Below are 144,179 nucleotides of genomic sequence, written 5' to 3' on the forward strand. Positions count from 1 at the left end.
TTGAAAGAAAAAGCAGCTATCTTGTAAATCTGTTAATAAGCACTGTAGCATTCCTCTGGCCTTTCACATTTGAATACCGGCTTTTCTGCTTTTTGTTCACTTGCAGCCTGGAGAGGAATTACCATTAAAACCAGAACAAAAGAAGTGCATGTGTTGTTGCAAAAGCATTAACATGGGCTTGTGCTATTGCCATTCCACAGGTCAGTGCAATAGGGTATCTAAGAAAGCAACTACTACTAGATCCACAGTCCAAGGAGAAACCTTTCTCTCATCTTCGTCACAGACAAAATGTTTATTGTTTATGTAGCGCTACCCCCGAAGGAGCCGCTGTTTGATTCAGGATCTACTCTCTTTTGGCTTAGCTCACCCCTATTTAAAGCGGGAGTTCACCCGAATTTTTTTTTTAACATTAGATTGAGGCTCATTTAGGAACGCCCAGTCCCGCAGCCCATACCCGGAAGCGGCGGAGAACATCGTTCTCTAAAACGGTAAGTACTGCTTCGTTTTAAAAAAACACACCCGATTCTGCTGCCCAAAATGAGCCTCAATCTAATGTTAAAAATTTAGTTTTTGGGTGAACCTCCACTTTAATCAGTTCGAACCCTCCCTTGACACATCAGAAGTTTTGGTGAATGAGATATTGTGACCTCTGCTGGGCTGGGGTCACAATAGCAGGCACACAATGCAATAACAATATGGCAATAAGTTACCTGAGGTTGTGGACGATCCCTCCAGACGAGAAAAATACACTCCACACAATGGATCTAGTTAAATGTATATATAGTGGTTTACTGTATATATATATATATATATATATATATATATACATATATGTAGAAAAACATATGTGTTTTGACATAAACACTATTGGTAACAGTAACTCGGTCTGATCCGCATGGGCCCTTGCTGGAATCAGTGATGAACGTGGGTAGGAAATAATAATCTAAACCTAAAGGTGGTACCACCCTTCTAAACCCAAGGTCAGTCTAAGTTCGCGAGCGCCCCTAGCGGGCAGTCCTGCAGCTTAGTCAATTTTCACGTAGCGGCCAGTTGGTGCACGTCAGAGTTTGTAATCCACTGGCAGTAGTTAGAGGAATGGGGTCTTACTCAACAAAATGTCTATGGTAGAAGAATATTGCGAGGTTGTTCGCTCGTCTGTATAGATTACTTCCGTGAAACGCTGGAAGCATTTAACTAGGCCTCTAAATTTCAGCTACGGGCCAACACATGTCCGTGGCCTAGAAACTGGGCTGAATGTCTATGGCAACCAAGGAAAGTCAAAACTGAGCAGGTGCTCTCTCACCCAACAGGCCGGCCCGCCTGATTCTTTCCCCAGAAGAAAGGGGCGCGTTGGCCAGATGTCGCTCCACGGCACACCGGATCCCGGACGAGGGTGCTCCACTGCTACGCTTGTCAGCTGGGCTGCCTCCCCAATCTCCGGAAACACTGGCTTGTACGCTGAGGTCTTGCTTCTGTCTGGATGGTGGATCTCCCGGTCAAGCTAGGCCCAGGCTTCCGGCCTAACGGTGGAGTTCACTCTGTCCACCGTTCCGCGCAGGAGAGAAGGCTGGTCCCGAGAGCGAGAAAAAGCGCCACTCCTTAAGACCTTAAGTAACCTCCTCCAATGGCCTGAGCGAAGACGTCACATCCTTCTAGGTGGCAAAGCATTGCGGGAAATGTAGTCCGTTTCTCCGAAGAGTCTATGGAGTCCGTGTCTTCTGCTACTAGTAGTCCCGCAATGCATAACTTCCTGACAATTGTTCAACTTATGTACAATTTTGAATACAAGTCCAACAGGGATGACCTGTCTTTAAACTCTGACAGGGGAAGGCCCGCTACATTTATTTTTTACAAAGTCTGGAAGGTATAAGAAACTCCAATTTGCAGGATTGTACAGGGTAGGTGTCCAAGAAAATATTGAATCACACCAGACAGGCGGTCAGCCATTACAGACCACATATTTCTCTGAGTGTTCATTTCTATTAAATATTAAATGAACATATTGGCAGCACTAGGCAGTTGTATAAGCTGTGAATTAGCAATAGCAGCCAGAGAGAATTTGTGTAATGGGACAGCTCTGGTGGTGCACAACAATTAACAGAGATCGCAGTTTAGAGACCCTATTAACAGTGGCGATGCGTTCATAAAGGGCATACAGGCGCCGCCCCCTCTCTCCTGCCACCTCTCTCTCACCATAGATATGGATGGTAATGTAGCGCTACGTGTGAGCCCAATAGCAATGACTATATGCACCTAGTGAGGTGTGAACATATAATGTGACACAAAAGATGTAATGACAAAAATTGCACAACAACAAAATGTGAAATATGAATCAATAAAGTGAGCAATATAAACAAAAATGTAATATAGTGTCCATAACAAAATATGAAACGATGAAGATGTCACGAGATGGTAAGGAACTTCCCAACAGAAATCTTCAAATATGAGGTGGAATACATATGCGCTTATAGCAACTGTTGGACCCAAATGTCGTACGACAGTGGATCGATCGGGCTTGGGATGTCCCACAAAGATGTCACCGGAAGTCCAGAAGAAAATGGAGTCTGCCTCATAGGCAGTCAGATGTCGTCGTACCAGGAAGGGGCAGGAAGACCAGATGTTCATCGGCCACCGACTACTCCAATACTGAAGATCCTAGTAAACCGTGGGTATGGCAATCATAAAGATCCTCCAAGCATCAAAACACGATCTGGTTCAGGTAAGTGAGAACCCTGGCATGGGCACTAGAAACCAAATGGAGAGGGCTAAAAAAAAACGTATCTTGTAAAGAGAAGAAAAAAATGGGGGCTCCAATGGTGTAGGTCATAAAGAGGTTTTAATGATAAAAACCAATATACATAATAAAATATAAAAAAGGTGATCACAATTCATGAGTATTAAAAGCAATATGGGGAGCAACATGCATGCAAACTTGCTGGGTTTTTTTTTTTGCAGAGGAAATCGGTCGTGTGTACATTTTCCGACGAGGAAACTGTCGAGGATCCCATCGAGCCAAAAAGAGAGCATGTCTTCTTTTTCCTTGACGGGAATGGAGAAACTTGCCTTGTCGAGTTCCTCGACAGCCTAACAAGGAACTCTACAAGAAAAACTATGTGTTTCGCCCGTCGAGTTCCTCGGTCGTGTGTACGAGGCTTCACAATACAATCCACCACAGTGGCCATACATGGATCGAAATTTGGCAAGTCCCTACTGACCACCCATGTGGATGGGGGAAATCCGGTAATTTTTTTCTGTTCAACCCATTGGTTGATCAAAAAAAAAAAAAACTGTCTCGTCTATGGCCAGCTTTACTGTGAGATCACAGATGAGTTGCCCACCCTGGTTTGTGAATGCATCATGCATATGGTTTAGTAAATCAGGCCCAATGACTGTTTAATGGGAAAAAGAAAAATGTAAAGTAAGCAAGCAGTAATTGAGGAAAGGACTAATAAGTTGGGCTTTAAGGGCACACAGTACAAATAGATGTAGAAAACTAGAAATTTATTTAGTATGAAATATCATAAAAGTGGAACGACATAAAATCAAAAAATTTACGAAATTAAGTCAGCAACTAATACCACAGCTGTGATTACAACAATATACAATCATGTCATATAAAGACTTCGTTAGAGAGCACAGTTACAGGTACAACGTTGAGTTGTGTATCCAGTGTAGTATTCCAAAGGTTTGGTGAAGAGCTTGCTCTACATGTTACACGCTTAGCGCTTCCTCAGGAGCATAAGATATTGCATCTAAAAAATAGGTCGCATTGGAGGTAGACAAGCGACAGTATTGTGTTAACCCCACAGTGGCTGGACGGACAGAATATATCAAGCCAGCCAAGCGTGGGGAAATGATCAAAACCACTGAATTGTAAGCATACAGGTGTTCGGACAGTCAGGTGCTGGTAGGCACTAGAAACTCGGATCCAGGGATCTAAAGCATGCGGTGATTCAAAGCTCACAGTGCTGGGCTGGGCAAGATAGATAATAGCATATGGTAAGGCAATCCAAAAGATCCTGGGTATGTGAACCCAAGGATATTATATAGGATTACCAAAGCTAGTTCCTGCAGCCTGATCAGCAAAATGAGTACCGCATGTGTCCCCAGGGAAGCGATGACGCCGATACAACTTGGCTGGCTTGATATATTCTGTCCGTCCAGCCACTGTGGGGTTAACACGCTACTGTCGCTTGTCTACCTCCAATGCGACCTATTTTTTAGATGCAATATCTTATGCTCCTGAGCAGTGGCGGCCCGCCCATAGGGGGCGCCCGGGCGCCGCCCCCCTCCCCCCACAGCTAGTCAAAAAAAAAAAAATCCCTTAAAAAAAAAAAAAATGTCCCTTTAAAAAAAAAGTGCACTGTGTACTGTGTAGGAGCGCCGGCCCCAGTGCTCTATAAAAGCGTGATGCCAATGCAATCCCGTGATTACAAGCAAGATGCTTAATTTGAGGGGTTTTATGAGGCTTTGTGGCGCACTGCACAGTGCCTCTACACTCGTATTGGTCATTCTCCTTCATATCTTCCTGTGGATTGGCACCGCCGTAGGATATGGGCGGTGCTTTGCCCGAGCAGCGACATCACTTCTGGTTTCACTTTCTGTGCCAGCATGGAAATCGGCTCCCTGATCGTCAATGAAGGAAGCATTGAGCAAGGTACTGATCTGAGCAGAGAATGTGTTACCCTGTCAGTGTCCTATACAGCAGCACCTTGTACTGTGATCTGGGATGATCGGACTACAGGTGGAGAGAGGGAGGGTGATCTGCTTCTGTGCCCCAGTCATTTACCCGACCATGTGCTAATTAAACATCATCTCCTGACTGTATGCCACACGAGGGATCCCAGCACTGTGTCCTGCTACTGCCATGCTTTTCAGACTCCAGTATACAGGTCTATCTGTATCCAGAGCGCCCTGCTGCTTCAACTCTGCCCTAAAATCAGCATTCAGCCAGAGCCATTCACCCGACTGTGTGCTGTGTTAGAGAGACATGTGTCAGGCAGGAGAGGGGAGAGGGGAGAGGAGGGGGGCCATGGGGGACTGGTTCTGATCTAATACTTCTCTTATTCATTAACTAAATCCCTGGGGGAGTACAGTGATACATCTCCCTCTCTCTTATCTATCTATCTTCATATCCATCTATCTACATGTCTGTATCTATCTATCTATCTATCTATCTATCTATCTATCTATCTATCTATTTATCTATCTATCTATCTGTCTATCTATCTATCTATCTATCTATCTGTCTATCTATCTACATGTCTGTCTGTCTATCTATCTATCTATCTATCTATCTATCTATCTATCTATCTACATGTCTATATCTATCTATCTATCTATCTATCTATCTATCTGTCTGTCTATCTACATGTATGTCTGTCTATCTATCTATATGTCTATATCTATCTATCTATCTATCTATCTATCTATCTATCTATCTATCTATATATCTATCTATCTGTCTATATCTATCTGTCTGTCTATCTATCTATCTACATGTCTGTATCTATCTATCTATCTATCTATCTATCTATCTATCTATCTATCTGTCTATCTATCTATCTGTCTATCTATCTACATGTCTGTCTGTCTGTCTATCTATCTATCTACATCTATCTATCTATCTATCTATCTATCTATCTATCTATCTATCTATCTATCTATCTATCTATCTATCTATCTATCTATCTATGTGTTCTATCTATTTCCTATATGTTTATCTATCTATCTATCTACATGTCTGTCTATCTGTCTATCTATCTATCTATCTATCTATCTATCTATCTATCTATCTATCTATCTATCTATCTATCTATCTATCTGTCTACATGTCTGTATCTATCTATCTATCTATCTATCTATCTATCTATCTATCTATGTGTTCTATCTATTTCCTATATGTTTATCTATCTATCTATCTATCTACATGTCTGTATCTATCTATCTATCTATCTATCTATCTATCTATCTATCTATCTATCTATCTATCTATCTGTGTGTTCTATCTATTTCCTATATGTTTATCTATCTATCTATCTATCTATCTATCTATCTATCTATCTATCTATCTATCTATCGATCTATCTATCTATCTATCTATCTATCTATCTATCTATCTATCTACATGTCTGTCTATCTATCTATCTATCTACATGTCTGTATCTATCTATCTATCTACATGTCTGTCTCTCTATCTACATGTCTGTCTCTATCTATCTACATGTCTGTCTCTATCTATCTACATGTCTGTATCTATCTATCTATCTATATATCTATCTATCTATCTATCTATCTATCTATCTACATGTCTCTATCTATCTATCTATATATATATATCTATCCTATCTATCTATCTATGTGTTCTATCTATTTCCTATATGTTTATTTATCTATCTATCTATCTATCTATCTATCTATCTATCTATCTATCTATCTATCTACATGTCTGTCTATCTATCTATCTATCTACATGTCTGTATCTATCTATCTATCTATCTATCTATCTATCTATCTATCTATCTATCTATCTATCTACATGTCTGTCTCTATCTATCTACATGTCTGTCTCTATCTATCTACATGTCTGTCTCTATCTATCTACATGTCTGTATCTATCTATCTATCTACATGTCTGTCTATCTATCTACATGTCTGTCTCTATCTATCTATCTATCTATCTATCTATCTATCTATCTATCTATCTATCTATCTATCTATCTATCTATCTATCTATCTATCTGTCTACATGTCTGTCTGTCTATCTATCTATTTACATGTCTGTCTATCTATCTATCTACATGTCTGTATATCTATCTATCTATCTACATGTCTATCTATCTATCTATCTATCTATCTTCATGTCTGTTTATCTATCTGCCTGTCTGTAGGCCCTATTGCGGGCGAGTGATGGGGGGGGGGGGTTGGGTTGTGGTTTGCGCCCCCCCAAAAAAATGGAGCACCAGCCGCCACTGCTCCTGAGGAAGCGCTAAGCGCGTAACATGTAGAGCAAGCTCTTCACCAAACCTTTGGAATACTACACTGGATACACAACTCAACGTTGTACCTGTAACTGTGCTCTCTAACGAAGTCTTTATATGACATGATTGTATAGTGTTGTAATCACAGCTGTGGTATTAGTTGCTGACTTAATTTCGTACATTTTTTGATTTTATGTCGTTCCACTTTTATGATATTTCATACTAAATAAATTTCTAGTTTTCTACATCTATTTGTACTGTGTGCCCTTAAAGCCCAACTTATTAGTCCTTTCCTCAATTCTCGTTATATCGGGGCGTTGGCACATTATATACAGGTGCATTCGCGGTGTCACCACGCGATATATGCACATTAAAATAGGTCCTCCTTTTTTATAAGCAAGCAGTAAACCACGAGTATACTCACATTCAAGAAAATGGGACATTCCGAATAGTAATGGTTGCTCCCTTGATAGTTTTTATTGCTTTACAATTTAAGAAGGCCACTCACTTGATTTGAATGAAATCTGTTGATGTTATACTGTTATTATGTTAGTAAAAGAAGCAGTAAATCGTTTAAATGATTACAATCCTGTGGTTAGCAGTGATAACGTCATGTCCGGGCCCAGCAAATACTGGTCATTTTTCTAATGGACAGATAAAGGGATTTCTGATTTTTCTTAGAACTTTTCCTCCTTCTCCACTTTGTTTCAGTAGGTCCTATATCGCCCTCTGCAGGAAGATATCAGAAACATTGAGAAGGAATTCTATCAATGCTGATAACTGCAGCATTTTGTTTCATCTATCATGTATCATTAAATTCCAGGTTTTATTGGTTTCCAGACTTTTTTGTTGTTGTATAATTTCATATGATTCAGTCGCTTCACAAAAAGCTGCCAGTGATTTTCAGTATTAAAGTTAATTCCCATGTATCTCCTCTTTTGTGTCTTCAGGGCTTGTTCCATCAGAGATGATGGAACAAGCCTGTGTCGTTGTTAGGTAACTATTAAACCATTACAGTCAATTAGGCATTGCACGATCCTCTTTGATCCCACTACAACTATTTCCTACTCACTGGGCAAGGTAAGTTAATATATGCAATGATGAAACCAGCTGTTTGGATAAAAGAAAGCAATCCATTGATGCCTCAAGCCAATGTTGCCATGCTATGTATGTTCAAAGTCATAGATAATAGATCAACTGGAGTTTGCATGCCATAGACAAAACTATTTTTTTAAGTGCCAGCTTTTGGTATAGCAGAGTCCATAAATTATAATCATATGAACAAAAAGCACCATAAATAAAAATTAAATGTAAAGAAACAAATTAAGCTGGTAGCTTCCCGTAGAAGAGGACACATAGGCACGGATTCAGAGAGCAGTTACGAGGGTGTATCTCCGGATACGCCGTCGTAACTCTGAGTTGCGGGGTCGTATCTATGCGACTGATTCAGATAATCAGTTACGCATAGATTTCCCTAAGATCCGACCGGCGTAAGTGTCTTATACCGTCGTATCTTAGGCTGCATATTTACGCTGGCCGCTAGGTGGCGCTTTCGTAGATTTACGCGAGAAATATGCAAATTAGGGAGATACGCCGATTCAGAAACGTACGTCCGCCCGGCGCATTTTTTTACGTTGTTTACGTTAGGCTTTTTCCGGCGTAAAGTTACCCCTGCTATATGAGGGGTATCCTATGTTAAGTATAGACATCGTTCCCGCGTCGAATTTTGAAAATTTTACGTTGTTTGCGTAAGTCGTTCGCGAATAGGGCTGTACGTAAGTTACGTTTGTAAGCAGCTGTCAGTGATAGGGCAGTCTAGTGCTGCAAGAGCAAGTGGTAAAGTAATCATATGTGTTCATACTGCAGTCAAATTATTATGTTTTTGTTTTGTAAGTATTTATGTTTAACACTTCTGCCTCTAGAGTGTCTCCAACACCATTTTGGAGGAGCCCTGTGTTCTGATAGGCCGCACAAGATCTCGAGAGATTTGGGCGACCATCTTTGTGTGGTTTCTTTTTATAGTAAAGCTCAGGCCGGGTACACACGAACAAACATGTATGGTGAAAGCGGTCCGTCGGACCGTTTTCACCATACATGTCTGCCAGAGGGCTTCTGTACGATGGTTGTACACACCATCGTACAGAAGTCCGCGCGTAAACAATACGCGGGGCGTGTCCGCGGTGTCGCCGCGACAATGACGCAGCGACATGGGCGGCCCGCCTTTAAAATGCTTCCACGCATGCGTCGAAGTCATTCGACGCATGCGAGGGACGGCGGGCGCCTGGACATGTACGGTAGGTCTGTACTGACAACCGTACATGTCCGAGCGGGCAGGATTCCAGCGGACGGTTTTAAAACACGTCCAGGAATATTTGTCTGCTGGGAAAAGGCCCGGCGGGCAAATGTTTGCTGGAATTCGGCCCGCTCGCGCCCACACACGACCGAACATGTCTGCTGAAACTGGCCCGCGGACCAGTTTCAGCAGACATGTTTGGTCGTGAGTATGGGGCCTAAGGCTGGTTTTAGGCAGAACACGTGTGGATGTAGATAGGGACAGAGACCCTGCTTGTGAGGGAGAGACAGGAGAAGCCAGGGAGAGTGTTCCGGCCTGTGAGGGATAGTTTAGGGGTCCTACGGAGTCCTGCAGTGGTAACCTTGGTCGGATGAAAGACTCCCAGCTGCTACGGGTAATGTGTTTCCAGCCTCTTCCAATAAGCATTGTGAACTGGGGTATATAATATACCATTAAGTGGGAAGTGCCTGTGATACTCAGAAAGCCACATCGCTTAGAACTACAGTATCTGTACTGCATATATGTGCCTCCATGCCTGGAGAGGAATCATTTGCCGTTTGATTGTAAAGACTGTTACTACTACCGCCTCTCGGTAATAAACGTTACCTTGTTCAAAGAACTTTACGTGTGTCTCCCTCAGTGAATCGCCGCACCCCTCACCCCGCTTACATTTTGGCGTAGTCGGCAGGATGTCAGTTCCATCATCCTCAAGCGGGGGAACGGCTAGAGGGTCCTTCATGGCACCGTACGGAGCGGCCTTAGCACTGATTCCAAAATTCAATGGTGCATATATTCCCCTGACAGATTGGGTGGAGAGACTGGACAGCTCGGTCCGATTGTTCGAAATTCCCGCAGCACACTTTGCAGATTTGGCGGTTAATGCGCTAGAAGGAGAAGCCCGTCGGGCTGTGATGGTTCTGCCCGAGAAGGAGAGAGATAACAGAGCTGCCATTGTGGCCCGCTTAGAAAGTTTGTATGGTGAGAGTACCTCCATAGCCGAACTCCGTAAGAATTTCTACAGTCGGGAGCAGTATGATCGAGAGACTATTCCTCAATTTGCAGTGGCATTGCAGGAGATCTGGTGCCCCCACAGGAACTGGAGTTGCTAACCCCGATCAGCTAATACGGGACCAGTTCCTCGCTGGTGTGTGGTCCCCTTCATTAAAAAGAGCCTTGAAGGATCGAGTGAGGGCTGATGGTACGGTGAAGTTTGCAGTGATCCTACAAGAGGCCATCGAGAGGGAACAGGAAGAAACGGACCATGAACGGGCTGGTGCCAGAAGCCAGGTTACCCGCACTCAGGGAGCTGGGTGGCCGGTGGGGCAGGATGAAGCGACTGCCCCATGCCCTGCCACAGTCTTGACGGTGGAGACGCCCTCGATGGAGAAGGTCGTACGAGACTTAGCTGAGATGGTCGCCTCCCTCAGCCAAGAGGTGGCAGCCTTGTGGAGAGGGTCAGAACAACCCCGGGCGGTGACCAACCCACTCCGGAGGGACCCAGATACTGACCGAAAATGCTGGCAGTGTGGACGGTTCGGCCACATCGCAAGAGACTGTGCGAAACGGGGAGCCCAGAACGTACAAAGGCATCCTTTAAACTAGTGATTCCTGTGGTAGAGGGGCGACCCGCAGGAAATGTTCAGTCACCGCCTCAACGTGATCCTACAATGATTTCTGGTTGCCCCGTGGTGACAGTGATGTTCAACGGACAGTCGGCCAGATGTCTGGTGGACACTGGATCAGAAGTCACTACCATGGCCTATTCGTTCTATCAGCGACATTTTGGGCCAACCCCAATGCTAGACCCCTCCTGGGTGAGACTGAAAGCTGCCAACAACCTTCCTATTCCAGTAGTAGAGGTCACTTGGATGTCCATGAATGTATATGAGCAGACCCTCCCTAGGGTTGCAATCGTGGTGACTCGGAATGCCTCTTTCCCAGAGATCCCAGTAGTGTTGGGCATGAACGCCCTAAAGGATGTAAAAAAGAAAAAAACACTGCGCTAAACCAAAATAAACCTGTGAAAATGCTGCTGGTACCAAAAATACAGATACATATATTAAGAAAAATAGAAAAAAAGGAAGTACAGCGCAAATACTAATAAATGAAAATTCTGATGTGACACAAAATTATGTGAACATTTTTTTGAAAAAGAAAAATTATTTTTAACGTGACACAAAATAATAATAATAATAGAGGTCAACTGCTAAACATCATTGAAGATGAACAATTGACTATAAAGGCATAATTACAAGTGAAAAATCACAAGTGAATAATACAACATAGAAAATATTCATATATTGGTGAGAATAAATAATGGTGCAAGAAAAAAGTTCCAACAGAGGTGTTTAGTCCATATGCTCCTAGGTATCTTAAAGACAGCTTCTTTGAAAAAAATGAATTCCACAGAGAAAATCTTCAGATAAAAGATAATAAAGGGCTGGCACCACCTTCACCAAAGGCACACCCGAGTGACAAATCAATCCCCTTACCAGATGCAATGACCACAACGGTGGTCGGGCTGAACCCGGGTATGTTTAGAGTCACCCAAATGACTATAGATAGCACACTGGAACTCCTTCAAACCAAATCGTATCGATCAGGGTGGATGGATGGCTGTAAGGCCGCTGAATGTTCAGTATAAATTGTATGCAGCTGCAGCTACATACCGCACTGTGTGCCGGGGGCGAGCCGAAACTTCCTTTCTTATACCCAGAACACAGAAGAGTCTACAGCCCTAAAGGAACTGGACTTAACACGCCTCCTTCGGGAGGCTTCAACACAAGCATCTGGGCAATCGGAACCACAGCTGCAGAATCTGATCATAGCTTGTCGAGCAGTTCAGACGCAGAGCCATAAACATACTGAGAAATTGGGGCTCATCCACCTCCCTGCCCGACATCGGGTTATTATACCCCCACGCCAGGAGTTGGTGTGCCCCCTTCCCATGGCGGCTAGAAGACCTGTCAGAGGGGCCACTGTGATGGTAGAACCACAACGCAACCTGGAAACCAAAGGTGAATGGCTGGTAGCCAGAACTTTGTCTGTTGTCCGTGAGGGGCAGGTGTTGGTGCAACTGGTTAACTTGGGGTCCACCCCTATTCAAGTGCCCACGGACGTGACCATTGCCGAGTTATATACAGTACCCAAAAGCTGCATTACTGACCCTTGCCCTGGGGTGGAGGCCGCCTGTGCTGCTCTGCAAACGGCTCTACCTGATTCAGCAGAAGCCCATCTTCCGAAATTGTTAGCACAACTAGAACTTCCCGTGCCTGGAATGATTCTTGACCAACGTAACAAGCTCCAGCAATTAGTTCATAGACATATGATAGCATTGGCCCTGAGGACTACGGTTGTACTAATGCTTTGGATCATTCCATCCACACCGGAGACACAGCTCCTGTTCGGGAAAGATATCGCAATATACCCCCCGCTCTTTGTCAAGAGGTCAAAGACTTGTTACGCGGTATGCTGAAAGGGGGGGTGATTCGAGAGAGTTGTAGCCCCTGGGCTGCGCCCATAGTACTGGTGCGAAAAAAAGATGGCAGCTTAGGTTTTTGTGTGGACTATCGCAGATTGAATGCCTGTACCCATCGGGATGCTTACCCACTACCCCGGGTCGAAGAATCCCTAATGGCCTTGGGGCAGGCACAGTACTTCTCCACGCTCGACTTGGCCAGCGGATATTGGCAGGTCCCCGTAAAAGAGGAAGATCGTGAAAAAACGGCCTTTATCACCCCTCTGGGACTATTTGAGTTTAATCGGATGCCCTTTGGCCTGACCAATGCCCCCAGTACGTTTCAACGGTTGATGGAACGTTGCTTGGGAGACTTGAACTTTAAATCTGTCCTGATTTATTTAGATGACATTATCATCTCCAGAACGTTCGAGGACCATTTGCTACATCTGGATCAAGTCCTCCAGAGGTTGACCCAGTATGGCCTTCGGCTCAAACCAGAAAAATGTAATCTCATGAGAACCAAAATCCAGTATTTGGGGCATGTGGTCGAGGCAAAAGGGGTGTCCCCCGATCCAGATAAAATTCAGGCTGTACAGGCGTGGACAAGCCCTAAAACGGTAACAGAGCTACACTCCTTTTTGGGACTTGTGGGTTACTACCACAGATTCATTCCGAACTTTGCTACTATTGCAGCCCCCTTGACCCAGTTGCTGTGCGGTCAGCCTGTTCATCGCAAGGGTAAATCTTCTCCCAGTATCATTGACAGTTGGGGGGCAGCACAGAGTGAGGCATTGGAGGCCCTCAAGGCGCAGCTGACTTCTGCACCCATATTGGCCTACGCGGACTACCGTAAACCCTTCCGGGTGTACACCGATGCCAGCCTTCAAGGACTGGGGGCTGTGCTTGGAGCAAGATGGAACTGAGCGGGTCATCGCTTATGCAAGTCGGAGCTTGCGCCCTACCGAACGTAATCCAGTCAACTACAGCTCTTTTAAACTGGAGTTGTTAGCGGTAGTCTGGGCCATCACCGAAAAGTTTGCTGAGTACTTGGTGAGTGGCCGGGTGGACATATATACTGACAACAATCCTCTCGCCTACCTATAGTCGGCGAAACTGGGTGCCTTGGAACAACGCTGGGTGGCACGATTGGCCCGGTTCAGCTATACCATTCACTACAAACCAGGGCGCTCCAATGGTAATGCTGATGCCCTCTCTCGATTTCCCTTTGACCGGCCTCAGGATGATCTAGATCAACAACTCGAGGGGGAGGAGGTCGTTCCCTCCGGGGTCAACACGCAGGAGCAACTGGCTTCAACGACTCTGCAAAGTAATCAGGGCCTACCAGGAGGGTCCGGAGTTGTAAACCTACACGTTCACGTCTAAAGCATTGACGATTGGCGGCGTCATTTCGAGCATGCGCACTGGGATTCTTTCACGAACGGCGTATGCGCCGTTCCTAAAAAAAATTCAAATACGCGGGATCACGCCCACATCATCCACATTTTAATTAGGCGGGCTTACGCCAGGCCACATGCGTTACGCCGCCGTAACTTAGGGCGCAAGTTCTTTCTGAACGGAACTTGCACCCTAATTTACGGCGGTGTAACGTATCTGAGATACGTTACACCCGCCGAGAGATAGGCAGATCTCCCTGAATCCGGGCCTTAAAGCGGACCTTCAGTCATTTTTTCTTTTTTTTTCAATTTAATGTTTTATTTTATTGAAGAAGAAATAAAAAAAAGATGTACAACATGAAGCTCTCAGTACATTCCATGACAAAAAGTCAGAGACAAACAAATAATAAAGATACAATCAAAACTTCACTTTTCATCTTGGGTAAATCTGGCCCCATAGGGGGTGAGCAGCCGGTAGAGAATAAAAGATAATAAAAAGGGAGAAAACATAAATGTAACCCACGCAGTGAGTAACTCGAGAAAGCAAAATATACTTCCATGACCACGTAGGAGATTACCTACCCAACTATGTGTAGGATAAACTAAAGAAGGACGGGAAACCAAATCAAAGCACTCCATCAGGAGTCCCATCCGACACCCCGTAAAGGGAGCATACTGTGTCGGATAAAAGCAGAACACAAATTGATATTGATAAGAGACTTCTGTGACCCTAGATAACCCAGGACCCCACCAATAGTGCAGAAAAGAACGCTAGACATCCCATCCTTTCCCATGGAACGTGTGAGGAGAAAGACCTCCCACTCCCCGCCATACTCCCCCCCTCCCCCCCTCCCCCAGGGCGGTCCCATGAAAGTAATGCCTATTAACAGACTGGTATAATAGCTAATCAAAAATAACGAAGAGGAGATTGTACCGGAGATAGAAGAAAAAAAAGGAGGCAAAGATAGGAAAAAAGAAAGGTAGAACCATTGATTGCCAGTTGGCCAGTTAAGAACCCGAAGGAGGCGATGCATAACCCGGCGAAAGAGAGACGCCAACGTGTCTGGCCCAGGGCTCCCATATGGCCTCAAATATATCACTTGTATTAGAGATAGAGCTGACCATTTTTTCCTGGGTCATGATCCATGAAATCTTCCCCTTGGCTGCCAAGAAAGAGACCCTAGGTTGCTTCCAGGCCGCCGCCAAAGTGGTTTTAGCTCCTATGAGCATGAAAGCGATCAGTTTTTGTATGGATTTGGAGACCCGAGGGATATCGGACCCTAGCAGAGCGATATGCGGAGATTTCACCACCGGTACCCCCGTGACTTTTCTGATAAGGCAAAAGATTCTGTTCCAATACCCCCTGATTCTGGGACACTCCCACCAGACATGAAGCATCGTGCCTTGGGCTTGGCAGTTGCGAAAGCATAACGGGGAAGACATAGGGAACATAGCCGCCAACCTACTGGGAACCAGGTACCACCTCATCAAAACCTTCGTGTTAGCTTCAGCTAAAGATGTATTCACTAAACCTTTAAAAGTTCTCAATCCTACCTTGTGCCACCTATTCAGGTCCCAGGTCATCCGCAGGTCTCTCTCCCATGCCTCCATATATGAAAATGTTGTGGACACCTCAGATAAAGCTGTATATATTATAGATATACCCCCTTTGTGTTCCATCATTTGTTTACACCATCTTTCGTAGCTAGTAAGAGTTGCATACCTGAAATTGTCAGTCCAAAAGGATGACACAAAGTTAAAAATTTGGGAGTACCGGGGTCTTTCCGATAGAGGCAAGTCAAGTGTCCTCACACAATGTTCCAGTGAAAGTGGGCCCGTGGCTGACAGAAAGTCGCCTATTCTGTAGATCCCTTTGTCAAGCCACCATTGGAAAGCTGTAGTGTCCATCCCTATGGCAAACTGAGGGTTGAGGAAGATCCGTGTCAAAGGCTTAGTCTCCGAAACCAAGGAAGGAAGGTGTCTCAGACCATCCCAGAGTCTGAAAGATTGCGACAATGTGGGGGACAGTATTGAGGGTCTAGATTTTTGGGGTGACCAGAAAAGGCTCTCTATCGAAAGATTAGGGACCGCCAAACTCTCTATATCTATCCACTCTGGCTTTTCGCATTCCGCAAAAATGGAAGAAAATTGGGCTAGTCTAGCAGCTTGGTAGTATTTAAACAGGTTCGGTAGTCCAAGACCTCCTTGTGTTCTGAGCCCGTATAGGACATTTTGTGCCACTCTATAACCTTTACCCTCCCAAACGAATTTCAGGATTTTACTCTGTAGCGGTCTAAGTTGGTCTTTTTTAACAGCTATTGGTAGAGATCTGAACAAGTAGAGTAACCTTGGTAGGAGGGTCATTTTGACTGCATTAACCCTACCCGTCCAAGAGAGTTTGTGTCGAGCCCACGTCTGTAGGTCCGATTCTAGTTTACGAAATATAGGGGGATAATTAGCCTGGTAGAGATGTTCAATTTTGGCTGTGAGGTTTATGCCTAAGTAACGAATGGATGATTCGGCCCATTGAAATTCAAAATAGGATTTCAAATGATCGATCACTGAGGGGGAGGTGGAGATGTTTAAGGCTTGGGATTTATTCCAGTTAACCCGCAAACCCGAGATCTTCCCGAAAGACTCCAGTAAATTGCAAAGAATTGGGAGAGAGGTGATCGGGGAGGAAATATACAGAAGAAGATCGTCTGCAAAAAGGGCGCATTTATGGATTTGGGAGCCACAGGATACCCCCTTAATATCCGGATCAGACCTAATCGCAATAGCCAATGTCTCAATCGCTATTGCAAAAATCAAAGGGGATAAGGGGCAGCCCTGTCTAGTACCCCTGGCAATTCTAATGGAGCCTGAAAAAAATCCCTGTAGTTTGACCCGTGCACTGGGTTCAGAGTAGAGGGATTTCAACAGACCTCGGAATTGTTCACCAAAGCCCCAACGCCGCAAAATCTCGAAGAGATAATACCACGATACGGAGTCGAACGCCTTTCGTAGGTCTAAAGAAAGGAGGAGTCCTTCCTGCCGCGGGTTCCCATCCCAGCCAGACTGAAGCAGAGAGACAATATCGATTGCTCGCCTCACCTGGTCAGGGCCCTGCCTACCAGGGATGAAACCAACCTGGTCCCTATGAATATAAATTTTTATAAAAGAATTTAACCTGTTGGCTAGGATCTTGGTCAATATTTTTAAATCGTTATTGATTAGAGAGATAGGTCTGTAATTTTCAACGAGCTCCGAATCCTTATCTGGTTTGGGGATGACTGATATAAACGCCTCATTCAAATTCGGGTGCATGGGTCCGCCCTCCCTCCCCCGTTTTGAATTAAAGAATTTAGTGAGGTGAGGGGCCAGGGTTTCACAAAAAGTCTTGTAATATGAGACTGAGAAACCATCCGGTCCAGGGGCCGAACCATCCTTAAGTTTCTTGATTACCTCTATAGTTTCTTCTGTGGAGATCGGAGCCTCCATCAAGTCTACATGACTCTCCTGTAGGTTCGGAATCACTAGCCGGTCCAAAAAGGAATTGACCTCAGAGTGTTTGGCCATCCCCGATCCCTGATATAGGGAGGTATAAAAGGTTTCAAATTCTTGTAGTATGCGTTTAGGGTTAAGGGTTGTTGTCCCGTCCCTGGTCTTAATCTTAGGCAGAGCAAACGTTCGGAATCTCGGCGAGAGCTTAGTGGCTAGCATCGTGTTCATTTTGTTCCTATGTAAATAAAATCTAGCGTTGGACCAATTTAACGATCGTTCCGCCCTGTCAAAGCTAAATTTAAAGCTAGTCGAGCGGCATCAAGCTGCGGGGCCTGAACCGTCGTCTGGTCTTTCTTATGTTGTCTGCGCAGGGCTACGAAATCTTTCTCAAGCCTCATCACCTCCGCAGACTTTTCCATCTTTCTTTTAGAGGCTATCTGGATGATCTTGCCACGAATGGTAGCTTTATGGGCTGCCCATAATATCTCAGCCGAGATCCCTTCTACGTCATTCAACCTAAAATATTCCTTGATGGCCCCTTCAATCTCTAAAACCACATTAGGGTCGTGTAATAAAGTTTCGTTCAATTTCCAGTGGGATTTGTGGGAATCTGAGTTTTGAGTTTGTAGCGAGCAAACCACCATAGAATGGTCCGACAGGGCTGTGTCCGTTATGTTAGCTTTCGTAATCAGGGGAATATTTCTGGCAGATATAAATATATGGTCAATCCTAGAGTATGATTGATGCGGATGGGAATAGTGGGAGTAATCCTTTTTATTTGGGTTAAGTTCCCTCCAAATGTCTACCAGGTTGTGCTGATATATCAATTTTGCTATGTGCGAGCTGGCTCTAGTTGGGCGTGTCAATGCTGTAGCTAAAGGTTTGGATTTGTCCAGGCTTAGGTCGAATGCAATATTGGAGTCTCCTCCACACACTATCATTCCCTCTAAGAAAGGTTCCAAGGTATCAAACATAGTTTTAAAAAATTCGGTCTGTCCTCTGTTGGGAGCATAGTATGAAATAAATGACACTAGGAGGTCATCCAGTTCACCCTTGACCATCAGGAACCTACCATTAGGATCCCTATGTATCAGCAGAGGGTTAAATTTGCAAGATTTCGCGAAAAGGATAGCCACCCCTCTCGTTTTATCCTCGGCGTTAGCCAGAAAAAATTGTGGGTACTGCGCGTGCAGAAAGGATGGCGTGTAAGTGGCCGGAAAATGTGTCTCTTGTAATAGGACAACTGACATCCTCCGGGATTCAGTCATTTTTTCAACTTTCCATCTATTAAATCTTCTGACCTTGTTGTTTTAACTTTGGATAGTAAAATACATTTTTTTGCCAGTAAATACCTTATACAGCCCACTTCCCGTTTCTTGTCTGGTCATTAGCCTAGGCTTATGTGAGACTTTGCCAGGAAGGGATGGGTGATGAGTCATAAGAGGGCCAATGAGAGCTACAGGGCTGCAGAGCTGGAGATGTGCCTCTGTTTAAATCCAGGAAGTGAACAGTCAGCAGCTTCAGATGCCCACAGTTAAAATGGCTGCAGCCAGACTTAGTGGAGGGAGATTTCTGCAGCATATTTGGCAATTACAGAATCACAATATATATATATATATATATATATATATATATATATATATATATATATATATATACATATATATAAATAAAATAATTTGCAAAGTGGTTGGAGGGAAGCTTCAGAATGGCAAAGATGTTTTTTATTACAAATTATGTGAGCAGACTGCAGTTCCTCTTTAATACTTACCTTTTCAGGGGGATGGTGTGTTACATCACCATTCTGCTAAAAGGAGTTGTAAACCTACATGTTTTTTTTTTATTAAGGTGAAAAAACACCTTGCAGTGTCTGGCCCCCCAGCCCCCCCGTTTTTTTTTACCTAACCCCCCGAATTTCTGTGGACGCGTCCCGAACTCCCCGCTGTCCTTCTCTCCTTGGAGTTCCTGCTTTGGTTGGATAGATTGATAGCAGCCATTGGCTCCCGCTGCTGTCAATCAAAACCAATGATGCGGGCGCCGGGGGCGGAGCCAGAACAGGAGGATCGGGGCCACACTGAACAGGAGGATCGGGGCCACACTGAACAGGAGGATCTGGGCCACAGAACAGGAGGATCTGGGCCACATAACAGGAGGATCTGGGCCACATAACAGGAGGATCTGGGCCACAGAACAGGAGGATCTGGGCCACAGAACAGGAGGATCTGGGCCACTCTGTGCAAAACGAACTGCACAGTGGAGGTAAGTATGATATGTTTGTTATTTACAAAAAAAAACGGGAACCTTTAGTGTCACTTAAAGAGTTAAGGGCTTTTTAAGAGATAACCTCAGGCCATTAGCTGCTGACCCCAGTATGCCAAGCACCAAGTGCGCATGATTCAGCTTAGAAATAGGCCGGTCCCACTTACCACATTGGGAGACTTGCACATTTCTCTTTATTTCCAGAAAGTCTACTGTATGGTCCTTCCATCTTGTAGAATCAACCCTGTGGAGCCTGCAATGTTTTTTACTGCTTGGAATTGCTTCAAAATTATACTCTTACTGTTAATCAGAAGGACTTCCCTATGATTATAAAGCATGTTTCTTCACTGCCTGGGAGCAGTAGGACCAACGCTGTATCCTGGCCTAGGCCAACAAGGCCCAGGCTGAGGGCAGCACTTTGCAGGGGGGCAGCACGGAAAGAGTCCCCGCCGGCTTGTGCTACACTAACAGTCTTATGGGGCAAACTGGGCTAAGAGGCAAATTAGTCTAGTGCTCCCATAAAGTGGCCGCACTGCTTCCTGTGTGCAGGCGGTCGGCATTCCACAACTGGGGGGGAGGGGTGCTGCTTCTAATTTTGACTGTCCTATCATCCTGGACCACAAACCTTGTGCTATATGTTTTCTGCTGCACCATTGGCATGGTTATATCTTCTTAGTACTCGCCATAAAATTATCATAAATTTGTGGTTAAAGTAGAACTATAGGCAACACTTATTTATTTATTTTTTTGGATAGCGTAAGGGAGGGTTATAGCCCCTATCAGTTTATTTTTTACCATCCCTGTCCCATTGCAGAGATTTCTCTTCACTTCCTGCCCCATAGCCAAACAGGAAGTGAGAGGAAATCTATGCAAATTAAGGGAATTCATTGCCTCTCCCCCAGGCCCTCAGAACTAGTGTCCTCACCCGAAAATGTCAGGGCGGGTCTTAAAAAGCAAGGGGTGTGGCCTTGACAGAAAGGGGTGGGTCATATTTAAATTAGGGGGCGCACAAGTTTAGTCAGGCCTAGGGCAGCACAAAACCTAAATACACTACTGAGTAGGACAGCATGTTTTATATACACTGCCAGCAGTAGATGACCATTATGATACAGCTTGCACCCCTTCAAAGAATTTCTTTGTATCTAAAGTAAATGTGATTGCAGAATATACATTTTGGCAATGTGGATAGCACAATGGAAAATACACAGTTTAATTTATAGCAGCTTTGAGAGTGTTAGTTGTCACCAATAACCCTGGTGCTCCAACAGATGAAATGATAAAAGACCAACTAGTAAAAAAAAAAAACTCAGCCCACATTATAAATATTAATTACTGCTGGGGACAAGATTTAACTCTTGGCTATTACAATTTCAAGCCAAGGAGAAACTGTTGTGATTGTGGCAACAAACTCAAATCAGGGGACTGGTACCACACAGTCTGTGAATTCATAATTGAACTTTTATAAGGCACATTCTCTCCCACTGCAAAGCATAACAAGAGATTCATCTAAACCAGAGGTCTCCAAACGTTCTAACCAAGGGGCCAGTTTACTGTGCTTCAGACTTTAGGGAGAGCGAGACTCTGGGCAGTGAGAGTAGAAAAGGTCCTGACCTCGGCGGGAAAAAAACATTCCCTATCATTGGTGTCAGTGGGAGGAATGGTGCCCCTTCACGGATGTCAGTTGGGGGAGGGGGAATTATGCCCCATTGTTGGTGGATGAAATAGTGCCCCAACAGCTGGATAAAATGAAGCAAAGGGCCACAGTTTGGAGACCAGCAATCTAAACTACAATGTAGAGCTGCACATATACAGAACAAGTACTGATTCATATGTGGTTCAACACAGCACATTGCAAACTATTTGTATGCCCTGATAAAGATACAATGGCCCAGATTCATATAGGAGATACGACGGCGTATCTCCTGATACGCCGTCGTATCTCTGAGTCCGGCTGTCGTATCTATGCTCCTTATTCATAGAATCAGGTTCCGCATAGATCTCCCTAAGATCCGACAGGTGTGAGGCCCCGTACACACGACCGAGTTTCTCGGCAGAATTCAGCCAGGAACTCGGTCGGAGCTGGATTCTGCCGAGAAACTCGGTCGTGTGTACACTTTTCAGCGAGGAACCCATCGAGGAACTCGTCGGGCCGAAAAGAGAACATGTTCTCTATTTTCTCGTTAGTCAATGGAAAAAGTCGGCCCGCCGAGTTCCTCGGCGGCTTCCACACTGAACTCGACGAGGAACTCGATGTGTTTGGCACGTTGAGTTCCTCGGTCGTGTGTACAGGGCCTGAGTGACTTACACTGTCGAATCTTAGGCTGCAATCTCCCGCTGGCCGCTAGGTGGCGCTTCTGTTTGTATACGCGACAAATATGCAAATGAGGAGATCCGATGATTCAGAAACGAACGCCCGCCAGTCGCTTTTGTTCGGCTTTTTCCGGCGTATAGTTACCCCTGCTATGTGAGGGGTATCCTATGTTAAGTATGGCCGTCGTTCCCGCTCCGAGTTTTAAATTTTTACGTCGTTTGCGTAAGTTGATTCAGAATATGGCCGGACGCAAGTTACGCTCACGCCGAAACCAATGACGTCCTAGCGACGTCATTTGAAGCAATGCACGCCGGGAAAATTCACGGACGGCGCATGCGCTGTTGGATCGGCGCGGGGACGCGCCTGATTTAAATTGTAGCCGCCCCCTAGCCGCGGAATTTGAATTCTGCCGGGGGATTTACGATACGCAAGTTTTGAGGTAAGTGCTTTCTGAATTAGGTACTTGCCTCAGAAACTAGCGCCGGCGGATCGTAAATCAGATAGGTTACGCGGATCTAAAGATCCGCTAACCTATCTGAATCTACCCCATGGTGTCATAAATGCATGAAAATGGGACATTTTGAAAAAAATGTGCTTCTACTGCTAGACAAGTTCGTCAAGTTACTGCCCTGGAGGTTACGACCTAATGTGTAGGTACAGTAAGATGCTTCCATTTCAAATACACTTTTGTGCACTGTAATTATTACTGATTTTGTTAAGAAAATTACTGCATTTTACTAATGCTTGCTTGACACAGGATAACCTGTCCTATATTACCAAAGGAAATCTACCAGAAATACTTTGCAAATGAACCACTTACTGCACCTACTTTTAAACTGGTTAGTTGTCTTAGTGATCCTATTTCTGTGCTTGGTTGCCCGGCAGTGACTGTAACATTTTTTAATCAACTAGTGTGCAAGCTGAACACCGTGTTGTAAAGAAAGGCATCACTATACTAGGCAGGGATCCTCTATCTGTCCTAATTCTACACTTAGTGGATGGTCACAACAGCACCAGTTGCCCCCTGTGGTGCCAGTGTCCAAATTCTGTCTATTCAGCAACACTTCACTGGGTTGTGCAAAGAATTTTGTACACAAAATTAAAGTCCAAAGCTGGCCATACATTAGTAGTTTTTTTTTGTCTCAACCATCCTCAAATTCAAGGTCGATGGTGGAATCCTCCCCGCTGTGTCTTTGTATTCTGACAATGGGGAGATCTCCCCACCATCTGAATACACTGATCAGCACTTCAGCCTGTAGCCTGCAAGGCTGATCAAGTAGTTAAAATCTGACAGGGCAGTTGAACAGAAGTCAACTGGTAGATAAAACCCTGCTCAACCACAGTGCCCACGCATGGATCAAAATTTGGCTGATCCCTGCTGAAGCAGAGGAATTACGATACATGTATGGGCAGCTTAAGAGCCGGTTCACCCAGGGGCAACACGACTTCTAGCATAGCACGACTTTGGGAGGCAACTTGGACACGACTTGAGTATGAATCATCAGGCAACTTACAAGGCAACTTCAAGTTGCCTCCAGGACAGTACAAGGCAACTTCAAGTCGCCTCCAGGACAGGAGTCTTTCCAGTGGCCAATCAAACAACAATCAGCTCTGTGGGAGGGAGGGGTTTGTTATCTTCCTGTATTGTTGCTTCAGTTAAGACAGTGAGCAGACTTTTGAGGCAACTTCCATTGAAATCAATGGGTACAAGTTGCCTAGGAGTCGGATTGAAGTAGTACAGGAACCTTTTCTGAAGTCGGAGCGACTTCAGTAGTGTGTATTAAGATGGCTCCATTCACTTCCATTGATTTTCTCAACCACACGACTTGGGACGACTTGGGGCAACTTCAAGTTGGATCCCAGGTCGCCCCTGTGTGAACCGGTTCTAACTGTTGTCATAAAGAAGGAAAAAATTCTGATGGTCGGCGCTCATGTCCGGCCATCTGAATAACGGCAGCTGGTTGGCTGTACGGAAGTGCCTATCAGAGCCCAGAGGAACCCAGGCGGGGTAGGCCTCACATGTGTACTTGGTGCCCAACGAGTTAATGGGGCACATGGAAGAGATGACTAACAACCACACAGCAGCTACCCCTTCAGACACAACAACCCCACCAGCTCAGCCCGCCTGCAAATGCATATTGCCTCAAAAGCAAGGACAGCTAGGTGCAACAGCTCTCATTCGTTTATGCCTGCAGCTAAACGCCAGATTCATGGGAATAAATGATTAGTGTGCATGGGGCCTGACTATGACTGCCCTAATCTACATACTTGTTCCTCATCAATGATTCAGAAAGCACTGAAGCCAATGGGGACAGAATAACAGCCGATCAAATATAATTTTCTGGAGGAGGTCAGCAGTGGCAGCTCCCATATTTCTCCCAATGGATAAGATCACATTTTCAAACAAATAGCAACACAACCCTGTAAAGAGATGTTGGCTTCCCTTGAATATACACTTTAATGCTCCCTTACTCTACTCCAAACACAATGGTGTTAAAGAAACTGGCTGTTCAGTGATTTTGGGTGCTGTAATGACCATAGGCTGGAAACGGTGGATAATCAAAGTGAAGAAAATGTCATCAGCACACCAAGGATTAATCAAAAGGGTCCATAGCTTTAGTCCATGGCCACATGATAAATATAAAGCAATGTTTCAGAGCCACGCAGGGCCCCTTCTTCAGGCAAGTGACCTAATAAAGGGCCCATGCACAGCTCAGAAATGTTGCTATATATTTATAATGTAACCACGGAAGAAAGCTTTGGGACCTTCGAGGAATCCTTGGTGTGCTGATGACATTTTCTTCACTTACTCTACAACTGGCCAGAGCTTTTTTTCTCAGAAAATAGGTGCAGGAACTCAACCACGACCCCGTTCAGATTTCAAAAACAGTAGAAGGGTCTTAAAGGGGCATTAAATACCAGGATTGCATTACATACAGAGTGCAGAGTTCAGTGGGTTACACACAGAGTGCAGAGCTGTCACTTGTAAACACAGAAACCAGACTTCTGTGTTTACAAGTGATTGTGCTGAGTAGGCACCAAAGGATCGGAGCCAGAGGTGGTGGAACTGAGTTCCCCCAAGTTCCCCCTAATAAAAAGCCCTGCAACTGGCACATTTCGGACGTTGACTTCTGTTATGATATTCTGAAATGTTTCTTCCAGGTACAACATTTGGATCAATATACTATTTACTATAAATGATTGTCACCTCATTTCAATGAATAGTTGAGGAAATCGTTGGGCATATCTGATAGGACTGTACTAATCAATTCAGAACATTCCCTACAACTAATACACTAATAATGTGGCTGTGTATATAATTGACAGGGACTTTGGCTTCTGTTCAGATACTAATGACCTTACTGAGCGACAATAAAACATCATTACAGGATATTATCCTAACAGAATTCCAACTTTCATGATGTTTATCTGTCCTAGAGCAAATTCACATAAGACCTTAGGTCAGCCATACATGGAGCAAATTATGGGTTGCAGGAAAGAAATTAGCTTAAAACCCCCATCAACACAGACAGTGTTTATGTGGGACTCCCTGGCGGCGCACCCCGGCCTGGTAGGCCATCTCGCCAGGGAGCCGTGATGTGTGGTCACCCTAAAGGTCATTGTCTTCTCCCAGCAGGGGGGCAGGGGAAGCCGTCCCTGCAGGGAGAAGACAGTGATTATTGCTTAATCCAGCAGGCTGGTTGCACTCACAGTTCAAATATCGACCAAATTCAAGCCATATGTGGCCAGCAAAAATGTAAAGCAGAAGTTCAAAACATACAATATTTCTGATTACAGATCCCTAATATATTGCCCAAAACAGGATATCCCTATACTCCTTTCCCAGACTGTGGAAATCATCATCATCCCCAGTCTTATTAGGTACCAGTAACAGATTCAAGCATAGGTGTGCGCAGCCCATTGCATTAGGGTGTGCACCCCAAAGTTCAAACAGTCATGCATGTGTTTCTATGTATATTGTGGGGGGTTAGCTCAATGGGGATAACCTTCCCTGTGAAAAAGGGTAGTCCAAACAGCAGGTTTTCTTAAAATCTGACTTATAGCCAGTTTTATTTGTAAAAGGTTACATGAAAATCAAATAAACAAAACAGAAAATAAATCCTTGCCCTGCAGGCACTAACTAAACAGTTCAGGATCCTAACTCACAGGTGAAGGGCTTTTCCCAGACACCCACAAAACAAAGATAATGCAAATCTCTCTCTCTCTCCAAAGGAACACATGCAAGGTGAAACATAACGTCCATCAATCACCTCGCCTTTCATAATTTCACAATATATATATATATATACACACACAGTTGTGCTCATAAGCATTTATGATTTATGGCAGCATTTATGATTTCTTGGCCATTTTTCAAAGAATATGAAAGATAACACCATCAGAGTGTGTGTATAAAAGGTCAATGAGTTTCTGGACTCCTGACAGACCCTTTCATCTTTAATCCAGTGCTGCACCTAAGTTTCTGGATTCTGAGTCAGGGGGAAAGCAAAAGAATTGTCAAAGAATCTGCAGGAAAAGGTAGTTGAACTGTATAACACAGGAAAGTGATATAAAAAGATATCCAAGGAATTGAGAATGCCAATCAGCAGTGTTCAAACTCTGATCCAGAAGTGGAAAATGAGGGGTTCTGTTGAAACCAAACCAGGTCAGATGGACCAACTAAAATTCCAGCCACAACTGGCAGGAAATGTTTCGGGATGCAAACAAAAACCCACAAATAACTTCTGGTGAAATACAGGAAAAAATGTGGTGTGGCTGTTTCAAGATGCACAATAAGGAGGCACTTGAAGAAAGATGGGTTGGATGGTCGAGTCTCCAGAAGAAAGACATTACTACATGTAGCGCTCACCCCCGACGGAGCCGCTGGTCATAGATTGGGATGGCGTGTTACCTCTGTGCTTGTCTAGGGTAGACGATGAGAGCCTTAGCAAATGGAATGTCCACACAGCAGATGTCTTTTCTTGTGCTTTTATTTTACCCAACACAGTAAACAGTAAATCTTGAGGTAGATAGCTAAGAAGGATGAGGAGGAGAAATAGCAGGTTCAGGCTTAACGATGTGGAAACAGTCCTGCTTCCAACGATACTTTACTTTCGTCGCCACTCCAGCCGGATTGGGTATAGTGTACCTGGACAGGCCTCTCACACCGACCTGGCAGCCAGAGTATCACTCGCAACTTTGAGATCTCTGCCACAGACCCTCCCTAGAACTTAGATCATGGAGACAATCCTCCTTGGTAGAATCTGTGTTAGAATCGCCTTCAGGTAGTATTTTCACTCAGGTTACCGACTGACAGGTTGCTGACATCCAACCTCTCAGTGTCCGGTTACCTTGATCCCCGATGGATTGTCTAAGCCCTGTTGGATCGCCAGCCTCTCCTGCAGGGGAGGGCTGGCAGGGGGGGCAGGGTGGAAATCTCCCCCCGGGTTGGTGACACTATGCACAGCCACCGGCCGCCACTACCAAATGCTGTTTTTACAGAGCAGGAATATGCCTGCCGGAGCTCTGTTAACACAGTTCACGGCCGCTGCTCACCTTCCAATGATGGACTCTGATGTAAGGGGGCCTCTGTGCGGACTCTGATGTAAGGGGGGCCTTTGTGCAGACTCTAATGTAAGGGGGGCCTCTGTGCGGACTCTGATGTAAGGGGGGCCTCTGTGCAGACTCTGATGAAAGGGGGGCCTCTGTGCGGACTCTGATGAAAGGGGGGCCTCTGTGCGGACTCTGATGAAAGGGGGGCCTCTGTGCGGACTCTGATGTAAGGGGGGGCCTCTGTGCGGACTCTGATGTAAGGGGGGCCACTGTGCGGACTCTGATGTAAGGGGGGCCGCTGTGTGGACTCTGATGTAAGGGGGGCCTCTGTGCGGACTCTGATGTAAGGGGGCCTCTGTGCGGACTCTTGTGATCATGAAAAATCTTAGACTGTTTTCCTCGATCCATCACTTTTCCACGCTCTATGGGCCACTTGACTGGACTTGCCCCCCAGGCCAAAGGCTGCCAGCCCTCCCCTGCTCTCCTGGCTCTCCTCAGGTGGACTCCCCACTGAACAGAAATCTCGTTTGGGATCTCCTCAGAATTGGGGACCCAGTATCGGGCCGACATGGTCCCGGTACCAGGAACACGCGTGGCACGCGCATCCCCGCCTGGTAGGCCATCTCGCCGGGGAGCCGTGATGTGTGGTCACCCTAAAGGCGGGCACCACCTCAGGAAAAGAACCCCACCGTAATTGCGTCTGCTCAAGAAGTATCCTCCCCCAGCATGCCCCGCGAGGGAAAAACCCTCCTGATTGGCTGCTGGCAAGAGGCACCCTATCCTGAACTCCACTGGCGCCACCTGTCGCTCCGGGGTGGTATGACAGCCCAGCAACAACAGAATGAGCCCACAGCACAGACCAGCTAAAGCAGAGACCCAATTTGAACAAATCATCTGGATGAGAGCTAACTAACTCTCTCATCCCCCTTAAATTTAGAATAGCACCGGTACTTGAAAGTACACAGGCGCTACATACACAAATGCCACAAAGTATCCCACTTACAATTTGCCAAACAGCACAGGGGCAAGCCTCAAACCTTCTGGCACAAAGTCATTTGGAGTGATGAGACCAAAATTGAGCTTTTTGGCCACAACCATAAACACTACATTTGTAGAGGAATCAACAAGGCCTATGATGAAAGGTACAGAGGTGGATCGTTGATATTTTGGGGATGTGTGAGCTACAAAGGCACAGGAAATTTGGTCAAAATTGATGGCAAGATGAATGCAGTTATCAAAAAATACTGGAGGAACATTTGCATTCATGAGCCAGGAAGCTGTGCATGGGACGTACTTGGACATTCCAACATGACAATGATCCAAAACACAAGGGAAATTCGACCTGTCATTGGCTACAGCAGAATAAAGTGAAGGTTCTGGAGTGTCCATCTCAGTCTCCTGACCTCAATATCCTTGAGCCACTCTGGGGAGATCCCAAAACGTGCAGTTCATGCAAGACAGCCCACGAATTTACAGAAACTGGAGGCTTTTTGCCAAGAGGAATGGACAGCTTTACCATGTGAGAAGATAAAGAGCCTCATCCACAAATACCACAAAAGACTTCAAGCTGTCATTGATGTTAAAGGGGGCAATACACGGTATTAAGAACTGGGGTATGTAAACTTTTGATCAGGGTCATTTGGGTAGTTTCTGTTGTGATTATGATTTAAAAAAGAGTAAACACAGTTGATTGATAATAAATGGCTTCAGCCAAACACTAACCATGAGTGAAAGAAAAGTTTTTGTGTTATTCCTATTCTCTGAAAAATGGACAAGAAATCATAAATTCTGCCAGGGTATGTAAACTTATGAGCACAACTATATATATATATATATATATACACACACACACACACACACACACACACACACACAGTGAACACGTGTGAATGAGCCCTTCATTTTTTAAATACATTTTTACATCCCGTTGCACACGCCTAAAGGTTCAAGATGTCTATAGCTCTACCTATGGATAGTTAGGAAGCAGAAAGAAAAAAGAAAGGTCTTTATGTAGAGCAGGAACCATGCTACCTTCAATAGGGCAGCAATTCTAATGGTTATTAAAAAAAAAACACAACTTAAAGCGGTTGTAAACCCGCATATACCATTTTTTTTTCTTACACTTGCAAAGCAAAAGCCATAATGAGCTAGTATGCACCGCATACTAGCTCATTATGAAATACTTACCTCGGAACGAGGAGAAGAGAACTTACCTGGTCCACGCGGAGCGAGATGTCATCTTGACTCTGCGTGTCTTCCGGGTATCGCCGCTCCAGCACTGTGATTGGCTGGAGCGGCAATGACGTCACTCCCGCGCATGCGCGCGGGAGATTTCATTCCCTTCAGCCGAGGATCCCCCCTGCGCATGCGCCGCTGCAATCAGCCGTGCATTGCGAGGGGAATATCTCCTAAACCGTACAGGTTTAGGAGATATTATTTATACCTACAGGTAAGCCTTATTATAGGCTTACCTGTAGGTAAAAGTCAAAAATAAGGGTTTACAACCACTTTAAGCTACTTATAGCTTAAATCCTAACTCTAACAAAAAAATGTTTTTTTGCACTTCCCTCCCTCTGTCCGTTTTGGAGCTGGGCTTTAACAGGACCTTTCTTTCATGACTATTGTAGTCTGATATTGCAACCCTGTTATTTACCTTCCCCCCTTTTCACCCCAACCCCCCTTTTCCCTTCTCTTGACCCTCTTACCCAGTAATGACACTGACACAGTAAAATTGGAGTAAATTGGCCACAACAGCCATTTTTATTTTGTAACCAAATTAAATTATATTTTTAACCAAACGTGAAATAGGAATTTCCAACAATTCCAACTTTATTATTAACGACTATTTTATCAAAACTCTTTTATTATTTACACCAGTCCCAATTGGTCTTTGACGGTAAACCCCAGTTAACCTTTTCCTTCACCACCACCACTGCGTTCCATTACCATAACCGGCCTCCAGCCGACCCAGCTCTGAGACACCCCTTTAACCTGCAGTGTACCATCACCGTATTACAGCGGACACCATTCCACTGTAATAACCCCGTAAGGGGGGAGCCATCCCACCGATGAGCCCCCCACCATTTCCATTCCATCCGTTAACTGCCACCATCAAAGACCAAGGACACCGCCAATGCTGTTGCGACGATCCTGCCTTTATCCTGAAAGAAAAGAAAACAAACGCACAACACCAACACACACCACAAAAACACAGGGAGGGTGGGTGGGAAAAACTGTCCTCTTTGTCTGCTTCCTTCCCGGGGCTGTGCACGTGGGCCGCCCCCGCCCCCCTTATATACCACTCCTCCCCCTTCTTCCAATTGGTCCCCAGCCTCCTTCCTTGCTACCACCTCCTTCCTTAACCCCTTGGTTGCCTGCATCCACCACCAGTCATGCCCGGCCCTGCATTATATTTCTTTTTGTGTTTGTCATTCCGGGCCTCACTTGACTATTGTAGTCTGATATTGCAACCCTGTTATTTACCTTCCCCCCTTTTCACCCCAACCCCCCTTTTCCCTTCTCTTGACCCTCTTACCCAGTAATGACACTGACACAGTAAAATTGGAGTAAATTGGCCACAACAGCCATTTTTATTTTGTAACCAAATTAAATTATATTTTTAACCAAACGTGAAATAGGAATTTCCAACAATTCCAACTTTATTATTAACGACTATTTTATCAAAACTCTTTTATTATTTACACCAGTCCCAATTGGTCTTTGACGGTAAACCCCAGTTAACCTTTTCCTTCACCACCACCACTGCGTTCCATTACCATAACCGGCCTCCAGCCGACCCAGCTCTGAGACACCCCTTTAACCTGCAGTGTACCATCACCGTATTACAGCGGACACCATTCCACTGTAATAACCCCGTAAGGGGGGAGCCATCCCACCGATGAGCCCCCCACCATTTCCATTCCATCCGTTAACTGCCACCATCAAAGACCAAGGACACCGCCACAGCCCGAAAGGGAAACTCCCCTTTTCCTTACGGGCCCCTCCACACCCGCAGGGCCCTCTGAATTCCCTCCTGCACTCCCAGGACCCACAAGTCCGTACCCACGTCGGTTAGGTGGACACCATCCCTGAGCAGGTACAGCCCCAAATTAAGCTCCAATTCTCTGTGTCTCACCACTAACCCCCCATGTTTGGCCACAAACCGCCCTAGCACCTTATTTACCTTTATTCTCCCTTTGTTGACCCGGTCCACTGACCTTGCCATACGCCAGGTAGTTCGCGCGACAATGTCAGACCATACTATCAGCATTCTCGGGAAAGATGCCCGCAACGTCAAGACGTCCGCCTTGACTGCCGTCATCAAGTCCCCTATCGGCCGGATCCCCAAGTCGTTTCCCCCGACGTGCAACAGTAGCACATCGGGAGGTCGGTCGAGCCGAGCATAGCGCTGCACTTCAGACAGCACCCTGCTCCAACCCATCCCGGGGATCCCCAACCACCTGACCGTTGCCTCCCGCCTGGAAATCCCCAACTGCCTACCTTCTGGCCTAGCATCTGCTCTCCTGGCCCCCCTACAAACATATGAATGCCCCATTATCCACACGAGGCCTGGCTTTCCTCCACCTGTAAAACAAAATAAACAATGATCATCCACACCCTAAACATATTGCAATAAACCGGTCCTTTTTTCTTGATCCCACACCTCTCACAAATCCAACGCCAAGTGTGGGCGCACGTAAGAGCGAAATCTCCTAGATTCCCATCTCCCGATTCGTTTTACTGCTGTCTCATCCAACCCGCACCGGGCCGCCTCGGTCGCCGCCCCAATGCGGAAGGAGTGCGAGGCAAACAGCCGCTCGTCCAAACCCGCCTTTTTCAAACATTTTCTAAACAGGGCCGTAAATTGAAACCGTGAAACAAAAGACCCGTCCCCATGCATCAAAAATGGGCCCCCCAACTTGGGGCGTACCTTAAAAAATTCCCTTACCACCCCTACCGGACAAGCCTCTGAACCCGGCAGCGAATACAAAGATACGTCCACCCCTTTTCCCCCTTGATCCGTTTTTGAGCGCTTAAGGCGAAAAACCACTTTGCCCTCTGCTAAATGAACGTCGTTGACCAATAAACCCCCGGGAACCCGCCTGGAGGGACTTACTAGCTCCCCCACCCGAAACGCACCGAAAAACGCGACCGAAAACCCCGCCCGAAACAACCGTATTTCATATGCGGACGAACAAACCTCCCCCAATACCCCAAAAATTCTGCGTAGTACGGAAAATGTCACCGGCCTCCGCGCATCACTGCTCTGACGTCCCTTCTTGTATCCCTTTACCGCTTGCCTTACCCAAAACGACTTCGTAAAATCCTCCCTCCCCTCCAGTTTAAACAAAAAGGCCAGGGCCGCCAGCTTCTTTTCCAACGCAGAGACTGACCCCACCTTTTCCATGTGTCTAGACACAAAATACACCACTAACCAGCCCATCTCCATGTCTGCCCGCTCCACCTCCGCCAACCGCTTAAAACCAGCCCATTCCGCCCATACCTTAGCATATGCAGTCCACGTCGGCCCACTCACCGACCTCCTGAGCCAGTCTGCTGCGGCTCCAAAGCAAGTCCCCACATCCACCCTGGGCAAGGAACCCCTTCTGCGTCGGCCCCTGGAGCCAGCTCCCTGAACCTGTCCCACTGGAATCGAGACAGGGCGTCAGCAAGCCTATTATCCACCCCCGGAATATGCACTGCATACAGGAAAATATTCCACTGAAGACAACGTAACACCAGGTGCCGCAGCAACCGCACCACCGGAACCGATGAACCGGAGATACGATTGATGACTTGCACCACCCCCATGTTGTCGCAGTTCAACCTGATCTTCAGATCCCTGCATTCTGCCCCCCATAGCTCAATCGCCACCACCACTGGGAATAGCTCCAGTAGCACCAGGTTCTTTTCAAAACCCGCCGTTACCCAGGACTCCGGCCATGCCTCCGCGCTCCACCTTCCCTTAAAGAAGGCCCCGTAACCTGTGGATCCAGCCGCGTCCGTGACCAGATCCAAATCAAAATTGCTGAAGGGGCCGGACATCCAAATGGCCCTCCCGTTGTATGTCTCTAGAAATGTGTCCCACACCTGTAAATCAGCTTTTAGATCCCTTGTCAACCTAATGTAGTGCTTCGGTGCCCGAACACCCGCGGTTGCTGCCGACAGCCGTCGGCAAAAGACCCTGCCCATAGGGATGATGCGGCAGGCGAAGTTCAATTTTCCCAATAACGACTGCAACGTCCGCAACTGAACTTTGTCCTGCCCCACCATCCCCCGAAACTCCATCCGGAGATTCTCAACCTTGTCCCTCGGAAGCCTACACTCCATTTTTTCTGAATCAATCATGATACCTAGAAACATCAATTCCGTGCGCGGGCCCTCCGTCTTGTCGGCCGCCAGCGGCACTCCGAACTTCTCCGCAATGTGCTGCAATGTTGCCAGCAAGACTGCGCACACTTTGGATGACGGGGGTCCCACGCACAGGTAGTCATCAAGATAGTGGATAACTGAATCCACCCCTGCCACGTCCCTGACCACCCACTCCAAGAAGGAACTAAATGTCTCAAACAGTGCGCAGGAAATCGAGCATCCCATAGGCAAACACTGATCCACGTAAAACTCCTCTTGCCACCGGCAACCCAACAGCCTAAAACTGTCCGGGTGAACCGGCAGCAAGCGGAACGCAGCCTCAATGTCCGACTTCGCCATCAGGGCGCCCCTCCCGTAACGCCGCACCCACCGCACTGCCGCGTCAAACGACGCGTACGACACGGAGCATGCTTCTGGATCTATTGCGTCATTCACCGACCCCCCCTTTGGAAAAGACAAGTGGTGAATGAGGCGATACTTGTTTGGTTCCTTCTTGGGCACCACCCCCAGAGGTGACACTACCAAATCCGGCAGTGGCATCTCCGTGAACGGCCCAGCCATCCTGCCCAGTTCCACTTCTTTTGCTAGTTTTTTCGATACCACTGAAGGATTCTCCAAGGCAGACCGCAGATTCTTCGCCAAGGGTGGCACCTTCGACAAAGAACTGGGAATGACAAATCCCTCGGAGAACCCCGACGCGAGCAGCCGAGCTGCCGCCCTATCCGGGTACCTATCTAGAAAAGGTCCCATCTTTTCCACCCTCACTGGCGTTACCCCCTTTGCTAGCAGCGTCCCCCCCCCCGCTTGCCCTTCTTAAAACACCGTGACAGGGGGTGAGCACCCCCGCATCCGGAGCACTCGTGCTTAAAACGACAGGTTCCCCCAAACTTGCAGGAACCTTCGTTGAACTGCCAGCACACCCCCCATTTTTTCCCGGCCGGCGATCCAGAGGTGGGTGTACCCCCGGCCCCCCCCTGAAAAAACGGTGTATTAGACCTGGGAGCGGAAATCATCCTCATCCACAAGCTAATATCCTTATGGTCCCAACGCAGATACGGGCGAACCGCCCGCCGCTGCCGAAACTGCTCGTCGTACCGCAGCCATCCCGTTCCCCCATAAACCCGCTGTGCTTCCCCTATGGCGTCCATGTAGCAGAAAAGCGCCGAACAATGCTCCGGGCTTTTCTCTCCAATGACGCTGGCCATGATTGCAAACGCTTGCAACCAGTTGCTAAACGTACGGGGAATCAATCCATACCTCCTCTTTTCCTCATCATCCTTTTTTATCCCATCCGTTTTAACCCTGTCAAGATTGAATTTTTCTAAAGGCAACAGGGAAAAAATTTCAACATACTCGCCCTTTTCTATCTTATCCTTGACCTCCTGTTTCAAATGGGACCCCAGTGGACCCTCAAAGCATACATACATTTCCCCTCTCGCCGCATCTTCCAGCCTGACCTCATCCCCCTTTCCCCCCCCCCCCGGGCTTCCCACCCCCTGCGGCGTCTCCTGACCCACCCTCGGGTGTCGCCCCCTTTTCCCCACCAACCAGGGCTGGTGCCCCAACCAATACGGGGGGCACAGCATTAGCCCCCAACCAGGGCGCAGCCTGCGGCGGCGTCACCACCCCGCCCCCCCCGGCAAACCGTTGCATTAGCTCCCCCATACCCCTCAATAACTCTTGCAGCCCACCAGGAGAACCCTGGGCGGCAGGCATTACCCCCGCCACCCCGGGGCCCCCGGAAGGCGGCAGGACATTACTCCCCACATTGCCCCCTGTTACCTGAGGCCCGCCCCCCCCAACCCCCAACAATGAGCATAACAAAGCAGCAACATCCCCAGAAGTAAAATTAGTTAACTTACCAGGCTGACCAGGAGCATCCCTCACAGCCGACATCGGAAGCTCCACCGCTGGCGAATCCTCCACCCGATCTTCCTCATCCGATCCCGATGACTCCACCTCAGAACGACCTTCCAAGACCGGCGTTGCCGACGACGTCAGCCCCCCAGGCCCGGTAAGCCTGGAGGCCGAAGACCCCAGCCTCTCGGCGGGTCGTCCTCTCCCCCTCAACCCGGTCGTGGACGCATCAAAATGTCCGCTCTGTCCCTGGGATCTACCGGACACCTCCCTCCGCCTTTCAAGTGAATCCGGCCTCCCCGCTGACCTGGAGCCGGTGGTCCCGATCCGTGAGGACCCCCCGGCCGTTCCATTGCTTGTCTCTGGTTGGGGCCCCCCCCTTTTGTTCCTGTCTGCTCCTGAGGGACCCGCTCCTGCTGCTGTCTTCTTTTTGGGCAAGACACGGGCGCCATTACGGCCCGATGCCCCGCCCGCAGGGCCCAAATTGATTGGCGTATTGCGTCTACCTGCACCCCCGGCCGAAGCATGAGAGCGCTTGGCCGGCGGGGGTGACGGATCCTCCCTAGGGCTCCTATTATGGCGCTGGGTCCTGCCAGTTGGTGCGGGGGAATAACGATCCGGCGCTCGCGACCGCCGAGCACGTGGTGTAGCTACCTCTGCGGCCTGCGACCCCCCCCCTTCATCTGGAATAAGGGCCCCCATCTGCTCCTCAAGCCATCCTGGTTCTCTATTCGCCGCTGCCGCGCGCAGTTTTGCCAAAAATAAGTCAATTTTCTGCATTTTCTTTTTTGAGTAAAAACGCTGCTGTGCAGATGGGAGAAAAAACTGTCCTCTTTGTCTGCTTCCTTCCCGGGGCTGTGCACGTGGGCCGCCCCCGCCCCCCTTATATACCACTCCTCCCCCTTCTTCCAATTGGTCCCCAGCCTCCTTCCTTGCTACCACCTCCTTCCTTAACCCCTTGGTTGCCTGCATCCACCACCAGTCATGCCCGGCCCTGCATTATATTTCTTTTTGTGTTTGTCATTCCGGGCCTCACTCTCCTGTCTATACAAACAAAAAACACAGGGTGAAGAGCTAGTGTTGACGCATTTCACGCCAATGGATGCTTAATCATAGTAATTCAGCGAACATTGGTGTGAAGTGCATCAACACTAGCTCTTTAACTTGTATTTTGTATGCATGGACATTTTTTCTACTTTGAATCTTATGAATGTCAGTGTACGGTCATCCAGTCTTCATGTCTGACACTTAAACATTATGACTAAATGCGACACTATAATATCCAGATTGGACAAACATTATAAATACAGGTACACTTTCAGTGCCTCTAAAAAAAGCGTTTAAACTTTATAGCATTCCTTTATCAATGATCAAACATTCCCCTACAGTATTTGCTTTCACAAAACGGAATATAGTCCAACATCACACTTTCATCAAGTATGGGGGGGGGGGGGGGGGAGTTGCAATTGTAGCATCAATGCAGAATATTGTAAAGTGGAAGGGAAAGTTTTTTTTTATATGCCCTTGCATTGAACTTGCATTGATCAATACAGATCAATGCAGCTCAATGTACATGGTGTGAAGGAGCCCTTATATAACTATCCACAACTTCTGTTGAATCATTTATCATTTGAAAAACGTCAATACCCTATGCTCTGTTCTACAGCGGCTTTGCACGTCTCTTTCTCTTGTTGGTGTCACACTATATTAAAAAGAGAATCTACAAAAAAAGAAACAAATTGTGTACGCAAAAAAGGGTTGTCAATACAAATACATTGAAAATTGATATTAAACACTACAAACCAAAAAATATATTTTTTTGTGCTGTAAAGACATAAGCAAGAAAAAAAGTGCACCAATTTTTAAACACCTTAAAAAAAGAGAATATTATACTCATATAGATAAAAGTATGCAGAGCATATTTGGTGTAAGTATACCGACTAAAATTCCTCTATACACTTCAGTTGTCAGCGAAAAACAACAGCACCTGGAGATGGAAATGTTCAGGTTTAGCAGTCAAGAGTAGACTGCAGTGCATGTCGAGCGTCAGATGGTACTTCCCATTCCTATAGTATTTCCTAGGGCCATGATGTGTTCTGGGTACTACTACCTTCATCAGTCTCCAGTCTGAAGATTGGCGTTCTACAGAAACATGGATCCTGAGCAGGGCCATACTGCCCATTAGGGCAATTGAGTCAACCGCCTCAGGCATCACTCAGGCCTCATACACACGACCGAGTTTCTCGGCAAAAACCAGCAAGAAACTTGCTGGGAGATATTTTTTGGAGAGGAAACCGGTCGTGTGTACATTTTCGTTGAGGAAACTGTCGAGAAACTCGACGAGCCAAAAAGAGATCAAGTTCTCTATTTCCTCGACGGGAATGGAGAAACTTGCCTTGTCGAGTTCCTCAACAGCCTAACAAGGAACTCGACGAGGAAAAGTTTCGCCCGTCCAGTTCCTCGGTCGTGTGTACGAGGCTTCAGGGTGGAGCGATGGGGGCATGTCCATACCAATGCATGTTCATCCCTGCCTCCAAACCACACAGTGTCATCAATTGTTATGGTGCTTGCATCTGCCCCTGGCACAGCCCTGATCCTGAGGTTGATGTAGCTGCAGCAGGCGTACTTTCATTTTATTAAAATGACAGAAAGACACAACAAAAAAAGCACAGCCTTTAGACAGAACTTACAATTTATTTTCAAAATCTCTATAATTCCAATCCACAGTAAAACCTTAAAATTAAATCATTCCTCCAAATCTCTCTAGATGTTGAATGTTCAAAATCTGTTGACTGTCCAAATATATTTATATTTATCAAATAATGATATTACAAAAATATACATTATTGTTTACATTATGCTATTTAAAATCAATGTCATATCAAAGGTCAATTTTTTTTTCTGTAAATATATATGACACCAGGTATGTAATCAGATTTCGAGGAGACTTCCTTTTCTGATATAGCCTTTTCCCACTGCTCCACTTCCTGTACAGATATCTGTTCCCAGTGTCCTTTGCTTTCCATATCAGACATGACTTCCTCTAGGTTAGCTTTGTACATCAGGTTGGAGACGTTACTGCGAGTTGTGAGGCATACCAAACCACCTAGTTATGACAGGGAAAACATGATAATCAAAAAACAAAATATTTTTAATGAGTGCAGGCAGTAAGATGCAAAGTATGATAATGTACACCAGGAAAGCAGTACTTATATTTAATTAGTATTTCCACAATGAAGTACAGTAGTAAAGATGATATTCTAAGTGACTGTTGTAAGTTCCAAAACCACTATTTCAGTTATTAGTTTAAAGTGGGGGTTCACCCGAAAAAAAATTTTTAACATTAGATTGAGGCTTGATTGTGGGAAGCACAATCGGGTGTTTTTTTTAAAAATCAATGCAGTACATACTATTTTAGAGATAGATGTTCTCCGCGGCTTCCGGGTATGGTCTGCGGGACTGGGCGTTCCTATTTGATTGACAGCCTTCCGACCGTCGCATACAGCGTGTCACGAGTTGCCGAAAGAAGCCGGACGTCGGTGCGGCTCTATACGGCGCCTGCGCACCGACGTTCGGCTACTTTCGGAAACTCGTGACGCGCTGTATGCAACGGTTGGAAGGCTGTCAATCAAATAGGAACGCCCAGTCCCGCAGACCATACCCGGAAGCCGCGGAGAACATCTATCTCTAAAACGGTATGTACTGCATTGATTTAAAAAAAAAAACACCCGATTGTGCTTCCCACAATTAGCCTCAATCTAATGTTAAAAATTTGTTTTTCGGGTGAACCCCCGCTTTAAGCTGTAGAGTTAAAACAACCAACATTAGATATCTCATGGTGGTGAGATATCTGTACCTGGATTTCTGGCCTGCTGTGCTCATTATGAGGGGTTCCCACTCTCCTTTTGGATTTTTTCAATTATTTTATGTTATGGAGAATGGAACAGGAGTTGGGACAGGCAAAAGTAGTAATTATAGCAAGGAGACCTCACTGCTAAGAAGTCAGGAGCTGACTTACTCAACATGTCCTACCTATAACATTTTTGGATTGAATGGCAAGTACCATAGGCATTACTAGCTATACCCAGCTAGTAATTCAAACCTAGGGTTCGTTTTTTACCTGACAGTGTTGCATAACTGCAGAGATAGCAGAAAGGCAATATACAGTATGCAGTACTAATACTAATAAAAGGTTTGCTGTGATGTGTAAAAAACGAATAGGACCAGAACAAGTAGGATTCATGCCAGGTAAGGAAGCTCGAGATAATATTACTAAAGCACTAAACCTAATTAACTTTACCCGAAATTCTAAGACAAAGGGTCTTCTGCTTTCTACTGATGCCGAGAAGGCTTTTGATAGAGTCTCCTGGGATTACACGATGACCACGTGCTCCCATATTGGATTAAATGAGAATATGTTGTCATGGATTTCAGCTCTCTATCGAAACCCCCAGGCCAAAATTAAAGTCAACAACATTTTTTCTGATCCTATTAAAATCCAGAATGGTACACGCCAGGGATGCCCCCTCTCCCCTCTCCTCTTCATTATCTCTTTGGGACCCCTAATAAGGAAAATAAATCTAACTGAGAACATACAGGGACTCAAGGTGGGGAAGAGAGAATATAAAATAGCCGCTTACGCAGATGATCTCTTATTTTTCTTAACACAACTTCATATCTCTATCCCTAACCTTAAAAAGATCTTTGAAACCTTTGGGTTTATCTCCAACTTCAAAATTAACCAATCTAATGCCCCGTACACACCATCACTTTATGTGATGAAAAAAAATGACGTTTTTAAAAACGTCACTTTAATTGACCGTGTGTGGGGGAAAACGTCGTTTTATGTCTTCTAAAAAACGACCAAAAAAAATTGAAGCATGCTTCAATTTTATGTGTCGTTTTTCAAAACGTCAACTTTTACTTCACAGAAATTGACCGTGTGTAGCAAAAAACGTTGTTTAAAACAACGTTTTTTCACCCGCGCATGCCCAGAAGCTACTTATGAAGCAAGCTTCAATGGAAAAAGTGGTGAGAACGTAACCTCGCTTTGCTAGAACATTGTGAGAAAAACGATGGTGTGTAGGCAACTTCGTCTTTGAAAATTGAAGTTTCAAAAACGTCATTTTTTACTTCACAGAAAATGTCGTTTTTTTTCATCACATAAAGTGATGGTGTGTACGGGGCATCAGTCTTGGGCCTCGTACACACGACCGAGAAACTCGTTGTAAAAGAAACATCGTTTTCCTCGACGAGTTCCTTGGCAGGCTTGTCGAGAATCTTGTCAAGCTTTCTTTGCGTACACACTGTCAAGACAAAATCTTGTTGTTCTGAAATGCGGTGACGTACTACACGTACGATGGCACTATAAAGGGGAAGTTTGATTCCACTGGCGCCACCCTTGGGGCTGCTTTTGCTAATCTCATGTTACTGCGTGTTAAATAAAAGTTTGGTGAGAGACGATTCACGCTTTTCAGTCTGTTACAGCGTGATGAATGTGCTATCTCCATTACGAATGCTACTTTTACCGAAGGTGCGCTCCCGTCTCATACTTTATTCTGAGCATGCACAGGCATGCACAGGTTTCTAAGCATACACACAAACGTGTTTCTCATCGTAAACCAGCCCGACGAGAAACACGATGAGGAAATTGAGACTCCCGACGGGGAGAGGCGGGAAGAGAACCAAGGCTTTGGGTGGTCGCATCGATGGATCGCCGGGCCTTATTATAGACTTACCTGTATGTAAAAGTGGAAAAAATTACTATACAACCACTTTAACTGTGTAGCGCTACCCCCGAAGGAGCTGCTGGTTGATTTGGGGATCGGCCTACTAAGTTACCCTGGCAGTGTCTAGGGGTGTAACCGTGAGAATAGCAACAGTGAGTGAAGGTCCAGACGTTCAATAGAGAGTTTCAATGCTTTATTGCCCAGGCCAAACACGGCCAACATCAACACAATTTGGGGAGATCAAAGTTGATGAAGGAAGAAAAGAGAACCATGTGGTATCAGGCCTGGATATAGAACTGAGCAATACACTGCTCTGCATTGAACCAATTTGGTTACACGTCGCCACTCTACTCGGAGTGGGTGAAATGCCCCCTGACAGACCCCTATGATAGGCCTGGCAGCCGGAGCGTCACTTAGGATAATACTGGGAGGAAGGGGTCTCTCCCACAGACCTGTCTCTAGGGCCCCTGCCACGGGCCAATTTCAATAGAGGACTTTGGTGAATAAGGAAAGAGAATCCTCCCAGTAGACTTTTCTATGGATGGTCCCCGGATGACAGCAAGCATACCTGTCAGTGGTCCGGACACCCAATCCCAGGCTGGGATTCTGTCAATAGGCCTTGGAACGCTGAGGTCCCTTCTCTCATCAGGATGAGGTTCGCTGCAGAGTTCAGCTCTGGCCAGGTGGGCCGCGCCGGCGGGGTCCATGGATGCGCGTACCCTGAAGGTGGGTACCGCACCTGGAACGGGAACCCCGCGAAAAAGGATCCTCAACACATGACCTCTGTGCCAGATATACCCTCCCCCAGCATGCCCTGCGAGGGAAAACATCCTCTAATTGGCTGCTACGAGAAGATCTGCTCTGCTAGAACCCCTCTGGCGTCAGCTGCCGGCCAGGGGTGGCATTGCACTCCCTGACCGCAGACTGACCCAGTGGACATTTCCAGAATGACAGAGGTCCCAAATTTAAACAAACACTGGAAGGGAGCAAAGTAACTCTCCCTTCCCACTAAATTTAGGCGTAGTGCCCATGCTGAAAGCAAAGGGGCGCTACAACTGAAAAAGCTGAAGATAAACTGATTGGTTGCCATGCAGAGCTGCTCCAGATTCTGGCTGCTCCAGTTTTGATAAGTTCCCCCTAATGTGTTAATTATACTTACCTTCACCCCCTTAAACTAATGGGGAATGGTAGGAATCTCTGTGTTTTTTTTTTTTTTTTTTTACTGGGGCTCTATTAGCAAGTTTTACCCTCACTGGTCTGTGAGGAAAACTCCAACAGCAACATAGACAGATAAAATAAATTATAAAAAAAAGGGTAAAACTAAAACCTTTTTTAATCACAGTACCGTACTTCTGTGCCCCATTGCAGATTTTACCAACTTTCATTTGTACAAGATCGGTCTGGTTGGCATTTGTCCTTGCCAGCCTTTTTATGGTTAGAATAATTCATTCGTTCTTACCAGGTTTAGTGACACGAAGCAGTTCCAAGACCACGGTCACGGGGACCTGTCCATCACTCAGAGCTCCTACTATAATAACAGCATCATATTTATCTGGTAGAAAAGAGAAGGATTTGTAACATAGATCACTGAACTAACCTTATCATCATAATAATGTGCAAAATGTTATAAAGGGCAGTGCCAACTGCAAAAATCTGTCACATATGGCTCCGAATAAAATGAAATGCAAGGGTATTTTTTTTTTTTAACATACTTCGACATTCTGGCTTGGAAAATGATTTAGGATCAGCTAGCTATAACCTAGAAGAGACAGATGAAAAAAACAAAAGTTATGTTTCGGGGAATGTCTCTTTAGTGTTCCGTAATGGGGATTTCAAGAATAGGTACAAGGGTGGACATAAGGGAGAGCGTTGTAGAAGAAACAAACAGGTTCCCACACATAAAAGTGGGGGCACACCATCATCACGCAGAAGGTTTATCAGATATAACTGTACTTTTTGCTTAAAGAAGTGGCTTTTGGATTTGAGATTGGTGGCTTGAGTAAGAGGGAGACTTTGGTCAGCTATGAGGTACTACTGTATTAGTAGATGAAGGTTGGGAATCCCCCACCCCATCCACAGATCTGCGTTAAGGCAGGTGTACAGTCTGACCACCCATAGAATTGTGAATGACTGTCAGGCCTCGTACACACGACCGAGTTTCTTGGCAAAAACCAGCATGAAACTTTTTTTTTTTGCCGAGGAAACCGGTCGTGTGTACATTTTTCGATGAGGAAACTGTCGAGGAACTCGAGGAGCCAAAAAGAGAGCATGTTCTCTTTTTCCTCGACGGGAATGGAGAAAATTGTCTTGTCGAGTTCCTCGACAGCCTAACAAGGATCTCGACGAGCAAAACGATGTGTTTCGCCCGTCGAGATCCTCGGTCGTGTGTACGAGGCCTCAAGTGCAATTTCAAACAGATTCCTTCCCTTAAAGGGCAAGTACGGTAAATCAGATGTTTTTTGCGTGAATCCTCGAAGTGTCCCAGGCTTGTAGCCAAAGTTCCCTATGCATATGAACAGACAGTTGCATACAACAAACAAGTTTAAATGTTTGGACATCCAAACACATGTCTCCCAAGATTTGTTCAAAAATCTCCAAAGCATGAGGGTTTGTCCTTGTGATAGAGGGCTCCACAATAAAGGGTTTGGATCCACTGTAACATGGTTTCACAAAAGTCAAGGCCAACAGAGTACAGTGCAAGACACAGTCTCTTCAATCATTAAGTTTTATTCAGTTATCTTCTGGTGATTGGACACTTGACAAAGAAGGCTGAAGAGAATTCCCCCTTAAAGCCCATCCCACTCCCAGCTAGCCTTTGTTTTACAGCTAGCAATAGGGGCAGAATAAAACTAGAGGAGTCTTTTCTTTAGCCATACATGCAGAGAATCCTGCGTACGTTGATAGAGAGGAGACTTATCTTATACATTTGTCAAAGTATATCTGCCAAGCCATTCAAGCAATAGAAGAAGGCTGTAGGGTAATAATCCAAGTAACTGCGGATAGAGGTGTCCAAAAAGATGGAATCAGGGTTCCAGGTCATATGCTTAGTCTAGACTGCAATAGTCTATAGCAGGGATTCTCAAACTACGACCCTCCAGCTGTTGCAGATCTACACATCCCAATTAGGCATTGCAAAACTCTGACATTCACAGACATGACGAGGCATGATGGGAATTGTAGTTCCTGAACAACTGGAGGGCCATAGTTTGAAGACCCATGGTCTATAGCAGTGGTCTCAAAGTACCAGCCCGCGGGCCATTTGCGGCCCGCGGACCAGTTATAAATGGCCCGCAGGTAGGGTGGAAGTGGGGGGAGCAAAAAAAAAAATTTTTTTTTTTGTGAGCTGGCGCCATCTGGTGGTGAGCCGTTGGTATTACAAGTTATTACCACCAGATGTGAGCTGGCACCATCTGGTGGTGGCCGTTGGTATTACAAGTTAAGCATTACAAGTTAAACAGCAATTCTAATGTCATTTTACACTATTTTCACTGCCATATTCTTCCCTCTAATTAGAACCCCCAAACATTATATATATTTTTTATCCTAACACCCTAGAGAATAAAATAGCGATCGTTGCAATACTTTCTGTCACGCCGTATTTGCGCAGCGGTCTTACTAGCGCACTTTTTTGGGAAAAAATTACACTTTTTTAAATTAAAAAATAAGACAATAGTAAAGTTATCCCCATTTTTTTTAATATTATGAAAGATAATGTTACGCCGAGTAAATTCATACCCAACATGTCACGCTTCAAAATTGTGTCCGCTTGTGGAATGCCGACAAACTTTTTTACCCTTTAAAATCTTCATAGGCGACGTTTAAAAAAATCTACAGGTTGCATGTTTTAAGTTACAGAGGAGCTAGAATTATTGCTCTCACTCTACCAATCGCGGCGATACCTCACATGTGTGGTTTGAACACCGTTTACATATGCGGGCGCTGCTCACGTATGTGTTCGCTTCTGCGCGCAAGCTCGTCGGGACGGGGTGCGTTTTCTGGCTCCTAACTTTTTTAGCTGGCTCCTAGATTTGAAGCAAATTTGTCAAACCCTGACTTACACCAGTGCTGGTGGTAATAATGCGCTCGCTGACACCAGTGCTGGGGGTTAATAATGTGTTCGCTGACACCAGTACTGTTGTTTTTGAAGTTTGAAAGTTTGCATGCGGCCCCCCATGGCATATGAAAACTTGTCTTGTGGCCCTCAGGTAATTTGAGTTTGAGACCACTGGTCTATAGCAATAGACTAAACCGTAAGTTGCTTGACAGTGCTTTCCAACAAAAAGATAGCCCTAAGGAGTGTCTGTAAGCTTTTGTCTACTGGGTAAATTAACACAGGTTTTTCCTCCAAGGGGGCTGTAAAGGTCTTGTTAAGGGAAGAAATAGCAGGACCGACCACAGGAAGTGCCCATTTACCAAAGCAATCCTGCTTAGAGAGAAAAAGGGTCCTCCCCATCTGTCACCTCTTTCTCTGGCATTGTGTCTGGATCAAAGACAAAATCAAAGACCAATTCAGGAGGGGAAGTCGAAATGGCATTGCTGTAACCCCTGCTCTCTAGAGCCTCAATACGGACAGAAATTTTGCCCATGAATTCTGACATTGTGGCTGAAAATTCTTCTGTAGAAGGAAAAGAGGAAGCTGGTGTGGTTGATGGGCCAGCCGAATTTCCAGTAGAAGGCAGGGAGTCAGAATGGGGGAAACCATTACAGGAAAGGGTACCAGGGGCTTGAAAAGATGTTCTACCCCCCCCCCAAGGAATCTAGAAGCTGAACCTGAACTAGCAAGTCCATTCCAACCCCCTTTGCTTGTGATTTGCCATGCCTGTGTACTCACAACCTGATTAGAAATTTAGCAGGAGGGGTGATTCCTCAGTGCCAAGCACTTAGAGGCTGCAGTAACACAGGTGTTGTGAAAATAATCACTAGTAATGTGCCCTCTGAGAAAGAAAAAGGAGATGTTACCAATCAGGAGTCTGGTCTGCAAAGTGGAGGTTATAGGGTAGGGTGTAGCAGTAAATTTGTTAAGAATGAGGAGGCATAGAAGGTTCTTGGGCCATATAGGCCCAGCAGTGTCCATTTGGGCAGGTGCACTTGGTGCCCCTTGGGAGATGCACACAAACATCCTGGTTCATGTTACGACCACTGGAAGAGTGGACAGCGGTTACAATGTATCAAAAAAAGAAATATTGGAAAAAGGAACCTGACACTAACAAAAAACTGAGGCTAGCTGGGAGTGTATGTCCACCCAAACCCTTGTTTTAGTAGAGTAGGGCTAGAACCCCTGTTAATTCTCTCCACTCTATCCAAAAACAAAAAGGTTTTGCTAGACATGCACTTTGAACTAGACCTGCCAAGAATATGAGAGTTCTACTCTATTGAAGCCCCCAAACCCAAACACAAATCCCCTGCAAAGGGGAAACAATTTCTGCAAAAAAAAAGTGCACAAGAATGCATCCCAGCCCATTGCAGGAACAATTATGTCTCGTTTCCACTGAGCGGAACGGTTCTTCGGGTCGGTACAGTTTGGAAGGGTTAGAATGGTCCCGCCTATTCAGGTGAGCATTTCCACTGCAAGTCGGACTGTTAGGGGCCATACAGGGTTTAGAAAAAATGCCTAACGTGTCCGCGAATCACTGGAATGTATTGTAGCTCTGTCCCAACCAAACTGTACCATTTTCTATGGCCCCACATCTGAAGCAGGACCCAGAATGGTGCAGTATGGTTCGGTTGTATGGGCCGCTTTCATAATGGAAACACTCAAAATAGCGTACCGTGCCGAACCAACCCGAACCGATCCGCTCAGTGGAAACGAGGCATTACTGTGTTAATGTTATTTACAGACTGTATTATATATGTCATTTTGATTTTACCCAGAAGTTTAAAGATCATGACATACTATGATTTAGAACTGCAAAGAAAAACGTGAGAGACTTAAATTATGCAATAGTGTGGATATAAAGTCAAAACATTCTTACCTTAAGGCTACTTTCACACTGAAGCGCTGGGTGCGCTGGCAATAAAACGCTGCTATTTGTAGCGGCGTTTTACCGTTTGGTTTGCCACGATTTTTAGCCGCTAGCGTTGCAGTTTTAACCCCCACTAGCGTCTGAAAAAGGGTTAAAACTGCCCGCAAAAACGCCTCTTTGCGGCATTTGCGGGCGGGTTTGAGGTGCTACCCCATTGTTTTCAATGGGCAGGGGCGCTATAGGAGCGGTATTTTAAGATGTGGCTGGCAGGACTTTTTTTAGGTTCCCGCCAGCGCAACGCTCCAGTGTGAAAGCCCTGAGGCTGCTCTTTCCTGGGCGCATTGCTATTTTTAGCGCAATAGCGCCTGCAAAGCGCTTCAGTGTGAAAGCAGCCTAATGCATTTTCTGCATTAGGGTAAACAAAAATGTCCCACTACTTTTTCTGCCCCCTGTCCCTAAACACTTACCTGTCTCCTCACACGGCAGCGCTGTCTCTGGATACAGCAATGCTGCTCTCTTTTCTTGGATTTGCATATTACACTAAGAACAACAAGCGCCACAGGCTCCTGCTGCTATCAGCAAAGTCCTGTAAGAAGGAAGCAGGGGGTGTGGCCGAGCTGCACCGCGTGTGTCTTATTTCCACTCAAGTGTCCCCATAGAACGTGGTTTATTATGGGGGTACTCGGAAGAAAGAGTGGACAGCACCAGTGGGGGATCACAAAAGAAGAGGTAAGGGACTCCTCTGTGCAATATCATTGCACAGAGCAAGTAAGTATAACATCTTTTTATTATAGTAAAAAAAAAATGAACTTCACTTGCCAAGGTGCATGACTCTGGATATGTTAAATTTTATAACAGTGTATATAATCATTCCTCATCATACAATAGTCATTTTACCAGAATCAAATGGAAGGGAATCCTGTCCCAGCATACACAGTTTTAATTCTTGATACAGCTGTTTATTCTTGGCAACTTCCAACATTCCTGTACTGCCATCCAAGCCATGAAATAAGGTAAAGCCGAAACGCTGCAGCTGAAAATCATTAAAGCAAAATAAATATATATTTTAGGAGACTGTCATGAGTTAAACACATGCATTATAAAGAGTACAGGGCCTATTCATTTTTCTTTGCCCAAGATTGGCTTATTTCTCAAAGTTGTCCTGTTTGACATTCCAGTGCAAACCAAAAAACAATTGCAGAATTCTCAAAACTGCCCATAACATTAGAAAGCAGTCAGAGGATCAAATTGCTGAACATGGATTTTCGTATCAGTCAAGTGTGAAAATGTATATCATGAGCAGATATCCTTGGTGACTGCCTTATCTAGACAACACAGTAGCAATCATTATAGAAAAACCATTCTAGGTGATTCATTTTTTCCCCATGATTAACTATCTGAACAGGTCATAGACTGCTATTAGATATACCGGTACGTGCATTTTCCATTCTGATTGTAATTGGTTGTATTCGGTAACAATGATATCATGGTTAGGGACAGCCTAAAGAATAACTAATTTTTGTATGTTTTGAATAGAAAAGAAAATACCCAAATAAAAATTTGGCATCATTGATTAAAAGGTAAAGAGCCATACACATCGGCCGAATATTGGGCGGCATGGGCTGATTCAATAGAAACTTTTTGGCCAACTTCTGTCCAAGGGGCATGACCGAAAAAGTTCTGCTGATTGGCACCCAATCAGTGCTTTCAGCCATCGGCTGAGAGTGCTGACCGGTGTGTTCTGTTAGGGAGACTGTCGCTGTCAGAACACAATAGCACAGCAGGGAGGATCGCTGTGCTACCATCGAATTGTTAGTACAGCGGCTCCTCCTGAGCTCATAGGCCCAGATCCATGAATAACTTACGGCGGTGTATCTATTGATACGCCGCGTAAGTTCTACGATGCGCCGGCGTATCTTTGTTTTGTATTCACAAAGATACGCCTGAATGTGGGCTAGATCCGACTGACGTACGTCTTAGTACGCCGTCGGATCTTAGGTGCATATTTACACTGGCTGCTAGGTGGCGCTTCCGTTGATTTCCGCGTAGAGTATGCAAATTAGCTAGATATGCCGATTCTCAGAACGTACATCCGCCCGGCGCATTTTTTTACGTTGTTTAAGGCTTTTTTCGGCGTAACGTTACCCCTGCCTCATGAGGCGTATGCAATGTCGAGTATGGACGTCGGGACAGCGTCAAATTTTCCGTCGTTTACGTAAAACGTTCACGAATAGGGCTTTGCGCAAGTTACGTTCACGTCGTCTCGGCATTGAGCGGGCCTAATTTAATTTGAAAATTCGACTTGATACTGAGCATGCACGTCGGTCGAAAAAAGCGTGATTTACGTGGGGTCATGCTTAGTTTACATAAAACACGCCCCCTGTTCCTCATTTGATTTAGGCGCGCTTACGCCGGCAGATTTACTCTACGCCGCCGTAACTTTAGACGCAAGTGCTTTGTGAATACAGCACTTGCCTCTCAAAGTTGCGGCGGCGTAGCGTAACTACGATACGCTACGCCCGCTTAATTTTACGCCTATCTACGTGGATCTGGCTGGGTTGAATACAAAATAACTGCTATTTGTGTGCCAGACTTAAAGTGGAAGTAAACCCTCCTATCGTTTTGAGCCAAGGAAGCGGCCATCTTGACCTCTGTTTAATCTGAAACTGCCATGATGCTGTACATGTGACCTGTTATGAAACCAGCCATTGGATGGTTTGGCAGTTTGGTTGAGAGCACAAACAAATGTGACAGCTAGCATTTCCGGAATGCCGGGAATGTTAACTGTTTTTGTAACTATCAAATTGAAGGGTTTACTTCCACTTTAAGTCTCTGAAGTACAGAGAACACCAGCTTGATTTTCCATGGAGACACAGGAGATCGAATTTGGGGATTTATGTAAGCAACTCTCTGAAGATTATTTTAATTAGGGATTGTGATTCAAGAAGTTTCTGTAATAAAATGGATGAAGCAGAAATGTGTCCCTTGAGCGTACTCCGGGCCAGACACTGGTCAAAACAAGATTGAAGATAGACAACACTACTGGTGACAGAGTATTCCCTGGAACTTAGCTTCCTGTTCTCACATCAGGCAAAGTAAGCCTTCCATGTGCAATGGTAAATCTTACAGGAGTTGAATTTTCTTGCATAAGTCTTCCTTTAGGAATCGGGTTGCAAAAGCCCAGTGACTAAGATGTAAGATAAATAAGGGGCCTTGGTCCAGTAGCTCTGGTCTGTTTGGAGGAGGCCAAGGCTCATCCACCAAAAGTCTGTGCATGTCTGTGCAGCACTTTGCTTTGGACCAAACTGGTGCAATCACCAATCACCAGAACCCCTTATGCCGCGTACACATGATCGGTCAAATCGATGAGAACGGTCTGATGGACCGTTTTCATCGGACCAAACCGATCGTGTGTAGGCCCCATCGGTTATTTATCCATAGGTTAAAAAAAAGCAATCTTGTTTTAAATTTAACCGATGGATACCTAACCGATAGAAAAAAAACGATCGTTAGTAGGCACAACTATCGGTTAAAAATCCACGCATGCTCAGAATTAAGTCGACGCATGCTTGGAAGCATTGAACTTCGTTTTTTTCAGCACGTCATTGTGTTTTACGTCACCGCGTTCTGACACGATTGTTTTTTAACCGATGGTGTGTAGGCACGACTGACCATCAGTCAGCTTCATCGGTTAACCGATAAAAACGGTCCATCAGACCGTTCTCATCGGATGGACCGATCGTGTGTACGCGGCATCAGTGTTCTATCATACGCAGCAGCTGAGTTAGGATATTCATCAGAAGAATTATGCCATCATGAATTGAGTTTAATTATCAGAGCTTGTACTGCAAAGGCTAGAGGATCCCAGAACTTAGCTACAAGATTGTTCAGCTTGTTGTTGAACCATACCTCTCAACTTTCTGAGATGGAATAAGGGACACCTATCACCAAAAGTATGTGGACATAGGACACACCCAGGGATGGACTGGCCATAGGGACTACAGGGAGTTTCCCGGTGGGCCGATGGCTCAGTGGGCCGTTTTTTTAAAACAGAGATGCTGCTTGGAGGACTTTTTGTAACGCCCTGGCAGCGCCCCAGTGTGAAAGCACTCAGGCTTTTACACTGGGACTGCAGCGGAAGCGTTTTTCAGTCGCTTTACAGGCGCTATTTTTAGCCCAAAAGCGCCTAAAAAACGCCTCAGTGTAAAAAGGGGTCCTACACTCACCCCCTCTCTTTTACACTCACTCTCTTTTTCTTACACTCACCCCCCTCTCTCTCTCTCTCTCTCTCTCTTTCTCACCCTCTCATGATATACAATAATGGATGTAGGGGCCTTTTGGTGGGTGTGATTTTTCGGGTGGGGGGGACGGTGGGTTCAGCATTTTATTGAATTAAAGTGGGCCGGTCTGGATGAAGTCCAGGGCCAAATTTTTGTCCCAGTCCAGCCCTGGACACACCCTTTGTCATGCCCCCTCTAAGGAGAATTGTACAAAAAAAAAAATAACAACCCACAAGTCCTGTTTTTACCACTACTTTTCCTTTATATTGACTTCTGGAATTTACAAATGCAGCAATTTAGAAGTCAGACAACAATGCAATGTCCCGGAATGAAATGGAGGACACAGCCACCCCTACTAACTAATAACTACATTTCCGGAACTGGTTGCTAGGGCCAGTGCTGCCTGACATCTTGCAACCAGTGATAATTTACTCTCAGACAGTGAGACCAGGAGCAAGGCCGGCGCCTAGTGCAGCACTGCTGTCCCCACCCACCCACCTTGTCACCTTCTCCTTCTCTGACACCCAGCGACAAGCAGCAGGGACTGGTGTGATCGTCACTCTCCAGATAGTGACACCACTCCTTTCCTTCTACGCACGTGGCTCATGCAGAGGGAGTGACAGCAGTACTGCATCTGCTGGCAGGCTATGGGTGGCAAGCGGCACTGCATCTGGTGGCATGTGGCACATTCACCTGGTAAATAACCCGCCGCCAAATTTCCCATCAACCACGAGACTACATTACCCCCCGCCCCCCTCATCTTTTTTTGGGGAAGGTAAGAGAGGGGGTGTGTCCCTGAATGGCAGTTTGAAAATGTGGTCACCCTAGTGTGAAGGAATCAGCCCAAAATGCACGATTCAGTTACCTCATTCCCCTGAAACTAAGTCTGGACAGGAGGAGACAGTTTAAATTGCTTGCGCCAAAAATGTTAGAAACAAAATGGCAAGGGTTCCCACGAACGTAAATAACACCCAAGTCATCTGCCTGTAGAACTGCATATTGCGCTATCACTGCAGATTGTGTTGGTCAAAGCTAGGAACCAGTGTTAATACACAGGGACACTAGGGTGACCACATTTCCAAACTACCATTCAGGGACACCCCCCTTTCCCAAAAATCAGCTTGTGCTGTAACGAATCACAGCACAGTGATTGGACACAAGAGGCGGGATTTATGATTTTTCCAATCACAAACAGGGGGCGGGGATTGTGCTCCTCCAGGCATTCCCGGCCAGGACAAGTACTGTCATTGAGTAAAGCAGTGATGTGGTGGCCTTTTTTGGGGGCATCAGATTGGCCTGGGGGGTGGCTGTGTCAGTTTCATTCCGGGACACTGTATTGTCCTGGAATGAAGGTGCCCGGGACAGACCTGCAAAATGCGGGACTGTCCCGGGCAATCCGGGATACGTGGTCACCCTAAGGCCCCGTACACACGGCCGAGAAACACATCGAGTTCCTCGGCGAGTTCAGCCCTGAAGCCGCCGAGGAGCTCGGCGGGCCGAGTTCTCCCATAGAACAACGAGAAAATAGAGAACATGTTCTCTATTTTCTCGACGAGTTCCTCGGCGGCTCCATCGGGCCGAAAGTGTACACACGACAGAGTTTCTCGTCAGAATCCGGCTCTGACCGAGTTTCTCGCTGAATTCTGCCGAGAAACTCTGTCGTGTGTACGGGGCCTCAGGGACACCCTTTCTTACCTTACCCGTGGCTTTCAGCTGGCCTTGTGCTCTTGCTGGGCGACCAAAGTGCCCCTATGAGTGGGCACTCTCCAGGTAAACCTTCCCATAATTTATCCACCGTTATATGTGCTCCAACTTGGAGACTTTCAAAACTATACATTTACGACCACAGTATACAGAGGAGCATTGACGAGCCACTGTGGCTTTCATATATATTTGCAAATGTGTGCAACTAAACCCTCTGTCTTCGACATGAACTTTTAGACAGGGCAAATTCTTTTTTTAAATTTTGCAGACTAGCTGGTAAGTGTGCTGGGAAATTTTTGTTGTTTGTGATGTGCTAAGCCCCTTTCGTGTGCACCTACTTGCTATAAAGGAAAATCTACTACAGCTTACCTGCAGAAGACTACAGGGATGGTGGGGAAAACATTCCATAGAAATAAGGGTAACTGCCACATTTTTTCAAATGCATATCCTGTCTGACAGAATAAAGAGACATTCTCACTAGCAGTCATGGGTGGCTTGTTCTGATTATAGGATTCCCTGAATGGGAGGGATGGGAGGAATACAATCATTACATGGGTCAGCAGTCCCTGTTGCTGAGGGCACAGTAAGCAAAAAGTAAGTTAGCAAGTTAGACATTTACACAAGAATTCTCTATTGGTGTTGATTAATTTATTAAAATGGAACTGCGTTTATTATGTAGCCAGTAAGATATCAACTGCCTGGTCACATCAGTGCCATGCACCCCTTGTCAAAATATTCTGGGCCAAGTCCGCACATACTGTACGCTTTGCATTTTCATCCTGTTAGGTACAAGCTTGTACTCTGGACTAATGCCGCGTACACACGATCGCAAATTCCGACAAGAAAACTGTAGATTTTTTTCCGACAGAATTTTGGCTCAAACTTGTGTTGCATACACATGGTCACACAAAATTCGGACCGTCAAGAACGCAGTGACGTACAACACTACAACGAACCGATAAAAATGAAGTTCGATGATCCTGAGCATGCGTCAAATTGATTCCGAGCATGCGTGTTTTTTTTTGCTCGTCGGAAATTGCATACAGACGATCGGAATTTCCAATAAGAACTTTTTTTCCGTCACAAAATTTGAGAACCAGCTCTCAGATTTTTGCTGTCGGAAATTCCGACAGAAAAAGTCAGACGGGGCCTACACACGGTCGGAATTTCCGACCAAAAGCTCACATCGAACTTTTCTTGTTGGAAATTCCAATCATGTGAGTATGTCTTATTCCTCCTGTTTAATTTTACATTTATTTTATAATATGGTAAATACAACAGTAGTAGGAACACACTGGGATAAGGGGGGCACACAAAACCCTAATGCAGATGGTAAAAGAACCAGGGTCTATGACAGTTAGATCTTGTGCGTTAGATCAAAACTTTTGCTCTGACCTTAAGACCAGCTTCACACTGGGGCAGTTTTCAGGCGCTTTAGTGCTAGAAATAGCCTCAGCTAAGTGCCTGAAAACCATCTACCATTCATTCCAGTGAGTCTTTTTACACTGGAGCTGTGTGCTTGTGGGATGTTCCGAAAAGTCCTGCAAGCAGCATCTTTGGGGCAGGTTGGGAGCACTGTATTGCCTTAAAGGCGTTTTGAAAGCATCACAAAACTGGACTTTTTACCTTTTTTGGGGGTAAAAGCTCCCCACTAATGGCCAAAAAGTGGCACAAAAGCGCTGCTAAAATTAGCTGCTCTTAAGAGCTAACGGCTGTCGCTTTCAGTGTGAATATATATATATTGTGACAGGAAGTCAGGTAAATCTGGGGGTGTTGTCACAGACGGGAGATACATTTGTGCCTTGTTTAGAAAATTCACCAATTACTATCGGGTGGCGGCTGCAGAAGTAGCCAGAAAGGTTTAAGGACGTTGGATAGCTTCAGCTGTTCAGAATGAGGAAATTAACACCTCTATAAATTGTCCAGAGGATTACTACTCAATGCTGCATCCTGAGGCTTGTTGAGTTAAGGAGAGCAGTGAGCTGAGGAAGACTTCTGAAGGTGAAGTGGTTGTTGATATCTTTGCTGTGTGATAAGAAAATCAAAAAGACTATTGTTTTCTGCTGGAAGACCAGCAGTGTCTGCCCAGCAGTAGGCTGTGCCAGACTCCATAGATGGGTTCCTGTGTTGTGAAGGTAGACGGCCCAAGTGGCCAGGGTTTATTTTATGTTTTATTTTGCTTATGCTGTTTGGATGCTTGCACTTGTTTCCAGTAATATGGAAGAATAAACCATAACTCTTGTTTTTCAACCACCCACGGCTGCCTCTCTGTATAATTTAGTGTGTAGTGAACCCACTCAGGAGGTCACACACCCCCGCTACCGAGCTAATCCCTTACAATATATATATATATTCTGCAACATTCAGCACATTTATATGTCCTCTTTTTATGAACTCCTGATTAAGCCCAAACATGTAATGGGAAGATTTAGGAGATTTACTAAAACTGGTGCAAACAGAATCTGGAGCAGCTGTGCAATTTAACCAATCAGCTTCTACAGTATGTTTTATTGTCAAAGTCTAATGTTTTACAATGACAATAAATCTTGACTTAAAAAAACCTTCTGTGTGCAGCAGCACCCCTCAGCCCCCCTAATATTTACCTGAGCCCATATCTATCCAGCGATGTTGCAGGAGAGACTCGCCCGTTCCGGGACTCTCTCTCCTCATTGGCTGAGACAGCAGCAGTGCACAATTGACTCCCGCTGCTGTCAATCAAAGTCAGTGAGTCAATAAGGAGAGAGAGGAAGTAGGGTCTAGCCATGGCTCCTTGTCTGAAAGGCCACACGGAGCTGCAGCTCAGGTGCCCCCAGGGCCGGATTTGCTCTCCCTGCCGCCCCAAGGCCAGGTTCCGCAATGCACCCCCTCCTCGCCAACCGAACCCCCCCCAATCAACGGAGAATGGGCGGCACGGTTAGTTCAAATTTTTTACATTTTTTTAACTTTTTTATCACTTTTTTTTTGTAGCTTGTCGCTTACTTTTTTACATTTCTGTATAATTTTCTTATTATTTTTCTTATTCTTTACATTTTTATTTTATTAATTTAATTAGTATTTCTTACTATTTATTTATTTTTTATCAATTTTTTTCACTTAACTTTTTTGCTATCACACAGGAGAAAACAATTCCCAGTGTGATAGCAATTGGAGGTGACATGTTCTCTTTATTGACCCTGTCACCTCCAAAACAGGAGTCCTAGCACTGTGCTATAACTCCTGTCACAGCTGAGATGGGAAGAGCACAGCTCTCCCCTATCACTGTGTACATCGGCAGCAGGAACAGGAGACAGACTCGGTGGCCGGGGGGGAGGACGGAGTCCCAAAGACAGAACCAGCAAAGAGAGGTATGTGGGGTGGGGGGAGAGGGGAGGACGGACGGGAGCACACATTTTACAAGTGATTTCGGCGACATCGATGCAATCACTTGTTAATGAGCGAGCGGATTCCCCCATAACTTATCGCTCTTAACTGGGCATCGGGGGACAGCATGCCACTGCTGCCCCTTGGCGACCTGCCGCCCCAAGGCCTGGCCTCAGTGGCCTTGTGGGAAATCCGGGCCTGGGTGCCCCTATAGCAAGCTGCTTGCTGGGGGGGGCACACCCTCAGGAGAGAGGGGCATCGAGTGCCAGCGAGAGACCCGAGAAGAGGAGGATCTGAGCTGCTCTGTGCAAAACCACTGCAAAAAGCAGGCAAGTATAACATGGTTGTTATTTTTAACCGGGCACCCGCGATCGCTCGTTACAGAGCGAGGACCGGGAGCTGTGTGTGTAAACACACAGCTCCCGGTCCTGTCAGGGGGAGAAATGCCTGATTGTCTGTACATACAATGTATGAACAGCGATCAGTCATTTTCCCAAGTCAGTCCACCCCCCTTCAGTTAGAACACACCCAGGGAACATACTTAACCCCTTCCTCGCCCCCTAGTGTTAACCCCTTCCCTGCCAGTGGAATTTTTATAGTAATCAATGCATTTTTATAGCACTGATCGCTATAAAAATGTCAATGGTCCCAAAAATGTGTCCGAAGTGTCCGCCATAATGTCGCAGTACCGATAAAAATCGCTGATTGTCGCCATTACTAGTAAAAAAAAAATATTAATAAAAATGCCATAAAACTATCCCCTATTTTGTAAACGCTATTACTTTTGCGCAAACCAATCAATAAACGCTTATTGCGATTTTTTTTTTACAAAAAATATGTAGAAGAATACGTATCGGCCTAAACTGAGGAAAAAATAGTTTTTTTTATATATTTTTGGGGGATATTTATTATAGCAAAAAGTCAAAAATATTCATTTTTTTCAAAATTGTCGCTCTATTTTTCTTTATAGCGAAAAAACTAAAAACCGCAGAGGTGATCAAATATCACCAAAAGAAAGCTCTATTTGTAGGGAAAAAAAGTCGCCAATTTTGTTTGGGAGCCACGTCGCACGACCGCGCAATTGTCAGTTAAAACGACGCAGTGCCGAATCGCAAAAAGTGCTCTGGTCTTTGACCAGCAATATGGTCCGGTGCTTAAGTGATTAAATACCATCAAAAGAAAGCTCCATCTGTCTCACAAAATGGTGAGCTGGGTTCACACTACTACACTACTTTCATCCTACTTTGCTCTGTGTTCAATGTTTCCCTATGAGAGCGTCTTGTAGCGTCCTACACAAGTCGGTCCGACTTTGAAAATACTCCCTGTACTACTTTTGGTCCTACATTGATCCTACTTCAGGCCCATTGAATATCATTGAAGTCGGACCAAAGTAGTATCCTGTTCATGAAAGTAGGATGGATGTAGGACCAATGTAGGATCAATGTAGGACCAATGTAGCAGAGCAAAGTAGGATGAAAGTAGTGTAGTAGTGTGAACCCAGCCTGAGTGGTTAAACAAGCTGAAGTTATAAGCAGATTGGTTATTCTGCACAGCTGCACCAGATTCTGTGCACACCGATTGTATTACATCTCCCCCAATATCACAAATACTTATAGTACTTTGCTTATATTTTTCAGTCATTGGTTTTCTTTTTGACATTTTATAAAAAACACAAAAAAGTAAATTTATTTGTGCATTGCGGCAACGTACGCCGCACGGGCCTATTGGTTTCGACGTGGACGTAAATGACGTAAATCCCTATTCACGGACGACTTGCGCAAACAACGTAAAATTTTCGAATTTCGATGCTATTTGATGGAATATCTTTAGGTCTGATAATGCGTTACATAAACGGCGTATCTGTACTGCGTCGGCCAGGCGTACGTTCGTGAATAGGCGTATCTAGTGATTTACATATTCTACGCCGACCGCAATGGAAGCGCCACCTAGCGGCCAGCCTAAATATTGCACCCTAAGATAGGACGGCGCAAGCCATCGTATCTTAGATAGGTTTAAGTGTGTCTCTGTTTGAGAATACACTTAAACTTAGGTCGGCGCAGATTCCGAGTTAGGTCGGCGTATCTACTGATACGCCGGCCTAACTCTATGTGAATCTAGCCCTATAGCAGCAGTCATTTAATTTATGATGTATTTTGTGCCTACCCAATTTGGGATGTTACTCATTAACTATAGTAATTGACTTGCTTTTGTAATCCTTTGTACTTGGTGTAACGAACCAGAAAAATGTCCTTGTTTTTATTGTTTTCACGTGTTGCGATAGCAAGACATTTGTGTTTCTGGAGAACGGTGGGGTCCATATAACCACACTTGCTGCTGGAAATCGAAAAAAAAAATATAAAAAGCAAATCAGAGACTCATTCCATCAGACTCCACCTTTAAGTGTTATATCACTTTTGGATGGACTGACTTCTCATTCTGCAAATAGAGATATATATACACACATACACAGTAAAACCTTGGTTTGCGAGCATAATTCGTTCCAGAAACATGCTTGTAATCCAAAGCACTTGTATATCAAAGCATTTTTTTACAGGGTATAAAAGAGAAGAGACTCACCTCTGAGGCCTCGAACACACGACCGCTTTCCTCCACAAAATCCATCAAGAAACTTGGTGGCAGAGCTTTTTTGCCAAGGAAAATGGTCGTGTGTGTATATTTTTCGTCGAGAAAACTGTCGTGATTCTCGCCGAGAAAAAAAAGAGAACAAGTTCTCTTTTTTCTCGTCGGGAGTCTCAATTTTCTCGCCGGGCTGGTTTATAACGAGAAATCTGTTTGTGTGTATGCTTAGAAACCCGCGCATGCTCAGAATAAAGTATGAGATGGGAACGCACCTTCGGTAAAAGTAGGGTTTGTAATGGAGATAGCACATTCATCACGCTGTAACAGACTGAAAAGCGCGAATCGTCTCTTACCAAACTTTTACTTAACACGCAGTAACATGAGACTAGCAAAAGCAGCCCCAAGGGTGGTGCCAGTGGAATCAAACTTCCCCTTTATAGTCCCATCGTACGTGTTGTACGTCACCGCGTTTGAGAACGACGAGATTTTGTCTTGACAGTGTGTACGCAAAGAAAGCTTGTCAAGATTCTCGACAATCCTGACAAGGAACTCGTCGAGGAGAACAATGTTTCTTTTACGACGAGTTTCTCAGTCGTGTGTACGAGGCCTGAGTGTAGCAATATGTTGCAAATTTTTTTACCTTCATTAACTGTAACTATATTGCTACACTTAGAGGATCCTCTCTTCTTTTTTTATACTCAGTTGTGACATGATGCTACTCTTATATCAAGACATCACTTGTACATCAAGGCAAAATGTATTAAAACATTTTGCTTGTCTTGCAAAACGCTCTCAAACCAAGGTTTTACTGTGTATATATATATATATATATATATATATATATATATATATATATATATATATTAGGGCTGGGGAAATTAAAGATTAATTCCTCGATTAAACTTAAATTTTTTTGATCGATCAAAATTCTGGACGTCACCGGACAGCCTGGACAGTGAGACTTACCCTGCTGGATGCGAGCAAACTGCACCCATTGGATTGAGGTATCTTTGCATCTGTGGAGCAGGAGGATGCATCAGGTTCCATCAGGGGAAGGGGGCATAAATAACCATTGTTTTCCTGTCCTAAGCAGTTTTGTGCAGACAATTCTTTGTGTATCGGCAACATCTGTTCTGTGCGAAAGACTGTTCAGTTCTTCAGGGTATATTGTCAATAAAATGCGATCATGTCTGGCTAAAGTGATGCCTACTTGCCTACTATAAAGTGACTGACAGTCAATATACTAGATACGTTTTATAATTAAAGTTAAACTAACTTTCTACGTTTTTCTTAAAGTTTAATAAGAAAAAATTACTTATGTCAGTGCTACAGTTTGAATTTAAAACTTATTTGTGTGAACTGTGAAGTTAAGTCATGGATTGTGGAAACTAACTAGTGTCGGGTGATTGTATATAGTGTACACCACATTTACCACTGACTAATGCAGAGTTGCAAGGAGATCAGCTAAAAGTAGTTGGATCTGTATGTGCGTTATAATTAATCGAAATTAGTCGATTAATCGATAAAAAAAAAAAAACGATTAATCAAACACGAAAATTGTAATCAGTAAACAGCCCTATGATATATATAATATATATATATATATATATATATATATATATATACACACACACACACACACACTTAAATCAGGAAAAACATTTGGAAATTTGAACCCTGTATTAAACTGTTTACTGTCGGAGTAAAGAGGACCTGAAGCTGAAATTGTAGTTTTCGAATAGACAGAAAATGTATCACTATTATTATACTGTATATTCCCATGGTCACCTCTACAGCACAAACCACATTGACAGTTGTAGTTAGAAATGAAGTTTAGCAGTGGTAGAAATACAACTCGTTACTGCTCCTTGGTGGTTGAAAAGCGAATTGCATGCAGTTCATTACCTCTTCAGCTACAAGTCCAGTTCCACATGCCACATCCAGCACCAGCTTTGAATCACAGTTTACAGTACACACAGAGGCTAAGGCAGCTGCAGCCAAATGAGGGGCTTTATAATTCAGTACAAAGACATCCTTTAAAAAAAAAAAAAAACATATATACAAATAGGTTAAACAACTTTATAAATCTAAGCTTCGAAAATGAGAAAAATACAGATAAATTGGAGTCATATATCTGAAAACCTAAATACTGAATATCATCGTGCTTACATTTTCTACCACCCAAGTGCTTGAACATGCAGATGTTCACTATTGGAGATCACACGTATGGCCGCAAAAAAAAACAACAACTTTGTTTTCAGATTTGTATTTGGTAGGTATCACATGGGTAGGTACAGAGCATGATGGGACTGTGAGGCCTATATAGGTCCGATGAAAGCAGCGCACCTGCCATTTCAGCGAGAAGAGCCGGCGTGTCAACATCTGGAGAAGAGAAGGAGATGACGTCACAGCCCGGAAGAAGAAGAATACCTCACAGCACGGAAGAAGAAGATAGACGTTCAGCGCTGAAGGAGAAGGCACCGGACAGCTGGAGGAAGAACCGGGGTGCGCCGAGTCAACAGCGGAGAGCGGCGAACATAGCAGAAGACCCCCGGAGAATGAAGAAGACCCCCGGATAGCCGAAGAAGACCCCCCCGGATAGCGGAAGAAGAAGCACACCACCCCCCGCCGAAGACGCCGGAGGAAACCCGCCGAGAAGTGGGCGCTTTTATAAAAGCGACCCCCCCCGGCGGTGGAAGAGAACCGGACGGCGGCGAAGAGCGGCCCCCACCTGAAGACGTCAAAGAAGAAGCCCCCCCTGGTAAACAGAGCTAAAGAAGACAGGGGGCGGCCTCCGGAGCAGATTAATAAAATATTTTAATACCCTGTGTTTTTTATTTGTGTTTTTACCACTTTTCCTCCAGATGAATGGGTAGGGGTACGATGTACCCCATATCCATTCACTTAGGGTGGGGGGCCGGTATCTGGGGGCCCCCTTATTAAAGGGGGCTCCCAGATTCCGATAAGCCTCCCGCCCGCATACCCCGACAACCAACGGCCAGGGTTGTCGGGAAGGGGCCCTGTCCTCATCAACATGGGGACAGGGTGCTCTGGGGTGGGGGGGCCGCAGTGCGCCCCCCTGCCCCAGAGCACCCAACCCCCCCATGTTGAGGGCATGCAGCCTGGTACGGCTCAGGAGGGGGGGGGGCGCTCGCTCGTCCCCACTCCCTTCCTGACCGGCCGGGTAGCGTGCTTTGGATACGGGTCTGGTATGGATTGTAGGGGGACCCCCTACGCCGTTTTTTTCGGCGTTGGGGGGGCTCTCCTTACAACCCATAACAGACCTAAGGGCCCGGTATGCTCCTGAGGGGGAACCCATGCCGAATTTTTATTTAAAATCCGGCGGGGACTTCCCCCTCAGGATTCATAACAAACGCCGCACACGTGTAGAATTGGCGGGAATCCAAGTCGGATCTCCCGTCGCTTCTATGACGCGCACGTTGGAATGTGCTGTCACTATTCCAGTGAGTGCGAGGTGTCGGCGAGATCTCGGCACCATGTCGCCGAGAATCAGCGCGATGCTGTCATGCTAAAAACACAATATCGCAAACACCTACTGTATGCACATGTTGGCTTTTCACTTCATAATATGGTCACATAAAAGTCAGTGTTTGAGATGAGTATTTATGCATAATTTGCACATATACACATGTAAAAGGCACATAAATGTGTGTACATCTATTCTAGAGTTATTATGCTTCTAAATGCTGTACACGCTGTCACATGCATAAACACAAATACTTTAAAGTGGAGGTTCCATCAAAAAAACAATTTTGCTTTAAACTGTAGCTTACGACTAAAAAAGAAAAAAAATATATATTTTTCTCATCTAATGTCTGTTGCTATGCGGTCCCAGGAAATCTGCCTTTGAAACCACCTAGGATTCTGACATCATCTCCCTCTAATGCTCCTGGGAAATGTGTGTCATCATTTCCCAGGATGCAGTGCGCTGTCCAATTATCACTCCTCATCCAAGACTTCCAGGAAGTAAGTGCTTTTAGGCTTCACAATGCCTACAAGCAAAATGACAACGGTGTGGACATAGTTTTATAAACTATCTTTTTTGAATATCTATGCGGATCGGCGGTGGATTGAAAAATAGTAAGTGACCAGATTTATATTATAAAAACGCAGGATGAAAGGACATACATTTAAAAAATGCTAATTGTGGTTGGAACTCCGCTTTAAGTGCCATTACATGCATTTTTAAGCTGAATTCTTCATTCCACCCTAAATATAAATATCTTCATTACACCCATGTGCATGAGCCCCTAGGTAAATTAAAACAGCTTTTTTCTGTTTCAATGTATTAATTGTTTTTTTGCCAGAATGTAAGACATCAGAAGCAAGCACATAGGTCACCCGCGCAGGGGCTAAAGAAAGTATTACAGAAGAATCCAAAAGGAATAGATGCAGAACAATCGTAGTTAAACCTTCATGCATTTGGGATGATATTGAAGGATAATTAATGCAAAATAAAAATAAAAACAAGATAAAAAGAAAAAAGGGAAAAAAGGCCACGGATCCCAGCAGGGGTGGCCCGTCCTTCTCCACCTCTTCTATCCATGCGTCCGGCCCCTTTTAAGGACACCGGCGCATGGATTCAAATGCAGAGGGGCTGTTTTTTTTAAGCATCGATTAGATGCCGGAGGTTCTAATAGGCTTCAATATAGGATGGGCTCCAGAGAGTGAGCTCCGAGCCCACCCAGGTGTGTTACAACAGTGAATCATTATACGCTGATCCTCCTCCTGGCCAATCAGGTAGTGGGTTTTGACACTGGTCACCCACCCATAGGAGCACGCAACTCACCTCCCGTAGGAGCCCGCAACCCACCCACCTGCAACCGATGGGGGTAAGTGCCGTAGTGGGTGGGTGCCACCAAGTTACCGGACAACCAACCAGGGGGAAAGGGATGATTCTTTGACCCCCCCCAAAAAAAAACACCAGCCGCCACTGCATCACAGGGTGGCTCAACTGCTGAGACCATTCCAGGGGATGACATCTGTAAGAACAATAGAAAAGAAGAACCAGCAAGAAGGTAGGAGAGAGCAAGGGAAAGTCAGAGTCTAGAGAAGGAAGTAGAGAAAGGAAGGAAAAAAAGCTCAGACTCGGAACTGCCGTCTGAAGAAGTCAAAGAAGGCCCAAACAAGCCAGTTGAAGTGAGGGAAGCTCATAGGAAATCCAAGGCTTTGAGAAATTTAGGATGCAAGCAGGGGCAAACTGACAACTCATGGGGCCCCTGGGCAATAGAAGATTATGGGGCCCCTGGGCTTACAGATGGCCACCACGCCAGGAGGCAGTGCAGAGGCGGGGCAGCTAAAATCTCTGGATTTTCACATCAAAAGCATGTCGGTTTCGGACATATCAGGGACAGATGTAAAAAAAACACAGATTTTTACATACTGTCCCTGGTTTTACTGAGCCTGGCAACCCTGATGGGGCCCCCTAGTGTCATGGGGCCCTCGGGCAGTGCCCGAGTGACTCAATGGTCAGTCCGCCCCTGGATGCAAGTCGTTCATGATGCTAGACATCTGCTCATGGTTCATCAAGGCAGTCATAAAACAGCCTTTTTCAACCAGGGTGTTCAAACACCCTGGGGTACCTTGAGATTTCTTCAGGGGTGCCCTGGCAAAATGCCTTAGGCCTCATGCACAATGGACACTATGAAATCCCAAGTAGAGTTAGCTGTAGAATGATTTTTGCAGTAGCGTTTTTCAGCGTTTTTTAGCTGTAGCGTTTTCTAGCTTTATTTTGAGCAAAACTATACTCCCACAAAAGCTTATGGCTCAAAAACCCTGATAAGCACCAAATAGCCAAGTTTTTCATCGGTTTTAAAGATTTTATCAGAGTAATGCCCTGTACACACGATCGGTTCATCCGATGAAAACGGTCTAATGAATTTTTTCATCAGATATGCGATGAAGCTGACTTTTATCAGTCTTGCCTACACACCATCAGTTAAAAAACCGATCGTGTCAGAACGCGGTGACGTAAAACACAACGACGTGCTGAGAAAAATGAAGTTCAATGCTTCCGAGCATGCTGATACCGATGGATTTCCCCACAGACGATCGTTTTTTTCTATCGTTTTTGTTAACCATCAGATAATTTTAAAACAGGTTCTAAGTTTTTTCACCGATGGGAAAAAAAAAACGATGGGGCCCACACATGATCGGTTCATCAGACAAACCGATCGGGTGTACGCGGCATTATCGTTTTTACAGCTGAAAATTTTCTCTTAAAACTCACTAGTTCTGGGGTTTTTTTCTGGCCAGAAAATGCCCCTGCCAAAAAAAACCTGATAACAGCCTATGAGTGCATAGGATGACAAGCTGGGGAGGTTACTGGTTGCAGAAAAAACTTCTGAAGTAAAAAACGGCAGCTGTAAAGATGTCCGTGTGCATGAGGCCTAAAAATCATCAAAAATTATATACAGAGCAGCAGGTGGATCAAGCCAACCATTACTACTTTCTAGACACTTGCATCCTAACAACCAATGACCTCATCAGTTAATAAGGAGGATGGCTGTTGCCTCCACAGCATCCTTGTTTGACCCACCTGTGCCCCTTTCCCTCAGCACCGCGGTGACATTAGCTGATTGACGGAGAGAAATTGAGGGAGAAGGGAAACACTGAAATACTAGTCAGTACCAGTGTGCAAAAGTGTTTCCTTTGGAAGAATAAATCGCCTCTAACGTTGGTTGTCCTACGTGTGGATGTTGCGACATTGTGTAAAGCTATTAGAATTGTTTTTTACATTTTAGAATGGAGTGCCTCGAGACTGTCCATCATTTTAAAGGGGGCCTCGACTGGAAAAAGGTTGGAAAACACTGAATTAAAACATTTGAAAAAATAAAAATCGGAAAAACAAGACTATGCATGCTTGGAAATGAAAGACTACATTGTAATACAATAAATTACATCACTTCCGAAGTTGTATTCTTTCGTACAAACATTTTCATAAGTTGAGTAACCTCTTAATTTTCGATGTGAGACTAGGATGCAAAAACACAGACAATTTGTCTGATATTCTCATGGTGTAGACGGGCCTTTAGGCTACACTCACACGGGTGCAGAAGCATTGTCCCTGGATGTACACCCTTTGGGGCAGATCCACGTACCTGCGCGTAATCTTCCGCCGGGCGCAGCGTATCTAAGATACACTACGCCGCCGCAACTTATTTTTTTTATTTCGAATCCACAAAGAATTTGCGCCGTAAGTTACGGCAGCGTAGTGTATCTTTGGCGGCGTAAGGGCGCGGAATTCAAATGGATGTAATGGGGGCGTGTTTTATGTCAATACGTCATGACCCGACGTAAACAACGTGGGGGTATCCCAGTGCACATGCTCGAAATTAACCCGGAAAAAATCCAATACTTCCGACGGTGACGTCATTCTACGCAAATCCCTATTCGCGAATGACTTACGCAAACAACGTAAAAATTTCACATTTCTACGCGGGAACGACGGCCATAGTTAACATTGAGTACGCCTCATAACAGCAGCTTTAACTATATGCCGGAAAAAGCCGAACGAAACCGACGTAAAAAAATGCGCCGGCCGGACGTACGTTCGTGGATCGCCGTAAATAGCTAATTTGCATACTCGACGCGGAATTCGACGGTAACGCCACCTAGCGGCCGCCGAAATATTGCACCTTAAGATCCGACGGCGTACTAAGGCCTCGTACACACGGTCGGACTGTCCGCTGAAATCGGTCCGCCGGACCGTTTTCAGCGGACATGTCCGCCCGGAGATTTCTGTCTGATGGTTGTACACACCATCAGACAGAAATCCGCACGTACACGATCCGCGGTGACGTGGCCGCGCCATCACTTAGACGCATGCGAGGGATGGCGGCCGATCGGACATGTACGGTGAGTCTGTACAGACGACCAGACATGTCCGTCAGACAGGTTTCCAGCGGACAGGTTTCTTAGCATGCTAAGAAATTTTTGTCCGCTGGAAAACGGTCGGCTGGGCAAATGTCCGCCGGAAAACGGTCCGATAGGCCGTACACACGACCGAACTTCTGCTGAAACTGGTCCGCGGACAAGTATCAGCGGACAGATCCGGTCGTGTGTATGGGGCCTAAGACGTACGCCTGTCGGATCCCTCCGAGATGCCGTCGTATCTTGTTTTGTAGATACAAAACAAAGATATGACGCAGGAATTTTAAAATTACGCCGGCGTATCAATAGATACGCCGGCGTAATCCTTTTGTGGATCTGCCCCTTTGTGCCCAGAGTCAGTCAAAAACTGTATTCACAAGTAACCACTTGAATGAGTGATTACAGTACATGTCAACAACAGCGGGTTCCAGCCATTGATTTGGACAGTGCAGTGTGTAGCTCTGCTGGCAAGAACTGAGGGAAAGGCTGCTATGGAGATAGATACATTTACTTTGCTAGGACCTGTGGATTTGGGGCGCCAGATGGAAATGGCTGTGCAGGAAGCCAGTAATATCCTGTGCCCAAAGGATGGAAATTAGGCTCCTATTCACATAAAAAAACAGGACTAACAGCAGACCAAATGCATATTGTTTTAATTGTGGAGGTAACCACCATAAGGGAGGCATAAAGCTGTGCCATACACAAGGCCAATAATGCAGATGCTGTTACAAACTGAACCACTTTGCTAAATGTTGCCGTTCCACGCCAAGTACATCTGTTCATAACTTAAAGCAGGCAGTTTGGGAGCCTGATGACTGGAAAGGTTTAGACAAGTGTTATTGTGTAGTCGCAAATGTAAAAATGTTGCTGCTGTTATACATAGAAACAATCATTGCCATTTTGAAAATGGCAACTTATGACCACCATTTTCATCACTAACATGGACTACTCTAACGGCCTACAGTGATACCCAGATTTCCGCCTTGTTGGGTAAGGTAACACAACATCACACACCAAAACAAGCACTTGTGAAGTTTTGCATTTTATACTGCTAAAACTGAAGCCAACCTAGTAGGGCAAGACTTGTTTCATGCACTAGGATTTAAAGTTCTGATCAGACAAGTGGCGCTGCGTCCATTCGGGGCACTCGGGCACTGCCTCCTCTCTCTAGCCCACCCTTCTCTCTAGCTATTCCCTCTGTGTACTATGGATAGATTCATGCATTGCATGTGAATCTATCCACGGCTGCTGTAGCCACCCCCATACAGGCATCCGGACCCTTTTCGGGCACCTGAATTACAGTAGCGGGGGGTGTTTTTGAAGCACCTGATTAGATCCATAGACTCCAATGGGCTTCAAAAAAGGTGCACTGCGAGCGAAAACCACTGCGTTTACAGTGCACCCAGGTGTGTTAGCAAAGCATATGAATATTTGCTTTGCTCACACAGTACCGCCTCTCAGCCAATCAGGTGCCCCGGATGTAATACCGGCACCTGGTTGGCAGAAGATAGAGGCGATCTCATTGTCTGCCTAGTAAAACAGGAAGAAGACACTCATGGAGGACACATGGAGGACACAGAGCTATCACCGTGCTACCTGTCCCAAAGCTCACCCCCTGACTTGCTGCCTGACCCACCACCACAATGGGGTAAGTGCCAGGCAGACAGCGGGTGGGGGGGGGGGCACAGTGGCTGCATATTATGGGCACAAAGGCTGCCCTATTCTATTGGCACTGTAGCGATTTTAAATAAAAAATGTCCTCATCCGCGGTGGTCTTCTTTCTTCTCCTCCTCACGCTGTCGCCTGGGAAATGGGGAGCGGTGTCTTCTGGGACCTTGTGTGTGTCCCAGGAGACATTCACACATTCACATACCGCCGCGCGACTCGTGCATGTGCAGTAGGGAACCGGGAAGTGAAGCCGCAATGCTTCACTTCCTGATTCCCTCACCGAGGATGGCGAAGGGGCAGCCGAGACCCAAGCAATTGCTCGGCTTCGGCTGCCGACATCGCGGGCACCCTGGGACAGGTAAGTGTCCTTATTAAAAGTCAGCAGCTACAGTGTTTGCATGCCTTAATCAAAAAGAATGCAGAATGGCAGTGGACACAAGACTGCTCCGAGGCTGTATGTGCCTTGAAAAACTGTATAGCATCTACACCAACACTTGCCCATTTTTTACCAAATGCACCATTTGTGGTATTTCCATTGTTGCTTTAGGTGAATTTTTATCAAACATTCACCAAGGGTTTCTGCAAGGGATAGACTGATACAGTTTAAAATTATGCAAAGAGTGTATTACACACCCACATGTTTATATAAAATATACCAGTCTATCTCAGCTTCCTGCTGGAGGTATGTTGCACCATCAGCGGGTTTTATTCATGTAATCTGGACCTGTCTGTCCCCAAATAAAACATTTTTTGGAAAGAGGTCGCTACGGTCATTTCCACTGTTACCACCATCAAGATCCCACTGACGGTTGAGGTGTGCCTGATGGGTCTAGTCAACCCTCTGGCTCATAGTCATGCAGTCAGAACCCTCCTAGGTCTATTACGCACGCAAGGCCATAGTACTCCGGTGGAAATCCTCTGCTACGCCATCTGTTAATCTTTGGAAACGGTTAATTAACTCTGCCCTCCCATTGTACAAGGCCACTTACTTGTCCAGAGGTTGTGCTAAAAAAAAAATCACAAAATGTGGGACATCTGGGTGAAATCCCCATCTACAAATGTGGACTCTCTAGATGACTAGAATATACTCTGTATAGTATTTCACTGTTTCTCAGTTAACATGACTTTGATCTCATGTTACACTAACCAGATAAGTTTTTGGGTATCTCAGTTCTGAGAGAGTATTCATCTTCATAGTGAGCCAGGCTCTGAAGATTTGTCGGGAAAGACATGTTTGTTTTGACCTGCATAGATGGTTCGAGTGTAACAAGTTTTTATTGGTTGCTTCTAGTTTTTTTTTTTTATGTTAGTTTTTTTTTTTTTTTTATGTTCGAGCCTGGGTATGCCCAAATAGGCTCTATTTTGTACCTCGTACTAAAATATTGCAATAAAAACAATAAAAAAGATAAAAAAACATTTACCAAGGGAACATCCTGTCAACCCTCGTACACACGACTGGTTTTCCCGGCAGGAAAACTGACAGGAGAGCATTTGGCCGGGAATCCCAGCCGTGTGTATGCTCCCTAGCAGTTTTTCCCGACAGGAAAACTGCCCAGGAAAAATAAAGAACCTGCTCTCTATTTTGCGGAATTTCTGGCAGAGTGTTTCCTGCCGAGAAAACCGGTCGTCTGTATGCTTACCTGTCCGCGGTAAACCCGCGCATGCTCGATAAGACTTTGATGCATGCGCGGTAGCATACAAGGTTAGTGTGGGGTGTAGCAAGATGGTGGCGACGGCATCGAATGTGACGAGCACCGTCTCGTCGTAGTCAATTACGTCACCGCATTCGTGCCATTCAAAAGAACAGCGGTTCTTTTGAGTGGCCGTCTGTATACACGGCTTTGCAAGGCAAGCTTGCCAGGAATCCCGTCAGGAAAACCAAAAAAAATTTCCTGACGGGATTTCTGTCCTGTGTGTACAGGGCTTCACTTTTTTTTCTTGAGCTCTTTTCTTAGCCAATTTTTTTTTTTCAGAATGTGAGTCATTGTCCTGTCTATGGTGGTATCACTTTCTCTATGGTACATTTTTTACCCTGAGAACTGATCACCAAGCCCCAACTTGCTTGTTGTCATAGTCAGGGTCTGGCCACTGTTCTTTTTACATACATAGTGTATATGGCATTTGACATTTGCTATAGGCCAGAAAGTATCAAGTAACAGATTATTTTTCCGGTGTTGTCCTCAATTAAGAAAAAGGACAGGAAAACCAAGAAGAGCAACCACTTAAAAAGGTTGTAAACCCTTGTGTTTTTTCACCTTAATGCACCCCCCCAGTCCCCCCTCTTTACTCACCTGAGCCCTTTGTTCCCTCGGTAGAGACGCGCTCTAGCTCTCTGCCCGGGGGTTCTCGGCTCTTGATTGGATAAATTGATAGCAGCGCAGCCCTTGGCTCCTGCTGCTGTCAATCAAATCCAATGACGCGGGTCCCGGGGGGGCGGGGCCAAGTCTGCCATTTTGTGGCACACAAATGCTGGACTTGGGAGCGCTTCTCCCAGGGGGTTTACCAATGCGAGCGCCGCCGGGGGACTATGACTAAGCATTAGTTGTTAATGCGAAACGCGTCAGCTGTCTATCCCACTGTATGCTGTTGTGTGCTGTGCATTTTTTCCTTTTTACAATAAAGAGCACGTCTTTTTTCAACAAGACTTTTTGGAGTGCGGCTGTCCATCCATTCTCCTACCTGCTTAATTCTATGCATTGCCAGCACCCGTGTGATTCCTGAGTGGACATTGATTATCTGCCTGTGCTCACCTGGAGCGGCGGTCTCCCTACCTATCGCCGCCGGGGGACCCCAGAAGACGATGATCGGGGCCACACTATGCAAAATGAACTGAACAGTGGAGGCAAGTATGATATGTTTTTTTTTTTTTTTTTAAAACATAGGTTTACTTTAATATATCCAATTTATCAGTCATCATGGTTACACCACAGGGCCTGGTGACTGCATCCCTCCAATCCTCAGTGAAACACACATAACTTAGATCTGCCTATGTAAACAAGGCAGATCTTTGTTCTGACAGTGTGGGAGGGATAGCTTTTCAAAGCAGGGAACAAAAAAGCACCTAACACAGTACACAAATAACTCTTTGATCGCCCTAGATGTTTAACCCCTTCCCAGTGCCATTAGTACAGTGACAGTGCATATTTTTAGCACTGATCACTGTATTAGTGTCACTGGTTCCCCCAAAGTGTCAAAATTGTCAGATTGTCTGACCCAATATCACAGTCCCGCTATAAGCTGCTGATCAGTATAAAAAAAATATAAATAAATAAATACAAAATCCCTAAATATATCCCATAGTTTACAGATGCTATAGCGTTCGTGTTAACCAATCAACATGGGCCACACACATTGTGTGTATATATATATATATATATATATATATATATATATATATATATACAGTATCTATCTATCTATCTATCTATCTATCTATCTATCTATACACACACACATGGTATTGAGGATATACATTTTTGCAGTTTGTACCTCTTCATACTGGGTGGCCCATTGGTTGTAGAACTGCAGCTTTTCAGCTGGGGAACAATCATTGTGTGCCGAGGCAACCTTATTTCTCACTTGTTGAAGGCTCTTAGTTTTTGATTCCATGTTAGAAGTCAGGGTTATACAAACATGGGTGTGGCTTGCATGTGAATTTCACCACCTAAAATAAAAAAAAGAGAAATGTGACACATGCATAAATTTGTTATAGAAAATATATAAATTATGTTTTTTTTTTCCTCATTATTATTAGGCATCTTCATATGATCAAAAGACAACTAACAAATCCACCAGACTAAGGAGTTCCTTGCTTGACTGGAGAGAAGCATAGAAAGATTGAGTAAAGGAATGTCTGTACTTGTTTTAGTCCAAAAGAATGTTGTGATAAAAAAAGGCCTTGAGTAGAAATGAATAAAAGGAACAGCCTCTTATGAGGCTACTATAAGGCCATTGACCTTCATGGAAAAACGCATTGTGGGTTGAGGATTTGATTTTAGGGAGGCAAGTTTCTTTTCCAGAATGAAATATTTTATTGGGGTGGGTCCAAAACAAGTAAAAAATAAGATATACCTGTGCTTAAATCGCAAAAGCTTCTACATGTATATAATCCATCAGGTGCGAAAGGGGCTAGACCAGAGTTTTTTTCTCAGAAAATAGGTGCAGGAACTTAACCACGACCTGTTCAGATTTCACAAACAGTAGAAGGGTCTTAAAGGGGCATTAAATTACAGAATTGCATTACATACAGAGTGCAGAGTTCAGGGGGGTTATACACAGAGTGCAGAGCTGGCACTTGTAAACACAGAAACCAGACTTCTGTGTTTTACAAGTGATTGTGGTGAGCAGGCACCAAAGGGTCTGAGCCAGAGGTGGTGGAACTGAGTTCCCCCAAGTTTCCTCTGAAAAAACGCCCTCTGCGTGACCACATGTTATCTAGAAAACTTTGCAATATAAAAACAGGGGCCCGGATTCACAATGGAGTTACGACGGCGTATCTCCGGATACGCCGTCGTAACTCTGAGTTGCGTGGTCGTATCTATGCGCCTGATTCATAGAATCAGTTACGCATAGATTTCTATTAGATCCGACCGGCGTAAGAGACTCTCTTACGCCGTCGGATCTTAACTGCATATTTACGCTGGCCGCTAGGGGCGTGTACGCTGATTTACGCCTAGAAATATGTAAATCAGCTAGATACGCGAATTCACGAACGTACGCCCGGCCGACGCAGTACAGATATGCCGTTTACGCTAGGCTTTTCCCGGCGTAAAGTTACCCCTGCTATATGGTGGCGTACATGCGGCGTACCAATGTTAGGCATGGCCATCGTTCCCGCGACGAAATTTGAAAATGTTACGTTGTTTGCGTAAGTCGTCCGTGAATGGGGCTGGACGTCATTTACGTTCACGTAGAAACCAATACGTCCTTGCGGCGTACTTTGGAGCAATGCACACTGGGATATTCCACGGACGGCGCATGCGCCGTTCGTGAAAAACGTTAATCACATCGGGTCACATAACATTTACATAAAACACGCCCCCCTGTTCCACCTTTGAATTAGGCGGGCTTACGCCGGCCTATTTACGCTACGCCACCGCAACTTACGGAGCAAGTGCTTTGAGAATACAGCACTTGCCCGTCTAAGTTGTGGAGGCGTAGCGTAAATAGGATACGCTACGCCGGAACAAAGATACGCCGATCTACGAGAATCTGGCCCAGGGATTTTAGCTCACATACTTTGCAAATCAATTTTAAGCTGGCCAACTGCATTAAAGTAATCCCTCTCTGGCCAGTCTCTATTCTGCTCTGTAAAATGCAATATTATGCAAAAAACATACCTGTGCTCAAATGCCAATAGGTTCTACATATATGTACAGTGCCTTGAAAAAGTATTTGTACACATTTCCACATTTTGTCATCTTACAACCAAAAACGTAAATATATTTTATTGGGATTTTATGTGATAGACAACACAAAGAGGCACATAATCGTGAAGTGGAAGAAAAATGATAAATGGTTTTATCAAATTTTTTACAAATAAATATGTGAAAAGTGTGACATGCATTTGAATAAATTCATTTTTTTAATATATATATATTTTTGGGATATGTATTATAGCAAAAAGTAAAAAAAAATGAGGTAATCAAATACCACCAAAAGAAAGCTCTATTTATGGGAACAAAAGGACGTCAAAAATTGTTTGGGTACGGCGTAGCACGACCGTGCAATTGTCTGAAAAAGCAACACAGTGCCGTATCGCAAAAAATTGCCTGGAAATTCCGATCGTGTGTACGCGGCATCAGGCTCATTCCGATCAGGTCTATCTGTCAGTTTTTCAGATGGACCTGATCAGAAGGCACTATTCCTTCCTATGGATAGGCAGGTGCAAATGGATGTAGATTTTACACAGCATCCCAACTTTTTGGGAATTGGTGTTGTAAATCAAACATTTGATCTTTGGGCCTGCGCTAACAAAGCTCCCCAAAGCACTTAAACCAGAATTGCATAATTTTTCGAACGCACTACACCACAGCACACAGTTGGCTCACATCTGTTCATTATAGGGTACAAAGCAAGTGCATTCCACTGTATCAAGTGCTTTGGGTGCCAAAATGATTAGCACCACAATGTATCATGCTGTGTTTCATATGTGTTCCAGAAGCAGTGTTGACAACCGTCAGTATTTTTACTGGCAGCCAGTAAAAAAACATCACTTTTCTCCTGCCAATAAATGCCAGTAAGAGGAAAAGGTTGCCAGTAAAAAATATGGCTGTGACGCTTGGCTCGGGAACTGGGCATGTGCAGCTCATGTCTGGAGCCAGCCAGGACCATCCAAGTGCCTGCTACAGTGTGTTTGGGTGGTACCGGCAGGGTGCCGGGTCTGGCAGAGACGGTGCCTGAGCGAGATGTGTGATGTCAAGGGGCAAGGGAGCCAAGCAGAGCGGCCAGAGCCTGGTGTGCGGGTCTGTGGGATGGGAGCAAGTCCCTGAGCCACTTACTTACTATCGTATTTTCCGGCGTATAAGACGACTTTTTGGATGCAAAAAAATGCATCCAATCTCGGGGGTCGTCTTATACGCTGGTGACAGTCTCCGTGCTGCGAGCGTCCATGATTTAAAAGCCGCTCCATCTTCTCAGCGTGTCCTGTGATAGGCGGAACACAAATCTTCCCAGCAGCGCCTCTGTTCTGTGTTCCTCCTATCACAGATGCCTTCTAATCCTCGGACGAGAGGACGTCCGTGATAGGCGGAACACAGAACAGAGGCGCTGCTGGGAAGATTTGTGTTCCGCCTATCACAGGACACGCTGAGAAGAAGGCGCGGCTTTCAAATCATGGATGCTCGCAGCATGAAGTCTGTCACGGGCCTGGAAACAAATCAGCAAAACGTGACTGATGGCACTGTTGGCACAGTGGGGGAAAGTGATGGCACAGTGGGGGGAAAGTGATTGCACAGTGGGGGGAAAGTAATGGCACAGTGGGGGCAAGTGATGGCACAGTGGGGGCAAGTGATGGCACAGTGGGGGCAAGTGATGGCACAGTGTAGACAAGTGATGGCACAGTGTAGGAAAGTGATGGCACAGTGTAGGAAAGTGATGGCACAGTGGGGGCAAGTGATGGCACAGTGGGGGCATGTAATGTAATGGCACAGTGAGGCATGTAATGTAATGGCACAGTGAGATTTGAAAAAAGCCTGTTTCTGTCAGCGGTTCCGGCTACCCTTCAGCTTCCAGAAAGACTAGTAGGAAGGGGGTAGTCTTATATGGCGAGTATATACCAAAACCAACATTTTTCCTGGAAAATTAGTGGGTCGTCTAATACGCCCAGTCGTCTTATATGCCGGCAAATACGGTATATTGAAAATAAAATAAGAAATATGCTTTTTACCTTAATATCTACCTTACTGAAACTTGCACTTACAACTGTAATTTGGTAACTTTTGGAAATGCCAGTAAAAACTTGGTGGTGCCAGTAAATTTTGGGTGTCGCGTCAGTAAATTTCAATCTGGTAGGTTGGCAACACTGTCCAGAAGTCTTGTGTTGTAATGGCTAGACAATGCAGTGACTTGAGCAGTAAGTAAAAAAGGCCAGAATGTAAGATTATACACATGCCCTGCTGTACTTTCCAATTATACATACTTAACAAATGCTTGGAGGATGAAGCCTTAGTAGAATGTGAGCCATCAGTTCAACCTTGTAAGTCAAGCAGCCAAATGAAATTGTGTTTTATTAGGTCTCATCACTCAGTACCACTGCTGGCTATATTGAGTACTTGCATATTGATATAAGCTCATTAACTGTTCCTTCATATCACATTCCCACACCCATAACCTGTATTTTGGCCCCATATCTAGTATTATTAGCATGCATTTCTTTCCAGTTATGAATCTTTAAATTGGACTTGGGAGTGTAATATTCATATTTTCCTGAAATCGTGAAGGAAGATTATTACATTTAAACAATTGCTGAGGAATGGCTCTACCATTCCAGCCCTTTTGTGTCAGCTGCACTAATGCAGAACATTCTCATAGTTTTAGATGGAATTTGGATATTTTCACTACAACACAAAAGAATGAAAAACGCCTTCATAGCGACTGCTGGTGGCTGTAGCGCAGTCCTGGCTGGGACACTGGTTTTGCTGATTTGCCAAAGGTGCGGTCTCTCGAATAGAAACAAAAATATACGACTTTCTATAAAATCTTTTCTCCAAATTTTATAAAAAAAATTGTAAAATGAGTATTCAATCACTAAACAGTTCATATATAATAAGAAAGAGAAATAAACTGACACGTAATCCTCATATTAAATACTTTTATGGCTGAATTATAATATTTCACACCATCAGTTAAGCCTCTGTGGCAAGAGAAAATGAATACTCCCTCTGGTGGAGAACAGGTGCACCAGGCAGCAGTGACACGGACCAGAGTCAATAATGTAATGTAAAAGCTCTTACATAGTCATGGTCTATAAGCCTAAAAAGCTGGATGGGGCATAAAAGCTACTAACAACATTTATAGCTATGTGCAACAAGTCCCAGTAGCCTATTATAGCTTAACATATCTGAAATTAAGCCTTGATCCTCAGAGCAGACTCTGTGACAGATTTGCTTAGAATCCAATGGTGATTTCAATACGCTAGGCGGGTATCACTTCTTAACACAACAGGGAGGAAAAGCTTGTGTATGTATATATAAAAAGATTATAGCAATGTGACCAGGCTGCGTAACCATAAAATATCCATCCATAAAAGGAAACCTCCACAAGGGTATTAGAAGAAAAATCCAGCAGGAGCTACAGAGTATAAAAAAGAGGAGAGGCGCCTCTAAGTGTAGCAATATGTTGCTAAATGTTATATCTTCATTAAATGTAACCATATTGCTACACTTAGAGGCTCCTCTCTTCTCTTTTATAATTAGTTGTGACATGGCGCTACTTGTATATCAAAACATCGCTTATATATCAAATCATCATTTATTTAAAACATGTTGCTCGTCTTGCAAAACGCTCTCAGATCAAGGTTTTACTGAATAAATATATATATATATATATACACAAATATATATATATATATATATATATGTAGCGCTACCCACGGAGGAGCCGAGCCGCTGGTTAGATTTGGGATCGGCGTATTTAAGTTACCTCCGCGATGTGTCTAGGGGAAATGATGGTGATGAGAGCAGTAATGGAATGTCCAGGCTGTTGGTTGACGTTTTCAATGCTTTATTTCTGGTCCAACATGACCAACAGTCAACTTGAGGTGGATAGTATAGATTGGTGAAAAGAGAATAAACAGATTCAGGCTATGGATAGAAGAAGCAGTCCTGCCTCCAATAATTTCACTTGTCACATCGCCACTCCAGCCGGAGTGGTTAAAGTGCCCCTGGACAGACCCCTCTCACAGGCCTGGCAGCCAGAGCGTCACTTAGAGCTTTCTGGGGAGGGACGGGTCTCTGCCACAGACCCGGCTCTATTGGATTCTTTTGGATTGGTAAGGGACCCCTGCCACAGGCCCAATGTATCAAGAGCGTGAATAGTAGAGCGAATCCTCCCCGTTAATGATCAGCCTGTCGTCTAAGCCCTGTTGGATCACCTGCCTCCGGGTTCACCTCAGACCGACTCCCCATCGAACAGCACAACTCGCTTGGGATCTTCTTGGGGAGGGATGGGGAACCCAGTCAATTACTGGGGCCCCTTTGCAGCATCAGTTGCTCCGGGCCATGAGGGCCCAGAGTCAGGAACTCCGCGTAGCACGTGCGCCCTGGCCTGGTAGGTCATATCGCCGGGGCCCGTGTTGTACGCACACCCTAAAGTTGGGTGCCGCACCTGGAACCAGGAACCCGCAAAGAACCCTGAACAACAGCCACGCCACAGAAATACCCCTCCCAAGCATGCTCCGCGAGGGAAAACTCCTCTAATTGGCTGCTGGGAAGAAGCGGTTCCGCCTGGACCCCTTTGGCGCCACCTGTCATCCAGAGATGAAACGGCATCTCTGGAGCACAGAATGACCCACAGGACAGTTCAGGGCTGGCGACAGCCAAATTGAAATAAATCAACATGGATGAGAGCAAATAAGTCTCTCATCCCACTAAATTTAAACATAGCACCTGTACTGATAATTACACAGGCGCTACATATATAAATATATATATGAACTATAAACTCAAGGGCTTATGAATAAATGGTTGGGGAACAAATCAATTGAGTTTCTATTATTTCTTATGGTTAAATTTGCTTTGATATACAAGTGCTTTGGATTACAAGCATGTTTCTGTAACGAATTATGCTCGCAATCCAAGGTTTTACTGTGTGTGTGTATATATATATATATATATATATGAAACTGTTGAACTTTTTTCAAAGGCTATCACACTACCACTAAATCACTATTGCTAAATCCCTAGGGGTAGATCCACAGAGCGAGTACGCCGGCGTATCTACTGATACGCCGGAGTACTGTCAAATTTCCTGCGTCGTAGCTTTAGTTTGAATCCTCAAACCAAGATACGACAGCATCTGGGTTAGATCCGACAGGCGTATGGCTTCGTACGCCTTCGGATCTTAGATGCAATACTTCGGCGTCCGCTGGGTGGAGTTCTCGTCGTTTTCCGCGTCGAGTATGCAAATTAGCTATTTCCGACGATCCACGAACGTATGTGCGGCCGTCGCATTCTCTTACGTCGTCTCTAGTTGGCTTTTTCCGGCGTATAGTTAAAGCTGGTGTTTTGCGGCGTATAGTTAGACTTGCCATGTTAAGTATGGCCATCGTTCCCGCGTTTATTTTGAATTTTGTTTTTTTTTGCGTAAGTCGTCCGTGAATCGGAATGGACGTAATTCACGTCTATGTTAAAAAAAATGACGTCCTTGCGACGTCATTTAGCACAATGCACGGCGGGAAATTTAGGGACGGCGCATGCGCAGTTCATTCGGCGCGGGGACGCGCTTCATTTAAATGAAACACGCCCCCTAATCGCCGATTTGAATTACGCCGCCAGAGATAGACGACGCCGCCGTAACTTACGGCGCAAAATCTTTAAGGATTCGAAATAAAGCCAGGTAAGGTACGGCGTCGTAGCGGATCTCTGATACGCTGCGCGGGTGCAGATCTCTGTGGATCTGTACTTTTGCAAAAAAATGTTTTTCCAGTGAGACAATTTACATAAGGGAGTCCAAACAAACCCTTTGCTTAATGATTTGTGTGTGCGCATGTGGGGGGCGGGGCATTAGGAACCCTGTTGTTTTTTTTAATTACTATCCAATACCCTACTAAGAAGATTTCCCTTTTAATACTGACATGTTTTGCAACACCATCACAGGGAGAAGTATGTTTCTTTTTAGTATTGCAGGGATCTTTTTTAGCTTAATATTGCTGTCTGCATCCCTGTTACAGATTTCCCACCAGTTTCTGTCTGGTGACAACGTTCTCACCATAACAGGATATGAGGGGTCTCTCTGTAAAACCATAAAAGGGGTTTTTAATATGACCCAAATCTATTCACGTAAAAAAAATTGGACATATGGACATACAGTGGACATACAGCGCTTAGACGCTCACTTCACAGTGGGCATTTGGCGCCTAATTAAGCTCAAAAATCAATCAATCAAACTTGGATTACAAGCATAATCCGTTACAGAAGAATGCTTGTAATCCAAAGTACTTGCATATCAAAGCGCGTTTCCCCATAGAAGTCAATGGAAACGAAAATAATTAGTTCCACATTGACTTCTATGGCATGCAATACCGCATGTGGCCAGAGGTGGGGGTGCCAGAGAGACTCGGAAATACTCGGAGAACGTTCGGCTGCCCTTGGAAACCCCCGGGAAAGGAGTATCTCTAAGTGTTTCCAAACGGCTTCGAATGGCTCCGATCAGCTCTGGCGCCTCCGCAACTCTGGTTAAATGCAGTATTGCACACCGCAGAGGCTTGAATCCTGCTCGTTTTGTGAGACAACACTCGCGTAACTGCATTACTCGCAATCAGAGGTTCCACAGGTTCCACTGTATACTTAAAGGAGATGTAAAGTAAAAAAAATTCACCTTAATGCAATCTATACATTAAGGTGAAAAAACATCTGATGCTGCCGCCCCCCCCGGAGCCCCCGTTATACTTACCTGACCCCTCGAAAGTCCCGAGATCCTCTTCGCCGCTCAGTCTAGCTGCTGATTGGCTAAAGCGGATGGATTGAGAGCAGCCATTGGCTGGCGCTGCTGTCAATCATATCCAGTGACGCGGCGCGAGGGGCGGGGCCGAGTGATACAGTGAGCAGCTATGGCCCGCAATTACTCCCCACCATGCGAGCTCTCTCGCATGACTGTGGTCAGTACTTGCAGGGAGGACCAGAGACGTGGATCGGGGCCACTCTGTGCAAAACGAACTGCACAGTGAAGGTTTGGGTGACCACATTTCCAAACTACCATTCAGCGACACCCTCCCTTCTCAAAAAATTAGCTTGTACTGTAACGAATCACAGCACAGTGATTGGACACAAGAGGCGGGATTTATGATTTCTCCAATCACAAAAAGGGGGCGGGATTGTGCTCCTCCAGGCATTCCCATCCAGGACAAGTACTGTCAGTGAGTAAAGCGGTGATGTGGCTGCCTTTTTTGGGGGCATCAGATTGGCCCGGGGAGGTGGATGTGTGAGTTTCATTCCGGGACACTGTATTGTCCTGGAATGAATGTGCCCGGGACAGACCTGCAAAATGCGTGACTGTCCCGGGCAATCCGGGACACGTGGTCACCCTAGTGGAGGTAAGTATAACATGTTAGTAACCCTTTAAAGCTATTTATGACAGCTACAAAGCTGAATTCCATGCTGACGTCTAATCTCTCTCTGGATGCCGGGTGGTCAAATAACCTCACCAGTATTTCAAATTCACTTTAGCCTCCAAAGCCAATACAGGGCTGTATTTTGGCGCCATACCACCCTTAGATTCCCAATGATGTATAATCTAGTAAGAATGTGGAGTCCAGTGGAAAAGAAAGGGGTGGTGGAGTTATCACTGAAGTCTCCAGAAGATAAAAGAAGCCAGTTGGTGATTCAACCCCCAGTTGCCCACCTGAAAAAATAAATGAGTGCAGTAACAGTGGAGAATTGCAGTGTTGAAAGATCCCAACTCTATATTACCGTACTTACTACCATGGTGTCAATGCAAAAAAGAAAAAGCCCGAACCACTGACTTTCCACTGTTGAATACTCACCAATACCAGCAGAAATTGAAATAGTGAAGCAGATTTCCGCAATGTTCCAGTGTGTTCTACAATGCCGTGATCTGCTGCATCATATGCTACAGATTTGCTTTAGAGAGTGTTGATGTGTTAGAGATTTAGAACGTATGCCAAAAGTTTATCTACAAAATCGATAGCCGCATATGCCATCATTAATACCACATTAACACAAAATCACAAGCCATATATTACCAACAGGCAAATTGTGATGGTGTCTTTTAAAAAGGAGTTCCAGTGATTGCACGTTTCCCAGATATGACTAAACAGCTGGAAGAGGACCTCAAAGTCTAACTTTCTCTAGTTTCTGGAAGACCATTGATGTGGCTTTCCTAACTCCAGATCAAGAGAACTACAGTCTCTCAATGAAATGATGTGTTGTAAACTTGCTGGCTGCAATTACTCAAATGGGTTACTTCCCAGAACTTCACTTGTTTGGTCTTGTGAATAAAGCAAAACTATTGGTAAGCTCTGCCTGGCCTCTTCGAGACAGTTTATGTTCCCCAGACACCATATTGAAAATATATTTTAATTTAGACGCTCTATATAATTTAAAAGCTCACAAAAAGCATCTGCCAACCAAAGATTAACTCCACAGAGCCAAGGAGTCTATAGGGATTCAACAATGTTCCAGGATTACCCTCACATCCCTCCCTTGCAGGTGCTGCTTCAATTCTGCCAGCCAAGTTTGGATTATTCTGGCTATTCTAGATGATGCCAGATTTGTAGTAGAAGGCAACAGTGAGCGATTGACCTTGTCTGCATCTTGGGAGAACAGGTTCACTTCACTGTGCAAACCCACAGATACACTACGAGACAGTTGCCCAAGTAGTTTTATTTCAATAGGAATGCTAGACGATCGTGATGTCTAATATCTACCTTCCGATCCCAGAAGTCATGTCAGGTAATGTATTTCAAGACGAATAGTTTTTTGCCCAAGATGTATTTTCCCCAGCTGATAGACAAAATGTTCTTCCAACGTAGCACTGGTCTGTGCACATCTGAGAAAGCACAAAAGAGTGATTGTATGATATAACATGCATGCTTGTCTATGGGCCTGTCAGATGGCCAAGACATCATTAAGCAACTGTGTTGTTTGCCAAAATCATAGGTCATAGAAGAGATTTTACAGGGCACTTTCAGGCTCGTAATCTTGTCATTTTCCAGTGCCAGTCACACCAACATAATGCAGAAATGGCCAACGCAGTAATTTTAAATTTGTGATTGCTAGTTGTAAAAACCACTGGCAGGAAAAGCTTTTTGCCTATAATTGCCCTTATTCATAAACCTAATGGCCCATTCACATTGTGGTAATGTGCGGTATAATGCACTGTGTCATGGATATACAATAAAGTCTGGCAGCTTACCTGATCTCCATGTGTTCATTAGAGGCCTGACCCTCCTTCTGACTGTCTTTTATCACCTTCCTCCCTGTATTGCTCCAACCTAGGCCATCCCAGGAAGCCTATATTAACCACTGCACTGCTGGTCTGCCTTGCTGTTCAACCGTGTTGTTAGCTTTAGTTCCTGTCTGCAGTGTGCTACGATTATCTTCCTGTGTACAGTTTTGGGCTCGTCCCTGACTTCTTCTGTTTGCCTGTGATCCTGACCTCGGTTACCCTTGTCTGCCTGTTGCCCTGACCTCGGCTTACCCATCACTACCGCTTGTCCTGCTTGCTGCTTCCCCTCTCTCCCTGCGGAGCGTGACCTAGGGGATCCCAGGGGTCGCGACCTGGATCCAGCTGCCGCAAAGGCCATCCTCACCACTAGAGGCTCTGGCGAACACATAGCTGGATCTTAGACTCCACGCCCTGGGCGATCTTGGGTTTCATGCTTCCTCTCTAATTGCAGCAGTCGGCCATAGGGTTCACTACCCTGTGGTGCATCCCTGACCCTGACAGGGTGTACTTGTCACCTGGCCACAGGTGACCTGACACACTGATTACCGCACAATAATGCAACACATGAATCAAAGTCCATTGGTGTGCCATTCATTTTACATTGCACACACATTGGAGTACTTGGTTACAAAAAAGGGTAAATGTCCATTTTCGGTGTGGTAAAGTGTATGTATAGCCGTTTTTGTTTTGGATAGAGTTGGGAAGGGTTAAAACCCGTGAGAGTTTATATATTTTATTGTGTCTCTTAAAGTGTAGGAAACTTTTGTCTAAAGCCCTGTCCACACGGCCCGGATTCTCGTCAGGAAAAAAAAATAGTTTTTCCTGACGAGATTCCTGGCAAGATTTTCTTGCCAGCCGAGTGTACACACGTATGATTGAAAAGAACTGCGGTTCTTTTGAATGGCACAAACACAGTGACGTCATTGCGTATGACGAGCAATGCGCTCCTCACATTCAATGGTGTCCGCGCCATCTTGCTTCACCCTACCTATGCCTTGGAAGCTACCGCGCATGCATCAAAGTCATTTTGAGCATGGAGACAGGTAGGTATACACACGCTCGGGTTTCTCGGAAGTAAAAAACTGCCGAGAATCACAACGAGAAAATAGAGAGCAGGTTCTCTATTCTTCTCGTCTAGATTCTGGGCAGTTTTCTTGACGAGAAACCTCAAAGCCTCGTACACAAGCACGGTATACTCAGCAAGAAAGCTCTGCCAGCAGTTTTCTTGCTGTTTGCTGCCGAGAAAACCGTGCGTGTGTACAAGGCTTTATTCCCTAGAACACGTGTCTTCATTGGAGGGTTTTCCCTACAGCTGGCCACATATGCCTCAAACTTTAGATGATTCCCGCTGGCTCCTAAATCCGAGCAGTGTATGGCCCTGCTGGCACTGCTTTGTTGAACAAAAGTCGATTATTCAATCAACTTTTATCGAAGGAATCTGTTGAAAATTTGTCAGTCGTACAGCTCCTGCATCCAATCAGATCGATGACACTGACTGTCAGAATACAATAGCCTGGTATGGGGGGGATTTGGCCTTGCCCGCTGGTAGCATATGTAGCGACCTGCTCCTGTTGGGCTGGTGCTGCTTTAAATTTAGGGGGAAGTCTGGGAGTTAGTTGATTATAGTTAGGATCTGTGCATACAAGATCAAGCAACCTTTTTATGCAATGCAGAAGATTAACCCCTTAGGTTCCACAGTGAGTATAACAAGCATGCTTTACTGCATATACAGGCTGATTTTACTGTTGTGGGTTTAGTAACACTTTAAGCTATTTATTGGGGAATACCAAAAATTTTATTTAGCTTTTTATTCTTGTCTGTTTCCCGATACCACCCAACAGTCCCAAGTTCCACAGGACAGTCCCGATATTTAAAAAAAATACCTGCATCCCAAGGATCCAGGCCTCAACTGACTGGCAGCTGGGTGCTGCAATACATACGCCTGCACCTGGCTTCAGCTTCTTTTCTGCTCTGTTATACAGAGTGATCTCCTGTTGGAAATGAGTGCTAGTTCCTGCAGAGGACACAGGGATTGGATAGTTATGTAATCCAATGAAGACCAATGACCCTTACGGACACAATGGCCCTCCCTCCACACAGTACTGGTGCTCCCCTCTCTCTACAGAGAATTAATAAGCCTTCATTCCCTCCACGATGCCCCAGTGCCCCCTCTTTCCCTCCACAGAGTACCAGTGACCCCTCTCTCCTTTCTCAGAGCACCAGTGCCCCACTCCATCCACAGAGCAATATTGCTTGCCAAAAAGCACCAGTACCCACTCCCTCCACAGTCTGTCACTGGGGCCCAGCCACAGCTTTAAATGTCCCGGGCCAACATGGTCCCGAAACCAGGAACACAGCATGACACGTGCACCCCGGCCTGGTAGGCCATCTCGCCTGGGAGCTGTGATGCGTGGTCACCCTAAAGGTGGGTGCCACCTCAGGAAAAGAACCCCCTGCATTAATGGTGTCAGCTCCAGAAGTACCCTCCCCCAGCATGCCCTGTGAGGGAAACTCCTCCTGATTGGCTGCTGGCAAGAGGCACATCAGCCTGAACTCCACTGACGCCACCCGTCACCCCGGGGTGGTACAACACCCCAGCAACAACAGAACGGACCCACAGCACAGCCCAGCCGAAACAGAAGCCCTTTGTAAAATTGCAATCAGAATCAGAGTCAACTACACTCTGATTATCCCTTAACTTTTAACAGCACCGGTACTTGGAAGTACACAGGCGCTACACTTTACAACCCCTTTAAGGGATTTACACTTTGCATTTGAAGCTAGAACAAAGTAATAATGAACACAAAGTTGCATTAACTTGTGTCTTTTATATCTGCATGAATTTCAGCTTTAACATTACAAGATTATTGTTACAAAAGAACAAATGAGTGCACTTGGAGATTTCCACTTAAAGGGGTTGTAAAGGTACAATTTTTTTCCCTAAATAGCTTCCTTTACCTTAGTGCAGTCCTCCTTCACTTACCTCATCCTTCCATTTTGCTTTTAAATGTCCTTATTTCTTCTGAGAAATCCTCACTTCCTGTTTTTCTGTCTGTAACTACACACAGTAATGCAAGGCTTTCTTCCTGGTGTGGAGTGTCGTGCTCGCCCCCTCCCTTGGACTACAGGAGAGTCAGGACGCCCACTAACACACAGCTCCTTTCTCTATCAGCAACGTAGAGAGCGTCCTGACTCTCCAGTAGTCCGAGGGAGGGGGGCGAGCACGACACTCCACACCAGGGAGAAAGCCTTGCATTACAGTGTGGAGTTACAGACAGAAGAACAGGAAAGTGAGGATTTCTCAGAAGAAATAAGGACATTTAAAAGCAAAATGGAAGGATGAGGTAAGTGAAGGAGGACTGCACTAAGGTAAAGGAAGCTATTTAGGAAAAAAAAAAATGGTACCTTTACAACCCCTTTAAGTTCATTCCACCAATTGATATCAAGCCTTTTTTTTTTTTTTTTTAATCATACAGCTTGGCAGAAAAATGTCATTAATACACAACTATTCTATACAGTACAATCTTGCAGGCTGAATGCTTTTGTATCCTTTGGAACCATATACTCATGATTGGCTCTAGTGATCATATCGTAATAGAATGTTATTATAAACGTTGGATCTCTTGAAACAGACTTACACAGGTCCAGACTACAGGCCCCATCAGCGACTAATTTGTATATGTGCCAAGGTAGTATCACAGTGATTGATTTTACTTGGTGCTTTAAACATGGCCATTAAAGGGCAACTCCACATGCATGGGGAGCAGGGTAGGATGAAAAGTAAAATGTAATCACTCTCATCTGCATGCTATAATTCCATTGTTTTAAAGTTAAAAATCTTTTGAGACCCATTAACTTGGCTCTATCTCTGGTTGTGCTAATTATCAGCCGCACACAAGTCAGTGGAAAATTTTCAGCATCCAAACACTGGAGGCAAAAGCTAACAGGTCAAATAAGCCACATAGCTTACAATTTATAGCGGTCTGTTTATCTGGAAATGAAATACTCAAAAAGGGATAATGTGTCCCACATTGTAAAAATGTAATGGAGTCCTATGTTTATTATAGTTGTGCAATGCCTTTCCAAACTCAAATGTCCTTATATTTTATAGTATAGGGCATTAGTATTTCCATCACCATTAAAGTGGTCCAAGGCATTAACATACTGTCGTATAAATGTGCTAATTTCACTATAGCATAACACTACTATAATGAACTAGAAAACTCCTTGTGACAAAAACAGCTCTTTAAATGTTAAATAAGTAAGTCAATTGGGGCTCATTCAGCTCAGAGTTGCAGGCAGGCAGCCCATAGAAGTGAATGCACATGCAGCGGCTGCACGGACACAATCGCATGTCAAAGTTTGTCATGTGGACAGGAGTGGGTGCATGAATCTGTACGCATAGGCCCGGATTCACAAAGCACTTACGCCGACGTATCTCGAGATACGCCGCGTAAATGTAAATATGCACCGTCGTATCTATGCGCCGTGCCCACAAACTGAGATACGCCTAAAAATAGGCTTCATCCGACCGACGTAACTTGCCTACGCCGGCGTATCGTAAGCGCATATTTATGCTGGGCACATTTGCCGCTCCCATGGATTTTCTATGCACATATGCAAATGAGGGAGATAAGCCGATTCACGAACGTACTTGCACCCGGCGCATAATATACCCGGTTTGCGTAAGTCGTACGTCCAGCGTAAAGTTATTCCCCATATATGAGGCGCAACCCATGCAAAGGTATGGACCAGTGAACTCAAGCCGTCGTATTTTACGTTGTTTACATTGTACGTGAATATGGCTGGGCGTAGGTTACGTTCACGCCGTAGGCATTCGTTCCGACGTGATTCTGAGCATGTGCACTGGGATGCGTCCACGGGACGGTGCATGCGCCGTTCGTTATTCGTATCTATCTGGCGCTTGGCCCATCATTTGCATGGGGTCACGCCTCATTAGCATGGCTCACGCCCACTTCCACTTACGACGACTTACGCCTAAGAAACCCAGCCCAGATTTGGCAGCACTGTGAATCCAGTGCTTGTCTCTCTGCGCTGCGTCGTCGTAATGTAAAAAAGATATGCTACGGCGGCATAAATATGCGCCGATGTATGTGAATCCGGGCCATAGTGTTCTTATCCATGCACCCGCCCCTGCCCACATGTCAGGGGGGGGGAGGGGCTCAGACTGAAATAATAACTTGAAACATAGTAACTCTTCAAAATCCCAAACCAATAAAAGTCTTTAGATGGAATGCTACTCTAACCTTATGATGCAAGGGCTCTCCACTTTTTTAGGGTCAATGAGGTTTTTAGGAGATTCTGCTGGTATAGCTTGGGAATATTGACATTTCAGCCTTTTTTTTATTTTATTGATATTATTATTAATGTAACATATACTGAAGTTCTGTAATATATACAGGGCTCAAAATTTCAAGTCCTGAGCTACTAGCCAGGCCTCAAAGCATGCTCGCCACCAGTTGCCCCGCCCAACCCCTACCATGTCCTGCCCCTAATCCCGCCCCTAGACACGCCCTCATAAATCTCATTAAATTACACTTAAATGTTTTATGTAGAATTAAGTAATAAATATTAACAACAACTTAATCCATGCCCAAAAAATGCAGCCTGCCCATGTCTACCAATGCAGCAAAATGTCCCCACATTGCAGCCAGAGTCCCCCCTCACTACCCACATTGCAGCCAGAGTCCCCCCTCACCACCCACATTGCAGCCAGAGTCCCCCCTCACCACCCACATTGCAGCCAAGGTCCCCCCTCACCACCCACATTGCAGCCAGAGTCCCCCCTCACCACCCACATTGCAGCCAGAGTCGCCCCTCCCCACCCACATTGCAGCCAGAGTCGCCCCTCACCACCCACATTGCAACCAGAGTCCCCCCTCACCACCCACATTGCAGCCAGAGTCCCCCCTCACCACCCACATTGCATATTGGCCAGAGTTCCCTCCCCCGCATCCTACCTGTGCTGGGTAGGAGAGGAGGAGCCGCCGCCGAATGGTTCAAACCGCGGGGAACATTACAGCTTTCAATTCAATAGCTGTGTGTTCCCCGCAGCGCACGGTGATCTGCTTATCAGTTTCCCGGAGGGGAGGGGCTGTATAAGATGCACGCTGCGGGGAACACACAGCTATTGAATTGAAAGCTGTAATGTTCCCCACGGTTTGAACGCCGCGGCGGCGGCTCTTCCTCTCCTCTCCTCGTTTCCCCCCCCCCCCTGCTCCCAAGCAGCCAGCCAGTCACTCGCCAGCCCTCAAAATTTACTCGCAAAATGCGAGAGGCGAGTGTAAATTTTGAGGGCTGATATATATATATATATATATGTATATATATATATATATATACCACAGGTTTCAGGAATGAAAATCGCTTGATTCCTCCATCAACACAGTCAGTGATGATGGGGGAATCCCTACCGTGGACTTATTGGGGGTAATTTACGAAAGGCAAATCCACTTTGCACTACAAGGGCAAAGTGCACTTGAAATTGCACTGAAAGTGCACTTGGAAGTGCAGTCGCTGTAGATCCGAGGGGGACATGCAAGGAGAATAAAAAACAGTATTTTAGCTTGCACATGATTGGATGATAACATCAGCAGAGCTTCCCCTCATTTTAGATCTTCCCCCTCAGATTTACAGCGACTGCACTTCCAAGTGCAATTTCAACTACACTTTTCACTTATAGTTTGCACTTGAAGTGCAAAGTGGATTTTCCTTTCGTAAATAACCCCCATTGTGTTCTTCCAGCGGGGGGTGGGACGGGTTTGTTAGGGAGCTGTCACACAGTGATTATTGCTAGCGGCAATCCGACATGCTGGTTGTACTCAAGTTGGTTGATCGATAGATCAACTTGGGTACAGTAATCCTGCCCATAGATGGTTCACATCTCGGCTGGTCCCTGCTGAACTGGCAGACATTTGAACCATCTATAGCCAGCTTAAAGCGGTAGTAAAAACCTTTCTCCTTGCAAGGTAAAGGTATGCTGCACTAGTATGCTTCACATACTGGCAATTTATAAAAGACTGACCTTGTAACAAAACTCTCCAGCGGCGTGCTGTAACTGCTGCAGAGGCTTCCATCTTCATTCGGTCTTCGTTCCGGGATTGCGGGCTGTGACCGCTTAAATGACCGAGCCGCAATGACCTCACATCTACGGTACAAAGCTCTGAAAGAACGGCACAGATATGGCATATCATGTCACTGGCTGCTATTCATTTTACCTATAGATAACCTTTATTATAAGCTTACCTGCAGGTAAAAATCAAACCCAGGAGTTTACAACCAATTTAAGAAACTTTAATGCAGAAAAGACATACAGAAGCATGTTTCTTCTGCATTAAAAATCCTGTCTGTTTGCCACTTTAAGACCCCTTTCACACTGGTGTGGTGCAGGCATTAGCGGCACTTTTAACCCCTGCTAGCGCCCAAATAAAGGATTAATAGCGCCCACGTTGCAGCGCTGCGGAAAGCGCTTTGCAGGCACTTCAGCAGCGCTGCCTATTCATTTCAATGGGCAGGTGCGGTAGAGGAGCGGTGTGCACAATGCTGCTTTGGATTCAGTAGCAGTGCAGCAGTGTTGTCCCCTGCCATCACAGGGAGCTACATGAGATGGACGTCACTGGCAGGATCAAGAGAAACTAAGGAACAACTGTAAACATTTTTAATGGAAGGACAGAGTCCTACTTCAGAAGTTATTATCTGTGAATTGTCTCTGGGGACTTGAGTCAAATTACAGAATCGAGACGGTTGGCATGACAGCCCAGCAACGGCAGCCTCCATGTTTCTCTCTGTTTTATAAAATGCACAATGATCAAAGTCATTCCATGACAGTATTAAATGAGGAAGGCCCGTAATTATTAAAATGTCGAGTACACAGCAAGAGAGCGTTTCCATTGCCACCCTCCGCCCATAAAGCACTTTTACCAGATGCAAAGCAATCAACACAGCCTGGAGCAAGAGACTAATGAAGGTAAATGAGCTGCAACAAAGTAAGAAATGGCCCAATGTCATAACTTGGAATCTTTTAGGTAATGCCATCATACCAAATTTCAAGACTATGTCCTGGTATGTGGACTTTTTAAAATGTTTCTGTAAATGAAGGAAAAATACTTTTCATACTATATAAACTGGTGTTTGAGGTTATGCGGCACATTCCAGGACACCTCAGCATTTTATACTGTGATTACATATTCTGGACAAGGCCAAAACACTGTCCTGTACACACCATTAACCTCAGTGTCCTAATACCATGAAGGAGACTTCTACTCGATTGTGTGACAAGCTAAACATGAAAAGCGAGAGGGGTTTGGCAGAGGAGTATGCTTGCTTTATTATCCAAAAGACAAAACAAGTGATTTTTTTTTTTTATACAAGTTTGGCTAAAGAACATTTTTTTCAAGGCTGTTATGTACAATGTCGATTTATATAATAAAAAACAGACAAGAAAATATGCGCCTTGGCGTAGAATGAGAGTTGCAAGCCAAATAAAGACACATAGATTGTGCCTGTTTTCATATATCATAAAATAACGCAACAAGTGAAAAACAGACCCAAACTAGACTGGAGAACATTTTTGGAAAAATGTACAATGTTGGCTCACAAAATAGAATTTTGCCAATCTCTAAGTTTCAGGCATTTAAGAAAATAAATAAAAATGGTGTCCCAGTTTTTAGTCGAGGAAGGCTGTTTACGATCTCCAGTTTGTGAAAAAGATAATCCAATTTCATATTTTATATATATATATATATATATATATATATATATATATACATACATATACATACACACACACAGTTGTGCTCATAAGTTTACATACCCTATTATCAATCAACTGTGTTTACTCTTTTTAAATCATAATCACAGCAGAAACTACCCAAATGACCCTGATCAGAAGTTTACATTCCCAAGTTCTTAAAGTGGAGGTTCACCCTAAAAACGATTTTTTTACATTAAAAAGTACAATAGTAAGTACATTTCATTTCGGCAGTTTTTTTTTTTTTTGCTCTGTACTTACCTTCATATCCGGATTTTGTCCAGGGCTTCCACGTTCTGATGACTCCGGGACTGGGCGTTCCTATCCCAGCCTCAGGGTTCCGATGACTGCGGGACTAGGCGTTCCTATACTTCCGTTCGATCATTGACGGCTTGTGAAACAGGTGACCTGTCGCACAACGCGCGTCACCAGATTTCCGGAAATACCCGAGCTAAGAGTCGGCACTATACGGCGCCTGCGCCCGCCGTGTAGAGCTAACTGTGCAGGCGCCGTATAGTGCCGACTTGCAGCTCGGCTCTTTCCCGACGTCTGGTGACGCGCGTTGTGCGACAGGTCACCTGTTTCACAAGACGTCAATCATCGTACGGAAGGATAGGAACGCCCAGTCAAGCAGGCATCGGAACCCGAAAGCCCTGGACAACATCAGGATATAAAAGGTATGTACCAAGAAAAAAAAAAAAATGCCGAAATCTATTGTCCTTAATATGCTCTATCTGCTAGATGCAATTGAAATTTTTATTTTTTTTGGGTGAACCCCCGCTTTAATACTGTGTATTGCCCCCTTTAACATCAATGACGGCTTGAAGTCTTTGTGGTATTTGTGGATAAGGCTCTTAATCTTCTCAGATGGCAAAGGTGCCCATTCCTCTTGGCAAAAAGTCTCCAGTTCCTGTCAATTCTTGGGCTGTCTTGCATGAACGGCACATTTGAGATTTCCCCAGAGTGGCTCAATGATATTGAGGTCAGGAGACTGAGATGGCCACTCCAGAACCTTCACTTTATTCTGCTGTAGCCAATGACGGGTGTTTTGGATCATTGTCATGTTGGAATGTCCAAATACGTCCCATGCACAGCTTCCTGGCTGATGAATGCAAATGTTCCTCCAGTATTTTTTGATAACATAGGAGTACTGCATTCATCTTGATAACAATTATGACCAAATTTCCTGTGCCTTTGTAGCTCACACATCCCCAAAACATCAGCAATCTACCTCCGTGTTTCACAGTTGGAATGATGTACCTTTCATCATAGGCCTTGTTGATTCCTCTCCAAATGTAGTGTTTTTGATTGTGGCCTAAAAGCTCAATTTTGGTCTCATCACTCCAAATGTCTTTGTGCCAGAAGGTTTGAGGCTTGCCCCTGTGCTATTTGGCGTATTGTAAGCAGGATACTTTGTGGCATTTGCGTGGTAATGGCTTTCTTCTGGCGACTCGACCATGCAGCCCATCTTTCTTCAATTGCCTCCTTTTTGTGCATCTTGAAACAGCCACACCACGTGTTTTAAGAGAGTCCTGTATTTCATCTGAAGTTATTTGTGGGTTTTTCTTTGCATCCCAAACAATTAATCCTGGCATTTGTGGTTGAAATTTTAGTTGGTCTACCTGGCCGTGGTTTGGTTTCAACAGAACCCCTCATTTTCCACTTCTTGATTAGAGTTTGAACACTGCTGATTGGCATTCTCAATTCATTGTATATCTTTTTATATATCTTTCCCGTTTAATACAGTTCAACTACTTTTTCCCGCAGATCCTTGGACAATTCTTTTGCTTTCCCCATGACTCAGAATCCAGAAACGTCAGTGCAGCACTGGATGAAAGATGCAAGGGTCTGTCAGGAGTCCATAAACTCATTGACCTTTTATACACACGCACTAAGTACAAGCAAACGGATCACAGATGCGGATGATTACCTTTAATAGCCATTCAAAACCCTTTAGCTGCTTTCACCCTAAAGGCGTTGGCGGTAGAGATAAATCATAAATTCTGCTAGGGTATGTAAACGTATGAGCACAACTGTATATATTTTTTATACAGATAGATATTGAAAGATAGCCATTTGATGTGGATTCTGATTTATGGTGTAAGTTCTATAGCCTACCACCTTTTGCGGTGTGCTGTGTGAGCTACAGCGAGCACATTAACACGCATTATGTTGCAGTGAATAATTGCCAGAAGAGGCCAGGAAGTAACCTTGCATAGGTTTATTTTGGAGTATTCTCTGCAAAGAAAAAATTGCACAGAAGTCCCCAATCACCTGGACCCCCTCACTGGTTTCTTACGCTAATCTCCATGTCACTACAGGACAGAAGAAACCTTCAGCCAACCAGACAAATACAGACCGACGATAGGAATAAATGGGGTCATGGCACATTTGTGCATTAGGCAGTGAACCGGGCTGGGATGTTTTGCTTACAAAGGTTGTGGCAGGGCCACACAGCAAAAGGTAAGCATTTGTGGTATATTTAAAGCCCCAAAACAAAGATGTAATATATTGCAGCTTACCAGTCTTTAGATGTGGTGGACGTATTTGTTTTCTTCTTTCAAGCTTTTTTCTCTTTATTTTCACCTGGTAACACACTTCCTGTCATAGGGTGACAACACTTACTCACCGGCGCTGGACAGTTGGCAAATATGATGTAATGCAAGACTATCATGGGGCCCCAATGCCCGACATGTCCGCTGACATCCGATCCACCAAAATCAGACACATGGCGATACGTCCCCACCCATCCATGGCGAATCGGATCGGGTGAGATCTGATGAAAAACGGACATGCTGTCCGTTATCATCAGATCTCTCTATAGGAGACAGCGGTGCTGCACATGCCTCTCCCCGCTCAGTGAACAGAGAGGGACCTGTCATCTGCCGTCTCAGCGGAGATCAGCGGAGAGATCTCCACCTGAGCCGGCGGGAGCTGGCGGACTCCGTCGCTCGTGTGGAAGAGGGCTTCCAGTTTCCTCCTACATTTCAAAGACAAGCTGGTAAGTTAATTGACCCTAGCATGTTTATGTGTGTATGTGAGATAGGGGCCTTAAGCTGGTCATACACTAGTAGACTTTCGAAATAACATTTGTTTGAATATTTCCACAGTACATTCGATGACTTGACGAATGTCATTGTTTGCTTATAACATTTGATTTTAAAAAGAATGTCATTTCCCAAATGCAAACCACATTCAGCCCTGGTTCACATTGATGTGATTTGACATGTCACATTGCATGCCAAATCGGCGGCAATGGCGTCGTCCGAATTGCTTCCCAAAAGTAGTTTCTATACTGTGCGATTTCGGGGTGCAATTTCCATTGACATCTGTGCAGAAACGCGCACAGATTTCTCTGAAATCGCCCCCGAAGTCGGGACTGTCATACAGGAATGAATTAGCGCAAATTCAGCTGAACTCGCATGATTCCATTCCCACAGTCAGTGTGAACCTAGGCTTATAGTTAGAAATGTATTCATTCGAAAAAAGAAAAAAAAATTCCACCCTGCTCCTTTGAATTTTCTCGTTACTGCAGTTTAAAATTTGACTTTCCATAGATCGAACAAATCCTGAAATGAAAGTTCCAAAGTGTATGCCAGCTTAAAGTGGAGTTTCACCCAAAAATGGAACTTCCGCTTTTCGGAATCCCCCCCCCACCCCTCCGGTGTCACATTTGGCATCTTTCAGGGGGGAGCAGATACCTGTCTAATGCAGGAATTTGCTCCCATTTCCAGGCATAGATATTTGCGGATATATTTTCCACGTCCAGCGCCTCCTCTGCCCCCCCCCCACTGTCTTTTGGGAGACACACAGGTCCCAGAAGACAGCAGGTACCATTCAGATCACGCAGCGCATCTCGCGCATGCGCAGTAGGGAACCAGGGAGTGAAGCCGCAACCGAAAGCACTCGAGACCCGAGGGACAGATCAGCTTCGGGTGCCGACATCAAGGGCGCCATGGACAGGTAATGCCCCGTACACACTATTGGAATTTCCGTCGAAATAAACTCAGATGGGTTTTTCTGAAGGAATTCCGTTCAAGCTGTCTTGCATACACACTGTCACACCAAATTCCGACCGTCCAAAACGCAGTAACGTACAACACTTCGACGAGCCGAGAAAACTGAAGTACAATGCTTCCGCGCATGCGTCGACTTGATTCTGAGCATGCGTGTTTTTTTCTCCGTCGGAGTTCCATACAGACGAACTGACTTTCCATTTCATCAGAAAAAAAGAGAACATGTTCTCTTTCTATTTTTTTTTTTCTTTTAAGTGTATTTTGTGCGTGTGCTCGAGAGAGGAGCCGGACTGCAGGAGTTTGGAGTAGGCAGGCCTCCCCCAGAGGCAATCTGCCACCTTTCTCCATGCCCCGGGTGGCAATGGCGGGTCCTCCCACACAGCCCGTCCTACCTGTTCCGCTTTGAAGCCCAACGGGGCAGAGGGACTCCCTATAAGGGAGTGAGAGGATCTACCCCGCTCAACCAGCCCCGTTAGTCCTTCGCCTCTCTTTTTAGAGACCGCGTGGTCAAAGTACGTGCATGTTAACCCAATTTCGAGTGCGTGTAAGTGTGGTGGTTTTTGTGGGAGGGGGTGGGCGTACTAAGCGCAGGCTTACCTCGCATAGCACACCCACCGGGAGCCGGGCTGAGACCACCAAACTCAATTCACATGTAGCCGAGACCGGGATCCGAACCCCTAGCTGCAGAGGTGAATGGCTTGTCAGCGCAGTGCCAATCGCGTTAAGCCACCGCAGCTCACTTCTCTTTCTAAGTCCGTTGAAATTTCCAATTGAAAAACTACGATGGGGCACACACACGGTCGGAATATCCGATGAAAAAATTCCATCTGATTTTTTACATCAGAAATTCCGATCCTGTGTACAAGGCAAAGGGGCCATATTTTAAAAAGTCAGCAGCTGCACTATTTGTAGCTGCTGACTTTTAAAAAAAAAATATATAGGGGTCCTTTCACACAAGCTTGTCTGTATACGGGTTCCGCTGGCTCGGCAGGGATTGATTCTCTGATCCCCGCTGAGCCGGCAGATGACAGGTCCGTCGCCACTCACTGTGCAGAGACGGACCTGTCAGAGTCCCGCTCTCCTCTATGGGGAGATCGGATAAAAACAGACCGACTGTCCGTTTTCATACGATCCAATCCGATCCTCCAGACGGATGGAAAATAGGGTCTCCATACATCTGCATTTCACAGGCACGATCGGATATCGGGGGATGTCAGCAGACATGGAGGTAAATGGGGTGTCCGATCAGGTCTGCCTGAAAAACTGACAGGCGGACCTGATCGGAGCACCCGCGTAAAAGGGGCCTTAGGTGATAAGCGGTTGGGACTGATGTGAATATACAGTAGGTAAAGCGCTGTGCAAACTGTCACTGCTGTATAAATATCTGTAATAAATAGATATACGTAATGTAGCAAGGAAAAAAAGTACTGGTTCTAATTTATTCTAATACAGAGCAGTGCTGCTGGCACCCGGTTACGACTGTGCTGGAGGGATCCCGGGCTCAGCTGGCACCGGTGTGGGAGGCCCTGCCATGTCAAGTGTGCGGAATAGCCTGTAATATAACACGAAAACAATAGAAACTCTTTACAATGATTTATACAAGCAGGCCTGACTTATAGCAACATGCTTCTCAGCACCTAAGCTATCGTACTTGTTTCCAAGCTGTGTGCTAATGACATGTGACTAACCCCTGCCATCACCCTCAGCAGCTGTTCAGCAGAAACCTGCAGCACGCCCTCTTCTGGCGGCACAGGGTGACTGTACTTTGTATGACAGACATACTTACAGAGCTGCTGGTCTTTCTGCAGGCCTGTGGATTTGTGAGGACTCCACTTCCCACAATGCACCACGACAAAGGAAATCCTGTCAGGGTGTCTCTGGCATGCTCAGTTCAGGATATTGCTATGCACGCTGCAGAGGACGAAGCTTGTTATGATCTGTTAGCTTTGGTGCTGACAGAGATTTCTAACACCCCTGAAGAATGAAGGGAAAAATGCTGATTTACTGCCAGACTCTTCTGACACTTCAGCAGATCCTTCCTCTGTAGCTCAGCCAAACTTGTTATTGCATTAAGATTGAAAAATAATTGGATGCGCAGAAAGAAATAGAACAGATATAGTCACATATTTTTAATATTTCTTCGAGCTATAAGGAAAACAAAATGTGGTAAAAGCATGTCAAAATGACAAGAGTGCTCCTATTGTTAACGCTTTTGGGACTGACATGTCCGTCGACATCAACCCCCCCTCCTGTCCTTGACATTTTTCAGTTTAGTTGACATTGCTGTGATACTCTGACAATTATTGGGTCACGCACTACATATGAATTTGATATCATTTTTCTGACACAGAGCTTATTTTTGGTGGTATTTATTAAAACTGCAGTCTGATCACAAACAGTGGTACCTCGGATTGCGAGTAACGCGATGAATGAGCGTTTCGAGTATTTGTACTTGCAAAACGAGCAGGATTCAGGCCAAAGCGGTGTGCAGTACCGTGTTTGGCCTGAGGTGGGGGGGGGGGCGCCAGAGCCGAGCGGAGCTGATCTCAGCCGATCGGCGACGTTCTGAAATGCTCGGAAAGACATAAAAATATGGGAATTTCCAAAGGTCAGCCGTTTCCTGTTTCCGAGGCTCTCCAGCGCCTCCCCACCTCTGGCCGCATGCGGTATTGCATGTCATTGATGTCAATGCAGGAACAAATTATTTTTGTTTCCATTGACTTCAATGGGGAAACTCGCTTTGATATGCAAGTACTTTGGATTATGAGCATTCTCCTGGAGTAATGCTCGCAATCCGAGGTTCCACTGTAATTTGTAATAAAAACATCTTTGCCATTCTGAAGCTTCCCTCCGACCACTTTACATATTATTTTATATATACTGTGATTCTGTACTTGCCAAATATGTCGCAGAAATCTCCCTCCACTAAGTCGGGCTGAAACCATTTTAACTGTGGGCAGCTGAAGCTGCTGTCTGTTGACTTCCTGGATTTACACAGACACACAGAGGCACACCAAAAACATGTTTTACTATCCAAAGTTCAAACGACAAGGACAGAATATTTAATACAGTTGTGCTCATACGTTTTCATACCCTGGCAAAATGTATGATTTTTCAGAGAATATGAATGATAACACAAAAACATTTCTTTCACTCTTGGTTAGTGTTTGGCTGAAGCCATTTTCTATCAATCAACTACGTTTACTCTTTTTAATTCATAATGGCAACAGAAACGACCCAAATTACCCCGATCAAAAGTTTACATACCCTGGTGATTTTGGCCCGATAACGTGCACACAAGTTGAAACAAAGGGGTTTGAATGGCTATTAAAGGTAACCATCCTCACCTGTGATCTGTTTGCGTTTCTGGACTCCTGACAGGCCCTGGATTCTGAGTCATGGGGAAAGCTAAAGAATTGTCCAAGGATCTGTGGGAAAAGGTAGTTGAACTGTATAAAACAGGAAAGGGATATAAAAAGATATGAATGTCAGAAAAGGGGGGAAGTTTCAATACCCCCTTTTCCCATGGGATAGCGGCAGGGCAGTTAGTTTCAAGGCTCTCCTTGTAGAGGCATGCTATGGCTCTGCAAGGGTTGCCTGTCACGAGGCCTGGGAGAGCAAGAAACGTGACTTTCCCGGGCTTTCCTTGAAACACCTGCTGTCCATGAGGCCTGCACGTGTTTTTCCTGGGCTTTTAGGGCTCTTTGAGCCCAGTACCGGTTCTGACTAGTTTAGGCCAGTAGCAATTAGGGCTATAAAAGGAAGGGTTCCGTGGAGCTGATCAGTCGCCTCAGAGAACAGGATTGTGGTGTCCCCCCCCCTCCCTTGTTTATTATTTTTGTCGCGGCTGCAATTATGTGGTAATGTCACCTTCTAAAAAAAATAAAATAATAAATAAATATATATATATATATAAAAAAATAATAAATATATGTATATGTTCTATAATATTACATTTTTAATAAAAAAGTATGATGTTTGAAGGTGGACAAAATCTGTTATGACTCTATATATTTGATATGGGTTAATTTTAAAATCTGAAGTTTATACAGCCTGAGCCGTAGTGGCTGGGTTTGTTTTAGTGTTATTAAATATATTTTATGAAGTTAATTGTATTTAAACCAATAATAAAGCAGCTGCGGCCGATTTATTCCATGTAAGTGCCAGTTTTAATTATTTAAAGTATTATTTGTTTTAAGGGGTCCTGCCTGCTGTCCCATTGAGAATGCCAATCAGCAGTGTTCAAACTCTAATCAAGAAGTGGAAAATGAGGGGTTCTGTTGAAACCAAACCACGGTCAGGTAGACCAACTAAAATTTTAGCCACGACTGCCAAGAAAATTGTTTGGGATGCAAAGAAAAACCCACAAATAACTTCTGGTGAAATACAGGACTCTCTGAAAACATGTGGTGTGGCTGTTTCAAGATGCACAATAAGGAGGCACTCCAAGATGGGTTGCATGGTCGAGTCACCATAAGAAAGCCATTACTACGCAAATGCCACAAAGTATCCCGCTTACAATACGCCAAATAGCACAGAGACAAGCCTCAAACCTTCTGGCACAAAGTCATTTGGAGTGATGAGACCAAAATTTAGCCATTTGACCACAACCATAAACGCTACATTAGGAAAGGAGTCAACAAGGCCTATGCTGAAAGGTACGGAAGTGGATCGCTGATGTTTTGGGGATGTGTGAGCTACAAAGGCACAGGAAATTTGGTCAAAATTGTCAAGATGAATGCAGTATGTTAGCAAAAAGTACTAGAGGAACATTTGCATTCATGAGCCAGGAAGCTGCGCATGAGAACAAGTAGAAAAGAAAATATGGACAGCCACACTCCAAAAAACCTTGATGGTTGTACTTATTTAAAAAAGGAAAAATGCACTACAAATCACAGCACAGAGTACAGGGATAAAACACTGACGCGTTTCACACTATCAATTAGTGCTTAGTCATAGCTATGCAAGCTGTCCATATTTTCTTTTCTACTTGTCGCCTTGTGTATTGCCAGCACCCTTGGTTTCTGGAGGAGACACTGATCACCTTTACACTATCCACCTGGAGCGGTAACTCCCTTTCTCTACAAGCTGTGCATGGGACGTACTTGGACATTCCAACATGACAATGATCCAAAACACAAGGCCAATTCGACCCGTCATTGGCTACAGCAGAATAAAGTGAAGGTTCTGGAGTTTAATAGAGTTTGTTCATGTTTATCATCAACCAGGACGTGAGCGTAGCTCAAGTAAAGGTACCCAATGGGTATGGCAGTGACCCTGTGCAAAGTGCCTAGCATAGTCCAGAATAATCCACCCTGGTGTAGGCCTCTCACGTGACTCTTGCTTGGTGCCCAATGAAGAGGGCAAAATAGAGGATATAATGGAGTCACCATGACCTACTCGCAGGTAAAAAACGTATCTAATAAAAATGCCAGAACAGCCCCTTTTTGGAACACAGACACCCAAGTGATCTAATTTTTTGTCCTAGATTACCTATTCTGACAGGTACACGCTCCCACCTCCTCGATTCTCAGGTAAGTGAGACTGACATGCACTTAGCAGGCCCCTTGATGCGCCCTACGCCTCCATACCCTGGTATAGAGAGCCCTAATTTTAAACCTGTAGCTTAAGGATCGCATGTGGCTTTTTAGTGTTTGTTATGTGACCCTTGGGCCCCAGCAGCCAATAGTAGTAGTGAAACCATTACTATATAAAGTTCAATCCCAATTATGTAATTTTTTTGTTATTGCATTGAAATGCATCTCGTTACTAATATTCTATAGTATGCTGACATCTAGTGGGGGTTTAGGGCCACTACAGCATGTTTTTTTTTTAAAGTAGAAGTCCAGCCTGGGCTTCTTTGGCTGGGCTTCTCCTCTGGGTCACAAGAGTGTAATTCGTGTTGCACTCCAGTGACTCGTTTTCAGCAGAGAGCAAACTGCAGCTGCTGACATTTAATATATGGTCACTTACCTGTCCTGGGCCCCGCAATGTCGGCACCCCGAAGCTGATCTCTCCCTCGGCTCTCGGGTGCTGCCCCCACCATCTTCGGTAAGGGAATCAGGAAGCAGGCACAAAAACAGGTCATCAAAACTTTTGGACGAAAAAAAAAAAAAAAAAAAGGAACTAACTTTACTGTTTAGTTTTTTTTAACTACTTCAGCCCCGGACCATATTGCTGGTCAATGACCGGGCCACTTTTTGCGATTCGGCACTGCGTCGCTTTAACTGACAATTGCGCAGTCGTGCGACGTGGCTCCCAAACAAAATTGGCATCCTTTTTTCCCCATAAATAGAGCTTTCTTTTGGTGGTATTTGATCACCTCTGCGGTTTTTATTTTTTGCGCTATAAACAAAAATAAAGCGACAATTTTGAAAAAAAAAATAATATTTTTTACTTTTTGCTGTAATAAATATCCCCAAAAATATATAAAAAAAAATATTTTTTTCCTCAGTTTAGGCCGACACGTATTCTTCTACATATTTTTCGTAAAAAAAAAATCGCAATAAGCGTTTATTGATTGGTTTGCGCAAAAGTTATAGCGTCTACAAAATAGGGCATAGTTTTATGGCATTTTTATTAATATTTTTCTTTTACTAGTAATGGCGGCAATCAGCGATTTTTATCAGTACTGCGACCTTATGGCGGACACTTTTGACACATTTTGGGGACCATTGGCATTTTGATAGCGATCAGTGCCGCCCAAAACAAACCAGCAGGTCCTTCGGGGGTAGTGCTACATGAATATTCAGGTTTTTTGTTTTTTGTTGCAGCACTGTCATTTATTTTGGTCACTTTTATATGTTGACACCTTTTTCACTTTTTTTCTGAGGGTAGCGCGGATTTACCACGTTAAACATTTCTTCAGTGTTGTCACATGAAAAGATATAGTAAAATATTTACACAAATGTGAGGGGGTGTTCTTACTTATGTGAGATACTGTATTTCATAACCCTGACTTTCCTCTTGGTATGGACATTGGGGCGTTCAAGTGGTGGACAGATAAAGGCCTATACCGTATTGTTCACTTTTTTACTCACCGCGGCCCCTTCACTCTCTACCATTGTTTCTTGGTCTTGGAGATGCCTTAAACAGAACGGTTCAGTTTTTAGCAAATAGCGTAATTTTTACGCTCAATCTGGCTTTCAGGGGATACTCCTTCCCTAACAGCATACGAGCAATGGTGCACTATACTATATACATGTGCCCCTGCCCTGTGACCCGGTGATGTACAATCCCAGGTCCATCTACCCTGACCTCCTTTCCAGCTTAGGTGTCCTTGGGACTCTGGGCCAGATTCACGTACCCGCGGCGCAGCGTAACGTAACCTGTTTAGGTTACACCGCTGCAAGTTTTCCAATTTAGTGCCGATCCACAAAGCACTTACCTGGAAATTTGCGGCGGTGTATCGTAAACACGTCCGGCGCAAGGCGGCCCAATTCAAATGGGGCGGGTACCATTTAAATTTTGCGCGCTCCCGCGCCTGACGTACTGCGCATGCTCCCGTCGCAAATTTCCTGACGTGCTTTGCGCGAAATTACGACTCGCCAAAGTTTTGTGAATCGCGACGTGATCAAATGACTTACGCCGGGAAAAAGAAAACGTTTTAAAAAAATTCAAAAGCGACGCGGGAAAGACGGACATACTTTAACATGGTGGAGTACTTTTCCACCATATTAAAGGTGCCCTATCTTTGCGACGGAAATCTAACACTTGCGACGACGTAACGATGGGAAAAATCTTCGTGGATCGCCGTAACTCCTAATTTGCATACCCGACGCTGGTTTACTCCCCCCAGCGGTGGCCGCGGTACTGCATCCTAAGATCCGACAGTGTAAAACAATTACACCTGTCGGATCTTCTGGCTATCTATGCGTAACTGATTCTATGAATCAGTCGCATAGATACTCTGAGAGATACGATGGAGTATCTGAGATACTCCGTCGTATCTCTTTTGTGAATCTGGCCCTCTATTTCCTTCTGATTTTCACCTTCCTTCTCTCTTTTCTTTTTTTTCTTTTCATTGGGCTGCTTGTTTTCCCCCTTTGATATTCATCATCTTATCTTCACTCGTATGCTGTTGATGGTGACCGATTGTGTTTTTTACTGATCAAGAGTACCTCAAGAATGATTTGTTGCTTAGCATGCTTAGTGGCAGTACCAAGGGTTTAATACTCATTACCAGGCACTTTTTGTTTTTGGTTTATGGTTCTTGGTATTATATTCAGGACTCCTACGTCATGACTGTAATTTTGAAGCTACACTCTTGTGTTCTGGATTTATAATACATGTATTGTTTCAAACAATGTGACATTGTCACCATGTTGATGTTTTTTCTATGCTGAAATGAATAACATTTTAAACGAATCCAGATTGAGGATTAAGGTAATTGATGCAAACTGCAATATTTAAATGTAATGTTTGCCTTTAGTTGGGCTTTAAAATAATCAATTTAATTTAAATGTGTTTCAGAATTTTCTGTTCAGTGCTCCCTGTCCACCTGTAATTACTTTCTCATAGGGCATTGGAATTGTATCAGATTTTTTTTTTTTTTTAATTAAAACAATATCATGTTAAAACGTTGACCTTAAAATGTTTTTCTATATTATAGAGATGGCACATTACACAGATTTTGTACTTATTCCACCTGCATCTAGAACTATTAAATTGTATTCTCTGTATTTCTTTTGGCTGACTAGTATGAACAAAGTTGAAGAGAGTTCAGGGAGATGAGTCAATGATCAGACTGTGAAAGGTCTATGAAGCTAAAAATTGGAGAGCTGAGTCATTTTGGAGTTCAGATAAATCCAATCTCCTGTCACTGTGAAAGCACTCCACAAAAGTAATCCACACTGGAAGATTTCACATACTGTAACACCGGAAAAATCATACTAGCAAATAATGTTAAACAGAATTCAGTAAAGTCAGAGGATGAATGAGGATAGCAGGCTATTGTCAATTAATTTTACCTTTAGCGGCAACAATTTTAGTGAGTTAATTAGTGTAATCCTGGGTGAAGTTTGAGTCACTATTGGGCACACACTTAGAATAATATTGTGCTCATTCTTACATTTATTCTGTAGGCTAGCTCTCTATGAAGCATTAAAACTATTCAAAAACTTGCGCTAAGGTACTAAATAAATACAAAATAAACATAAACACAAAACTGCAGCCGCTGTGCAAAGGTGCTGTAACCTTAAAAGTGATAGAAAAAACGAAACAGTGCTGGCAGCATATATTATTCTATACAATTCATGGTGGTTAGTGCCATATAAATCAATATGTTTATGCCATACAAAATCGAAATGCAAAAAAATATATTTCTTTATCGTACATCACGGGACACAGAGCAGCCATAGTAATTACTATGTGGGTAATAGGCCACCTTCAGGTGATTGGACACTATGGCCCAGATTCTCATACATTCGCGCTGCTCCTGGGCAGCGGAATATATGAGATCTACGTTACACCGCCGCAGGTCTACAGGTTTACATCCTGATTCTCAGAACACTTACCTGTAAACTTGCGGCGGTGTAGCGTTAGATTGCTTGTCGCAAGCCCGCGCAATTCAAATGGGGCGGGCACCATTTAAATTAGGCGCGCTCCCGCGCCGAGCGTACTGCGCATGCTCCGTCGGGTAAATTACCCGACGTGCATTGCGCTAAATGACGTCGCCCCGACGTCATTTGCCTAGATGTATACGTAAATGGCGTCCAGCGCCATTCACGGACATCTTACGCAAACGACGTAATTTTTATTGAATTCGACGCGGGAACGACGGCCATCGTTAACATTGGTTGCGCCTGCTAATTAGCAGGGGCAACCTTACGCGTCGGGTACGCTACGCAAACGACGTTAATTCGCTGCGTCGACCTCGCGTATGTTCGGGAATCGCCGTACTTACCTCATTTGCATAGACGACGGGGAAAAGCGACGATGCGACACCTAGCGGCGGGAAAAAAAAATACATTTAAGATCTGACAGCGTAAGAGCCTTACGCATGTCAGATCTAATGGGTACCTATGCGCAACTGATTCTGAGAATCAGTCGCATAGATACCCGGGGCCAGATGAGGTGTTACGACGGCGCAAATGGTGTTGCGCCGTCGTAACGCCTTTGAGAATCTGGGCCTATGTTTCTCTTTTGCTTTTTCTCTGCATCCTCTTGTCCTTCTCTTCTTTCCCCAATTGGATATGTTTGAGGAGGTGGCATGAGATACCACGTTCTCCATTCCTCCTCTCACCTGTCCGGTGGGTTGTGATCCTTCTCACGTCTCTTGGGATTGAGTCCCCCTCTTACACTTACGGGTGGTCCCCCCAGAACCTCTCCTCTGAAAATCCCCTTGATAATTATTAGGATACCACCCTTGACCCCTATTAGGCGAGGGTAATAACTGGAATGATTAGGGGTCCAGGAAGGACCACCATAACCTCCCCTCTAATCATAACCTCTCTGGTTATGAAACCCTCTATTGGGTGGATGAGGATAATCATACATAAAGGGTTCAAATCTATTATAATTGGGGACTCCATATTAAGGGGTCTCTGGTTTAGAACTAGTTCTTTAACCACCATAATGGTCCCCCTCTCATAGTCCCTCTGGGATCCATAATACTTCTGAATAGGGGTTTTGGGGTTATCTGAAATAGATTCCCTTTCTTCAGTTGAGGCTCTAGAAATGGCACCCTGATCCTCATTAGCTTCCTGGTCATCTATAATCGTTTGTATCCCTAACATATTTTTAAATTTTTTTATTTTGTGTTTCTTTATCTAATTTATCCACAAAGTCCTGGAGTTGTCTCAATGTATCTTTATGTTCACCTGTTGCTATTAATGGACCTAATTTGGATTTAATGGCATTATTTCGATCTCCTAATAGTTTTAATTTATTTTTTTTCCTTGTTATTAACATTTCCAATAATGTTCTTTCTGTGATTGAAAAAAGAAAACCATTTGTCCTCCAAATCTTTATCCACTAACCCGTCATTGGGGGCAATGTCCCATCTTAGCCTCCTAGGTGTAATTTTATCCTTGACATACTTGCCAAGGGTAAACACATCCCACCAGGTTCTAATTTGCTTGTCTAAAGCACTTTTAAGATGTTTAAAATCCTGGTTAACATCCAAATTGCCATTTGTTTGTGAAAATAAATCATCTGCAATAATATTCCTATTGTTCACAAATGTGAAAAACTCTATAGCTGCTGAGTGCATGCCAAACAAGGACAAAACAATAAAACTATTCAAAAACTTGTGCTAAGGTACTAAATAAATACAAAATAAAAATTTGCAAAGGTGCTGTAACCTTAAAAGTAAAAAAAATATGAAACAGCGCTGGCAGCATATATTATCCTATACAATTCATGTGCGATACAAAATCAAAATGAAAAAAATATATATACAGTATATATGTAGCACTACCCCCGAAGGAGCTGCTGGTTTGTTTTGGGTGGCATGTTACCTTGTGGCTGCTCCGCCGTCTAGGGGTGTATGGTGAAAGTAGAAGTAACGGAATGTCCACGACAGGTGTCTTTTTCTGTGCTCTTTATTACCCAGCCGGGTAAAAACAATAAAACTGGTGGTAAAAGGTAGAGATTCAGTAGAAGGAGAAATAGCAGATTCAGGCGTAGCATTAGGGAAACATTCCTGCTCCCACATGTAGCATTTCTTTCGCCACTCCAGCCTGAGTGGGCTTAGTGTACCTGGACAAGCCTCTCTTACTGATCTGGCAGCCAGAGTAGCACTTGGAACTTAGGGAAAAGTCTCTGCCGCAGACCCTCCTTAGGATTGAGATAACGGAGATAATCCTCCTTGATAGACTTTGCGCCTGGATCTCCTTCAGTTAGATTGCAGTTAGGTTGCATATTCTATCACCGCGCGATGTCGGCGCTGTCTCCTTTCATTCGCAGAGAGGGGGGGAGCCAGCCTGACACCCCCCCCCCAGTGTGTGGCACCTGGTGCGGCACGTCCCCTTAGTACGCCACTGGAGGAGGGTAGGCGGAGCTTTAGCCAAATGACGGTCTGGGCGATCTCATAGGCAAGCATGGGGGGGGGCACCATTATACTGCCAGCCAGCCAGTAACAGTGTACTACAAGTGAATTGCTGTGCCGCCGCCGGCACCAGAGCTATTGTATGGGAGGCGGCGCCTGCAGGAGAACAGGTGGGAATATTTTTTCGTATGGGCAGCATTTTTTTTTGCCGCCCCCCCTCCCCAAGGCGCCCATGGCACGTGCCATGGCTGCCATACGCTGGATACGCCACTGCTCCCAAGACACTTTGAAACCTCTACACTAAGGAGCCCAATCCGGGAATACCAAAATCCAGAGAAAGCTGTATAAAATGTTTCCCCCACTCATAACCGATACTCCAGAGTCCTGCATCCTGCACATGTGCAAACCCTGTGTCCTTTTTCCAACAATTTTCACAGTGGCACAGTGGCAACATTTATTGTAAATTGCCTAGCTTTGTAAAAATACATTTCATTAAAAAGGTTTACCTGCAAAATGTAAGTGCTATTACGGTGTCTGCATCGCTGAACATCAATCAATTACTTAGAAGTTATCATTCAAAGTCTGTTGAGAAAGAAAGACTTCTGAAACTGTCCCTCTCTTGTGTCCCCTGCAGAGTTCACCGGTTCCTCCTGCTGACCTCTGTCATTAATGTGTCCTGTAATGACATGGAAGTAGGTTAGCAAGAGAAACAAATGAGAGCTGCTTTGTTGCTAGATGAAAAGCTTCAAAAAAATTTAGTTTTAATAGTTTTTATAAAAGAAGGTGGTTGATCCTTTCCTGTCCTGCACCCCTTTTCTGCCTTGCACCACTGATCTTTGATTTCTTGAGCTAAACTAGCTGAAAAATGTTCTGCATCTGACCCTCTTTCAGATGTGTTGGATTCCTTGTCCCCTGCTGGACCATGTGGTTGCTTCAGCTGGAATAACTAGAATTTAGTAATTACTGTGGGGATAGCTCTGGAGTGAAGGCAGTTACAGTGGGTATAGAAAATAACAACTCCCATTTAAAATAATCACATTTTGTTGTTATTCGGCCTGAAATTAAGACAGACACAGTTTTTATTTTATCCAGCTGTATTTACTCTGTGTAACTTATAAAATCCAAGTGAAAAATATAACACCAACATGTCAGCAAAAAAAAAAAATCTAAAACAGAATCACTGAGTTGGTAAACGGATCACCCCCTTGTGTCAGTATTTTGTTGAACCACCTTTTGCTTTACTTACAGCCTTTAGTCTGTTGAGATATGTCTCTACTAACTTTGCACAAGTTTGGTTAAATTTGAGGGTGACCGTTTGTGGACTGCAGTCATTCCACAGATTTTCAATTGTATTTAAAGAAGTTGTAAAGGCAGATTTTTTTATTTTATTTCATGCATTAAAAAAAAAAGCCTTCTGCGTGAAGCAGCCACCCCAGCACCCCCCTAATTATTTCCCTGGGACCCATCTCTCTCCAGCGATGTCCACGAATGTCTAAGCTGTCTGGGACACGCATCCTGATTGGCTGAGACACAGCAGCGCTGCTATTGGCTCCCACGGCTGTCACGGGGGTTGGGTCAGGGAACTGTGTCTGATTAGGCACATGGAGCTGTGACTCAGCTCCAGTGCCCCCATAGGAAGCTGCTTACTGTGGGGACACTTGATAGGAGGGAGGGGCCAGGAGCAGCAAAGATGACCTAAGAAGAGGAGGATCCAGGCTGCTCTGTGCAAAACCAACTGCACAGTGAAGGTAAGTATGACATGTTTGTTATGAAAAAAAGAGACTTTACGATCACTTTAAGTTTGGGCTTTGACCAGGACATGCAAGGACATTCAATCATTTCTCCTTCAACCATAGTGTGGTAATTTTTGCTGTGTTGTGCTTTGGATCATTGTCATGAAAGGTACACCTTCTTTATATTGACAACCTTCTGGCAGAGGGCAGCAGATTTTCCTCAATAATTTGCTGTTTTTTTCCCACATCCACCCCCCCCCCCCTCAATAACAGGATATTACCACCTCCATGCTTTACTGTAGGAATGGAGTAATTTGGATGGTCTAAATCTAAAGATCCACTGATCTATCTGAATCTACCCCAGTGACTCTATTTTAGATTATTTTCTGATATGCTGGTGTTATATCTTTCACTTGGATGTTATAAGTTGCATTGAGTAAATACAGCTGGATAAAACAAAAACTGTGTCTGTCTTAATTTCAGGCTGCAAAGCAACAACATGTGATTATTTTAAATGGGGATGATTCTTTTCTATACCCACTGTATTTCAGCAAAAACGTATTTATAAATGTGAATTTTTAATGGTGTATTATTATTTAGTGAAGTTCTGGTTTAAAACTGCATCTACAATACTATTTGAAAAATCTGTAAAGTCTAGCAGAGTAAAACACGCCAACTTCACTCGCAGTCAAAATCTTGGGCAAAAGAGATGTACGTAGTTCTTACAGAAAATTTTCATTTGTCTTTACCTAAGTTGACACTTTGTGGATTTTACGCTTCCTGAGATATATGATCCTATGGAGAGTTACTAAAAACAACAAATGATATCTATTTCCTCATATTTACATGTGTCTTACACCCGGATACAGATTATGAATGAAATAGAGAGCCAAAAAAAATTGTACATAATCCAAAACAAGTATCCTTGCAAAAAAATGAACAGACATAATGAAAAATATTTGGGAAAATAAAATGCGGAATCGACATATAACTTTATTACCTATAAAGCCTGGAAACAAATGTTTTTTATCAGGGCCATTTGGTTTTAGTCAGTTGAAGCATGCAATAACTTTCTCTAACATTTTTTTTCAGCATATATCGCCAGTTAAAAAATTGGTATTGCTTTAATGACCACATGCTCAAATTAGCCTTTATTTGCTATCATTACATCATTTAAAGCTGCAGGGAATACAGTTCTTATACTTAATTATCACTAGTGCTCATTATCTTAATGTTGGGTTCCTCTTTAAAGACATGTCTGAGAGGCTATGCTCAAGTCAGCTGCATCATTGTGCTGTGGTCACAATGGTAATGGCAAAATCCTGAATAGACTAAGCTGGAATAAGACTGTAAATATCATACATTCTTAAACCATAACCGCACAGGCAATTTGAACATGATTTGTGAAACTGGATATGACTTCTATGATCAGTTGTTCTAGCCTGCTTTCTGTTGAGTTTTGTTGATAGTGCTATACTGTGATCATTCCATTACAATTTACAATTACAGCATTGCACAATTCATTATTGGTGATTATAGACAATTTCTAAATCAGTGTTTATTTCCAACCTTTTTTCAGTCGAGGCACCCAGGGGTACACCAGTGCGAGGACTCATTTACACAAGGAGGTGCGTCTCAGAGCAAAGTCTTTCTTGGGTGTTCCCATGTGTTGTATTTTTATTTTTATGTTCATGAAATGCGCAAAAAAAGGTTTTTAAATCGTGTCCCACAAAATGCATGGTACTGCGATTCCATGTGTTTTACTGTGCACAAACATTCATGCAATTGATGGATGCGTGGGCATGCCATTAATAATGAATGGCACCCTCGTGCATCTACAAATGGCAGTGCATTTTTTTGCAGTGTGGGAAACCGCATGATTTCACATGAGTTACTGCAGTTCGACGTGGTGTGAAAAAGCCCTAAAATGTAGTTTGTAGGGAAGAGTTATGTGGTCTGTAGGTTGTAAATGACCCCCAAACCCTGCCTCCACAAGCATAAATCCACTCTCCTCTCATATCCCCCCTCCTAGCACAAATCCCCCTCAGTTCCCCCACTAGCGCAAATTCCACCCTTCTTGTACAATTCCCCTCATCTAAATCCCCCTCCGAGCACAAATTCCCCCCCCCCAGCACAAAACTTCACATCCCACCATGTCCTTCTCATCACTACAGGATGAGAAGTGATTGCAGCCTAGAGGAGACCAGAGCATGGAGTCGGTGCAGGTTGTGCTCTTCCCCCTCCCTCCCCATCTGTAAACAGCAGATAACACAGAACTCTCAGATCAGGACTGTGCAGCGTTTGATTACCGCCCCTACACACAATTTCTACTGCCAGGACATAAGCAGCCTAGCAGGGAGCTGCGGTGGCTCAACGCGATTGGCACTGCGCTGACAAGCCATTCACCTCTGTAGCTAGGGTTTTGGATCCCGGTCTCGGCTACATGTGAATTGAGTTTGGTGGTCTCAGCCCGGCTCCCGGTGGGTGTGCTATGTGAGGTAAGCCTGCGCTTAGTACGCCCACCCCCCTCCCACAAAAACCACCACACTTACACGCACTCGAAATTGGGTTAACATGCATGCACTTTGACCACGCGTTCTCTAAAAAAGAGAGGCAAAGGACTAACGGGGCTGGTTGAGCGGGCAAATCCTCTCACTCCCTTATAGGGAGTCCCTCTGCCCCGTTGGGCTTCAAAGCGGAGCAGGTAGGGCGGGCTGTGTGGGAGGACCCCCCCACACACCCGCCATTGCCACCCGGGGCATGGAGAAAGGTGGCAGATTGCCTCTGGGGGAGGCCTGCCTACTCCCAACTCCTGCAGTCCGGCTCCTCTCTCGAGTACACGCACAAAATACACTTTAAAAAAAAAATAAGCAGCCTAGCGAGGAGATAGAGGGAGGTAATCAAGCCCTGTACAGTCCAATCATGAAAGGGTTTCTCTGTTAACTTGTGTACAGAGAGGAGGGTGAGAGCACAACTTGCACTTCCTCCTGGCTCTCTCCTTCTCTATTGCAAAGTCATATTACTAAACACTAATATAGTGCGAAACGCGTCAGATTTACGGTGTGCTGTGACTTGTAGTGCTGTTTTGTTTTTTTGGATTTTACAATAAAGGCAATTTTTATTGGGTGTGCGGCTGTCCAGAAGAATCTGTTCTTTTGTTTTGCAATCCTATATGCAAATGCCTGCACCCGTGGTTCTGGGAGAAGTAATTAGCTTGAAGATTTCCACACCTGAGCGGCTTTTCTCTCCTTTTCTCCTTCTTTATGCTGTTATCTGTACTCTTGCCGGCAAAACTGAATGTTGTGCAGGCTGCTCTAATCTCTCTTTAGCAACTGATGATGTCATTGGTTGGTAGGACATGGGGGGTGGCTTGCACAGTTTTCAATTTTGCCAGCAAGAGTACAGATAACAGCATAGAGATGAAGAGAGCTGGGGAGAGATATGGGATGTGCAGGGACAGACATATGACATCTACTCAGAAAGCCACCGTCTGGCCGTCATTCTGCTCACAGCTGGGAGGGAAGGTGTTAAAGTCCTCCCTTTTCTTGCTGGTCCAGCCCTGCAGCCGGGTATTGCCACGTTATCAGTTGTCCAAACTGTGGTGAATTGGACTACTATTCTGTGTAGATGCCATGGGAAATGTTGATTTGTCAAATTTCCAGAATGTCCCTACTTTCTGTGAAAATTCGCAGAATTTGATGACTTAGTCAGTTGCCTCTGCTCGGAAAAGTTGTCTTTTGTGCCTGCCTTTTGAAAGTGAGCTCCTCTTTGTAAATACCCCTGAGGATTAAATTGAGGCAGTTACCTCACTATCCATAATTCCAACCTCTTATTGATCTGTCCTCTTCACATTGAAGGTCCCCCTTCACCACTGGAGGTAGAGGAACTTCTGACATTTGCTTCAGCCTAAAACAGAAAGATCTCTGCCTTTTATTTAATTTTGCCATCAGTAGAGGTACACATTGTTGTCCTCTCTGCCACCTATTCCTATTTGCTGCTTCACGAAAAGCAGACAAATTTCCTACACCTTCTTACATACTAAGTTCTCATTCACACTGGCAATGTCAAACCTGTTTTTATATGTGTTGTGATAAAGGGTGATTAAGCTCAGTGTGGTAAATGCATTTTAATGAGTCGTGCCACTCTGTACTTGTAGGATTTAAAGATTTGCAGCCCAATTTTTATAAAAAAAATAAACTAAAAGTTCAAAGCGCAAAGGTTGCCCATGCAGGTCATACAGCAAAACAACAACCGAAAATGCTGAGCCACCTGGATCTCTTCAGCAGCACTGCTCTTGTTGGGTTACTTCATCCCGCTCCCTGGCTCTCTTGGCTCACTTATGTTGCAGCTTCTCACTGCATAGGCCCACTGTTGGCCTCTAGACCAGGGATCTCCAAACTTTCTAAACAAAAGGCTGGTTTACGGTGCTTTAGACCTTAAGGGGGCTGGACTTTTGACCGTTGGAGCAGAAAATGGTATCAGTAAAAAGAATAGTGCCCCTCCGATGATGTCAGTGAGAAGAATAAGGTGCCATCTTTCGTGTCAGTGGATAAATAATGCCTCATCATTGGTGTTAGTGGGGGGGAATAGTTCCTCATCTTTGATGTCAGTGGAAGGAATAGTGACACATCTTTGTTTTCAGTGGGAGGAATAATGCCCCAAGGACTGGATAAAGGCAAGCAAAGGGCTGCAGTTTGGAGACCACTGCTCTAGACAGTGTTCTCCTGGCCCCCCAAGCTTGCTCATTCTTCCAGAGACTTAAGGACTCCCTCTAGCCCCCTGGATTAGCTAGCCACAGGGGCGGACTGACAACTCATGGGGCCCCCGGGCAATAGAAGATTATGGGGCCCCCGGGCTTACAGATGGCCACCACTCCAGGAGGCAGCGCAGAGGCGGGGCAGCTAAAATCTCTGGATTTTCACATCAAAAGCATGTCGGTTTTCGGACATATCAGGGACAGATGTAAAAAAAACACAGATTTTTACATACTGTCCCTGGTTTTACTGAGCCTGGCAACCCTGATGGGGCCCCCTAGTGGCATGGGGCCCTCGGGCAGTGCCCGAGTAACTCAATGGTCAGTCCGCCCCTGGCTGGCCACCTCAACTTTTTCAGTCTCCCAGACCCTCTCTTGGTTCCCAAGACTCATGTAACTGTCCTGACTTTCCCAGTCCTGTGCCAACATGGGGTGCAGTCTCTGGCAGGAACACACAGCTCTACTGAGAGAGCTCTTGTCTCCAAATAAGAGCTCTGAGCTATGAACATGTTTGCCTTTTAAAGACCCTGCACAGCTGTGTACTCACACAGCCTGCAGGCCTCAAGCAAAATCGAGACACAGGATTGAAGACTCTGTCCCACCCAAGACACTTTGGAGCCTTAAAACTCCAAACCTGGATCTGGGATTACAATGTCCAGAGAAAGTAAAAAACACAGCTTTCTCTGCTCACAATAAACATTTTTTATTTTTAAATCCAAACTCTTTTTTTAATACTAGGGAGCATTTAAATGGTACAGAGACATAAAAAAACAGTCATACATGTTATACAAAAAGTAGACAGTAAACCGTCTGTGCAGTTTGAGCACAGGAGAGCATAGGTTATAAACAGAGATATCACCCAACAACCAGAGCTCATAGTGCATAAGTCACTCATAATGCATAATTTCCTTCTGTTTTCATAGAACAATATATTTTAAGCTCAGAACAAAACAAACACAACTAATGCACAAGGTGGGTAGAGCATTTCAGGCCCTCAAACAATGGGGCCATCCCACTTTAAATTTGTAGGAGTCTATCCATTACTAACTGCAGAGCCAGCTCTGCCAAATAGGATTAAACTTCCTCAGCGCATTGCAGTGGCGGTAACCAATTGTTCTCTTAGTAGGAGGGAATTAACATACCCAACCTATTTCTTTCTTAAAGGGACCTTAGATGATACCCAGAGCCTAACAATTAACTCTCTAGCTAAGTTATCATAATGTAGACACCCGGTAGGTACATTTCAGCATCTAATGCTCCAAGGAGGCACACTAAAGGGTTTAGAGGTACAGGTACTTGAGCGAGTTTAGTGTAACGTCTCACAAACAATTTTGCACTAAATACAATTGTGCTTCTTTCCCAGTTAACTCTCATCCGTTACTTCCTTCCCAAACCTTCTTCCTGAAGAGTCTCTCACTCGAAGTTCAACTATAGTTACTTCCTTCTTTCTAATTAGCCTGTGACTTCCTGTTAAGCTGCTGGGCCGCCTATTTAAGCTCCTAGCACTAACCAGGAAGTGTTCCTGACACAACGCCTCTGTCGGTTGGGTATCCAGACGCACCTGCTCTGAACTTCAGCTTCCTGACCTGGACCAGGAGTCTCCACTGCCTGCTTCACCAGCCTTACCCGTCTGGACCCTTGGAGCCTGACCTTATGCCTGCATCATTCACTTCAGTATCGCAAGTACCCTGATGTTGTTATGCATTACTATCCTGTGAACTGCCCTGCCTGCTAATTATGTATGCTAACTATACCAGGAATTGCTGCAGCCATAGTCTCTCTATGTTTGGTACTTCTAATAAGAATCCTGCCATGATTTCTACATGCTAAGTCACCAAGTATAAACGGAAGTATTTCATGCCTAAGTACCTCCTTCTCAAATGTTATTGTGTGCACATATACTACCTATTACTTTGAGGACATTGCCGTTTTCACTGGCGCCTATGAAGGAATATGCGCCATGTTTCTTGACTGAGACTGTGATGGTAGGATTCCAAACTCTCTGCACACAAGAGAGTGAAACCTAACTCTCAAATAATATCCGGCATAACGTTACATATAGAGATAGTCTGTAGGACCTAGGTCCAGTACTGTGTGAGCTTTGGGCATCACCAGATCATGTGTATATCATCACCCCTATGTATTTTACACTTAGGGTATAGTGGCGTATCTCTCTTGCCCCAGTCAAACAAACTGGCAGGGGTACGGCTCTATGAAGAATAAACAACTGTGAGAACTTATGTGAAGCTGATAGGGATGTAACAGAAATTGATTCTAAGGCCCATCGCAATCAATGTCTCCTATGTCAGCCACCCATCGAGCCCTACATTTCAACAATGTATGGTCTTGCAGGGATGACAACAATACCATATACTGTATACATATATATATATATATATATATATATATATATATATATATATATATATATGGAATAGTAAAACTGGATTGCAAGACCACAGTCACCAAAGCCGAACTAGATACTGATAAATTAAGTGTTTGCTTTTAAGTATGCAATGCATGCCCGAGTTGAAGGTTCTGGTCAAATTGCTTGGGGGATAAGGAAAATTCAGTGCATAAGTGATCATATGCTTTGAGGGTTCACAATAAACATTTAACATTAGGTTTGAGTATCCTGTGTCATTTCTTTATCCATTTTCTAAACTAACACCTTGGCAGGGCCTCGCACTGTCACAATGTTTAGAGGACATTTCTAAACACATGTAAATGCATGTAATTTTTTTCAATTATGGTATTCCCAGTCTGCATTTAGGTGAGTTAATTTCAGCTGCATTTAGATAAAATTGTAATATGTGCATCCAGGATGTGGTTAGAAATTCTAAATGTTACTAGAAGAATGTAACTACACCACTAAATCAGGATCATCTAAACACAAAAAGTAATCTGGGAGGCATTAATATTGTTACTTGGTTACTTGAACTTAATTTTTCTCGGCTCATTGTAGTGTTTTACGTCACCGCGTTTTGGATGGTTGGAATTTGGTCTGACAGTGTGTATTGAACTGAATTCCGACGGAAAATTCCATCGGATTTTATCCCATCGGAAATTCCAATTGTGTGTACAGAATGTTGTTGTAAGTAACCCTGCGCTACCAATAAATGATGTATCTGCTAACACGGCTAATTGAAAAAAAAAGCAAAAAAAAGATATGTGATGTGTAAGTGTAGCGCTAAAACAATACAATAAATAACAAAATGATTGTATCCAAAATGGCATAAATAGTGATTGTGCACTGTATGCAAACAGTGTATATATGATACATAGTGATCTCTCACTGTGACAAAACTAGTAAACAAAATGTGAAGAGAAATGAGTCCATAAACAAATTATTTGTGACCATAAATAAATAAAAAGTCCACCACGTGTCACAGAAATGTCTGGAACTCAGACTTTGAAGTGATGCTTGAAATTAACGTGACTTTATATGTATAGCGTATTGACCCTCCACCAATGGGATTGCAGGCTTACTAGAACGTGTGGACTCAAATAAATTTTAATCTTTTATGAGTCAAACGGGCATGATTCAATGATGGAAGGATATGGAGAAGGAGAGAGGAGGCAACATAGCGTAATCTCGTTTGAAATAGTAAAATTTAATAAGCAGTTGCACTTACATGGAGTTGAAGAATGCAGTGCATATATGTATACAGTTGGGGCGGCAGTGGAGTCCTCCGGACGCGTTTCGTGTTAGTACACGTCGTCTCACCCCAGACGATGTGTATTAATGTGACTAAAATCCTATCAGCAGATCATGCGGGAATAGTGCAGTGTCTCCTACCACATTTGGCTGTGTTTTCCAGCAGTGTTAAATGCAGTGTCCCCGAGCCACATGCTGAGGTTACTGATGGTCTTCATGTAGCCAACCCTGACACGTTTCATCATTCATGACATCATCTGAGGGCCCTTGATGACCATCACTGATTTCACTTTGGCTTTACGATGAACATCAGTGACTTCAGCACGCCACTCAGGGACACTGCGTTCACCACCGCTGGAAAATACAGCGGAATGTGGTAGGAAAGCATGGTCTGCTAATGCGGTTTTATTCAGTGATATGCCTGGTTGCAGCCTTGTGTCTGTAATACCGCGTACACACGATCATTTTTTGGCATGAAAAAAAAACTTTGGTTTTCAGCATGTTCAAAAAACAATGTTTTTCGAACTTCATCATTAAAGGGGTGGTTCCCCCTTAAAAACAACTTTTTCTTATTCCACTGCCCCCCCACATTCCATCACGATTAAGGCTCTTATTATTTTTTTCATGCTGTACATACCTTAGTACAGCATATTCACCCGTGCATCCGGGTTGCGAGTCCCGCGGGAGTGGGCGTTCCTCACATGCTGGTGATTGACGTTTTGCCCAAAAACGAGCTCCCCCCCGTCGCGTAAGCCGCGTCACGGTTGGCGAAAGGAGCCGAACGGCGAGTCGGCGCTATACTGCGCATGCGCATCGCCGTTCGGCTCCTTTCGCCAATCGTGATGCGGCTTACGCGACGGGGGGAGGAGCTCGTTTTTGGGCAAAACGTCAATCACCAGCATGTGAGGAACGGCCACTCCCGCGGGACTCGCAACCCGGATGCACGGGTGAATATGCTGTACTAAGGTATGTACAGCATGAAAAAAATAATAAGAGCCTTAATCGTGATGGAATGTGGGGGGGCAGTGGAATAAGAAAAAGTAGTTTTTAAGGGGGAACCACCCCTTTAAAAACGACGTTGCCCACACACCATCGTTTTTAAAAAATGATGAACAAAGCGCGGTGACATTCAACACGTACGACGGCACTCTAAAGGGGAAGTTCTATACGCCTTTGGGCTGCTTTTGCTGATTCCTTGCTAGTAAAAGGCGATTCACGCTTTTCTGTCTGTTACAGCGTGATGAATGTGCTTACTCCATTATGAACGGTAGTTTTACCAGAACGAGCGCTCCCATCTCATAACTTGCTTCTGAGCATGCGCGGGTTTAAAACGTAGTTTTAGCCCACACACGATCATTTTTTACTACCCGAAAAACGACATTTAAAACGACGTTAAAAAATGCAGCATGTTCAAATTTTTTTTTGGTCTTTTTTCAGAAGATGATTTTAAATGACGTTTTTAAAAACTTCGTTTTTTTTCATGCCGAAAAATGATCGTGTGTAGGCGGCATAAGTGCAATTCTTAAGAGGGGGTTCAGTGTGGATAAACAATAAATAGTTTGAAACGGGATTACACTATGGAGTTTCTTTTCTATTTTTTTATTTGAATTGAACCCACTGTATGATCTAACCAGCTGGTGCAGCTTTCCTGGGAGATTGGAGACAGAGAGAGTAAATCTATGTATATTTGCTTGTGATCCAGTTGATTCTGGTAAGAGTTTATTTTGAAGGGGAATGTGTGTACCCCCTGCTTCTTCATGTGTGGAGGTGTTGGTGACAGCCTATCATCTTGAGAGTAGAAATTAAACTTCTTTCGGGACAGTTTAATTACACTAACCATGGAATTAATATAGAAACTAGCTGCAATATATTTCTTTAATTTATTCACATAAATTGCACTGCATGATAATACGTTTAATATCTGTATTGTATTATCCTTTTTTATAGCGCTGTCTTTCTTTGTGTATATAAGTGAATAAATAGCATTGCTGATTAGTAACACATGGTACATGTATATACATACAAATCACTGCACCACTGTGGTGTGGGTGGTGTTGGTTGGTATGTGGTTTAACCAAAATCCAGTGAAAAAAGGGTGAATATCAAAACAATTGAGGAATGAATACTGAATATTTTTCAGAAGTGACCAGAAAGTGTGGAATAGCCAAGTCTAGTGCAAAAAGCGTGAGTATCACAATACTAAAACAGTTATTATTATTATTATTATTATTATTATTATAATTTACAAAGTAACAGGCATTGGATCAAACACTAGTCTCCATAACATATCAGTCACTCAGTCAGGATGGTGATCGATCAGCTCACACATGAAAAAATAATAACACTTCTCATGGTCTAGTTATAAACAACTGGGTTTATTAGGAAAAATGTAAAGACTTATGCCCCATACACACGGTTCGGTGAACTTTTGACTGCCAAGAACACGGTGACGTAAAAGACTACGATGAGCCGGGAAAATTAAGTTCTATACTTCTGAGCATGCGTCGATTTGTTTCCGAGCATGCGTCGGAATTTTGCTTGTTGCGATTTGTACACACGATCGGAAATTCCTGACGGGAAAAAAGAGATCCCGATCTCTATCTTTTTCCAGCAGTTTTTCCATTGGATTCCCGACTAAAAGCTCTCATCAGACTTTTTCCAACAGGAAAAATGCTTGTGTGTACGGGGCATAACAGTTTAAAAAACACAGCATCCAGCAAGGTGTGAGACCAAGGGGTGACACACGGGCTGAATGCTAAAAAAACTGAACTTCTGGTCATGGCTGTGACTGGAAGTGATGTCACCCGTCTCCTCCCGATTTGTTGCATCACTGACACATGACTTTATCAAGGGTTGGAGGCTGGGTGACAATCGCTGTGATTTTAAGTATTTCCGTTTACCATAGGAACCACATAACAATGAATATAAAACACTTCTTTTACTAAAAACAGCTACTAAAAAATCGGTAACAGCTCTGTATATGTCTTAAAGTTGTAATGTATATCAGAAGTTATGAAATATTAGCATTGCAATGCAATATGAAGCACGTATGTGCAGGCATGTGTGAAGTATTTCTGGTTACCATAGGAACCGTATAACAATAAATATAAGGCATTTCCTTTACTAAAAACAGCTACCAAACAATTAAAAGCTCTCTTTAACAACAGTCGTCCTCTGTTTTTCTTGAAGCTGTAATTCTGCCTTCTGTAGAGCCCCCTTTATTTACTTCTGCTACATGGGCACAACATTTCCTGTAAGCCAGTCCTTCTAGCTTCCTCAGCTCTCTTTCTATCTTCTTTTTTCGTAATTTCATTCCCCCATGTCCTGCCCTAAAGGCATGTCAAACTGTTTTTACTTTGCTTTACAGGTGGGTCAGGATTGTCCTCGATGGTAACCTGCCACGGCTTCCCTTGGAAATTCCAATTGACCCTTTTCTGTTTTCCAGCAGGGCACCCCACTTATGGATTTTCTCCCTCTTCTTCCTGTGTGGTCATCTTCTTTTTTCTAGGGCTTAATGTCTTTAGGAAATAATTCTCCCCTTTGCTCCCTGAGCCAATTCTCCTGAAGGTATCAGGGTTCTTGCACCAAGCATCCATATTTTCAAAAGCTGTGGGCCCACAACTGGATCCTTTGCTCAAGTTTTTAAACCATTTTCTTGGGTCTTTTGACCATTTTTTTCCCTATGGGGCTGTTGCTGCTGTTTTGGCTGAATTGTTGTCCATCCATTGATTTATTGCTTGGAGATATCGAATGTGTCCTGTACTATTAAGATAACAGGAATTTTGATGTACCTGTAAATCCCATATTTTGGTGTATAGTACAGGATACAGATCTCTCCCCTCTTTCCTCTGTGACTTCCTTACTACTTGATAATGTAGCACTACCCCTGGGGGAGCTGCTGGTTGTTTTGGGTGGCACATTTACCTCATGGCTCTCCCAAATTCTTAGGGGTGGATGATGCGTATTGCTGTGCTCTTTATTACCCAGCCGGGTAAAAACAATAAACTTGTGGTGAGGAAAGTAAACTTGAAGAATAAAGGAAAACAGCAGATTCAGGCGTGATGATAGGCAACAGTCCTGCTCCCAGGCATAACACTTTTCTACGCTACTCCTGCGTGAGTGGGTTTAGCGTACCCGGACAGGCCTCTCTCACTGACCTGGCAGCCGGAGTATCACTCAAACATTTGTAGGAAAAAGTCCCTACCACAGACCCTACTTGGTGAACTTGAACTTGAGGAAAAGTCTCTGCCACAGACCCTACTTGGTGAACTTCAGAGAGACACCTCTGCCACAGGCCCTCTCTGATTTGTAGTTACAGAGATAATCCTCCTTAGATGAATTATGCCTGGATCTCCTTCAACTTGTTGCCCAGGTATCGACTGACAGGTGAGCAATCCTTCAGTGTCCGGCTACCCCCGGTGGTTTGTCGAGGCCCTTTTGGATCGCCAGCCTCTCAATGGTACTATAAAGTACCTAGGTACTACACTAACATCCTGGAGCCTCATTGAGTGGGCAGGATGATATGGATACACTCAGTGGCAGAGCTAGAAGTTCTTTCACCTGAGGCAAAGACTCAGTTTGGCAATCTCCCCACCCGCCCGAAAAATAAGTTCTCCATCCTCAGCCCCCCACATAAATAAGCCATAGGATGGTAATAATAATATTTATATATTAGGCGTTCCAAATGTTTGAAAATAGTAACTCTGCACATGTAGCATGAAGCATGAACTCCAAAGACGTGCTGGTAGGTAAATTGGATCTTGTCCAAAATTGGCCCAGTATATATATGTATATCTGTGTGTATGACTGTGTGTCCCTAGCGTGTCGAGATCCTACGGGGTAAAATGACCGCACCAGCCAAGCAGACACTGGCTGGAAAAGCGCCCAGAGGCGATTCAGTTTGCATGTGTAGCGCTATGCAAGTCATTCATTCATTCATTCATTCAAGGCCTACACAATCACAGTGGAAGCCTCACTTCCATAATAGATTAGGAGGGGTGCCATTGGGAAAAGAGAAATGAGCCAATAAGCGTACTTTAAAAAAGGCACTCTTCTTTCATCCCGGTGGCGCGCCTCCTAACCCACCGCAGAGGCGAGGCTTTAAATCGCCTCATAAAGCTGCTTTCTTCTGGTGTGGTGGATAGGGTTTCTTCAAACCAAACCCTTGCAATTTATTATTTTTATAATATTTTGTATATAATGTACCCTGTTTTTGTATCGATTTCTGTTCTGTACTCCAAGGTATGGAATTTACAAATATGTCATCATTCCTTTTTTTAAAGTTTTGTATAGTGTAGGGAACAACCCACATAAGATTCTTTTTTTGTGTCTTGCTGGGGAGGTTTCCCTTCACTTCCTGTGTTAAAAGAGAAAAATGTTTTTTAAAAAAAATAAACACTCATACTCACCTAGATGGCTGTAGAACTGATCCCAGCTGCAGCTGTTCCTCCACCACGTCTAATTGCTCAGTTCTCGATCTTTAGCCAGCTGAGAACTGGTGACTGTTAGTCACCGTCTCTCTGTTCTGCCCTCTGCATGGATAGGCGGTACTGTTGGGCACTGATGGGTGGCACTGATGGGTGACACTGATGGGCATTGATCTACAGCAGTGATGAGAATTGATGGGCTTCACTGATAGGTGGCACTGATAGTCAGCACTGGCTGGCATCACTAATGGACACTGATTGGTGGCACTTGTGGGCAGTGGTGGGCATTGATTGCTGCCACTGGTGGCCACTGATTGGTGCCACTGGTGCGCAATGGTGGGCACTGATTGGATGTATTGCAGTATCTACTGTAGAGAAAAAGGAGGTCACTGCCTGGCTATGCACTGTGGCAGGCTTGTGTACATTTCAGAACTGTCAGGAGTAAAATACAAATCATTTGGCATTAAAACAAACACCAGTTATGTATTTAACTGTGCATTTTAATGCTTGTGTACAGTCCAAACATTACTCACATTTCCATTTTTGGTTGACATGGATAATCAGATTAACTGTCAGCTGTCTATATCCTAGTATTCTACAGTGAGATCTCACCTAGAAATTCTGGATTCCTCACCCCTACTCTTGCCCCTAGAAGTATACAAAGCTTATCAGGTAGTGTAAATCTTTGCTGTATTGTTTCGACTTGGAAATCTGTTAGACTCTGTTGGAGTGCATTATTTAAACATGATTTAAACCCAGCACATTATTCTGTGTATGCAGCTTAGGATTTTGTATACATAGAAATAGAAAATAAACAGGACACTAAGAGAACAAAAAATACAGATTGCAGATGTGTTTCCTGAGGGCCAAACAAAAAGTATCTTGGGATATAAGGAAGAGGTACATATTAGTGAGATGTAAAGCCTATGCTCAGAATTCATTGTGTGTTTGGAAATCATGTGCATTTGAGTCATGGCCGTGATCGTAAAGTGTTAGTGCAGATGAACAATAAAATTGTCCTTTAGAATGCAAGCCAGTTTCTGACAAGTATGAAAAAATAGGCACAGTAGTTATAGAAATATGCAGTGTAACTTGAATCTTATTTCTTGGGTTTGTAGACAACATTCCATATGATTGATACTGCATGTTATGTTATCATCATACTATGTTGGTGCCCATACATATTGAGAGACATTTTGTCCCACACTTACAATTTGACTGCCCTGTGGCACCTCTGGCAGCTTCCACTACCATAAACACAGATGTTAGGCTCTATTGAGTGGGCATGTTAACCTCCCTGGCGGTATGATTGTTTCAGAAAAAAAGGTGCTGAAAGCGGTACCATTATTTGCAAGGAAATTTGGCGTTTTATACTGTAGGCCTGTAACTCTTTGGAATAACTAACTTAAATCTGTCCAAACAAGAGTCTAGTAGGCATCCCGGGTATGAAATTATTTTTTTAAATCAAAATTATAAATTATAATATAATAAATAATTATAAATAATTATAACAAATAATAATATCATTATAATAAAAAGTATTCAATAATGTAATCAACTCAAAATCACTGAAATTTGCTCAGTTGCAGAATTGTCGCTGTCATTACTTACTTATTTTTTTATGACGAATTTCCCCACAAATCGCTATCGCACAATTCTGCAAGTGATTATAATTTATTATCGGTGTTTTCTAGTTGTGGATTCAGCGAGGCGAGCCCGAGTCTGACTCGGGGTTACCTATCGCAGCACAGAAATGTAACCCCGAGTCAGACTCGGGAATACCGCCAGGGGGGTTAATGCCCATATTGAGAGATAATGAAAGGTGCCCAAAACACAATATTCAGCAACGCAAGGCAAAATATGAGGGGGGCACCCCATATTGCAACATGGAATACACTGGAAAAGGGATTTCTTTAGCATTGCTGTGTCTCAATCCACAAAGTAGCATTCTACAAACACTTATAGTTCTCAGGGGTCTCCCTCTAGCATTACCTTACCTACATCTGTGGTTGTGGGGGTTTGGAGATGACAGGATCTCTTTAAATGCTGGAGGTTAGGTTCAGTCGGCTTGACTAGAGAAACTTCATATGGTGCTGAAAATACTACTAGACACCACAGTGAACAATAAACATTAAAATGTAAAATCAGACAAATGTGAGCAACAAATCACTGTTAATACAGTATCTAATAATATTTTTTTTTTTATAAATGCAATAGGTACAACTTTAGTGTCAATATTGCTAGGGTCACCGGTGATAATTTTAGGCTAATCAAACTTTGCCAGCATTAATTTTAATACATGAATATCTTAATGCTTTGTGGTAGTAGTAATTCCTAAATCAAAGGGTATTTACAGTACATTACAACCTGCTCCCACGCTCAAAAATATGTAATTATGTTATTGTGGGTCCCTTAGTAAGCAAAAAGTGCAAGCTATTGTAACCCCTCCAATCATAGTAAAGGGTACAGCTTTACTGCATGCCCCATCTTAGGTGTACATATGATGTACATGTATGACCTAACAACCCTACCAGTGGCGGCCCATGCATTGTGGATGCACGAGCGCGGCCCCCCCAACACCTTCGCTGCCCTACCTATCCGTGTGCCCGGCCTCTTTCAGAACGCCAGACACATGAATTATTATGGCAGGGATAGGCAGGGGGTGTATATTTTCAAGCTTGTGATTAGAGCCAGAGGCTTTAATAGGCTTCAAAATAGGATGGGCTCAGGGCGTTCCAATGCAGGAGAGGAGGAGAGCCCTGACACACAGCGGGCAAGTGCCGACGGGCCGCGGGTGCCGCTGTGGCAAGTGCCGCGGGTGGTCCGTCGGGTATCATACTTCACCCATGGCCGTAGTATAAGTGTTTTTTCAGTACTCTACAATAGCACTTAGGCCACTTTCACCCTGAGGTGTTTTAGGCCTCGTACACACGATAGGTTAACCAGAGGACAACGGTCTGAAGGACCGTTTTCATCGGTCAAAACAGATCGTGTGTGGGCCCCATAGGTTATTTAACCATAGGCTAAAAAAAAGCCAACTTGCTTTAAAATTAACCTATGGATTCCTAACCGATAGGTCAAAACCGATTGTTAGCAGGCACGACCATCGGTTGAAAAACCCACGCATGCTCAGAATCAAGTCGACGCATGCTTGGAAGCATTGAACTTCGTTTTTGTCAGCACGTCGTTGTGTTTTACGTCACCGCATTCTGACATGATTGGTTATTTAACCTATGGTGTGTAGGCATGATGGACCATCAGTCAGCTTCATCGGTTAACCTAAGACAATGGTCCTTCAGACCGTTGTCCTCTGGTTAACCTATTGTGTGTATAGGGCTTTACAGGCGTTTTTGCGCTACAAATAGCACCTGTAAACTGCCTCTTCTGCAGCCCCAGTGTGAAAGCCCGAGTGCTTTCACACTGGGGCGGTGCTCTTGCAGGACAGGAAAAAAGTCCTGCAAGCAGCATCTTTGGGGCAGTGCAGGAGCGGTATACACACCACTCCTAAACTGCCCCATGGAAATCAATGGGCAGTGCTGCCGAAGCACCTGTAAAGTGCTTCGGCATTGGCACTTTGCGGGCGCTTTTAACCTTCTTTCAAGTTAAAAGCACCCTGATAGCAACCGAAAGCGCAGCTAACACGATGGTAAATCGCTGTTAAAACTAGCGGCACTGTCAACGCGAGCAGTGTCTCAGTGTGAAAGTGGCCTTAACATTCACATTATTTTTGATTCTGCAGAAGTCCAAAAGTCAGGGGTTTATACCAAATTGGTATATAAAGCAAGGCATAATAATTATTGCTTCACTGGGCCTAATGCAAATGTATGCAGGAAGTCATCCATAGAACTCCTAGCAACACATTGCATAGCAAAAAGAGTTCCATATTCTCTTTACTCTCCGATGAGAAAGAAGCTTGGTCCCTATGATTTTTACCCCCAAAGCAGCCACAACGTCTACTTCAACATTTGCTTCTCGTATATATAGTGCTGATTGAAAAAGTTCCAGTTCTATTAAAAACATAAGGAACAAGGATCATGCTACATCAAATTCAAAAGAACCAGTAGATCTTTAGTCACACAGCAACAATACATAATTGAGTAAGACCCAGCAATCTTTGCTTTGGGACAACACGCCTCCCTATTTTCATTACATAATTATTCTCAATAGGGGACATGATTCATTCAAGGTCCTGTAGAAAACAAACATATACAATTAATATACACAATGTTAATACTAAAAAAAATGATCTAATACTAGCTGGCATGTCACAATGATATCACCAGATTTCCTGGCAACGAATCAAATAATTCCCAGCCACATTGCTAAAACCAGACCTTATCACTGACTGCTTGAAGTCAGTTTATAGTGAGGCTTTAATGAAAACTGGAAATTAAAACGATATAAAATACACAATTAGCTTCCAGCATTTTACAAATAGATTGCATGGGTAAATATTCATAAGCTTTTGAAGAACAAAATTGTTGGTCGGAAAGTTTTGTAAAGTTTATCTTAGTTGACACTTGAGAGATTTAACTTCTCTCTTAGACTGTTGTATACATATTTATAATTACTGAAAAGTGTAGAGAAGACGTGTTATATGCACACAATAAAGTATTCCCATGTGTTTTATAACTTTTGGAAGAAAAATAAACTTTAGCTTATAACTTAATAGGTGAAGCATTTCATGACAGTGAAACATTTGAAAATTCTGTTAGTGATTTACATTATAAGCACATTGCATAGACTGGATAAAACTGGTACTAATTAAAGACATTTCTTTCAATGTTGCAGTACTTAGTATAATTTGTGGATTCCATATGTTAAAGTCCATGTGTTAGATTCCTAAAAGATATGTTTGCCCCAATGTATGCTCAGTTCTGTGACTGAGAAATGTCATGTAATTTTCATTTGTAATAATAATTTACTAGCAGAAAGTATATACTTAGCAAAGGTTGGGCGGGTACTGTATATTTCTCAGAGGAGTCTACTAGCACCAGTAATAGACATCCTAACTATTGTAAATGCACAACAAGGCTCAATATGTAATGTTTGCATTCTGCTATTTAAATTAACTGGGTCCCTTAGGCTGGCCATACATTATACAATTTTACTGTACACTTTCCTTTAGATTTACCTTTAACTATGTAGTGCAAGGGCCTGACTGATTACATACACATTGAAAGTGTTTAGGTTTGACCTCATATATTATATGTATAGCACTACCCCAGTAGGAGATGCTGGATTAGATTTAGGTCTGCCGTTACCTCACTGTTCACCGTATCAGAACTAGGAGTCTGTATTGGAAAGTACGCCCACAGATGTATGCACCAAACAGTGGCCCGGATTCAGGTAGATTTTCCCCTTTGTTACGGAGGCGCAGGGCAGCGTTTTTGCCCTGCGCCCCCGCAAATTTCCTGCGCTACCCGCGATTCACGGAGCAGTAGCTCCGTAAATTGCGTGTGCGCTGTGTAAACTTGCCCTGCGTAAGGGCGCCTAATGTAAATGATCCCGTAGGGGGCGGGAATCATTTAAATTAGGTGCGCTCCCGCGCCAAGCGAAGAGCGCATGCTCCGTCGGGAAACTTTCCCGACGTGCATTGCGGCAAATGACGTCGCAAGGACGTAATTTGCTTCATTACGTAAAATTCAAATGTCGTGACGCGGGAACGACGGGTATACTTTAGCATTGGCTGCCCCTGCTATTAGAAGGGGCAGCCTTACGCTAAACACGCCGTACGGAAACGACGTAAATTGCGTACGCAGGGCTCACGTAACGTTGTGAATCGGCGTTAGTATGCAATTTGCATACTATACGCTGACCACAATGGGAACGCCCCCTAGGGGCCAACGCAAGAATGCAGCCTAAGATATGAAGGCATAAGGAGGCTTATGCCACGCATATCTTAGGCTGTAGTCGGCGTAACGAGCTCTCTAAATCAGGAGAACTCGTTACGCCGGGGCAAGTAAGCAATTGCGCTGCGTAACTATGGTTACACAGACGCAATTGCTTCTTGAATCCGGGCCAGTGTCTTGTTCTTTTCCAATGCTTTTGTTAAACAACTTGCAGCAATAGAGGGATGGAGGGTTAGGGGAGATTCAGATACCTTGGTTGCAGATCACCAGTACTTCTTAGGCCCTGTACACACCATCGGTCCAAACTGATGAAAACGGACTGAAGTTCAGTTTCATCAGTCCAAACCGACCGTGTGTATGGCCCATCGGACTGTTGTCCTTCAGTCCAAAGTTTTAGGCCTTGTACACACGATCAGTCCAAACTGATGAAAACGGACTGAAGGCTGAAGTCTGATGGTCTGATGGACTGATGGTCTGATGGACTGATGGTCTGATGTGCCTACACACCATCAGTTCAAAATCCGATCGAGTCCAACGCGGTGACGTAAAACACAACGACGTGCTAAAAAAAACGAAGTTCAATGCGATCAAGCATGCGTCGACTTGATTCTGAGCATGCGCGGGTTTTGAATCGATGCTTTTGCGTACTAACCAGCGGTTTTGACTGATCGGTCATCAGTCCATCAGTCCGATTTTAAAGCAAGTTTTAAAACTTTGGTCTGAAGGACAAAAGTCTGATGGGCCATACACACGGTAGGTTTGGACTGATGAAACTGAACTTCAGTCCGTTTTCATCAGTTTGGACTGATCGTGTGTACAGGGCCTCAGAACTTGCTTTAAAATCGGACTGATGGACCCATCGGTCAAAACCGATGGTTAGTACGCAAAAGCATCGGTTCAAAACCCGTGCATGCTCAGAATCAAGTCGACGCATGCTTGGAAGCATTGAACTTCGTTTATTTCAGCACGTCGTTGTGTTTTACGTCACCGCGTTGGACTCAATCATTTTTTGAACTGATGGTGTGTACGCAGACCATCAGTCCATCAGACCATCAGACCATCAGACCATCAGTCCGTTTTCATCAGTTTGGACTGATTGTGTGTACAAGGCCTTAGGATCCAGAGGACAAACAGCTTCCAACACTGGATCTCGCAACCACCGGATAGGCCTCTCTCACTGACCTAGCAGCCGGTGTGATGCGCGGACAAAGTCTCAGTATCCTTTCCCAGAATGCACAGCGGCAAGAACACTCCCACTGGGCTGCCTCTGGGGAACGAATACCCAATACACCCAGCCTGCTGTATTTTCAACACTGACCTGTGGTGACAGCGACACCTACTGTCAAGTGGGAAATGCACACAACACATCAGAATTAGAACAGAAGCAACAATTTACATAATCACTCTGAGCCATTTACAGTTAAGATAACCCCTAAATTTACACATAACGTCTACTCAACAGGAGCAGGGCGCTACATATGGTTTTGGTAAATCTAAAGGAAAATTGTACAAGACAGTTGTATAATGTATGGCCAGCCTTAGTAGACTGTGGTCATGATATCAGTGGAAAATTAAGCTTCTCTAGTGAATGCTGCCCAAACACTAGGGGACCACAATGTTTTAAGCCTCAAAAAGAGAGTGCACTTCCATTAGGACCAGTGACCATTTTTGAGACTGCAGATTTCTAGTTGGATACTAATTCTCTTGGAAGCTGCTCTTAGAATACATGATAAAGACAGTTCAACACCACAAAATATGTAGGTGCATCATATAGCTGTAGGTGTATAGTTAGGTGGCATATATAGGAAATACAGATGCTGTCACCAAAATATGGACAACTGGGAAATACTGTTATTGAGTGTGACGGTATCGGTATGATATCCCCGTCAAAGATTCCCTTCTTCCATAAGAACATCACCCCAATATTCCACTAGGAGGAATATTCCTGAGATCGCCCATTAAGCCACACATTAGTCCAGGCTTACTGCTAGAACAAGACAGAGTTTAATGTTATAACACACAGCTTATATGTAATTTCCAAAACTGTTACAATGACAAATCTCCGCCCCCCTCACACTGGGGCTTCCATACAGATGATTAGGCAGACACGACGGAGCCGATGCTGAAAACACATTTTCTTTAGATAATGACATCAATGACGCTGATTACTAGTTGTACTGAATACATTAACTAGACCGCTCGACCCCGCATATAGAGAGATAATTACCACACTGGAGCAATCAGAATAATTAACACAAGCCACTTAAACACAGATCTCCTTCACACAACACAATAGAGGAAAATTTTGGGAACAACTGCGCTAAGATGATAGGTTGAGATTGATAAGCGGCAATTAAATTGTGTATAAACAAATTATGAACAAGTGAAAAAAAGGGGGGGTAATTGCGCTAAACTCAATTGTGCACTTGTGTCAAATATGTGACCAAATATGTGCGTTAACAAGTGAATCTACACTGGAGGTATAGATTCGTCCGTGGAATCAGGGGGGCGTGGCCACCTGTTCCCACTGAACACTGATGTGTATAAACCCAGTAGTCAAATGACACTGGGATGTGTCAATCGTGACTGCAATATTTGCAAATAGCAGAGTCGGGAAGCCGTGGCTGCCAGTCCCTCCTAAGCAGTGATTGGTGTGAGCCCAAAAGCTGCAGTGATTTAAACAATATAACACAGATAATAACACAAATAATAAAAACCGTGATAGCAGTATTTGCTGAAATTAATAATCACAGAATTGATATTTTATAAAAAAGTCCATAGAGTCCAAAATTGGAAAATTAGATAGATGATGAGTCCATATGGCTATGAAGACACCCGTGAAATTCCAGAAATGCTGTAACTGAACACCAGATGTGAATCCACCACCAATTATGCAGCTGCTTACCAGAAATTCAGGTCCTGCCGGACCACTATCAACATATCTCTTAACCAAAGATTTTAAGGCAGTAGTAGATCCTCCACTTGCACTAGAACCCAGCCGTATCCAGCGATGGATATAGAAAACAACAAGACAGAGCTCCACATGGCATAAAATCCGGGTGATTTATTTAAAATAACATTAAACGAATATACAACTCACATTTGTAGATAAAAAAAACAGCAATTGGCCTGTAACGCCGGCCGGACGTATCCAGGAACAACAGCCACTCGTTTGGAGAAATGAAGGGGATGGCGTCCACACGTCACTCACTCCACCCGACGCGTTTCGTGACAAGATCACTTCTTCTCGGGGTACGAGTGGCGTGGGACGCCACCCCTTTTTATAGACAAGACAATAATGATCAAACAATTACACTAACCAGGCCTCGCTCCGGGACCCACACGCGCACCGGAAGTGCATCGATCTACATCCGGATCACTGGGTTCACCGGAAATCGATGTCCATAGGTTGTCCAAATGACTTTACCCAAAGGGGCGGACACCTCTGACGCTCGTGACTTCCAACGCAGCGAGGCGTGGCAAAAACACCCCTTAAGGCAGGACTTTGATGTCACTGCTCAAGGTTGCATTTTTATAAAATATACAATAAAATAAAATAATCCGAGTGCTGAAATAACAATTGCCGCGCGTGATCAGGTGTGTGTATCACCGTTCGGCATTGGAATCATCACTCGGTCGGAAATTATAATTTCTTAAAGGAAATAAAACAAATCATAAACTAGGTCATGGCGCTGTAAACCAAGCCTCGTCATGAGTTATGGCGCATGCGCCCATACACCGCCTCAGACCACTTGCGTTCCACCCAAGGCAGATCTTGATTGGTTGGTAGGGCGGGCTCACCAATATCCTTATAGGTTAACAATGACATGACCCAGCAGGATTGAAAATAAGGCCGCTGATAGATGAACTTAACAATAATAGGTATAAACCCAGCATGTTGATAAATATCATTGAGCTGATAATTAAGCTAAGCTAAACATACCAGTACTGTCTGAATGGCATTAGCATAAGATGACTGTACCCAATCTGTTCGGATTGTGTACTTCTATAGATACAAATAAAAATGAATCAATTAGTGAAATTAGACCATTACTATTGTGTAAGTGACCGCGCTGAGCGGTGTCTCATATATTAAAGACACGGTTAGTGATTGAATCTCAATGAAACCACACTCAAACCCTAAATTAGGGGTAATTAAATAGTGTACCAAAATTTAAAAAGGATTGAAAATTTATATACTTTGAAATTAATAATTAATATTCTAAGTGACACTAAAAATAAAGTTGCTCAAAATTCACTTTTTTTGCAAGCCAGACTCAGGTAAACTTTTTGGATCTGAATATTGGCATAGTGGGCGATAGGTTTGTCACTAGCACATTTTTTAAACCGACTGATAGGAACTCGTTCATTCCTCTGGACAGTTGCCATTATGGTCCATGGTTGAAAGCAGTCCCTCAAGCACAATATACCAGGATTAGACGCAACTGTACAGAGGTTGAAGTTTTTGACAGTCAGGCTGCTGTCTTGTCAAACAAATTTCTTGAGAAAGGTTATGATCCTCTGATATTGGATCAGGCGGTACAATCTGCCCGGGACATGAACAGGGAATCTCTGTTAAAGGTTCAAACCAAACAAGAGAGGAATGCCTTTTCTCTGCCGTTCATAACTACCTTCTCAGTACAACATCAGAACATCAAACGCTTGATTAGAAGGCATTGGCATATATTGCAAAGCGACCTTGTACTTGCACCTGTGTTACCAACAAGACCGTCTGTGGTGTTTCGGGGTGCCTCATCCTTGGGAGCTAGTGTGGCCCCAAGTGTTCAAGACCCCCCCAGTGAAACAAGAGTTTTCTGGCAAAACCTCACGGGTTATCACAGGTGTAAAAATTGCCAAGTGTGCCTTCTAAACAAATGTCAAGATCGGAAGATTTCTCATTTCTCCTCCACCAGTACTGGAAGAACGCATGAAGTGAAACCATTTATCACCTGCTCGAGTAAAGGGGTGATTTATTTACTTCAATGTCCATGCGGGTTACAGTACGTGGGGAGGACTAAAAGAGAACTAAAAATTAGATTGAACGAGCATATAGCTAAGATAAGAAGTGGTTTTCCGAACCATTTGGTTTCAAGGCACTATGACCTGGTTCACCATAGAAACCCCGAGGGAACCCTGTTTGTGGGTATCGATAAATACAAGCCGAACTGGAGGGGGAGTTCTTTAATCAGAGAAATCTCTAAAACTGAAATGGCATGGATCCATAGATTGAGGACTTATCTCCCTTATGGCCTCAACGTGGACACCGATATTAACGCTTTTATAAACAACGCTTAATGTCACTTTGTGCTATTCCTCATTTATCCATTAAGTTTGAACATCTAACTTTTGGAAGATAATAATGCTGGCTGTATAGATGAAACAATAATTAATCACGGATGTGTTATTTGGAGATATAATTCACATAATTTTGAGCAACTTTATTTTTAGTGTCACTTAGAATATTAATTATTAATTTCAAAGTATATAAATTTTCAATCCTTTTTAAATTTTGGTACACTATTTAATTACCCCTAATTTAGGGTTTGAGTGTGGTTTCATTGAGATTCAATCACTAACCGTGTCTTTAATATATGAGACACCGCTCAGCGCGGTCACTTACACAATAGTAATGGTCTAATTTCACTAATTGATTCATTTTTATTTGTATCTATAGAAGTACACAATCCAAACAGATTGGGTACAGTCATCTTATGCTAATGCCATTCAGACAGTACTGGTATGTTTAGCTTAGCTTAATTATCAGCTCAATGATATTTATCAACATGCGGGGTTTATACCTATTATTGTTAAGTTCATCTACCAGCGGCCTTATTTTCAATCCTGCTGGGTCATGTCATTGTTAACCTATAAGGATATTGGTGAGCCCGCCCTACCAACCAATCAAGATCTGCCTTGGGTGGAACGCAAGTGGTCTGAGGCGGTGTATGGGCGCATGCGCCATAACTCATGACGAGGCTTGGTTTACAGCGCCATGACCTAGTTTATGATTTGTTTTATTTCCTTTAAGAAATTATAATTTCCGACCGAGTGATGATTCCAATGCCGAACGGTGATACACACACCTGATCACGCGCGGCAATTGTTATTTCAGCACTCGGATTATTTTATTTTATTGTATATTTTATAAAAATGCAACCTTGAGCAGTGACATCAAAGTCCTGCCTTAAGGGGTGTTTTTGCCACGCCTCGCTGCGTTGGAAGTCACGAGCGTCAGAGGTGTCCGCCCCTTTGGGTAAAGTCATTTGGACAACCTATGGACATCGATTTCCGGTGAACCCAGTGATCCGGATGTAGATCGATGCACTTCCGGTGCGCGTGTGGGTCCCGGAGCGAGGCCTGGTTAGTGTAATTGTTTGATCATTATTGTCTTGTCTATAAAAAGGGGTGGCGTCCCACGCCACTCGTACCCCGAGAAGAAGTGATCTTGTCACGAAACGCGTCGGGTGGAGTGAGTGACGTGTGGACGCCATCCCCTTCATTTCTCCAAACGAGTGGCTGTTGTTCCTGGATACGTCCGGCCGGCGTTACAGGCCAATTGCTGTTTTTTTTATCTACAAATGTGAGTTGTATATTCGTTTAATGTTATTTTAAATAAATCACCCGGATTTTATGCCATGTGGAGCTCTGTCTTGTTGTTTTCTATATCCATCGCTGGATACGGCTGGGTTCTAGTGCAAGTGGAGGATCTACTACTGCCTTAAAATCTTTGGTTAAGAGATATGTTGATAGTGGTCCGGCAGGACCTGAATTTCTGGTAAGCAGCTGCATAATTGGTGGTGGATTCACATCTGGTGTTCAGTTACAGCATTTCTGGAATTTCACGGGTGTCTTCATAGCCATATGGACTCATCATCTATCTAATTTTCCAATTTTGGACTCTATGGACTTTTTTATAAAATATCAATTCTGTGATTATTAATTTCAGCAAATACTGCTATCACGGTTTTTATTATTTGTGTTATTATCTGTGTTATATTGTTTAAATCACTGCAGCTTTTGGGCTCACACCAATCACTGCTTAGGAGGGACTGGCAGCCACGGCTTCCTGACTCTGCTATTTGCAAATATTGCAGTCACGATTGACACATCCCAGTGTCATTTGACTACTGGGTTTATACACATCAGTGTTCAGTGGGAACAGGTGGCCACGCCCCCCTGATTCCACGGACGAATCTATACCTCCAGTGTAGATTCACTTGTTAACGCACATATTTGGTCACATATTTGACACAAGTGCACAATTGAGTTTAGCGCAATTACCCCCCCTTTTTTTCACACAACACAATAGATCAATTAACCTTTAGAAATAGTGAGGGGACATTAGCACGTCAATAACCGGTTAGCCAGGACTGAATTACACAGGGCAAGCAGGGAGAATTAGACTGAGACATATAGGCAAATGCATCACATTGAGTATAACAAAATTTAATTTGAGCCATGCTCATAAGTTTTTCAATCAAAGGACGTTGTGATAAATAAATCAAAATTCCACACGGAAACTCTATCTTTTAAAGTATCTCTTAGTATAAGTAAGACCCACTAACTTAGACATCACAGATTTTAGTGTGACAAACAATGTTATTGAGAGCCATCTAAGGAAAGGAGAGCTGTATATCAAAGATAAGCCTACGGAAAATAAAGAAAGCCTGCTGGCCACATTGTGAAGATGTATCTATAGCCAAACAAATGTCAGCCTAATGATCCACTAATGGAAACTCTGAAGTTAGTATAAGATGTAATAGGTTTATAATGGTGCTTGGTGGGGTGTGCTGTTTTGGGATGAATGGCTGTGCTATACATGACATGCTGCCAGACTTCCTCATTCTGTTTACTGTTCAGTGTTTCATACTACAAACCCACAGTTCCATTCTGCCACACTCATGCTATGCTGGGTGTTATGTTCCAAAACTGGCAATCATCAGTGTTGACACTAAAAGACAGAGGTTGTTCATACCACTGAGACTACTAAATCCCGCCATTTTCAAGAAACAGGAACACTTTTACTAGTACTAATAAAAAAATAACAATTTAGTAAATGGCAGTGGTAGTGTGTGTAGCGGGCCCCTCCCTGTCAGAGTTTCATGACAGGTCATCCCCGCTGGATTTATATTTCAGATTTGTAAAAATGTTGGACATTGTTAGGAAGTTATGCATTGCGGGACTACTAGTAGCAGGAGACACGGACTCCACGGACTCTTCGGAGAAACGGACTACATTTCCCGCAATGCTTTTCCCTCCAGAAGGATGTGACGTTTTGACTCGGACCGGTGGAGGAGGTTACTTAAGGGAGGGGAGTGGCGCATTTTGTCTCTCTCGGGACCTGCCTTCTCTCCTGTGCGGAGCTGTGTACAGGGACAGCCGTGCTGCTAGGCCGGAAGCCTAGGCCTAGATCGACTGGGAGACCAGCTATCCAGACGGAAGCGAGACCCCTAGCCCTATCCGGTGCTTTCGGAGGTTAAAGAGGCAGCCCAGCTGACAACCATAGCGGTGGAGCACCCTCGTCCGGGAACCGGAGTGTCGTGGAGCGACATCTTGCCAGCACGCCCTTCTTCTGAGTAGAAATCAGGCGGGTCGGCCTGTTGGCTGAGAGAGCACCTGCTCGGTTTTCTGATTCTTTGGTTATCATAGACATCCAGACCAGTTCACAGGCCACGGACACACGTTGGCCCACAGTTGAAACTTTGAGGCCTAGTTAAATTGTTCCAGTACTTCACAGGAGTGATCGGTGCTGGCGGGCTATCCATTATACCATATTCTACCACCATAGACATTCTGTTGTGTGATTCTTTCCTCTAACTATTACCGTGGATTACAAATTTTAACGTGCACCAACCGGCCGCCACGTGATTATCAATTAATCTACAGGACTTCCCACTAGGGGCGCTCGCGAGCATAGAACTGACTTTAAGTTTAGACGAATGGTGCCATTCTTAGGTTTAGAATATTCTATTTATCCACACTGAAGTCTGATTCTTGCAAGGGCCCTTGCTAATCAGGCTGAGTTATGATTGATTGTGTTTGCATTGAAACCCTATGCCTGCTGTTTCTGAGTTTTCTATATAAGTAAACACACCTTTACGTTCAATTATATTCATTGTGTGGAGTATATTTTCTTGCCTGAAGGAGCCGTTTCGCATAGCAGGTAATCTATTGTTATATGGTCATTGCATATGGTGTGTCTGCTATTGTGACTTCAGCTCAGCAGGGGTCACAATATCCCACCACCAGGGTATTTTCTCTTTTTGGATGTGTCAAGGGCGGGTTTGAGGTAATTAAACAGGGGTGAGCTGAGCCAGAGAGAGTAGATCCCAAACTAAACAGCGGTTCCTTCGGGGGTGAGCGCTACATGTGTAAGACCAGTGAAAATTATCATCATTGAAATGTTGTTATTACAGCTCCAGTTAAACAGGATTAAAAAGATGGTTCAAAACAGGCAATATACACATGATGCCATATGAAATATAGATTTGTGTTCTCTGCTTTTCAGTCTAGTGAGGTTTTGGGAGGAAAAAGAGCCATATATTTTGGAAGAACTCGGCACGTGTCATTGGTATTAGAAATGGTTTTAGTGACTGGTTGTGGCCATCAGTAGGATAATAGGGGAGCCACCAGCAGGATGGTCCCACAGTTTGGGTGCTGGCCAATATAGCACCTTCCTCCACAACCTTCTCTGCTGAATCTAAATCAGGCAAGGTATCGCCTTTGTTGTTCTCACCTACACACATGGCATCATCATTTTTATGTATGGCCTCACCTTTCTCCTGAAAATATGCTGCCCAGGTTTCCCAACCATACAGCAAGAGGTCTCAAACAGGGATGAGAACATTTTACAACATTTTAGTATTGCTCTTCAAAAAAAGATTCACAGCTGCCCCAGAACGCATCATTGCACACCTCACAAAATAAATCAGAGACTTAGCTGGCATTCCCAGATCTGCTTGAAAAAAAAAATGGAAAATGTAATTAAAGTATTTGATTCCCACTAGTAAAACTTGGAATTTCTGCAGTCTGAGTTGTATAGGGCTTTCCTCAAACTGGATGATTTTGAAAACTGAGCCTGCTGTAGGACTGTCCAGATCAGAGACGTTCATTAGTCTATTGAGGACCTGCAATCTTCAATCACATAACTACAGGCTACAGTACCATTCAAACACCAGGAATGTAATAGCAGCAGCCATACACTGGAACCCAAATGACTCTCTGGACCCCTAAGAGAAATATTAATGAAACCGACTTATTATAAGACCAAAGTCGCCCATTTTCAGACAGTCTGTAGCAAATCCTTTCTTGTGGGCCAAGGCCACAAGCGTGAACTCTGTTTAGATCTCTCACCCATCACTATTCAAAGGAGGAAGCTCCTAAAAACCTTATCTCTCAGCCTTGAAGACTCATCACATTAAATATGTGTAGGCCACAGCATGTTACATAGTTCAGAGCCGGTAGAAGGGGGCGAAAGAGGCGGATGCCCTGGGCAGTACAATTTATTGGGGGTGGGGGGCGCAGTGAAGTGTCCTTCTAAAAGGTGGCTGGACTGGAGTGATTGCTCGGAGGCTCCAGCCGCTATAGTCGGCACTTGTAATGATGTGCCAAGTGCACTGAGTCCTGCACACCCGGCACAAGCCTACACAGACAAGCTTTTAATTTGCCTTGCGCCCTGTCAGTGGAGATTCTCCCCCTAACAGGTGCTCTGTACTGTAGTCCCAGCCTGGTGTGACGTCACCAGCTGGGAGAAGCAGATCTCCTCAAACAGTAATGGAAGGGAGGAGATCAGACCTCCCACCATGATGGGAGGAACAGAGAGCGCAGTGTGATCGAAGGAGGCGCAGAGGAGCAGGAGATCAGACCTCCCACTGGGATGGGAGGAGCAGAGAGTGCAGCATGATGGTCGGAGCAGAGAGCACAGCGTGATGGGAGGAGTAGAGAGTGCAGCTTGAGCCGCAACCTAGAGGAGCTGAGGAGGAGGGACTAAGCTCTGCAACGTGCAAGATCTCAAGTAAGCCCATACTAGTATTAATACCTATTAGTAAATCAACTACTTATTTTCGGGGTTGAGCGGGGGCAGTGGGGTTTGGTGGGGGTCAGGTTGGGGGGGATTCTGGTGGTGCTGGCGGGGTGTTTGGCTGGCTGAGAGGAGGAGGATTCTAATTAGAACATAGAACACGTAGTTTAAGGTTAAACCTCTTATCTTCTCATTTTAATGCGTGGTCACATATCTTGTTAAACTCCCTTCCGCAAAAAAGTTTTATCCCTATTGTGGGGTCACCAGTATGGTATTTTTAAATTTAAATCATTTCCCCTCTCAAGCATCTCTTCTCCAGAGAGAATAAGTTCAGTGCTCGTAACCTTTTCTCATAACTAATATCCTCCAGACCCTTTATTAGCTTTGTTGCCCTTCTTTGTACTCTCTCTATTTCCAGTACATCCTTCCTGAGGACTGGTGCCCAGAACTGGACAGCATACTCTAGGTGCAGCCAGACCAGAGTCTTGTAGAGTGGAAGAATTATTGTTTTATCTCTGGAGTTAATCCCCTTTTATTGCACCAATATTCTGTTTGCTTTGTTAGCAGCAGCTTGGAATTGCATGCCATTGCTGAGCCTATCATCTACTAGAACCCCCAGGTGCGTTTCCATCTTAGATTCCCCCAGAGGTTCTCCCTCAGTGTTTAGATTGCATTTGTATTTTTGCCACCCAAATGCATTATTTTACATTTTTCTACATTAAACCTTATTTGCCATGTAGTTGCCCACCCCATTAATTTGTTCAGATCTTTTTACAAGCTTTCCACATCCTGCAGAGAAGTTATTGCCCTGCTTAGCTTAGTATTGTCCGCAAATGCAGATATTGCACTGCTTACCCCATCCTCCAGGTCATTTATGAACAAATTAAACAGGCTTGGTCTCAGCACAGAACCTTGGGGGACCCCACTACCCACACCTGACCATTTAGAGTACCCCCCCTCTGAACTCACCCTTGTAGCCAGTTTTCAATCCATAAACTCACCCTATAGTCCATGCCAACAAACCTTATTTTGTACAGCAAACATTTATGGGGAACCGTGTCAAATGCTTTTGCAAAATCGAGATACAACTCACCTCCTCGTAGAAGGTTAATAGATTGGTTTTGAAAGAATGATTCTTCATGAATCCATGCTGATCCTGCTAATGATACCGTTCTCATTACTAAAATCTTGTATATAGTCCCTTATCATCCCCTCCAAGAGCTTACATACTATTGATGTTGGGCTAATTGGTCTGTAATTCCCAGGGATGTATTTTGGGCCCTTTTTAAATATTTGTGCTACATTGGCTTTTCTCCAATCAGCTGGTATCATTCCAGTCAGTAGACTGTCAGTAAAAATTGGGAACAATGGTCTGGCAATTACTTGTTGACTGAGTTCCCTAAGTACCCTCGGGTGCAAGCCATCTGGTCCTAGTGATTTATTAATGTTAAGTTTCCTAAGTCTAATTTTAATTCTGTCCTCTGTTAACCATGGAGGTGCTTCCTGTGATGTGTCATGATAATAGACATTGCAGTTTTGGTTACTGAAGCCCCTTATGACGTCACAGTCCTATCATGCTCCGGTCCCAGAGCATGATGGGACTGTGACGTCATAAGAGGCCTATATAAATCATCACACACTGGACACCCGGCATTACAGCGGGAAGAAGCGTTGCGTCAACATAAGAAGAAAAGAAGAAGACAGAAGACGGCAAAGAAGAGCGGGCTGCGCCGCCGCTAGTAAGAGAGCTAAAAAGAAGATAGTGGCGGCCAGCCCCGAAGAAGGCACCGGAGAGCGAGCGGGAGAAGAACCGGGGAGCGCCGAGATGACAGCGGAGGGTGGAGAAGATGGAAGAAGACCCCCCGGAGAGTGGAGAAGACCCCCCCGGAGAGCGGAGAAGACCCCCCGGAGCTGACTAATAAATCATTTAAAACCATGTGTTGTGTGTTTATTTTCTTTTACACTTTTCCTCCAGGTGAATGGGTAGGGGTATTCACCTAGGGTTGAGGGCCGGTATCTGATTCCGATAAGCCCCCCGCCAGACCCCGACAACCAACGACCAGGGTTGTCAGTAAGAGGCCCTATCCTTATCAACATGGGGACATGGTACTTTGGGGTGGGGGGGCCGCAGGGCGCCCCCCTGCCCCAGAGCACCCAATGTTGAGGGCATGCGGCCTGGTACGGCTCAGGAGGGGGGCACTCGTCCCCAGTCCTTTCCTGGCCGGGCAGCGTGCTTGGGTACGGGTCTGGTATGGATTGTGGGGGGACCCCCATGCAGTTTTTTTGGCGTAGGGGGTTCTCCTTGCAATCCATACCAGACCTAAGGGCCTGGTATGCCCCTGGGGGGAACCCGTGCTGGTTTTTAATTTAAAATTTGGCGTGGAGTTGCCCCTCATAATTCATACCAAACGCCGTGGCAAGAATTGTCGGAAATCCAAGTCGGATCCCCGTCGCTCCTATAACGGCTTTTTCCCCAACGCAGCGAGCCTGCTCGGCTCTGGCTCCCGCGATGGGGCTCGTAGGTGGTCAATCTCGCCGAGAAAGGGAGCAAGACAAGACACAATATCGCGGTCACCTACAGTAAGACTCAGAAAGCACTTAAAGTGGAACTTTAGGCTATGATTTAAAAATTGGCGGACAGGCAGGATTTTTATTGCAGAAGAGACACGTTTACCTCTTCTGCATTAAAATGTCTTACCAGTCTGCCAACCCTTGTACTGTAAGTTGCGCAAGAGCAGCTCATTGCCGAATCCGATGGAACTCTTGTACGTGAGTGACATTATCTCCGCTCAGCCAGTGACAGCGGCCAGCAATCGAAGCCTGGAAGCCAGCTGCTGACATCTTTGGAATTCTGGGGACAGCATACTGCTGTATTCTAGGTGAGTATAGTTCCACTAAGTGGATTATTAGAAGGACCCATGCACCTATCTATGGATGCAACTCAATGAGAAATGCTACCTAAATACTAGTGGCGGCTGGTGCTAAACTTTTTGTGGGGGCGGCAAACGCACCCCCCCCCCCAGGTCCACACTGACCCCTTCATCCCCGTGGCTTCCCCTCCTTGCCATTCCTGTCTTCTTTAGATCTGCCTCTTTCCCTGATTGGCTGAGAGGAGAAGCTGGAAACCAATAGTGAATATTGATTTGTGAGTGTCACAAGTTGGGTGGGTGCACCCCTGATATTTCAGGTAAGGTAATA

General features: G+C 44.5%; 1 protein-coding gene across 4 annotated transcripts; it reads right to left on the reverse strand.

The window, feature by feature from the left end:
- Window positions 1-38,636: 38,636 nt before the first annotated feature.
- On the reverse strand, window positions 38,637-98,440 carry METTL27 (methyltransferase like 27). 4 transcript variants are annotated; one of them, XM_040338292.1, is made up of 6 exons: window positions 98,337-98,432; window positions 72,629-72,803; window positions 61,484-61,612; window positions 48,552-48,687; window positions 43,151-43,243; window positions 38,637-39,068 (listed from the first exon to the last, which is right to left on the reverse strand). In XM_040338292.1, exons 2-6 carry the CDS (start codon window positions 72,746-72,748, stop codon window positions 38,851-38,853), a joined length of 696 nt encoding a protein of 231 aa, XP_040194226.1. In that variant the 5' UTR covers window positions 72,749-72,803; window positions 98,337-98,432; the 3' UTR covers window positions 38,637-38,850. The 4 variants fall into 4 exon arrangements, with proteins under 4 accessions (XP_040194226.1, XP_040194228.1, XP_040194227.1 ...); XM_040338294.1 differs by lacking the exon at window positions 98,337-98,432 and adding an exon at window positions 90,810-90,906; XM_040338293.1 differs by lacking the exon at window positions 98,337-98,432 and adding an exon at window positions 72,924-72,942.
- Window positions 98,441-144,179: the final 45,739 nt, after the last annotated feature.

The sequence above is a fragment of the Rana temporaria genome, chromosome 2 (assembly GCF_905171775.1).
Source record: "Rana temporaria chromosome 2, aRanTem1.1, whole genome shotgun sequence".
NCBI classification, from domain to species: Eukaryota; Metazoa; Chordata; class Amphibia; order Anura; family Ranidae; genus Rana; species Rana temporaria.

Coding starts and splice junctions, on each gene's coding strand:
- METTL27 (XM_040338292.1), bottom strand. CDS start 72,748: ATGGAATCAAAAACTAAGAGCCTTCAACAAGTGAGAAATAAGGTTGCC. Junction 61,613..72,628: donor GGGCCACCCAGTATGAAGAG/GTACAAACTGCA, acceptor TTTTTTTTAAAG/GATGTCTTTGTACTGAATTA. Junction 43,244..48,551: donor TTCCCTTCCATTTGATTCTG/GTAAAATGACTA, acceptor CTTTTCTACCAG/ATAAATATGATGCTGTTATT.